We start from the raw sequence: 144,179 nt of genomic DNA on the forward strand, positions 1-144,179 counted from the left end.
GTGCCGGGGAGTCCGTGGGCAGCCTCACCCTCCTAGATGGCGCCCCCAAGCACATTGCTGCGCAATGGAGCCACTACCAGGGCCTCTTTGTCGACACTAAGGATAACGAAGAATCTTGGCTGCTGTGCATTTTCCTCATGCAGTACCTGGACATCGACTTCCGTGAGGTGCGCACGGTTCCTGTTGGACTATGTTCGTCTGAGACTATGTTCGTCGGCTTAGTTGTTGAACACTAGCAATATGTATAGTGCGAAACTCTGCCACATGTGCAACCAACGTTTAGCAAACTACCCATTCTAAACAACAAAAAGTCACTAGCATACATATTTCATCTCTCCATACCTTGTTCATTGTTCCTTAACGCTTTATTGACGAGAATTGCCTGCCGCCAACATACCAGAATTTTTTTTCTTGCTGAGGTTCATTATTGGGTACGAAGTTTCTGGCTATATGTCTTCGGCGAACATTGAATGACAGGCAGCAAGCGTCATTCATTTGTTGGTTCAGAGAAAGAACAGAGCATGAGGAAGAAGTTTGGGACGTGACCTGCTTTCTTATAAAAGCAAAGTCAGCGGAGACAGACCGATTCAAGTTATTTGGCTCCACTGGTGTCACATGGGTGATGTAAAGGAAATGAAATGCGCAACCGTAGTTCACATATGACGAGAGCTACCTGTAGAAATTCCAGACGAATCCGTGGGTGGCCTGGGGTGAAGCCCGCTTGCACTTTTCGGCCAGGTGACTTCCTTCTATTGCAAAATAAGTTTCCTATTTTTTTCTTTCGTTTTAGTTTATATGCGTAATCCTGATTTGTTCATAAAATGTTTGTAGAAAATGAGCATTTTTTGGTTATTCAAGTGTACCATCATTAGAGGGGTAATTACTACAACGCACGTTCAAAATGGCAATAGCAGTGGCAAGCTGCCCCCTGATAAGTTTTGTGCATGTCCCTCTAACGTGTAGCATTTCTGTGCTGTCTAGCGAGAAATGCGTCTCTAATTGCCAGGATCTCTGAATGTTATTGCTAATAACAGCGGCTACCAGCGTAGCTACATTTGCCTTGTTTAGCATCGGCGTGGTTTATATCGCGCGCTGCGAGACAGAAACACAAGAACACTAAGCCCAGTATTCTCAAACGATCCTCCATTCCAAGCTCTTCCTCCTGTGAACCTTGACAGCCCCGCCCGCCGATGAATAAGGTGCTACACTTCAGAAGAATTGCTCTAGATCGCGTCATTGAAGAGCAGCGACAACATATGTCCGAAGCCACGGCGTCATCCCCATTCTCGACATGGCTGGCTCCACGAAGCATAAACCAATGAGGAGTATGGGATAAAGAAGAAACGATCAGAGTATTGGTGGAAGAAAACGCAGGAAAGAGATTGGTCCGACCGGATACGTTACAGGCATAGGTAGATGTATAAGGTAGATAGAGAAGTTTTTATGAAGAGAAAAAAAAGAAGAACAAAAGGTTACGGAGATGTGTACAAAAATGTTAGAATGAAAAGTATTTATAGCGTACATGGTTAGCTCAAGGAGGCTAGGTGACTATGACCGCCCCGTTTCAAAGCGGACGTCGACTGCACCATCAAATCGCTTCATCAAGGCGATGCGGAAGGCTAAGTGGAGGAACGTTCCAGAATACGAGAGTTAAGCCTTTGTGACCGACGGTGTGCAGAAACGTCCTGCCGCGGTATTTCGAAAGCGAAATTACAGCTAACCCAATTTGTGTGACGCTCTAAGAGCAGGGAAATTACTTTTGCGTTGGGAATGCTCGCCACTCACTCTGAGAATTTGTATTCTGCTACCGACCTGAATGAAACATTGTTCAGCGCGAAATTGGTATCGTGAGTTCACAATTGAAGCCCACTGGTCGCGCTGCAGTACACATGTGATGTCTGTGTCTTGCTCTTTCGTCTTTCTGGAAAACTTAGAATTTGCGGGAGCGTTAAAAGGTTATGCCTATGCCTGTGAATTTAAACTGGCCTGTGCTTGTAGGCAACGTACTTTATTACTTGCGGTAACATTACCTATGGTAGCTAAGGAAACAAAATCACTTTGGGTTTCTATTGTTGACTGTTCTTCCTTCGTGCCAAGTCGAAGTGCTCTCATGCTTCATTTACGATCTACAAAATGCACAGAAACACTGATAATTTCACAGCGCTCACGTTGCATCATTGATAGAGCTTTAGCTTGTCTGTAAACGTATTACGCTTTACGTAATACCGCGCTATCTGTGAAGTTTACGGCAGATACAGCGCTAGCAGCCATCTCTTGTGCCGCAGAGTTTAACCAGAGAGCACTGAAAGCTGATACTGCAGCTACCTATCATCTGGTGATTAAAGACTGGTGTAAAGCGTTCATAGAAACGTAATTATTAGCACGCTTTTTTTTCGATTTCTCTTCGGCGGGAATACGCACACCCACACACGCGCACGCACACACACGCATGCGCACACACACACAAAATACGATTAAAACGCATTGTAGGTGCACAAAGCATCACTTGACATCGCCAGCAGCTTTTCTATTGCAGGATGTCTGCAATGGAGATTAGTAAGAGGCGATTGAAGGTTTAGTGGCAGAAAAGTAGGGAGACGACAAACAACGGAAGCGCACAAAAAAAATGTTCCCAATAGTGGTTCCGAAAGTCTGATGCTGGGAATTTTTTGTGTGTTTGTTTTTTAAATAGGTAGAACATTAGGCAAAATAAAAACAGTGCTTGGTGGCGTAATCCACCACTCCGTTTCAAAGGATATGCGCATAGCGTCCATCCATTGATTGATTGATTGATTGATTGCCGGCCACGGCTCCGATAACCCGGTAATCCGCAAATGGTCAGAAGCATAGGGACAAATTAAAAGTCACTATTAACACTTTCAGCATCACTGATGTACCGGTATGTCTCCGGGTTTCTGCCGTGCCATGTTCTCTTTAATATTACTTTTGTGAGATATGTCTGTGACGGTCACTCTGGGAGAGTATTTGTGGTTATTCGCGCAACTTTTTTTATATCTGCACAACGAAAAAGTAGGTCTCTGCGTTAGTTTTATAATATCCGAGAAAAAAAAGAAGCAGACGCTAGGAATGTGTCACCTCCGAAAAAAAAAACCTCAGCACTGAAAGGTTTAAGTGGTCCAGACTTGTACTCAAGTTTGTCGCTGTGAGAAAAGGTTGCCATGCAACAGAGTTGGCCTCGTGGCTCATTAGGTATTCTCGTGCCGCTTACACGTAGGTCCGCAACCAGTTGGACCAGTGCGCTAATCGGGGTGCGAAGGAAGAAGCCGTCGCTGACATCCTCTTCAAGGCGTTCCCGAAACTGCGCTCAAGCCGACAGGACGTGGTCACGGCTATGCGTGCCTTCTACGAGTTCGTCACCGCCGCTACCAACTACGAGCCGCATGCGAAGTTCCAGGGCAACGTCGTGCTGGTCAAGGCGTCAAGACCGGGCAAGTCGACGAGGCAGTTGCCAGCCGACTACGGCGTCTCCCAGGTGAGTTCAATGCCTGCGCTCCACGTGGTGCGCGTTTGTTCAATGGAGCCCGCGCACTTTCTGTCAGCGTTGCGGTAAAGAACAGAACGCTCGCAGCTTTGCCCGAAAGACGAAGCATTGATAGCGATAGCAAAGTATAGTGTATCAGGCAGTTACACGAAGTAAGGTTCGTAGTTTTATGGGCCGTATAAATCGGAGTAAACATTTGCTTACTGACTAAATTAACATGCATGTTGTCTCACGCGCGCAGGACAACAGGAATGTATCTCGCTCAATGACAACGAAGGCATCTCTCAAAACATAAACCTTGTAAAGAGGGATAGCAGCGGTATTAGTGGCATAGCATCCGCTTCAATTATGGGAGGTACTGGGTTTAAATCCTAGTGCTACCGGAAACCCACCGGTTTTTTTAATGGGTAGATATGTCCCCCGGTCTGGTGCACGGCTAGTTGTGGGTGTTCGCATCTCTATAGGTGGCCGATAGGGATAATGTGCGTGGTGTCTGGGTGCCCCTTGTTCAACCACAAGCAGCGGCCCTGTGGAAGAGCATCCACGGCGTGTTTAGGTGGCGGACTACCGCTGCCACCTGTACCTACCGGTGAAACAGGCACAAAGATGTTCCCGACCAGGGGCTCGGCCACTGTGAGACCTGAACGCTTGGAACGAAGCGTTTGACCCGAACCCTAGGACATCCCCACCTATAGGTGTATTGGGATGCCAAACGGGAAATTAACGCCATGGCAGCGGCCCACACCTTCGATTTCTGGTCTCCAGGGTCGCAGCCTACAAAGACCGCGCAAAAGGCAAGACTGTCCCGGCTGTCCTTACGCTTCTTGTCCCGCTCTGCCGTGCAACAGACAGATGAAGCTGCACGAAGGCATCTTCGTGCGTTTCGCAAACTTGTCATTACATGACCTCCGACTCCAGGCGCACTGGGGGAGTGACGAGACGTCCATTTCAAGGATCGCCAGCCGTTTGTGCGCAGGCGCGAATAAGAGCGGGCGTGAGAGAGAAAATCTGGGGCTTTTGCTCCTTGAATATAAGATTCTGCCTAGGCATCATGGAGGAGGTTTCTTAGGGCGTGTTGTATGCGTTTGTCCCCTAGACGTGGCGGCATTGCGGTGTGCGATCGAGTTCGTTTACGCTCCGCCGCTGGCTGCCCGCGCGGTGAGGCAGTGGGCACGGGCGCCCCGTTTGGTGATCGCTGTGTCTGAAGGGGCAAGGTTTTGACTGGTGTTGTATAAGTTGCGGGTCGCTCTTTTACGTCGCCACGATAGATTGGATTCTTTACAACCACTGCTCCAGGAGGGCACATGTAACCGGCAAACGGAGGCCCCAGGAGAGCACCTGAGGTTACAGTAAAGTAGACAGCGCAGCATCTCCATGGCACCCAAGGGGTAGCGGGGGATCAAAGCTGGAAGCAGGGCAGCCCGTGGGTTGGGGCCGCGTAGGCCGAAGGGTGTATAGGATCGGCTGTCCGCAGTAGCGGACAGCCAGTTTTTTATGCGAACACCCCCTGGCACGCGCAGGCCTCAGCGAGCCCCAACCCACGGACCAGTTCGGGTTCTAGCCTTGGTGTCGTGAAGCCGCCGCCGCTAATACTGCTAAATAATGATACGTTGATACAATTCGTAAAAAATGCACAATTGAACAAATATAATTACGTGCAGCCGCCAACTTGTGACTCTAAGTTCAGCACTACCGCGCTCCGCGACTTGTGCAACACCACTCAAAACTTGCAGCGGAATGCCGCGGTGGCGTAGAGGTAGAACACCCGCCTCGCGTGCAAGAGGTCCGTGGTTCGAATCCCGGTGCCGGCAATTTTCCACCGGAATAAAAAAAAAGAAAAAAAATCCGCGTGTTGATAAAATTGTATAAACAGGCTTGGAGTGTGGCCTGATCCCGGTGACCAGAACCGGTAACTCAATCCCTCACCAGAGCAGGATTGGCCACCGTGGTGCAGTACTTGGCCACAACCTCCTATATGAACACAACAATCAAACCCCGGCCCTCAGTCCTCAGCAGCTGCGCAGCAACTGACCACGGCGGCGGTCAGACCTGCGACGCAGCAGAGGGTGCTAAGAATCACTGGCTCCGGACAGGCCGCCATTGGAATATGAACCTGGCAACGTTTAACGCTAGAACGTTATCTAGTGAAGCGAGTCTAGCAGTGCTATTGGAGGAATTAGAGGGCAGTAAATGGGATATAATAGGGCTCAGTGAAGTTAGGAGGCCAAAAGAAGCATATACAGTGCTGAAAAGCGGGCACGTCCTCTGCTACCGGGGCTTAGCGGAGAGAAGGGAACTAGGAGTCGGATTCCTGATTAATAAGAATATAGCTGGTAACATACAGGAATTCTATAGCATTAACGAGAGGGTGGCAGGTCTTGTTGTGAAACTTAATAAGAGGTACAAAATGAAGATTGTACAGGTCTACGCCCCTACATCCAGTCATGATGACCAGGAAGTCGAAAGCTTCTATGAAGACGTGGAATCGGCGATGGGTAGAGTGAAAACCAAAAACACTATACTAATGGGCGACTTTAATGCCAAGGTAGGCAAGAAGCAGGCTGGAGACAAAGCAGTGGGGGAATATGGCATAGGCACTAGGAATAACAGGGGAGAGTTATTAGTAGAGTTTGCGGAACAGAATAATATGAGGATAATGAATACCTTCTTCCGCAAGCGGGATAGCCGAAAGTGGACGTGGAGGAGCCCGAACGGCGAGACTACAAATGAAATAGACTTCATACTCTGCGCTAACCCTGGCATCATACAAGATGTGGACGTGCTCGGCAAGGTGCGCTGCAGTGACAACAGGATGGTAAGAACTCGAATTAGCCTAGACCTGAGAAGGGAACGGAAGAAACTGGTACATAAGAAGCCGATCAATGAGTTAGCGGTAAAAGGGAAAATAGAGGAATTCCAGATCAAGCTACAGAACAGGTACTCGGCTTTAACTCAGGAAGAGGAAGTTAGTATTGAAGCAATGAACGACAATCTTGTGGGCATCATTAGGGAGTGTGCAATGGAAGTCGGTGGCAACTCCATTAGGCAGGATACCAGTAAACTATCACAGGAGACGAAAGATCTGATCAAGAAACGCCAATGTATGAAAGCCTCTAACCCTACAGCTAGAATAGAACTGGCAGAACTTTCGAAGTTAATGAACAAGCGTAAGACAGCTGACATCAGGAAGTATAATATGGATAGAATTGAACATGCTCTCAGGAACGGAGGAAGCCTAAAAACAGTGAAGAAGAAACTAGGAATTGGCAAGAATCAGATGTATGCGTTAAGAGACAAAGCCGGCAATATCATAACTAATATGGATGAGATAGTTCAAGTGGCTGAGGAGTTCTATAGAGATTTATACAGTACCAGTGGTACCCACGACGATAATGGAAGAGAAAATATTCTAGAGGAATTCGAAATCCCAAAGGTAACGCCGGAAGAAGTAAAGAAAGCCTTAGGAGATATGCAAAGGGGGAAGGCAGCTGGGGAGGATCAGGTAACAGCAGATTTGTTGAAGGATGGTGGGCAGATTGTTCTAGAGAAACTGGCCACCCTGTATACGCAATGCCTCATGACCTCGAGCGTACCGGAATCTTGGAAGAACGCTAACATTATCCTAATCCATAAGAAAGGGGACGCCAAAGACTTGAAAAATTATAGACCGATCAGCTTAATGTCCGTTGCCTACAAACTATTCACTAAGGTAATCGCAAATAGAATCAGGAACACCTTAGACTTCTGTCAAGCAAAGGACCAGGCAGGATTCCGTAAAGGCTACTCAACAATAGATCATATTCACACTATCAATCAGGTGATAGAGAAATGTGCGGAATATAACCAATCCTTATATATAGCTTTCATTGATTACGAGAAAGCGTTTGATTCTGTCGAAACCTCAGCAATCATGGAGGCATTACGGAATCAGGGTGTAGACGAGCCGTATGTAAAAATACTGAAAGATATCTACAGCGGCTCCACAGCCACCATAGTCCTCCATAAAGAAAGCAACAAAATCCCAATAAAGAAAGGCGTCAGGCAGGGAGATACGATCTCTCCAATGCTATTCACCGCGTGTTTACAGGAGGTATTCAGTGACCTGGATTGGGAAGAATTGGGGATAGAAGTTAATGGAGAATACCTTAGTAACTTGCGATTCGCTGATGATATTGCCTTGCTTAGTAACTCAGGGGACCAATTGCAATGCATGCTTACTGACCTGGAGAGGCTAAGCAGAAGAGTGGGTTTAAAAATTAATCTGCAGAAAACTAAAGTAATGTTTAACAGTCTCGGAAGAGAACAGCAATTTACAATAGGCAGCGAGGCACTGGAAGTAGTAAGGGAATACATCTACTTAGGGCAGGTAGTGACGGCAGATCCGGATCATGAGCCAGAAATAAACAGAAGAATAAGAATGGGCTGGGGTGCGTTTGGCAGGCATTCTCAGATCATGAACAGCAGGTTGCCATTATCCCTCAAGAGGAAAGTGTATAATAGCTGTGTCTTACCAGCACTCACCTACGGGGCAGAAACCTGGAGGCTTACAAAAAGGGTTCTACTCAAATTGAGGACGACGCAACGAGCTATGGAAAGAAGAATGATAGGTGTAACGTTAAGGGATAAGAAAAGAACAGATTGGGTGAGGGAACAAACGCGAGTTAATGACATCTTAGTTGAAATCAAGAAAAAGAAATGGGCATGGGCAGGACATGTAATGAGGAGGGAGGATAACCGATGGTCATTAAGAGTTACGGACTGGATCCCAAGGGAAGGGAAGCGTAGCAGAGGGCGGCAGAAAGTTAGGTGGGCGGATGAGATAAAGAAGTTTGCAGGGACGGCATGGCCACAATTAGTACATGACCGGGGTTGTTGGAGAAGTATGGGAGAGTCCTTTGCCCTGCAGTGGGCGTAACCAGGCTGATGATGATGATGATGACTCAAAACTTTGCCTCTGAAGCTACGTCAGACAGACTTTCGCGCGCCTGCAGCGCTGGTGCTGAGACAATCATCGTCACCGGCCGCCTTTCAGCCACTTGTATTCAACTGCGGTGGTTAGGGCACTCTGCCTTCTCGATATTCAATATATGCTGTCCGGGCTCAACTACAGTCGCTAGTGCTCCCACAGAAGCATATGTGATGTTATTTACAAGGTACATTGCCGCAAGGTGCGAGAAAGGTATGATCCGCCACGAGTGACTTAGCACGAGCGCCGCAGGTGCCCTCAGTCTGTCCGACAGAGCGGTCGCCAAATCGTGCGTCAGTGCCCGCTGCTTCACCTATTTTACCGCGCCGGCAGCCAGCGTCCGAGCGTAAACAAACTCGACCCCTCTCCGCAATGCCGGCATGCCTAGGGACAAACGCCTACACCATGCGTTGAGAAGCCTCCTCCGTAGTGCCTAGGCAGAGTCATATATTCAAGGAGTAAATACCCCAGATTTTCTCTCTCGCGTCCGCTGTTACTCGCGCCTGCACACAAACGACTGGTGATCCCTCAATTGAACGTCTCGTGGGAGAGTGCACATGAAGCCGCCAGCCATCTCGGCCTGGAGCCGGTCACCTCCAAGATAAGGCGCACGGGTTGTTATGCGCTTAACCGCGCAGACAGCCATTCGCAGCCACTATACTGGGGCTGCGACTTTACAATTGCTACTGAGTACAGCGGGGCGTGACTTTAATGCGGGCGCCCGACGTTTGTGAGCATGCGCTAGTAAGAGCGGATGCGACATAGAACATGGGGGTAATGGGGGGGGGGGGGGGCTTTTGCTCCTTCAATATGCGACTGTGCGTAGGCACTACGGGGAAGAAGTTTGTTTGCGTGTGTTGTATGCGTTTGTCCCTATAGGCGTGCCGTCTTTGCGGAGTGGGGTCAAGTTTGTTCACGCTTGGACGCTGGCTGACGTCACAGTGAAACAGGTGAAGCAGTGGGCACTGACGGCGCGTTTGGCGATCACTGTGTCGGACACTCTCTGTCGCGCCTGCGGCGCTCGTGCTGAGTCAGTCGTGCCGGATCACACCTTTCCCGGTGACGCTCGACGCGCCTGCAAATGCTACGAGAATACCACGCGCCCCCTAACGCACTTTACACTAACGTAAGCTAACCTATCGTTAACCTAAGCTAATGAGGCCAGGACGCAAAGACTATAATCGTCACGACGTTACCGCTGTGAGACTACGGCGCACCACCCTAACGCCTTTTACGCTAACCTAACCTAACGTGGACGAGACGCTAATGCAATAAATGTCAAGGCGTGACATCAGGCAGTCACGTTCAACAGTGGTTGCTAAGGCGCTGTGCGTTTATTTCACTCAAAGGGGACCACTCAAAAGTGCTCTTGAAAAGTCTTGGACAGCAGCATACGAAAAGCCTGCCAAGAGCGAAGATACTACTCCAGGAGAGCAGGCACGGCCTCTGCTACAGCCCCTATTGCTTCCCCAGGAAAATCAGTGATGTTCTTTGTTTTATGACGGTAGAGTGTCGTAAGGCGCGACAAAGTTACAATCCGGCATGACTTACTCAGCACCAGAGCCGAACGTGTGAGGAAGTCTGTCCGACGTACCTTTAGACACAGCAATAACAAAATGGTGCGTGAGTGCCCGCCGCTTCACCTGTTGCACCGCAGCGGCAGCCAGCGTCCGAGCATAAACAAATTCGACCCCATTCCGCAATGCTGGCACGCCTGGGTACAAGCACATACAACACGCACAAAGAAACTTCTCCATAGTGCCTAGACAGAGTTAGATATTCAAGGAGCAAGAACCACCAGATTTTCTTTCTCGCACCTGCTCTTACTCGCGCCAGCGCAGAACGTCGAGCGCCCCGAGAAATGCCGCGCCCCGCTGTACTTACTAGCAATTGTAGAAATGCGACCGGGCTAGAGGAGGAGACGCGCCCTCACCGATGCCTTTCTCGCGCTCGCTTGATCACGTTGCAGCGTGCTCACCACCTTCCCCCACACACTGTAGGGTACGCTTTATCACGTGACCTTCAATATCGGACGCGCATCAAACCATCATTCTTTTCACCTCACCCTCACGCGCTTTCCCTCGCAGCCACAGCACATGGCGCGCAAGGCGCGATGGGTTATTTTCGCACTTGGACCTCATATTAGACACCACGGTGATAATCAATATATGAACAGTCTATGCTGACTTTATTCTAAAGTATTCTTATGATCGCTATTCCAATAATAAACCTACTATGGCTCGGCTGCCGCTCCAGACTGTGTAGATAAGTAGTGGTCGTGATGGCTCAGAGGCTATGGTGCTCAGCCGCGGCGCACAAGGTCGCGGGTACGTTTGACGGCTGGAGCTGACGCCATGCGATGGGCGCTGAATTCAAGAACGTACATGCGTTGTGACTTAGGCGCATCGTTAATGTAGCTCAGGGGATCTAACTGAATCTGGCGCCCGCTACTATTATAGACGTTGTGGTCGTATTGGACAGCAAACCACACCTAGTGATTAGCCGTAAGAAGTCGAGCTTCTAGTGTCATTGAGACGCATTCTTCTCGATCTGGCACCTGTTCCATGTTTTTGACCAGAAAAAGAAAATATAAGCCGTAGATGCAGCTTGAGTGGGAATACTCTGCGAGAAAGCGCCTGATAAGTATGTCAGGCCCTGGCGTCAGAGGCGAGCGCTGTACCGTGATGCTGATCTCGCGGCTAATAAACACAGCGAAAAATGGCATTGCTAATATAAGGCTGTTTTGTTCCAGGCCAGAGATCTCGGAGGAATGTACCGCTTCGAGGAGGGGGGGGGGTGGAATGTTACACCTGATACAAGCAAACATGCAGGCGGTGAAACCACAGCCAGCTATTGTCTGTGATTTCAGCGATTGATTCTAGAACTAAAGGGATCGGGGCACAGTCCAAGTAGTAATAGATGCACGTGTTTAAAATCGTATACGGGCTTTTCTACATCCGGATGTTACTGAAACATTGCGCAGAGTCCAGGTTAGTCTCTTTTAATTAAAAATAAGACGGTTATCCACACTGTTGCTGACAATTTTTTTTTATATTCCTCTTGCCAAACCTCCCAGTGCATTGACGGAAGAGTCGAGCTCAAGGTTGTCGACGGTGCTCACGAGACCTTCGTGTTGGGCCCAGGAGCCCGGGAGTGTGCAGCCATCATCACTCAGCAGATATCGGGCTGAAACATAGCCGTCAAAGTGAAGTGACACACACACACACATACATACAAAGGGGGGAAATAAAACAAGGATATTTCCTTTTGTGTTCCGTCTCGAGACATCTTTTTTAATTTACTCGAACGAAAGATGGCGTGCGACTACGGCATCGGCTGGTCCTAGTTTCATGAACAAAATGCTAGACATGTTCACAGCGAAGCCTTGCAAAAAATTTCCTACAAATCCGAAAGTATAAGTATTTATATGTTCCTGCAGGGAAATATATTTTTTTTCTTCTTCCTAGCATCGGCGGAGGCGGCTCATCGGCTGTGTCGCTTTATACTGCTGAGCACAACTTCTCAAGGTCCTAGCCGTGGCACCCGAATTCGGATACGGGTGGAATGCCATTACTCTCTTGTACTTAGGTGTAGGTGCGCGTTTCAAGAACCTCAAGTGGTGCAAATTACTCGGACGTCGTCCCGGTACTGCGACCGGGATGACGCTGTGTTTCCTCCCTCCTTTCTCCTCGGTGTATCCCTTCCCCATCCCCCCGAAGCTGAGCCGCATTCTGTTAAAGGGCTTCCCAAAATAGCACCCCCCTGCGATCACTCTTTTTCTGCCGAGCGGTCGTCGGTATGACACAGTCATCGTCCGGCCCACATGCTCATCCCCAGCTTCGCTCGAAATTTCGCTAGTGCAACGGCTGCGAAGAAACAGCTTTGCTGAAAATTGGGTTGTGAATCTACGAGACTGGGCACAATGCAGCTGTGCGTGTGTTTATTTAATGAGAATAGCATTCTTGGCATTGCCTGAAACAGTTTGTTGCGAGTCGAACACCGAAGATTGTTCGGTCTGAAAAATGCGGGCCAATCCTGAAGATATTGGAGTACAAAAAGAAAAAAAAGAGTTTGGGCCATACCCGAATGTACTTGTGGCATAAAAAAGCAGATAAACGGAGGAATTGAAGACACACGAGAACACCTTCTCTACGACCCATATATACTTCCATTGACCCGACACGCAGTCCTTGGACCGGGGAGGAAAAGGGTCATGTCCAGGAAGCATCTTAGACGGCGGGCCCACAGTAACGGTCCTCACCCGACGGTGCTATCCAAAAGAGTGGCATGCCACGTATACCTGTCTAACAGACCAAAATAAAAGAACTGTCGATTCAATCCAGGCTCCTGAAAGCCATTCGATGCACTTCAGCTGACGATAAGGACTTGGATATGAGTTCAGATTATCAAGGTCACATTTTACGCCATTCAGCGTTGATACGAAATGTGACCTGGGTGATCTGGACTGGGACACCACAGCGACAGAAGGCAGAACTGCGCAACCGTGAGTGCCTGACCCATAGTTAAGCCGAGACGTGACGTCAGTTATTGGATTTGTACCAGAGGCACAGTCACGGACATCCTACTTGAAACGGTAGGAGCTGTTCTGCGCTGTTAACAACGTACAATAAAAAAAATTAAAAGCCCCTTTCTTAAAGGAAGGTGGTTGAACGCGAAGCTTTCCCCCGGTGCAAACTGAATCAAATTCCAAAGCCAACGACCACGCAGCGAACGCAAGAAATGGTGAGCGACCCGATGCTACGCATATGTGAGTTGATTGCTTGTCTGGGATTGTATTTTTTGAACATTGAAGTTGAATAAGGGCACGCTTCGTTAAGTTGCACAGCCGCTTGTGATTTACGAACGGTCACGGGCGTCTGCAAACCACACGGGAAATAATCAGGAGAATAAGAATGGGCTGGGGTGCGTTTGGCAGGCATTCTCAGATCATGAACAGCAGGTTGCCATTACCCCTCAAGAGGAAAGTGTATAACAGCTGTATCTTACCAGTACTCACCTACGGGGCAGAAACCAGGAGGCTTACGAAAAGGGTTCTACTCAAATTGAGGACGACGCAACGAGCTATGGAAAGAAGAATGATAGGTGTAACATTAAGGGATAAGAAAAGAGCAGATTGGGTGAGGGAACAAACGTGAGTTAATGACATCTTAGTTGAAATCAAGAAAAAGAAATGGGCATGGGCAGGACATGTAATGAGGAGGGAAGATAACCGATGGTTATTAAGGGTTACGGACTGGATCCCAAGGGAAGGGAAGCGTAGCAGGGGGCGGCAGAAAGTTAGGTGGGCGGATGAGATTAAGATGTTTGCAGGCATGGCATGGCCACAATTAGTACATGACCGGGGTTGCTAGAGAAGTATGGGAGAGACCTTTGCCCTGCAGTGGGCGTAACCAGGCTGATGATGATGATGATGACGGGCGTCTGACACGATACGGTACCGCGTATCGGCAACGGCATCCAGAAGCGATGCGCATCCGTCGACAATTCGATCCGAGCGTGCACACCGATGAGACGAAGGCCAGACGTCACGGCCACGCTGATCCCGAGGTTCGCACGCGCGAGAATGCGGCCGAACTCCCGTGACTCGACGAGGAATCACCTGAAAAGCGGCGTCTCTTCGGGTAGTCGAACGAAAAGGAGCACCGACCGCGAGAACGAACATTTTCATATTCAGCCAGATCGCGCCAGAACGACGCAAGTTCCCGAGCAGTTGGGCTCTTTCCCACCGATTTGATTTCGACGTCGGCGCCACTCAAACGCGTTCGGAAAATGGCTGCCATTACCGAAAAGGTGAAATGCCGGAGCGCTTCGATCGTCGCCATTCAGCCCGCATCTCACGCGAAAGTTCAGACCCTCGTCTGCCGGATAGGTGCAGAATGCACCTCGCTTCCTTATCACGAAGTTTTTTTTTTACGCGGTTAGTCTCAATTAGTAAGTTTTACAAGCGGCTGCTCGCAGCGCGCAAGCATGGTTTGCAGGTTTCGGCGGACGCGATATGCAAATGTGTGCCTTTCGTTAGATATAACTCAACCGGTCGCTTGAAAGCTGCGCACGCGGTTGTTGTGCGAGCACCGCACGTTGTTTGCCGAGGGCCTCCTCGCTCCTACCTGTCAGAGTGAGTGCGCGACTAACGGTAACTGTCCGCCAGAAACCACGCTTCCGCGCAAACTTTTTTTTTGTTCGCGAAACTTAAGCACTGGGGCTCACGCGTTGTTGGAGGGGGAGGGGGGGAACTACGGTCGATGCGCTTGAAACTTTGAACAAGCACGCTTCGGCGGACGCAGCCGCCGAGCCGTGCTGATGGGATCCGCATAACAGAGCGTACGCGGCTCATATCAAGGCATTTCGGCGCGTTTGTGTCTCGCCACTGTGAGCATAGTTTTAATTAAGATAGTGCTTTTCAGGGACCTATTTACACAGTGTCGTCGGCGGCGTACCCATAACTCGGGTCACGGAGAATGCCGAGGCTAAACCGTGTTTAATTCTGTAGGGAGCGCTAGAAACCTGCAGGTTGAATACGCGTGCATGGTTGAGTGGCACGATGCGGCGGCGTTTTGTGGGATCGACACGCTGCACTGTGTTCGCTCGTTGTACAAGCAGTCTTCTCGTACTAATAACATTCGCATCTATGACAAAGCAGGAAATAATTGATAGTTTGCGCAGCGTGTAATTTAATGTTTTTGGCTAGTGCTTTGTTATCAAGCCGAGTGACGCCGTGTGAGAACGAAATCCAGGCTTATGCTAGATTAACGGGTAATAGCTGCGAACACTGTTACCCTGCAGATAACCTTTGCGTTTTTATGTTTATCGGCACATGTGAGAGTGACGATGCGAACACGCGCACAGGTTCCCGAATGAAATATATGCGTCTTGCTTGCTTTCCAAAAATAAAATGTTGGCAGTCTGCGCTCGCGGTGTGATGCCTGTGTTTTTTTCTGATGTCCTCATTTGTTTTGGCGCAGCTGTAAGAAACGTCTCAAGCTATGAACCAACTGTACCGCCAGAACGTCCTACTGTAGTCCTGCGGCAGCCATTCGACAAGCGCTGGAGGTGATTTGATTACCAGAAGTGCTTTGTGCGTGCGGGTACCCGCAGTGGCTTCTTAGTGTCTTTGGTGTTGCGCTTCTAATTGCGAGGTCGCGGGATCGATTCCCGGCCACGGCGGCCAAATTTAGATGGGGGCGACATGCAAGGACACCCGCGTAATTCGATTAAGGTGCACGTTACAGAACCCCTCCCCCTCCCCCCCCCCCCCCAAGGGGGTCAAACTTAATCCGTTGTCCCCCACTACGGCGCGCCTCACTATCTGATCGTGGTTTTGGCACGCAAAATCCCGTACATAAATTATTGCCTTCTGCGGGGCAATTCTATCTTTCCAATTTTTCGAGTAATGGTTTGATCGCAATTGCTCTGTTCATGTGGAATCCAGCAAAAAGAGGAAAGCAGGTATTTTTGTCATCGTGCTGCTCGCACCTCACCGAGGGACTGCATATCACGGCCACCACCCTTGTTCGACTATAATATAATGTCACCTGTTTCACTGCCGGATTGTGGGAGTCAACGCTGCACTAACATATATATATATATATATATATATATATATATATATATATATATATATATATATATATGTATATATTCACCTACTTCTGATGCCTATGGCAGCAGGGATGTTCCACATGCGCTGCCAAGGTTTGTGAGTGGTGGCGCTGGCTAACACTCCCAGGCCTAGTTCTGGTAGTAATGCGAATGCGTTGTAATGCGAAGACGTGTTGAGAGAAAAGAGGGAAGGAAAGCGGAGGGGGGCGCGATGGGCAATAAGGGTGCGGGGAAGCTGAGTGGCGCCACTGATGACGCGGTTTCCATCCCGTCCAACAGCGGATAAACTTTAAAGGATATTTTATTCTTGTCATTGAAGAGGCGGCACATATCCAGTGGTACGCACTCAGTGGACCTAAGTTGGCATCAAAAGCCAGCTCTAGATTACGCGACGCAAGCAGCTCGCCTACCCAAGAAGCATGGCCTGCGCTACTACGCAGGCGAACAACCCAAGCGTACCCAACTGCTAGGGGGTCCCCAGCGTTAGCGTACCCTAATCTGAATCTATCTAGAGAGGTTCATTGAAGATCGGCACAAGCCTAACGGCACTGTCCAGTGGCCTATGTTGGCGGGAAATAGGTTCGGTAAATTGTGGTACATATCCATTGTCCCACACTCAGGGACCCAAGTTGGGCTGATGGTCGGATTCGAACTGGGTTCCCTCAGCACAGCAGCCCGGTGCACTCCCCATTAGACCACGGTCTACCCAGTGATTCACGCTGCCGGAATAACAGTCAGCGACATAGGTAGGAACATTCTGGAAAGGGCGCGAAGCATATTAAGAATGCTGATCTCATTTAAAACCTCCGAGCCCTGACGTTGCGACGAACACTGGAGCGCCACCCAAAACCCAAAGAAAGTGTGAGCCACGAACGACTTTCCAATTTTGAACAGTTCCGTGTCAAGAATGAAAGCAAAGGAAAATCGCATAACGCCACGAAACCAATGGTGTGCCATCTGGCCGGCGTTCAGATAAGTTATCGGAAAGATATCGGTAAGTTAGAAAGAAAAATATTTTAGGCGCTAAATAACATGATCCCCATAGTTGAGTGCAGCCCCAACTTCATGTGGCATCCAGCGCACCAGAAATATACTTGTAGGTTGTAAGTATGCAGGCTAAGGCGTGGTGGGCTCCTCCATTTGGGGCATTACTTTCGCTGTATTCTGGTGCGGCCTGTTTGAAAAAGGGTGAGGAGAGATTAGACCTTATGGGAAGCCAGACCGACACATGCATATTGCGCCTGCTTCTAACAGTCTTTGACTATGGGGCCTCCTTCTGTATGTTATTCTTTTTTATGACGTGCGATCTATAATGATTAAAAATCAATTTCAAAATTTCGTTGAATACGCCTTCGTCATCGCGTTAATGAAATTACTCTAGCCGACATACCCGTTAACAATGTTATTAACCTCAAATTAACTGAACGAATTGCCCACACGAATATCAGGCGACGATAGAGGGAGGTATCAGTTTTCGTACAAAGGCTTGAAAACATTTCAAAAAATCATTATCATTTTTTGTTTGTGAGCCCTTTTTGATATTTACGGGCCTCCATCCATAATGGTACGTACAGCATCAGGTTTGGCTGACATATTTTCTTAGGAACAATTCTTGCGTTATATCTCTTTGGCAGCACGGGCCCAAATATTGCATGGAATGGACCCAGGTAATTTACCTGCTTACACTCCTACGTCTGAGGCCATGGACAGCTCTCCATTTTACATCCGCTGTCCCTCTTCATAGAGTTGCCAGCCGTCATCCACTCGGCCAACCGAGACGCCGATGAGGAGCTGCTTGAAGCCTTCGTCGATTGCATCCGGCCACCTGTGCGTGTTTGAAAACGTTAATTTCACCTGTGTTCTTAGGTTTGACCGATTCGAAAAAAGAAAACGCAGACGATTACGATACCCACTAACCCGAAATTTGAGCGAAGCGGTATACAGTGAAAGCTCGTTAATTCGAACTTCAATAACTTGAACTTATGGATAATTCGAACTGTACGATTTGGTCCGGCCAAGCTCCACAGAAGTCAATGTGTAAAAAAGTCAGTTAATTCGAACGCGAGAAGGTTCCCTCACGGATAATTCGAACTACGCTCGCCTGGCACACGGCCAGAGAAGCGCGCCTACTGCCTACACACAAGGCTGTACTGCCTCCGAAACGGAGAGAGCGGCGAGAGAAGGCAAAATCGGAAAAAAATCTAAGCGACGCGGGGTCAGCCAGAAGGCAGCGGCGGCTGCCGCCTCTCCGTTCTACGTAACCTCCGAGACTTCTTGCCCGCTGCGAATCTCGGAGGCTTTGCAAATCTTGTACAGCTGCTAATGTTGTGCGGAAATGGCACGGCAAGCGCCAAAATACAGCGAATCAAGTACGTCGCAGCTGCGCTTGCAATCAAGAACCAACGAATCAGGACCTTCGCCACCTTCACATGTTCAGCGTCTTTGTCTCGGCAGTCTTCATCGGTTGTGCACCTCTGTTTTCAGCTTAGGAGGTATCGGCCGTCGCGATTCATTGTGATGGTGTTAAGCCTCGGCTAACGTTCGTTTCGGTGGACATCGGTGGTGTGGCACAGTCGGACCCAGAGCTTCGACTTGAAGATGGCGTGTGCCCGCGGCACACGCCATCACTTTCTGACACGCCAAATTTCTGACATGCCCTACTGCTTCCAAATCGCAGTGTACTGTTGCTCTCCTTCACTTTCGTTAGTTCGAACTTTCGTTAATTCGAACTGAAGCGGCTTCCCCTTGCGGTTCGAATCAACGAGCTTTTACTGTACACGTTTTCTCTTTGCGATATATCGAGGCAAGGAATTTGAGACGAATATCACCACAACGACTGGCAGTGGGCCTTTGTCATCAGCGCCTTCGCAAAGGGAGGTGCACTTTGAGAACGGTGGCACGATGATAGGCATCGGAGCCAGGTGCGGAAGAAAACGACGACGAAATGCGCGAGCAGTGGCACCAGCGCCTTCGCGCGGTTCCATAGAGGCGGTTCGCCGAGTGACGCCGACGCTCAAGACAGGAGAGGGCACCTAAGTGCTGCGTTCTAAAAACTATACGAGTACATGGGAAGCTTTTGTGCCGACAATAACTGAACGACAGTAAAGACCCTTTAAGCAAAATTTATTTTGAATTGTCGTCCAGACAGGCGAACCATGACTTCTTCATTTGTCCAAGCACTGTGCCTACCAATTTCACGATCTTCATCAGGCATACAAGGTAGAGCTAAGTGTGAAATCACTCAACCTCCGTACGTTCACGCTGCAGTTACACATTGAAAAACTATTTGCAGAGGACAGGTATGCTGGAGGAACTTTCTGAGCACATTGCTGAACATAAATATCGTGCTTGTCGATCACAACATTTTCAATCAATCAATCAATCAATCAATCAATCAATCAATCAATCAATCAATCAATCAATCAATCAATCAATCAATCAATCAATCAATCAATCAATCAATCAATCAATCAATCAATCAATCAATCAATCAATCAATCAATCAATCAATCAATCCATCGTTTATTTACATTTTCGGTAAACTTAAAATTGGGAATAGAAAGGAAGACATTTCAGGTAGCAACAAATACTTGTCGCCGTGTTCGATTTGTCCTTGCCATCTCCACTGCTCGACGAGGAACGACTACTACGCGCGCGGATGCAACTTATTGTGCCGCCCTCGACGATGGCGTTCGCTGCAGACGAGCTGCTCACGGAGCGGTGGCGTCGGCTCTTGCGTCCCCTCTTCCAGACGCGGCTGCTCGGCGAGTCGGTGGTGGACGTCCTTCGGCCACTGACCTTGTGCTTGCGGCCACCTCAACCGCTGCGGGACGAGTGTCGGGATCGGCCGCGGCTCCTTCCCCGCGTGGCATGGTGGCTGCTGCTGCCGGAGCGGCGACTACGCGAGCTGTGGCGACGCTTGGTACCCTTGGCAGCGGACGAGGAGGCATGGCTCTGGGACGAGCTCCGTGCTCGAGTCTCGCAACTCACTCTGGGGGCATTTTGTGGGCGTCCCTTGCTGGTGGACGGGACGTTCCCATTGGCGTCTGCTGCCGGTTCATCGGAGGCTTTTCTTGTCTTAGCAGAAGCCCTGGTGGTGATGGCTTTCTGCGCGGCCGGCTTCACTGACCTGGACCTCATCGTTGGTGCAGGCGAATTCTTGGTCGCGTTCCCGCGCGGCCGCTTGACGACGGGAGCCTTTTGAGATGGACTGCTCCCATCGTCGGCAGCAGCCGGCTTCCGCTTGGCCCGGGTCGTCTTGCGCCTGGCCGCCTCGTTGTTGGCTGTGCCCTCCTCCCGCGTCATGTCGGCAGCAGCTCGGCGCAATCCTTCGGCCTCGGTCTTCCGTCGGTACTCGCTCGCGCAGTCTCCTCACCGTCGTCGTCAGCATTCGGGCTGACGGGGAATGTGGTCGAAGGCTGGGCTTCAGGAGGAGCAGCGGCTGTAGTTAGCGGACGGCCGCCTTCAGTGGTCCAAGCGACATCTGTTCTGGCCAGTCGAGCAGCGTTCGCGAGCCTTGTGGAACGGCGCGTGAAGCGGCGGGCTTCTTTCTCCTTCATCTTGGTAATCTTCTAGCGAGCGTAGAGGTCCCACCTGTGTTCTTTTGGCTGTCTGGTGGCGGCACCTGCGTTCTCTCCTGTGTTCCAGAGCACGATTTAACACCACTTGTTGTTGTTGAGGATGATGATTATCTAATGGTATCCCCTTCGAAACGGGGCAATGAGAAATAGTCGCCTTGCCTGGTTGATTTAATCAAGCATGCTGTGCATGTTTTTTATCTAGGATTTCCGCATACACGTCCTTTTTTTTTCTTTCAGCACCAAGCACAGTCAGCCAGAAACTGGTGCACTGGAGGCACATGCAGCTGGTGCTGCACACAAACCTACCGCGTGGAGTTGATGACATGGTGCACCTCGTTAAATATTTTCTTTTTTACCTCCCGATATCTTTCTGATAACTTATCTGAACGCTGGCCGGATGCCACGCCAGTGGTTTCATGCACTTGCAAGGTTTGCCTTTCCTTTTATTCTTGACACGGAATTGCTTAACAGTCGTTCGCAGCACACTTTCTTGTGGTTTTGGGGGGAGGGGGGGTTCCAGTTTTCGTTGCAACGTCAGGTTTCGGGGGGTTTCAATGAGATTAGCATTCTTAATATGCTTCGCGCCGTTACCAGAATGTTTCTATTTATGTGTGTGACGATTTTTCCACCAGCATGATTCAGTGGGTGGACCGTGCTCTAAAGGGGAGACAGCGCCGGGCTGGTGGCCTGGGGGAACCCAGTTCGAATCCTACCATAGGCCCAACATAGGTCACTGAGTGTGGGACAGTGGTTATGTAGCACTCTTTAACAAGCCTTTTTCACGCCAACATGGGTTACTGGAAAGTGCCGCTAGGCTTGTGGCGCTATTTATTTATTTATTTATTTATTCATCTATTTATTTGCATATACAGCACCCCAATATACGGCTATAGCAGGAGTGGGAACATTATCCATTACTCTGCATTGCACATTAAAAACACTTATAAACATAACAAGGTGAATGATGAAAAAGAAGTGCCTTACATGTTAGCGAAATGCTTTCCAGTAGCAGCTATGAAATTCGTTAGTGATAATGAACCAATGTTACCAGGTAGAGAATCCCAAAGGTCTATCGTACTTGGAAAAAAGCTCTAATTGAATATATTAGCAAGGGCATAAAAAGGTGTTACGTTCAAGGCGTCGGGAGCTACGGGTACAACTTGTCTTAGTAAATGTGATATAGTTACAATCAGAAAGGCCAGAGGTGGAGTTATTAACTGCATATAAAATTTCAGGGCTTCAATGTGATAACGTGAAAGTAATGACTCAATGTTCAAAGATTACTGAACCTGTGTGGGTGAGGAAGTGCGGCTGTAATTTTGACAAATGAAGCGAATAGGTATTCGTTGAACGTTGTCGTGTGAGCTTATTTCGTATTGTTTGTAATGGAACCAAATGATAGATGCGTAATTTAGAACAATTCGAATTAGCGTTTTACATAATAGCAGTTTAGTATCGCGAGGTGTCTTGACTAAAGTGCGGCGCGTAACCTAATTTTTTTAGGATTTTCCCGTTTACATATTCGGTGTGCTTAGACCAAGAAAGATGCTCTTTTAGAATGACACCTCAGTATTTATACTGAGACACTCTTTTAACTTGGATGGCATCAAGAGAATAATCGAACGAGAAGGGGCCCTGTATAGTGGAAGATGAATTCAGGACTGTTTTATTACAGTTGACGTTTATTTGCCACGTTTTGCACCAAGTGTAGAAAGCCATAAGGGATTGCGCAAGACAGTGGCAGTAATAATGTAATTATGGGGTTTTACGTGCCAAAACCACTTTCTGATTATGAGGCAAGCCGTAGTGGAGGACTCCGGAAATTTCGACCACCTGGGGTTCTTTAACGTGCACCTATATCTAAGTACACGGGTGTTTTCGCATTTCGCCCCCATCGAAATGCGGCCGCCGTGTCTCGGATTCGATCCCGCGACCTCGTGTCCAGCAGCCCAACACCGTAGCCACTGAGCAACCATGGCTGGTGAGGCAGTGGTAGTCATCAGTGGAGTTATTAGAATCGTATAATGCGCAGTCACCTGCAATAAAACAGATTTTAGTTGAGGTGCTACGAGTTAAATTATTTATGTAATTTAGAAATAATATAGCGGCTAAAACGGATCCCTGAGGAACGCATGACGTAACGTCGACAGGAGGCGAGCCCACTGAGTTAAAAGAAACAAATTGTGAGCGATAACGTAGAAAACTGGCTATCCAAGAAACCAGACAGGGATTATTGAATATGGCGTTTAATTTTACCAGTTGTTTCGAATTGATTACCTATGTCCAGGTCAGAAGTGATATCCTGAACAAAATCGACAAATTACGCTACAGTGCTATAATCACGACGGAAACCACGCTGGACAGATGTTACAATTAAAACCACAACCGCACCGGCAGATGTTAGGGTATCATTCGAGATGAGGGACTCGATTATATGTTTTCGAATAATGTGTTCTAACACCCAGGATGACTGGGGCGTGAGAGATAGCGGCCTGCATTTGCAGAGAAGGTGTTTATTACCTGACTTATGCAAATATACATACATAAATATATATATATATATATATATATATATATATATATATATATATATATATATATATATATATATATATATATATATATATATATATATATATATATATATATATATATATATATATATATTTCTTCGGAGAAGTACACGCAGCACTACAACAATACCATGCTTTCGTGTTTTTTGTTGTATATAGTTTTTTTTTGCTGAATGCCAGACCAATGTAGCAATTGAACAGCGAGTCATACCCATAGTCAAGCGATTTAAGTACTTCCGCGTACACATCAAAGGAGGAAAGGCTTACTCTAGCACAGACTAGGATAGTCTTGAAATAAAGGGGAAGCGAAATGCAGCATCCACGAATCTAATTAATTCGCAATGGCCTTTAGAGAGATGAATGCGGTAATGTGTACGAAGGAGACGTCGCACTGCAATAGAACAGAGACGTTACTAGGTATAACTTCGCTAAGAAAGAAAGCCTGGACGAGGCACAGACAGATCCAGCGACACAGAAGTCCGAGAGGTCAAAATTTAGCGTAGAAAGCTTTCACTGGAAAAAAACAAGAAAATCTCCCCTAATAACGCGGATACGGGACCCCATGACATATGAGTACAGCGAAACAAGCAGCTGCGTCCAAAGAGCTAGCCCCTGCTGTCTAATGCTACGGAGCAAGTGATTAAAACGACGAAAATTCCGTTTGGGTGGCGTGCAAGCAAAATGAGCGTTATCTATACGCCAGACGTAATTAGGGCAAGATAAGATAATGCAGGCCAGGTACTGTAACATCGGTGACACATAGAATGGCAATGCAAGCCACAGAATTAGAGCGGTGGAAACCGGTGGAGAGAAACAATATGGTCGGGGAACTACAGAATGGCTTAAAGCTAGGCAGAGGTTTATAAGATAATATATTTGTACTAATGCAGCGCATATAGATTTCAATAGCTTGGAATAAACTTTTATGAACGCCACTTCTAGAAATTAAGAAAACCTACTACAACGAGAGGGGTCGCAGGCAGGCTGACTGGCGTCGCAATTGCAAGGGGCATTTATACCTGCGCCGAAATACACGAGGAAACGCAGGTGTCGCCACCAGACAGCCACAGAAACATCAGTTGTGACCTCTACACCCGCGAGAAGATTCGCAAGACGAAGGAGAAAGAAGCCCGCCGCTCCACGCGCCGTTCCACGCGGCTCGCGAACGCTGCTCGACTGGCCAGAACAGATTTCGCCAGGACCACTGAAGGAGGCCCTCCTCCCACTGCGGGCACTGCTCCACCTGAAGCCGAACCTTCGAGTACATTCCCCGTCAGCACGAACGCTGACAACGACGGTGGGGAGACTGCGGGAGCGAGTGCCGACGGAAGACCGAGGCCAAAGGGGTGCGCCGAGCTGCTGCCGTCATGACGCGGGAGGAGGGCACAGCCAACCACGAAGCGGCCACGCGCAAGACGACCCGGGCGAAGCGGAAGCGGGATACTGCCGACGGTGCCGGCAGTCCTTCTCACGACGCCACCGCCGTCAAGTCGCCGCGTGCAAGACCTGCCACTAAAGACCCGTCTACACCAACGACGGCATCCCGGTCAGTAAAGCCGGCAGCGCAGAAAGCCACCACCACCAGGGCTTCGAAGACCTGGGCGAAGCGGAAGCCGGCTGCTGCTGACGATGGGGGCAATCCATCTCAAAAGGCGCCCGTCGTCAAGTGGCCGCGCGGGTACGCGACCAAGAATTCGCCTACACCAACGATGAGGTCCAGGTCAGTGAAGCGGGCAGCGCAGAAAGCCATCACCACCAGGGCTTCTGCTAAGACAAGAAAGGCCTCCGATGAACTGGGAGCCGACGCCGATGGGAACGTCCCGTCCACCAGCAAGGGACGCCCACAAAAGGCCCCCAGAGTGAGCCGCAAGACTCGAGCACGGAGCTCGTCCCCGAGCCATGCCTCCTCTGCCGCTGCCAAGGGTACCAAGCGTCGCCACCGCTCCCGTAGTCACCACTCTGGCAGCAGCAGCCACCATCCCACGGGGGGAAGGAGCCGTGGCAGATCCCGGCACTCGTCCCGCAGCGGCTGAGGTGGCCGCAAGCACAAGGGCAGTGGCCGAGGGACGTCCACCACCAACTCGGACACCACCTGCGGCTGGAAGAGTGGACGCAAGAGGCGACGCCACCGCTTCGTGAGCAGCTCGTTTGCAGCGAACGCGAGCGTCGAGGGCGGTAGAAGAAGGCGCCCCCACGACGCCCGTGGTGGTCGTTCGTCGTCGACCAGTGGAGATGGGAAGGAAATATCGAAGAGGGCGACAAACATTTCTTGCTACAGAAATGACTGCCTTAGTGTTCCCAATTTTATATTTAACGAAACTGTAAATGAATAAATAATTGATTGATTGATTGATTGATTGATTGATTGATTGATTGATTTAAAATGTTCTGATCCACAACCACGAACTTTAGGTTAGCAAATGTGCCCAGAAATTTCCTCCAGCAGTCCTCTTGTCACAAAAACAGTTTTTAAAAATGTAACTGCAGACTGAACATACGGAGGTTGAATGATTGCACACTTTAGATTGACGACGATCGGGAAATTAGTAGGCACAGTGCTTGGACAAACGAAGAAATCATGGTTTGCCCGTATTGGCAACAATTCAAAATATATTTTGCTCAAATGATCTTTACTATCGTTCAATTACGGCCTGCACAAAAGGTTTCCAAGTATTCATATGGTTTTTAGAATGCAGCTCTTGTGCGCCCGTTCCTAGGTTGCTCGTGCGTTCGTCGTCGTTTTCTTCTGCATCTTGCTCCGATGCCGATCACCATGCCAGCGTTCTCAAGCTGCCCCTCCTCCTGCGATAGCGCTAACGGCAAAGCCTACTGCCAGTGGCTGGAGTGATATTTGACCCAAATTCCTTGCCTGGATGTATCGAAAAATGAAAACGCGTATACAACTGCGCTTAAATTTCGCATTAGCTGGTATTGTAGCCACCCGACTTTTTTGTTATTATCTAATCGGTCAAACCTAAGAACATAGACGAAATTTGTATTCTGTAACACGCACAGGAAGCTGGATGAAATCAAGGAAGGCTTCAGGTACTTCTGATCGGCGTCACGGCCGGTCGAACGGATTCGGCTGGCAACGCTGTCAAGAGGAATAGCGGATGTAGAACAAATGGAGAGCAAACGTAGACCTGGGGCGCTGGAGGCCATAATCAGCTGGGTCTGCACACAAACATCCCGCGTGGAATTCATAACATGGTGCGCCTAGTTAAATATTGTATTTATTGCTTATTGATATGTTTGCGATAACTTATCTGAACGCTGGCCGGATGCCACGCCAGTGGTTTAATGACGTTACGCGATTTTCCATTCCTTTCATTCTTAACACGGAGTTGTTTAAAAGTCGTTCGCTGCGCAGAGTATTGTGGTTTTGGGGGGAATGAGGGTTCTAGTGTTCATCGCAACGTCAGGTCTCGGGGGGTTTCAATGAGTTCATCATTCTTAATATGCTTCGCGCCGTTAGCAGAATGTTTCTATGTATGTGACGATTTTCCTACCAGCATGAGTCACTGGGTAGACCGTGCTCTAAAGGGGAGAGAGCACCGGGCTGGTGTGCTGGGGGAACCCAGTTCGAATCCTACCATAGGCCCAACTTGTGTCACTGAGTATGGGACAATGGATATGTACCACTCTTTAACAAAGCTTTTTCACGTCAACATGGGTCCCAGGGAAAGCACCACTAGGCATGTAGCGCTATTTATTTATTTATTCATTTATCTATATATATGTATTTATTTGCGTATACTGCAGCCCAATACAGGGCTATAGCAGGAGTGGGAACATTGTTCATTACTCTACACATTGAAAACACACATAAACACAAAAGTATGAATCATCAAAAAGAAGCGCATTACATGTTAGCGGAGTGCTTTGTAGTGGCAGCAATGACATCCTTTAGTGATAGTGGACCAATTTTCCAGGTAGAGAATTCCAAAGCTCTATTGTACGTGGAAATAAACTCTAATTGAATGTGTTAGTAAGGTCATAAATAGGTGTTATGTTCAAGGCATGGAAGCTACGCATTCAACTTGCCTTAGTAACTGTGACATGACTGCAATCACAAACACCAGAGGTGGAGCTATTAGTCCACATATAAGTTTTAAGGCTTTAACGTGATAACGCGAAAGTAATGGCTTTTGATTCTTTTCGATTTTACCTTCCAATTTCTTTCTTTTCATTCTTTTATATGTCCATAGTCCTTTTGGTTTCCATTATTTCCATTAAGTTAACTCGCTCTTTCTCTCCCTTTCTTTCTCATGCCTCCTGGTTGTCTATTCACAATTTCAGTTACCTTGTTCGTAGTTGCGAACTTCCTTGTCAACTCGTAGTTTCAATAAAGATCGTAATTCCAGATCTGTTGCAAACATGAGGCCTAGATTTGTCGCTCTTTTGCCACAGACATTCAAAAAAGCCTGTATAACTCTTTTATTGTCAGCTAGTAGCAGTATGTCATCCGGATCCCTCAGTACAGGGAGCTGTACTGAGGGATTCGGACGTGCTGTACCATACAGTACGTACTGTACTGTGCTGAGGGAACTTAATTTGCTGTTTTCCGGCTGTCTGCCTATGCCCTGAACATGAAGCGTGAACAACAAAGGAGGCAGAGGTCGTCCTTCCTTCAGTCATTGGTGAATTTCCACCACTTCCTCGCCTTGTAGACCTTCCCACATATCTTGTACTCGGTTGTCTCTATGTATCTCGCTTAGCAGCTCCACGAAATTGCCCTCTATGCCTTAGTACCTCCGAATGTCGAATAACAATTCCCAGTCTACGTTGTCATGCGCTATTTTATGTTATGGAAATGCTATCGATAAAGGTGTATTCTGGGCTAATGAAATTTCTGTGCAGTGTGCTTGCACAAATATGGTATCCTCTGAGCGTCTGCCTAGGCTGAATCCATTCGAACGTTCTCCATTCACTTCGACATTCACAATTTTATGACTTCCATTGCTATTCATTATATCACTGACGTAACTGTGACTGGCCTGTATGCTGACATGTGCCTTTGTAGATGAGATCTATCTTGCTTTGATGCCATCGAACCAGAATTTTCTTCGTTTTGATCACTTCTCATGTCACTGATGTCATGAGTAAACAGTGTCTTGCTCTGTGGACCGAGGTTATCGGATTAGCTGTGGTGGGATTTCATCGGGTCTTTCTGCAGTGTTATTGGGGCACTTCCCTCTGTTTTTTTTTCACTAAAAGCTCCCTATCTTAAATTTTTATCTTTCAGGCTTCTCTGTTGTTGCTGTTATTGTAGCACCTGCAGCGCCTCCCTAAGGGCCCTCTCGATATGCTGTGACGCTAGCATTTCTATGTTCGATATCCAACACGCGACATGGTGTCAGAAGTGGTTGGTTGAAGGTGTTCGTCTGCATAGAGTTTCCTACAAGAATTACTAGAGGGAACTCTGGCGCTAGTGTCTACGGGAGCTGCAATGGGAGCGGTTGTCCCAGCATGGGAATTATGGGAAGTACATGGATTTGCTAAACTTCGTTCTTTTGGCTTCAAACGGCTTTGTGACTTCGTAAATTCGTCACTTTCAACAGTATATTGCGCAATAAGTAATTACATAAACATCATTAAAATTGCCCGATGGCAGGATTCGAACACAGGGACACTAGCACAGAAGCCTCATATTGAAACCATTAAGCTACGGACGCATGTATCGACAAGCGAATGAAACGCCCTTATGAACTTATCGCGGTTATGCCAGTGCCTTGAGACGCTTGGCGCGTTTCGATTTAGCCACCTGGACAAGCTCAATCATTGCTATTAATAGCATTTGTACGCGTTCCCGGCGTCTTCTGCACTTCGAAGAATATAGATTGCGCCGAAATATACGACAATAAGATGCATACAGCGCAATATACAAAGCCACAAGAACGTCTGAATCCACAAGCCCGAAGATCAGACAAATCCATGTACTTCCCATCATTCCTATGGTAGGACAACGACTGCAGTGCCAGAGTTCCCTCTAGTAATTTTTGTAGGAAACTCTATGTTCGTCTGCTTTCGTCGAACTCTAAGCAAGATGGCCAACCAGTAATGCACGTCCTATTTGAAGTGGGTTAAACCTCCCGGGTGAAACGCATTACACTATCACCGATTCAGAAACGGCATGTAGGGCTTGCTTGACAGGTCGTGATATTATAAAAACCGCGCACTACAGTATTTCATGTGCTCGCGAATTAACAGTGCACTTCACCCACAGTATTAACCTGCTCTGGACGCCTTTCCATGCTTCAATGCCGGGTAATGAACTCGCTCATGTGGGCGCTCCAGAACTCAGCCTCCGAGCAGCCCTGAGCAGTGAGGTGGCCAACACAGAGCACAGTTCCCCGCTCCTCACACATCGCGAGGTCACACAGCACTACACCCGCCAGCGTCAGCTGTACCATCTAAAACCCCTTAAACTTCCTATAGTAGCGTCACTCACCTCCTGCGCCTTGTCTACTTCTCGTTTCTCCTCTTTTTCACGTTCCCTCATCGACCGTGGCGCCGCCTACACCGCTCGAGCGTAGCAACGGCGGCAACGCACCCCAGCCCATTCTTATTCATCTGATTATTCCAGTCTCATGATCCGGATCCGCAGTCACTACCGGTCCTAAGTAGATGTATTCCCTTACCACCTCCAGTGCCTGGCTGCCTATCGTAAACTGCTATTTCTTCCGAGACTGTTAAACATTACTTTAGTTCACTGCAGATTAATCTTTAGACCCACCCTTCTGATTTGCCTTTCCAGGTCAGTGAGCATGCATTGCAATTGGTCCTCTGAGTTACTAAGCAAGGCAAACTCATCAGCGAATGTGAAGTTACTAAGGTATTCTCCATTAACTCTTATCCCCAATTCTTGCCAAACCAGGTTTCTGAATACCTCCTGTAAACATGTTGTGAATAGCATTGGAGAGATCGTATCTCCCTGCCTGACACCTTTCTTTATTGGGATTTTGTTGCTTTCTCTATGAAGGACTACGGTGGCTGTGGAGCCGCTATAGCTATCTTTCAGTATCTTTACATGTGGCTCGTCTACCCCCTGATTACGTAGTGCCTCCATGACTGCTGAGGTTTCGACCGAATCAAACGCTTTTTCGTAATCAATGAAAGCTATATGTAAGTGTTGGTTATATTCAGCAAATTTCTCTATCACCTGATTGATATTGTGAATATGATTTATTGCTGAGTAGCCTTTACGGAATCCTGGCTGGTCCTTTGCTTGACAGAGGCCTAAGGTGTTTCTGATTCTATTTGCGATTACCTTAGTAAATACTTTGTAGGCCACGGACAGTAAGCTGTTCGGTTTATAATCTTTCAAGTCCTTGGCGTCCCCTTTCTTATGGATTAGGAATATGTTAGCGTTTCTCATACCTGTCAATAAAAAATAGTTTTCATCATGTTTTCATCGGCATCTACCTACGGCTTGCAGGAAAGAGACAAATAGGAGAAACAAAACTGACCTCTGCGTAACTGAGCTAATTGCCTACGCAAATATCAGGACATAATAGAAGAAGCTTTAATATTTTACGACGACTTCAAAGCATTTTTTAAAATTTACGAGCCTTTTTTGTTTGTAAGTGCTCTTCGTCATTGCTCTTCGCCTTCCCTATTGGTACGTAAAACATCAGGTTTGGCTTACATTTGATCCTAGGAATAATTCTGGCGTAAGATATCTTTTTTAATACAGGCCTAAATGTTGCATGGAATTGATCCAGGTATTTTACGTGCTTAGATCTACGTCTGAGGCCATGGCCTACTAAGCATTCCTTTTACATCCGCGGTCCCTCTTGACAGCGTTGCCAGCCGTCATCCACTCGGCCAGCCGAGACGCCGATGAGAAGCTGCTTGAAGGCTTCCTCGAATTCGTGCGCCTTCCTGAGCGTGTTTGACAATGCTGATTTCGTCTACGTTCTTAGGTTTGACCGAACAGAGAATAAAAAGAAAAGTCCGACGATTACGATACCCCGTAATTTGAAATTTGAGCCCAGTTGTATACGCGTTTTCACTTTGCGATATATTGAGGCTGGAATTTCAGAACAATATCGCTGCAGCGATTGGCAGCGGGCCTTTGTCATCGGTGCCTTCGCGGAGGGAGGGGCAGTTTGAAAAAAACTAGAGGACGCTTAAGCTTCGCCTTCAAGAGTGAAACGCGACAGCGTTCCCGTCGACCCGCCAAGGGATGTGAGACAATGGGCTTCGGCGCAGCGACTACGCGCCCCGCATCGGACGCGGTGAGCGTCGAGCAACGCAGCGTTCGGCGCGGCAACGAAAATGTGCGCCTGAGCAAGCGACGCACGCCTGAGCCTTAGAAGAGCTCGTTTCTAAGGCAACACCGCGTTCACTAGAGGCGCGTTTGTACCGCTTTGAAGCATGGAACTCGTGGCTCAGTGGTAGCGCCTGCGTCTCACACTCCGGAGACCCTGGTTCGATTCTCACCCAGCCCATCTTGCAAGTTGTTTTTTATTCATGAAGGGCCTGCTGGGATTTATCGCTCACGGCCAACGCCGCCGACACCGACGCCGACGACACCGGCTTTTCTGCGACACGAGCTCCTTAACGCTGTCGCGTTAAAACGCTGGCATGGTGATTGGAATCGGAGCCAGCTGCGGAAGGAAACGACGACGAACGCGCGAGCAGCGGCACGAGCGCGTTCGCGAACTTACGACGAGAGACGCCGATGCCGAACGCAGTAGCGGGTGCCCAAGAGATGCGTTCTTCAAACCATACGAATACTTGGAAAAATTCTGTGCAAGCAATAATTGAAAGAAAGTAAAGATCTTCTAAGCGAAATTTATTTTGAATTCTTGCCGAGACAGGCAAACATTGATTTGTTCATTTGTCCAAGCACTGTGCCTATTAATTTCGCGGTCTTCATCAGGCATACAGGGTAAAGGTAAATGTGGAATCATTCAACCTCCGTGTGTTCAGTCTGCAGTTCCATTTTTAAAACCCTTTGCAGAGGAGAGGACTGGTGGAGGAACTTTCTGGGCACATTTCCAAACAAAGATCTCGGTTGTGGATCACATTTTCAATAAATCAATCAATCGACCAATCAATCAACCGACCAATCAACCGACCAATCAATCAATCAATCAATCAATCAATCAATCAATCAATCAATCAATCAATCAATCAATCAATCAATCATTTATTTATAATTTCGTTAAATTTCATATTGAGAACAGAAAGAAAGAAATTTCTGGTAGCAACATATGCTTGATTTGTCCTGCCTATCTCGACTCATTGACGACGAATGACCGCCCTAGACGTTCGCGTTCGCTGCACACGAGCTGATCACGGAGCGGTGGCGTCGGCTCTTGCATCCGCTCTTTCTACCGCGGCTGCTCTTCGACTCCGTGGTGGACGTCCCTCGGTGACTGCCTCTGTGCTTGCGGCGACCTCAGCCGCTGCGGGACGAGTGTCGGGATCGGCCACGGCTCTTTCCCCTCCTGGAATGGTGGCGGCTGCTGCCGGAGTGGTGACTACGGGAGCGGTGGCGACGCTTGGTACCCTTGGCAGCGGCCGATGAGGCACGGCTCTGGGACGAGCTCCGTGCTCGAGTCTTGCGGCTCGCTCTGGGGGCCTTTTGTGGGCGTCCCTTGCTGGTGGACGGGACGTTCCCATCGGCGTCTGGTACCGGTTCATCGGGGGCCTTTCTTGTCTTAGCAGAAGCCCTGGTGGTGATGGCCTTCTGCGCGGCCGGCTTCACTGACCTGGACCTCATCGTTGGTGTAGGCGAATTCTTGGACGCGTTCCCGCGCGGCCGCTTGACGACGGGCGCCTTTTCAGATGGACTGCGCCCATCGTCAGCAGCAGCCCGCTTGCGCTTCTCCCAGGTCTTCGAAGCCCTGGTGGTGATGGCTTTCTGCGCTGCCGGCTTTACTGACCGGGACGTCGTCGTTGGTGTAGACGGGTCCTTAGCGGCAGGTCTTGCACGCGGCGGCTTGACGGCGGTGGCGTCACGACGACTGCCGTCACCGTCGGCACCAGCCGGTTCCGGCTTCGCCGGGTTCGTCTTGGGCGGGGCGGCTTCATTGTGGGCTGTACCCTCCTCCCGCGCCATGGCGGCAGCAGCTCGGCGCACCCCTTCGGCCTCGATCTTCCGTCGGCACTCGCTCCCGTAGTCTCCCCGCCGTCGTCGTCAGCCTTCGGGCTGACGGGAAATGTGGCCGAAGGTTGGGCTTCAGGAGGAGCAGCGCTCGCAGTGGGAGGATGGCCTTCTTCAGTGGTCCAAGCGAAATCTGTTCTGGCCAGTCGAGCAGCGTTCACGAGCCCCGTGGAACGGCGCGTGGAGCGGCGGGCTTCTTTCTCCTTCGTTTTGCCGATCTTCTCGCGAGTGCAGAGGTCGCCACCTGTGTTTCTGTGGTTATCTGTTGGTGACACCTGCGTTCCCATCTGTATGCTGGCGCACGATTAAACACCATTTGTTGTTGTTGTTGTTGATGATGATGATTTAATGGCATACCGTTTGATATGGCGCGGCGAAAAATAGTCACATAGCCTGGTTGATTTAATCAGGTAAGCTGCGCATGTTTTTATCTAGCATTTTTGCTTGCTTCTCCTTTTTCTCACTTTAATATCTACTTTCATGGCTAGCCATGACCATGACTGCACGAAATCAGGTTGTATCAATCTCTTCGCTCCTTTTTTTCCACAAATACTCTAAGTGTATCTTGCATATCTCGACTCCTGACCGGTTGAGGCTTCCGCCCAAATTAAACCTAAATCTTCTGAACCACTCAGCCTTCCATTAGGACGTGCTGAGTGGTTTTCGGGTTTTTGCTGCAGCGTAGACATGCCTCAGCCACTTCCGAATATTTGTTCCGGTATGTTTTTGTCCTTAGGCAACCCACAAATACCAAGGCACTGCACTTTGTGTTATCCTTTAGATTTTTCGTTCTAAAATCTTTCTTCTCATTCTTGTAAATGTCCAAGGTCCTTTTTGTTTACATTAAACACAGGTGTACTTAGATCCAGGTTCACGTTAAAAAACCCCAGGAAGTCGAAATTACCGGATTCCTTCATTGGGACGTTCCTCATAATGAAAAAGTCGTTTGGGACTTGAAATTCCATAATATTTTTTTTGCATTAACGTAGCTGTCGCCCTTTCTGTCACTGTCTTTCTGGTTCTCTATTTAGAACTTCAGTTACCTTTTACTTGGTTGCCAACTTTCTTGTCAACTCGTATTTTCATTGAATTTCGTAATTCCAGATTGCTTTATGGTAAACTAGATGCCTAGATTTGTCGCTGCATTGCCACACAGATTTGCAAGTGCGTGTATATCTGTTGAATTTTCAGCTAGTAACACTATGTCGACCGAATCCATCAGTCCAGGGAGCTTTTGTTGCGTCATTTGTCCATTACCTACGTAATAAATCAAACCCTGATTCGCTATTTCCAAGTTGTCTTTCTATGCCCTGAACATAAAGCGTGAACAAAAATGCAGACAGAGGGTGTCCTTGCTTCAGTCGTTGTTGAATTCCCACCACTTCCTTGCCTCTTAGATCTTCCAACAGAACTTGTACTGGTTTTTTTATATATGTTTCTCTTATCAGATCCACGAAATCGTCCTTTATGCCTTCGTGCTTAAGAATATTCTATAACAATTCCTATTCTTCGTTGTTAGACGCTATTTTAATATATAGAAATACTATCTATAATGGACTATTCTGGGCTATTGAAATTTCCGTGCACTGAGTTAGTGCACGGAAAGCGGCCTCTAAGCGTCTGCCTTGCCTGAATTTAATTTAACGTTCTCCATCCACTGCGACAGTCAGAATTTCATGGCTTCCATTGCCATTCTATTGACACGTGTACTTGTTTGTCTGTATCGGGCGACACGTTTCACCGTCTAAGAAATGTTATCGCACAGCGCAGGACGCGCCTGCATGTATCGGAAGTTTCTGGAATGTTATCGATGCTTCCATCCGCTGTCTGTAACCGAACCTTCTGTAATCTTATCGATGTAGAACTTTGTGGAAGGAACGCGGGTCCCAGGGATTACTCTGAAGCATTCGCTGATCAGAGTTTCGACGATCGTCGGCCCTGTTCGCCGCTATCGTTGTGCTATAAGTGTAGCCTGTTTTTGTGGGCACAGGTTCACCCAATAAAAGTTAGTTTTGTCTTTCGCTGTATTGCTACTGTGTTCTTCAACGTCACCACAACGTGACACTATATATATAACCGATGTTACTGTTACTGGCCTGCATGAGCTTGTCTTATGCTTATCACATTTGCCTTTGTAGATGATGTTCATCTATCTTTGATGCCAAGCAACCGGAATTTTCTTCGCTTTATTCACTTGTACATGCCAATCATGTCATGAGCCAGCAGTGCCTTGCCCTGTGGACCGAGATTTTTTTATTAGCCGTATTAGGATTGCTCCCATGTTATTGGGGACATTTCGTTCCCTTTGTTTCCAGTAACAGCTTCCAATGGTATTTTTTTATCTGTCATGCTTCTCTGTTGTTGCTGTTATTGTGACGTCAGAGCGCCTCTCTGCAGCCCCTCACGATACGCTGTGACGCTACCGCCTCGATATTCGAAACCCAACACGCGACATGCGGTCAGAAGTGGCCGGTTGAAGGCGTTCGTCTGCTTTCGTCTGTATAGCGGTAAGCAAGATGGCCAACGGGCAACGTGCGTTCTATTTGAAGTTGCTCGGCACCTCCATACGGCATGGAGAAAAGAAACAAATAGGAGAGGGCCTGATGTCACATTTTGGAAGCCAGAAATTCAACCATGTTGGTGTGCCATCTCCCTTTTCGCCTCCAATCAGCTCGCCAGAGCAGATAGGCGACAGCTTTGAACTTGCATTGCTACGAACCGCCGCATGTCTGTGCTGCATAAATGCGTCAGAACAAAGGCTACGAAACTGCGTTATTCACGGCGTTAATGAAATTACCCTAACCGGTATACCAGTTGACGATGTCAATAACCCCTGATTAAGTGAGCGAATTCCACACACGAATATCAGGGCGCGATAGAGGAAGGTACGATTTTTTTACAAAGGGTTGAAAACATTCCAAAAATGCACCATTCTTTTTTGTTTGTAAGTGGTCTTCGATATTTACGGGCCTGCTTTCTTAATGGTACGTACGGCATCAGGTTTGGCTAACATTTTTTTCTTGGAAGCAATTTTGGCATAAGGTATCTTGATGAATACGGGCCCAAATTTTGCATGGAAGCGACCCAGGTGCTTTACGTGCTCTCATCTATACGTCTGAGGGCATTGCCAGCTCTCCATTCTTTTGCCATCTCTACGTTCGTTTTAAGTCCGCTGTCCCTCTTGACAGCGTTGCCAGCCGTCATCCACTAGGCCGGCCGAGACGCCGATTAGGAGCTGCTTGAAGCCTTCGTCGATTGCATCCGGCTTCCTGTGCATGCTTGAGAATGCTAACGTTGCCTATTTTGTTAAGTTGACGGATTAGAGAATTAAAAAAAAAAGTGCGATGACTAGGATACCCTCTGATGCAAAATTTGAGTGCAGCTGCATAGGTGCTTTCATTTTGCTATAAATTTAGGCAAAGAATTTGAGACCGAAATCACCGCGCTGTCTGGTATTAGGCCAGTGACCCCATTACCTTGGCAGAGGGAGGGGCAGTTTGGGAACGCTGGCATGGTGACCGGAACCGTAGCCAGCTGTGGAAGAAAACGACGATGAACGTGCGAGCAGTGGTACGAGCGCGTTCGCTTGCGTACGCCGAGGGACTGCAGCGCTCAACTCAGGAACGGACGCCCGACAGCTGCGCTCTAGAAAGCATACTTGCGAACCCTTCTTCTAGGCAATAATTTAATAATAAAGATCCTGGAAAGCAAAATTGATTTTGAATTGTTTTCCAGACGCGCAAACCACGATTTCTTCAATTCTCCAGGCACCGCACCTACTAATTTATCCATCTCCATCGGCCAGCCAAGACGAAGGTAATTGTGGAATAATGCAACATCCGTACGTCCGGGGAGAAGTTCCATTTTCTATAGAAGATCGCGCAAAGGTTGGGACTGCACAGGAACGTATTGGGAACTTCTGGGAGATAAACATCGTTGTTGTGGTTAAAAAAAAACTTCAATCAACCAATAACGCAATCAATTATTTATTTATATTTCAGTCAAATTTTAAATTGGCAACAGAAAAGGAAGGCACTTCTGGAACAAAAAATGCGTTTAGCCGTGTTCGACTCGGCTTTGCCATCTCCACTTCTCGTCGATGCACGACTGCTACGGGCGTGGCGGCGCCTTGTTGTGCCATGCTTGACGCTCGCGTTCTCCGCAGACGAGCTGCTCACCGAGCGGTGGCGTCGGCTCTTGCTGCGTCCCCTCTTTCTGCCGCGGCTGCTCTCCGAGCCGGTGGTTGACGTCCCCCGGCGACTGACTGCCTTTGTGCTTGTGGCCTGCGCAGCCGCTGCAGGACAATTGCATGGAAATCACCCGCGGCTCCTTCCCCTCATGGCGTGATGACAGCCGCCACCATACGCGTGACTGCGCGAGCGGTGTCGACGCTTGGCAGCGGCAGAGGTGGCCTCGCTCGGGTAGTAGCTCCGGGATCGCGTGTTGAGGCTCACCCTCGGCGCCTTCCGTGAACGTCCGTTGATGGTGGACGGGACGTTCACTCCGGCGTCCGGTGCTGGTTCGTCTGAGGCCTTTCGCACCTCGCCCAAAGCCGTGGTGGCGATGGCTTTCGCCGCGGTGGGCTTCACAGACGGGCACCTCGTCGTTGGTGGGAACGGGTCCTGAGTGGCAGGCCTCGCACGCGGCCGCGTGACGGTGGTGTTATCCTGAGACTGACAGCCACCATCGTCGGCAGGAGCCGGCTTCCGCTTCGCCCGGGTCGTCTTGGGCGGTGCCGCCTCCGTCTTGAAGGTGTCCATGATGTATGCTTCACGCACGCCATGGCGGTAGCAGCTTGGCGCACTCTTTCGGCCTCGGTCTTCAGTTGCCACTGGCTCCCGCAGTTCCCCCGCCATCTTCGTCAGCATTCAGGTCGACGGGGAATGTCGTCGAAGGTGGCGCTTCAGGAGGAGTAGCCCTCGCAGTGAGAGGACGGCCTCCTTCAGTGGTCCAAGCGAAATCTGTTCTGGTCAGTCGAGCAGTGTTCGCGAGCCCCGTGGAACAGCGCGTTTAGTGGAGGGCTTCTTTCTCCTTCGACTTGCCGAGCTTCTCGCGGGTGTTCAGATCGCCACCTATGTTTCTCTGGGTATCTGTTGGCGACATCTGCGTTCCCTCCTGTATTCCGGTAGCCGATTAAACACCACTTGTTGTTGTTGAAGATGATGATTTTCTAATGGCATCCCCTTTAAATAAGCGGTGAAAAATAGTCACATAGCCTGGTTGATTTATTCAGGTATCCTGTGCATGTTTTTTATGTAGCATTTACATATATTTATAACTACCTTGTATCACTAGCTATGACTGCAAGAAATCCGGTCGTATCAATTTCTTTCGTGCTTTTTTTTTACACTAATACTCGAAATGTGCCTTGTCTATCTCGACTGCGGACCGGTTGACGCTACCGTCCACATTGAACTTAAATGCTTCGGGAATGTTTACTTTACCTAACGTTCTTACTGGGTGAATCTCTTGGCATTCCATTACGACGTGCTGGGTGGTTTCCGGGTTTTTTCTGCAGCATACGTATGCCTTACCTATTGCCGAATATTGCCGGTATGTTTTCGTCCTTAGGAAACCGCGTCCACCCACAAATAGCAAGGCACTGCGCTTTTTCTAATCCTTTAGATCTTCCCTTCTTATTCCTTTCCTCTCGTTCTTGTAAATCTCCATGGTCCTTTTTGTGTCCATAATTTGCCTTGACTGTCACTCTTTCTCTTATTTTGTTTCTGATGAGTCCTGGTTGTCTATTTAGAACTTCAGTTACCTCGTGCTTGGTTGCCATCTTTCTTGTCTGCTCGTATTTTTATTAAATATCGTAATTCCGGATTGCTGTATGGTAAACATGAGACCTAGATTTGACGCTGCATTGCCACAAATATTCCCATGTGGCTGTGTGTCTGCCTTATTGTCAGCTAGTAGCACTATGTCGTCCGAATATATTATTCCATGGAGCTCCTATTGGATCATTTGTCCATTACGAATATAGGATAAATCAAACCCTAATTCGCTGGTTTTGAGCCTTCTTTGTATGCCCTGAATACAAAGCGTTTACAACAATGGAGACAGAGGCCATCCTTGCTTCAGTCCTTTGTGAATTCCCACAACTTCCCTGCCTTTAAGACCTTCCAGCACAACTTGTACTTGGTTGTCTCTATTTAAGTCGTTCAACAGCTGCACTGTCTTCGTGCTTAAGAATATCGCATAACAATCCCCAGTCTACGTTGTCATACGCTACTTTATTATATAGAAATGTTATCAATAAAGTTCCATTCTGGGCTATTGAAATTAGTGCGCACTGAGTATAAACATGGCATCCTCTAAGCGTCTGCCTTGCCTGACGCCATACTTAAGTTCTCCGTCCACTTCGACAGTCGCAATTCTATGGCTTCCATTGCCACTCTATAAATAACCGACGTTACAGTGACTGTGCGAGCTTATCTTATCCATATCACATTTGCCTTTGTAGATGAGGAACATATTGCTTTGACGACATCCAACCGGAATTTTTTTCGTTCTAATCACTTCTCATGTCAATCGTGTCATGGGCCAGCAGTGTCTTGCCCTGTGGACCGAGGTTTTTTGATTAGCCGTATTCGACTTCACCTGGTCTTGGTGCGATGTTATGGGGAACATTTCCATCTGCTTTCTTCCAGCAAAAGCTTTCTATGTTAAGTTTTGATCTCTAAGGCTTCTGTGCTGTCGCTGGTATTGTGATGCCATAGCGACTCCCTGCGGCCCCTATCGATGCGCTGTGACGCTAACGTCTCGACGTTCGAAACCTAACACGCGAGATGGTTCCAGAAGTGACTGGTTGAAGGCGTTCGTCTGCTTTCGTCTGTCGAGCGCTAAGCAAGATGACCGACGAGCAACGTGCGTCCTATTTGAAGTAGCTTGAGCCTCCCGGGTCAAAAGTGTTACATAATCACCAATTCACAAGCCGCATGTAGAGCTTTCTCGACAGGTCGCGGTATTAAAAGAAAAACGCGCACGGCTTTCTTTCGTGTGCGTCCGAAGTAACGGCACACCACACCCACAACATTCAGCTGCTCTGGACGCCTGTCCGTGTCTCACTGCCGGGTAATTGACACGCTCATGCGTCCTCTCGAGAACTCGCCCTCCGAGCAGCCCTGCGAAATTAGGCGGCCAATGCAGAGCACAGTTCCCCCCTCCTCGCATATCGGGAGGTTACACAGCACTACACACACCAGCGTCGGCTGTACCTACCTCCACCGGTGTCTTTCACGCGGGAGGAAGCGGTCGCGCTTCGCCAACTACAGGCCCATGCATTAGCCGATCTCCGTTTACTGCCCATCCCATAACCCACGCGCTACCCCGACGCTTGTCCAGGATGTGGCGTTTCCTCCACCGCCTTTCAGGTTATGGTACAATGCACAGCTCCTTGTTTCCCATCCCTTTCCCGTATCCTTCTTGCAACCCGCACTACATAGCAGTGGGAAGGCGTCCTTCGCGACGGCAATTCCGAGGTCTGTCCGGCACTCATCCGACGGGCCGGGTCATCGCCGAAGACGTCACACGAGCAGCGGACTCCAATTTCCGATTACCAGTCAACACAAAAATGTTTTTATCACATTTTCATCGGTATCTCCCTACCGCATGAGAAAAAAAGACGAATAGGACAAACAAAATAACCACCGCGTAACTGAATGAATTGCCTACGCGGATATCAAGGCATGATACAGGAAGGTTTGATTTTTTTACGAGGACTTGAAAACATTTTTAAAATTTACGAATATTTTTTGTTTGTAAGTGCTCTTCGTAATTGCTCTTCGCCTTCCCTAATGGTACGTTCAAGCACAGATTTTGCTAACATTTTATCTTAGGAACAATTCTGGCGTAAGATATCTTTATGAATATAAACAAAAATTTTGCATAGAATAGACCCAGATATTTTACGTGCTTACATCTACGTTTGAGGCCATGGCCAGCTCTCCATTCGTTTTACATCCACTGTCCCTATTGATAGCGTTGCCAGCCGTAATCCACTCGGCCGAACAAGGCGCCAATGAGAATCTGCTTGAAGCCTACCTCCATTTCATCCGGCTCCCTGTGCATGTTTCACAATACTAATGGTGACTATTTTCTTAAGTTTCAACTATTAGAGAATAGAAAAAAAGTCCGATGATTGCAATACCCCATAATGCGAAATTTGAGCACCGCCGTATACGCGCCTTCATTTTGGGATATTTGAGGCAAGGAACTTGAGACCATTATCACCACAGCGACTGGCAGTGGGAGAGAGTGGTCGGCGCCTTCGCAGAGGGAGGGACAGTTTGCGAGTGCTTGCATGGTGATCGGCACCGTAGCCAGCTGTGGAGAGAGAGAGAGAGAGAATAACTTTATTGAATTGGGGAAATGGGGATAGGGTATTAGGAGCTTGATGGGTGGTGCCCCGTCCAGGGCTCCACTGGCTTCTGCCGGTAGCCGAACGTGATCAAGAAGGGCCTTCTGCACCTTCGGGTCTGAGCTGGCGAGTTGTGCCTCCCATTGCTCCAGTGTGTTGGTTAGATTATACCTAGCTAAGTAGGCATTCAAATTAGGCGGTATATTTTGGCATCCCCATGAGATGTGGTACAAAGACGGTGGTGAGTCGCTACACCACGGACAGGCACGCCCGTACATCGTTGGGAAAGTTTTGCTTAATCTTCATAAATTTGGGTAGACCCCCGTTTGAATCCTGCGGAGATCTATTGCGTCTTCCCCTTGCACAGATGCGTGGGGGGCGCCGTAATTTTGGCGAATGCCGCGCTGGTGAGCAAGAATATCGCGTTGTGGAATAAACCGATTACGCGAGCAGTGGCCCGGGCGCGTTCGCGCGGTTGCGCCGAGGGACGCCGATGCTCAACCCAGGAGTGGGCGCCTAAGATCTGCGTTCTAAAATCTATACGAATACTTGGAAAACTTTTGTGCAGGCAATAATTGAACGACACTAAATATCCTTTGAGCAAAATTTACTTTGAATGGCAAAACCAGGATCTACTTGTCCAACAACTGTGCCTACTAATTTCACGATTTTCATCACGCAGACATGGTAAAGCCAAGTGAGGAATTATTCAACCTCCGTATAGTCAGTCTGCAGTTCCATCTAAAAAAAAACACATTGCAGAGGAGAGGACTGCTGGAGGAACATTCTGGGCACATTTTCTAAGATAAGAATTGTGGTTGTGGATTATAAAATTTTCAATCAATCAATCAATCAATCAATCAATCAATCAATCAATCAATCAATCAATCAATCAATCAATCAATCAATCAATCAATCAATCAATCAATCAATCAAATAATTATTTATTTCCATTTTAGTTGAAATATAAAGTGAGAACAGGAGAGGAAGGCATTTCTGGAACAACATATGGTTGTCGATATCTTCGATTTGGCTTGCCTATCTCTACTGCTCGACCACGAACGACAACTAGGTGGTAGGAGGCGCCATTTTGTGCGGCACTTGACGCTCGCGGCGTCGGCTCTTGCGTCCCCTCTTGCAGCCGCGACTGCTCGGCGAGTCGGTGGTGGACGTCCCTCGACCACTGCACTTGTGCTTGCGTCCACTTCAGCCGCTGCGGGACGAGTGTCGGGAGCGGCCACGGCTCCTTCCCCGCGTGGCATGGTGGCTGCTGCTGCCGGAGTGGTGACTACGCGAGCGGTGGCGACGCTTGGCACCCTTGGCAGAGGCCGAGGAGGCACGGCTCTGGGACGAGCTCCATGCTCGAGTCTTGCGGCTCACTCTGGGGGCCTTTTGTGGGCGTCCCTTGCTGGTGGACGGGACGTTCTCATGGGGCTCTGGTGCCGGGTCATCGGGGGCCTTTCTTGTCTTAGCAGAAGCCCTGGTGGTGATGGGTTTCTGCGCGGCCGGCTTCACTGACCTGGACCTCATCGTTGGTGTAGGCGAATTCTTGGTCGCGTTCCCGCGCGGCCGCTTGACGACGGGCGCCTTTTGAGATGGACTGCGCCCATCGTCAGCAGCAGCCGGCTTCCGCTTCGCCCAGGTCGTCGAAGCCCTGGTGGTGATGGCTTTCTGCGCTGCCGGCTTCACTGACCGGGACGTCGTCGTTGGTGTAGGCGGGTCCTTAGTGGCAGGTCTTGCACGCGGCGGCTTGACGGCGGTGGCGTCGCGAGGACTGCCGTCACCGTCGGCACCAGCCGGTTCCGGCTTCGCCGGGTTCGTCTTGGGCGGTGCGGCTTCATTGTTGGCTGTACCCTCCTCCCGCCCCATGGCGGCAGCAGCTCGGCGCACCCCTTCGGCCTCGGTCTTCCGTCGGCACTCGCTCCCGTAGTCTCCCCGCCGTCGTCGTCAGCCTTCGGGCTGACGGGTAATGTGGTCGAAGGTTGGGCTTCAGGAGGAGTAGCCCTCGCAGTGAGAGGACGGCCTGCTTCAGTGGTCCAAGCGAAATCTGTTCTGGCCAGTCGAGCAGCGTTCGCGAGCCCCGTGGAACGGCGCGTGGAGCGGCGGGCTTCTTCTTCATCTAGCCAGTCTTCTCAGGAGTGTAGAGGTCGCCACCTGTGTTTCAGTGGTTATCTGTCGCGGGTAGGCCATACTCAGTGGAGCCTTGGACTAGGGCACCAACCCTGTGATCAGAAGATGGAAGAGGCCGTCTGAAGCCGCGAAGATCTCTTTTCTAGAGCCCAATAAATGTTTTCCGATCCGATATCTGTTGGTGACACCTGCGTTCGCATCTGTATTCTGGCACACGATTAAACACCATTTGCTGTTGTTGTTGTTGATGATGATGATTTAATGGCATACCCTTTGATAAGGGGCGGCGAAAAATACTCACATAGCCTGGTTGATTTAATCAGGTACGCTGCGCATGTTTTTATCTAGCATTTTGCTTGCTTCTTCCTTTTCTCTCTTTAATACCTGCTTTTATCGCTAGCCATGACTTCACGAAATCAGGTTGTATCAACCTCTTCGCTCCTTTTTTTCCACCAATGCTCTAAGCGTATCATGCATATTTCGACTCCTGATCGGTTGAGGCCTCCGCCCTCATTAAACCTAAATGCTTCTGGAATGTGTACTTTGCCTACGCTTCTCACTGGGTGAATCTCTTGGCCTTCCATTAGGACGTGTTGAGTGGTTTTCGGGTTTTTGCTGCAGCATAGACGTGCCTCAGCCATTTCCGAATATTCGTTCCGGTATGTTTTTGTTCTTAGGCAACCCACAAATACCAAGACACTGCACTTTGTGTTATACCTTAGATTTTTCGTTCTAATATCTTTCTTCTCATTCTTGTAAATGTCCATGGTCATTTTTGTTTACATTAAACACATGTGCACTTAGATCTAGGTGAATGTTAAAAAACCCCAGGAAGTCGAAATTACCGGATTCCTTCATTGAGACGTTCCTCATAATGAAAAAGTCGTTTGGGAGTTGAAATTCCATAATATTTTTTTTGCATTAACGTAGCTGTCGCCATTTCTGTCACTGTCTTTCTGGTTGTCTATTTAGAACTTCAGTTACCTTTTACTTGGTTGCCAAGTTTCTTGTCAACTCGTATTTTCATTGAAGGTCGTAATTCCAGATTGTTTTATGGTAAACTTGAGGCCTAGATTTGTCGCTGCAATGCCACACAGATTTGCAAGTGCCTGTATATCTGTTGCATTTGCAGCTAGTAACCCTATGTCGTCCGAATCCATCAGTCCAGGGAGCTTTTGTTGCGTCATTTGTCATTTACCCACGTAATAAATCAAACCCTAATTCGCTTTTACAAGTCGTCTATCTATTCCATGAACATAAAGCGTGAACAAACATGCAGACAGAGGGCGTCCTTGCTTCAGTCGTTGTTGAATTCCCACCACTTCCTTCTCTTTTAGACCTTCCAACACAACTTGTACTCATTTGTTTATATAAGTTTCTCTTATTCAATCCACGAAATTGTCCTTTATGCCTTCGTGCTTAAGAATATTCTATAACAATTCCTATTCTTCGTTGTCAGACGCTATTTTAATATATAGGAATACCATCGATAATGGACTATTCTGGGCTATTGAAATTTCCGTGCACTGAGGTAGTGCACGGAAAGCCGCCTCTAAGCGTCTGCCTTGCCTGAATTTAATTTAACGTTATCCATCCACTTCGACAGTCACAATTTTATGGCTTCCATTGCCATTCTATTGACACGTGTACTTGTTTGTCTACATCGGGCGACATGTTTCACCATCTAACAAATGTTATCGCACTACGCAGGACGCGCCTGCATGTATCGGAAGTTTCTGGAATGTTATCGATGCTTCCATCCGCTGTCAGTAACCGAACCTTCTGTAATCTAATCGCATGTGTGTGCGACGCGAATGATGTAGAACTTTGTGGAAGGCACGCGGGTCCCAGGGATTACTCTGAAGCATTCGCTGATCAGATTTTCGACGATCCTCGATCGTGTTCGCCGCTATCGTTGGGCTATAAGTGTAGCTTGTTCTTGTGGGGCACAGGTTCGCCCAATAAATGTTAGTTTTGTCTTTCGCTGTATTTCTACTGTGTTCTTCAACGTCCTCACCACGTGACGCTATATATCACCGGTGTTACTGTGAACAGCCTGAATGACCTTATCTTATGCTTATCACATTTGCCTTTGTAGATGACGTTCATCTTGCTTTGATACCACGCAACCGGAATTTTCATCGTTTTATTCACTTGTACATGTCAATCATGTCATTAGCCAGCAGTGCCTTGCTCTGTGGACCGAGATTTTTTTTATTAGCCGTATTGGGATTGCTGCCGTGTTATTGGGGATATTTCCTTCTGTTTTTTTTTCGGTAATAGCTTCCAATGGTATTTTTTTTGTCTGTCGTGCTTCTTTGTTGCTGCTGTTATTTTGACGAGAGAGCGCCTCCCTGCAGCCCCTCACGATACGCTGTGACGCTACCGCCTCGATATGCGAAACCCAGCACGCGACATGCGGTCAGAAGTGGCCGGTTGAAGGCGTTCGTTAGCTTTCGTCTCTAGAGCGGCTAAGCAAGATCGCCAACGATCAACGTGCGTTCTATTTGAAGTTGCTCGGCAACTCCATACGGCATGGAGAAAAGAAACAAATAGGAGAGGGCCTGACGTCACGTTTTTTTGCGCCGGAAATGCACCCATGTTGGTGTGCCATCTCCCTTTTCGCCTCTAATCAGCTCACCAGAGCAGATAGGCAACAGCTTTGAACTTGCATTGCTACGAACCGCCGCAAGTCCGTGCTGCCGACGTGCGTCAGAACAAAGGCTACGAAAGTGCGTTATTCACAGCGTTAATGAAATTGCCCTAACCGGTATACTAGTTCACATTGTCAATAACCCCTGATCAGGTGAGCGAATTCCACACACGAATATCAGGGCGCGATAGAGGAAGGTACGATTTTTTTACAAATTTGAAAACATTCAAAAAAATTCACCATTCTTTTTTGTTTGTGAGTGGTCTTCGATATTTACGGGCCTGCTTCCATAAGGGTACGTACGGGATCAGGTTTGGCTGACATTTTTTTCTTGGCAACAATTTTGGCGCAAGATTTCTTGATGAATACGGGCCCAAATTTTTCATGGAAGTGACCCAGGTACTTTACGTGCTTTCATGTGTACGTCTGAGGGTGCCAGCTCTCCCTTCGTTTAAAGTCCGGTGTCCCTCTTGACAGTGTTGCCAGCCGTCATCCACTATGCCGGCCGAGACACCGATGAGGAGCTGCTTGAAGCCTTCGTCGATTGCATCCGGCTTCCTGTGCATGTTTGCCAATGCTAATGTTGCCTGTTTTCTTAAGTGTGACGGATTAGGGAACTCAAAAGAGAAGTGCGATGACTCCAATACCTTCTGATGCGTAATTTGAGAGCAGCTGCATATGTGGTTTCATTTTGCTATATATTTAGGCAAAGAATTTGAGACCGTAATCGTCGCACTGTCTGGCAATAGGCCAGTGCACCCATTGATTTGGCAGAGGGACGGGCAGTTTGGGACCACTGGCATGGTGACCGTAACCGTAGCCAGCTGTGGAAGAAGACGACGATGAACGCGCGAGCAGTGGTACGAGCGCGTTCGCTTGCGTACGCCGAGGGACCCCAACGCTCAACCCAGGAATGGACGCCTAACAGCTGCGCTCTAAAAATCATCCTTGCAAACCTTTTTTGCAGGCAATTATTCAACAATAAAGATCTTGGAAAGTAAAATTTATTTTTAATTGTTTTCTAGACGCGCAAACCACGATTTCTTCAATTCGCCAGGCACCACACCTACTAATTTATGCATCTCCATCAGCCAGCCAAGACAAAGCTAATTGTGGAGTAATTCAACCTCCGTACGTCCGGGGAGAAGTTCCATTTTCTAGAAGATCGCGCAAAGGTTGGGACTGCACAGGAACGTATTGGAACTTCTGGAAGATGAACATCGTTGTTGTGGTTAAAAAAATTCAATCAATCAATAACGCAATCAATTATTTATTTATATTTCAGTTAAATCTTCAATTGGAAACAGAAAAGGAAGGCACTTCTGGAACAAAAATGCTTTGAGCCGTGTTCGACTCGGCTTGCCCATCTCCACTTCTCGTCGACGCACGACTGCTACGGGCGTGGCGGCGCCTTTTTGTGCCGCCCTTGACGCGCGCGTTCTCCGCAGACGAGCTGCTCAACGAGCGGTGGCGTCGGCTCTTGCTGCGTCCCCTCTTTCTGCAGCGGGTGCTCTCCGAGCCGGTGGTTGACGTCCCCCGGCGACTGCCTTTGTGCTTGTGGCCAGCGAAGCCGCTGCGGGACGAGTGCCTGGAGATCACCCGCGGCTCCTTCCCCTCTTGGCGTGATCACAGCCGCCGCCATACGCGTGACTCCGCGAGCGGTGTCGACGCTTGGCAGCGGCAGAGGTGGCCTCGCTCGGGTAGTAGCTCCGGGATCGCGTCTTGAGGCTCACCCTCTGAGCCTTCCGCGAACGTCCGTTTATGGTGGACGGGACGTTCACACCGGCGTCCGGTGCCGGTTCATCTGATTCCTTTCGCACCTCGCCCAAAGCCTTGGTGGCGATGGCTTTCGGCGCGGTGGGCTTCACAGACGGGGACCTCGTCGTTGGTGGGGACGGGTCCTGACTGGCAGGCGTCGCACGCGGTCGCCTCATAATGGTGTTCTCCTGAGAAGGACTGCCACCATCGTCGACAGGAGCCGGCTTCCGCTTCGCCCGGGTCGTCTAGCGCGGTGCCGCCTCCGTCTTGAAGGTATCCATGACGTATGCTTCACCCACGTCATGGCGGCAGCAACTTGGCGCACTCCTTCGGCCTCGGTGTTCCTTCGGCACTCCCTCCCGCCGTTCCCCCGCCATGGTCGTTAGCATTTGGTCGACGGGGAACGTTGTCGAAGGTTGGGCTTCAGGAAGAGCAGCACCCGTACGGAGAAGACGGCCTCCTTGAGTGGTCCAAGCGAAATCTGTTCTGGCCAGTCGAGCAGCGTTCGCGAGCCTCATGGAACGGCGCGTGGAGCGGCAGACTTCTTTCTCGTTCGTCTTGCCAATCTTCTCGCGAGTGTAGAGGTCACCACCTGTGTTTCGCCAGCTATCTGTTGGCGACACTTGCGCAACCTCCTGTATTCCGGCAGACGATTAAACACCACTTGTTGATGAAGATGACGGTCTAATGGCGCCCCCTTGGAAACGGGGCGATGAAAGAATCGTCAACTAGCCTGGTTGGTTTAATCAGGTATGCTGTGCGTGTTTTTTTATCTAGGATTTTCGCATACATCTCCATTTTTTTCATTCAATATCTACCTTGTACCGCTAGCCACGACTGCAAGAAATCAGGTCGTATCCATCTCTTTCCTGCTTTTTTTCCACCAATACTGTACGTGGCTCTCGCTTATTTCGACTGCTGACCTGTTTTCACTTCCGTCCAAATGAAAACTAAACGCTTCGGGAATGTTTACCTTACCTACGATTTTCACTTGGTGAATCCCTTGGCATTCCATTAGGAATGCAAAGGATGCTGAGTGGTTCCCGAGTGGCTGCAGCATACACATGCCTCACCTACTTCTGAATATTTGTTCGGGTATGTTTTCGTCCTTAAGCAACGGGCTCGACCCTCAAATAGCAAGGCACTGCGCTTTGTGTTATCCTTTAGATTTTACCTTCTAATTTCTTTCTTCTCATTCTTGCAAATCTCCATGGTCCTATTTGTTTCCATTATTTCAATCAAGTTAGCTGTCGCTCTTTCTCTCGGTGTCTTTCTGATGACTCCTGGTTGCCTATATATACGATTTCAATTACCTTGTGTTTGATCCCGAACTTTATTGTCAACTCGTAGTTTCATTACAGATTCTAACTCCAGATTGCTCTGTGATAAGCTCGAGATCTAGATTTTTCGCTGCATTGCCACAGATACTCGCAAGTGCCTGTGTATCTCTTTTATTGTCAGCCAGTGGCACTATGTAATCCGAATCCATCAGTCCAGGGAGCTTCTGTTGCACCATTGGTCCATTAGCCATGTAGGATAAATCGAACCTTAATTCGCTCTTTTCGAGCTGTCTGCCTATGACCTGAACATAGAGCGTGGACATCAGAGGAGAAAGAGCCTGCTCTTGCTTTGGTCCTTGGTGAAGTGACACCACTTCCTTGACTTTTCAACCTTCCCACACAAGTTGTACTCGGTTGTCTATATGTCTCCCTCATCAGATCCACGAAATCTTCCTCTATGCCTTCCTGCTTAAGAATGTCACATAACATCCCGTGGTACTTCGCCCTAAGGATATCTGCGCAGTCTACATTGTGATACCCTACAGTAATATATATAAATGCTATCGATAAAGGTCTATTCTGGTCCATTGACGTATCTGTGCACTGAGTTAATACAAAGAAGCTATCCTGTAAGCGGCTGCCTTGCATGAACCCATTCTCACGTTCTCCATCCACTTTGACAGTCACAATTTGATGTCTTGCATTGCCATTCTATATACCTCCGAGGTTACTGTGACTGGAATTTACGAGCTTATCTTATCCATATCACATGTGCTTTTGTAGATGAGGTTCCTCTTGCTTTGATGCCATCAAACAGGAATCTTCTCCGTTTTAATCACTTCTCACGTCAGTCATGATATGAGTCAGCAGTGTCTTGCGCTGTGCACGGAGGTTTTTTGATTAGCCGTATTGTCATTTCATCGGGTCTTCCTGCCATGTTATTGGGACATTTCTCCTGCTTTTTCTTCAGTAATAGCTTTCTGTGTTAAATTTTGATATCTCAGGCTTCTCTGCTGTCGCTGTTATCGTGACACCAGAGCGCAACCCTGCGGCCCCTCTCATTACGCTGTGACGCTACTGTCTCGATGTTCGAATCCCAACACCCGACATGACGTCAGAAGTGGCCGTTTAAAAACGTATGTCTGCTTTCATCTGTCGAACGGTAAGCAAGATGGTTAACGAGCCACGGGCGCTCTATTTGAAGTTGCTCAGCATCTCCCTACGGCATGGAGGAAAGAAACAAATGGGAGTGGCCCTGACGAATGATTTATTGTCAGAAATGCAGCCATGTTGGTGTGCCATCTACCTTTGCGCCTCCGATCAGTTCGCCCGAGCAGATAGCCAGAAATTTGAACTTGCATCGCTACGAGCCGCTTGAAGTCTGTGCTGTCGAAGCGCATCAAACAAAGTCTACGAAACTACTGTAAATGTTTTAGTGAAGCAGAACGCGCTCCGGTGCTTTTCCGTGGCACGTTGAAGAAGACGACGGGTACCCGCGCCTTGATTACTTGAGTACTCTTGTCTGATGCTGGATGACACCCACACTCGTAGACCCTAACGACAACTTTCAAGCTTACACACCACGCTCTAAATCCAGCTTATCTTGCGAACAGTATGTGCTGCGAGAAAGAGACGGGCCGAAAAATCTTTTCCCATTTTTCATAGGTCGACAGCAGCAGCGATAGCTTCAGATGCACCGTTGCCATGGAAGCGTTGACGTTTGGGGTACAGATCCCAGTGATCCATATATTTAGGCAAAGAATTTGAGACCGAAATCACCGCACTGTCTGGCAGTAGGCCAGTGACCCCATTACCTTGGCAGAGGGAGGGGCAGTTTGGGAATGCTCGCATGGTGATTGGAACCGTAGCCAGCTGCGGAAGAAAACGACGATGAACGCGCGAACAGAGGTACGAGCGCGTTCGCTTGCGTACGCCGAGGGACCCGAACCCTCAACCCAGGAAGGAACGCCTAACAGCTGCGCTCTCAAAACCATACTTTTTTAAGCCTTTTTTGCAGGCAATAATTCAACAAAAAAGGTCTTGGAAAGCAATATTTGTTTTGAATTGTTTTCTGGAAGCGCAAACAACGATTTCTTCAATTCGCCAGGCACTGCGCCTACTAATTTATCCATTTCCATCAGCCAGTCAAGAGGAAGCTAATTGCGGGATAATTTAACCTCCGTATGTCCGGGGAGAAGTTCCGTTTTCTACAAGATCGCGCAAAGGTTGGGACTGCACAGGAATGTACTGGGAACTTCTGGACGATAAACATTGGAGTTGTGGTTAAAAAAATTCAATCAATCAATAACGCAATCAATTATTTATTTATATTTCAGTTAAATCTTAAATTGGCAACAGGAAAGGATGGCACTTCTGGAACAGAAAATGCTTTTAGCCGTGTTCGACTCGGCTTGCCCATCTCCACTGCTCGTCGATGCACGACTGCTACGGGCGTGGCGGCGCCTTTTTGTGCTATGCTTGACGCTCGCGTTCTCCGCAGACGAGCTGCTCACCGAGCGGTGGCGTCGGCTCTTGCTGCGTCCCCTCTTTCTGCCGCGGGTGCTCTCCGAGCCGGTGGTTGACGTCCCTCGGCGACTGCCCTTGTACTTGTGGCCAGCGCAGCCGCTGCGGGACGAGTGCCTGGAGATCACACGCGGCTCCTTCCCCTCTTGGCGTGATGACAGCCGCCGCCATACGTGTGACTCCGCGAGCGGTGTCGACGCTTGGCAGCGGCAGATGTGGCCTCGCTCGGGTAGTAGCTCCGGGATCAGGTCTTGAGGCTCACCCTCGGCGCCTTCCGTGAACGTCCGTTGATGGTGGACGGGACGCTCACTCCGGCGTCCGGTGCCGGTTCGTCTGAAGCCTTTCGCAGCTCGCCCGAAGCCGTGGTGGCGATGGCTTTCGGCGCGGTGGGCTTCACAGACGGGGACCTCGTCGTTGGTGGGGATGGGTCCTGAGTGGCAGGCCTTTCACGCGGCCGCTTGACGGTGGTGTTCTCCTGAGACTGAAAGCCGCCGTCGTCGGCAGGAGGCGGCTTCCGCTTCGCCCGGGTCGTCTTCGGTGGTGCCGCCTCCGTCTTGAAGGTATCCATGATGTATGCTTCACCCACGTCATGGCGGTAGCAGCTTGGCGCACTCCTTCGCCCTCGGTCTTCAGCTGCCACTGGCTCCCGCAGGTCCCCCGCCATCTTCGTCAGCATTCAGGTCGACGGGGAATGTGGTCGAAGGTTGAGCTTCAGGAGGAGTAGCCCTCGCAGTGAGAGGACGGCCTCCTTCAGTGGTCCAAGCGAAATCTGTTCTGGCCAGTCGAGCAGTGTCCGCGAGCCCCGTGGAACAGCGCGTTTAGTGGAGGGCTTCTTTCTCCTTCGTCTTGCCGAGCTTCTAGCGGGTGTTGAGGTCGCCACCTAAGTTTCTCTGGGTATCTGTTGGCGACATCTGCGTTCCCTCCTGTATTCCGGTAGCCGATTAAACACCACTTGTTGTTGTTGAAGATGATGATTTTCTAATGGCATCCCCTTTAAATAAGCGGTGAAAAATAGTCACATAGCCTGGTTGATTTATTCAGGTATGCTGTGCATGTTTTTTATGTAGCATTTACATATATTTATAACTACCTTGTATCACTAGCTATGACTGCAAGAAATCCGGTCGTATCAATTTCTTTCCTGCTTTTTTTTTTTACACTAATACTCGAAATGTGCCTTGTCTATCTCGACTGCTGACCGGTTGACGCTACCGTCCACATTGAACTTAAATGCTTCGGGAATGTGTACTTTACCTAACGTTCTTACTGGGTGAATCTCTTGGCATTCCATTACGACGTGCTGGGTGGTTTCCGGGTTTTTTCTGCAGCATACGTATGCCTTACCTATTGCCGAATATTGCCGGTATGTTTTCGTCCTTAGGAAACCGCGTCCACCCACAAATAGCAAGGCACTGCGCTTTTTCTAATCCTTTAGATCTTCCATTCTTATTTCTTTCCTCTCGTTCTTGTAAATCTCCATGGTCCTTTTTGTGTCCATTATTTGCCTCGACTGTCGCTCTTTCTCTTATTTTGTTTCTGATGACTCCTGCTTGTCTATTTAGAACTTCAGTTACGTCGTGCTTGGTTGCCAACTTTCTTGTCTGCTCGTGTTTTTATTAAATATCGTAATTCCAGATTACTGTATGGTTAACATGAGACCTAGAGTTGACGCTGCATTGCCACAAATCTTCTCATGTGGCTGTGTGTCTGCCTTATTGTCGGCTAGTAGCACTATGTCGTCCGAATCCATTAGTCCAGGGAGCTCCTATTGGATCATTTGTCCATTACGAATGTAGGATAAATCAAACCCTAATTCGCTGTTTTTGAGCCTTCTTTGTATGCCCTGAATACAAAGCGTTTACAACAATGGAGACAGAGGCCATCCTTGCTTCAGTCCTTTGTGAATTCCCACCACTTCCCTGCCTTTAAGACCTTCCAACACAACATGTACTTTCTTGTCTCTATTTAAGTCGTTCAACAGCTGCACTGTCTTCGTGCTTAAGAATATCGCATAACAATCCCCAGTCTACGTTGTCATACGCTACTTTAATATATAGAAATGTTATCAATAAAGGTCCATTATGGGCTATTGAAATTAGCGCGCACTGAGTATAAACATGGCATCCTCTAAGCGTCTGCATTGCTTGACGCCATACTTAAGTTCTCCGTCCACTTCGACAGTCGCAATTCTATGGCTTCCATTGCCACTCTATAAATCACCGACGTTACAGTGACTCTGCGAGCTTATCTTATCCATATCACATTTGCCTTTGTAGATCAGGAACATATTGCTTTGACGCCATCCAACCGGAATTTTTTTTCGTTCTAATCACTTCTCATGTCAATCGTGTCATGGGCCAGCAGTGTCTTGCTCTGTGGACCGAGGTTTTTTGATTAGCCGTATTCGACTTCACCGGGTCTTGGTGCGATGTTATGGGGAACATTTCCATCTGCTTTCTTCCAGCAAAAGCTTTCAATGTTAAGTTTTGATCTCTAAGGCTTCTGCGCTGTCGCTGGTATTGTGATGCCATAGCGACTCCCTGCGGCCCCTATCGATGCGCTGTGACGCTACCGCCTCGACGTTCGAAACCTAACTTGCGAGATGGTTCCAGAAGTGACTGGTTGAAGGCGTTCGTCTGCTTTCGTCTGTCGAGCGCTAAGCAAGATGACCGACGAGCAACGTGCGTCCTATTTGAAGTAGCTTGAGCCTCCCGGGTCAAAAGTGTTACATAATCACCAATTCACAAGCCGCATGTAGAGCTTTCTCGACAGGTCGCGGTATTAAAAGAAAAACGCGCACGGCTTTCTTTCGTGTGCGTCCGAAGTAACGGCACACCACACCCACAACATTCAGCTGCTCTGGACGCCTGTCCGTGTCTCACTGCCGGGTAACTGACGCGCTCATGCGGCCTCTCGAGAACTCGCCCTCCGAGCAGCGCTGCGACATTAGGCGGCCAATACAGAGCACAGTTCCCCCCTCCTCGCATATCGGGAGGCTACACAGCACTACACACACCAGCGTCGGCTGTACCTACCTCCACCGATGTCTTTCACACGGGAGGAAGCGGTAGCGCTTCGCCAACTACAGGCCCATGCATTAGCCGATCTCCGCTTACTGCCCATCCCATAATCCACGCGCTACCCCGACGCTTGTCCAGGATGTGGCGTTTCCTCCACCGCCTTTCAGGTTATGGTACAATGCACAGCTCCTTGTTTCCCATCCCTTTCCCGTATGCTTCTTGCAACCCGCACTACATAGCAGTGGGAAGGCGTCCTTCGCGACGCCAATTCCGAGGTCTGTCCGGCACTCATCCGACGGGCCGGGTCATCGCCGAAGACGTCACACGAGCAGCGGACTCCAATTTCCGATTACCTGTCAACACAAAAATGTTTTTATCACATTTTCATCGGCATCTCCCTACCGCATGAGAAAAAAAGACGAATAGGACAAACAAAATAACCACCGCGTAACTGAATGAATTGCCTACGCGGATATCAAGGCATGATACAGGAAGGTTTGATTTTTTTACGAGGACTTGAAAACATTTTTAAAATTTAGGAATATTTTTTGTTTGTAAGTGCTCTTCGTCATTGCTGTTCGCCTTCCCTAATGGTACGTACAACCACAGATTTGGCTTACATTTTCTCTTAGGAACAATTCTGGCGTAAGATATCTTTATGAATATAAACACAAATTTTGCATAGAATAGAGCCAGATATTTTACGTGCTTACATCTACGTCTGAGGCCATGGCCAGGTCTCCATTCGTTTTACATCCGCTGTCCCTATTGACAGCGTTGACAGCCGTAATCCACTCAGCCGAACGAGGCGCCAATGAGCATCTGCTTGAAGCCTACCTCCATTTCATCCGGCTCCCTGTGCATGTTTCACAATACTAATGGTGACTATTTTCTTAAGTTTCAACTATTAGAGAATAGAAAAAAAATGACTGTGGCTTAGGTATGGTTAAGCCCAGGATGCGAAGCATACTAGCCTTTATTTTAGTTGTTGAACCACTGTTTAGCCTGGTGAACTGCTGTTGCTTGGCTATATTTGGTTCGGCTAGACGAAGAAACAACTCATGCGTTACTCTGCTTCGCCTTCAAGAGTGGAACGCGACAGCGTTCCCGTCGACCCGCCATTACAATGGGCTACGGCGCAGCGACTACGCGCCCCGCATTGGACGCGGTGAGCGTCGAGCAACGCAGCGTTCGGCGCGGCACCGAAATGTGCGCCTGAGCAAGCGACGCACGCCTGAGCGTTAGAAACAGCTCGTTTCTAAGGCAACACCGCATTCACTAGAGGCGCTTTTGTACCGCTTTGAAGCATCGTACTCGTGGCTCAGTGGTAGCGTCTCCGTCTCACACTCCGGAGACCCTGGTTCGATTCCCACCCAGCCCATCTTGCAAGAGTTGAGCCAAAGCCACTTCTCCTCTGTCGTGACGTCACGGTGTCACGTGGTATTGGAGGCGACACAGCCGCGCCTGAGGAGCTGGGTTGAGCTCTCGTAATATGCTTCGCATAAAAGTCCGATGATTGCAATACCCCATAATGCGAAATTTGAGCACCGCCGTATACGCGCCTTCATTTTGGGGCATTCGAGGCAAGGAACTTGAGACCATTATCACCACAGCGACTGGCAGTGGGAAAGAGCCGTCGGCGCCTTCGCAGAGGGAGGGACAGTTTGCGAGTGCTGGCATGGTGATCGGCACCGTAGCCAGCTGTGGAACAAACCGACTACGCGAGCAGTGGCCCGAGCGTGTTCGCTCGGTTGCGCCGAGGGACGCCGATGCAAAACCCAGGAGCGGGCGCCTAAGATCTGCGTTCTAAAATCTATACGAATACTTGGAAAACTTTTGTGCAGGCAATAATTCAACGACACTAAAGATCCTTTGAGCGAAATTTACTTTGAACGGCCAAACCACGATCTACTTGTCCAACCACTGTGCCTACTAATTACACGATTTTCATCAGGCAGACATGGTAAAGCTAAGTGAGGAATTATTCAACCTCCGTATGGTCAGTCTGCAGTTCCATTTAAAAAAAAGCACTTTGCAGAGGAGAGGATTGCTGGACGAACATTCTGGGCACATTTTCTAAGATAAGAATTGTGGTTGTGGATTATAAAATTTTCAATCAATCAATCAATCAATCAATCAATCAATCAATCAATCAATCAATCAATCAATCAATCAATCAATCAATCAATCAATCAATCAATCAATCAAACAATCAATCAATCAATCAAATATATATTCATTTCCATCTTAGTTCAAATTTAAAGTGGGAACAGGAGAGGAAGGCATTTCTGGAACAGCATATGGTTGTCGATATCTTCGATTTGGCTTGCCTATCTCTACTGCTCGACCACGAACGACAACTAAGTGCTAGGAGGCGCCTTTTTGTGCGGCACTTGACGCTCGCGTTCTCTGCAGACGAGCTTATCACGGAGCGGTGGCGTCGGCTCTTGCGTCCCCTCTTCCAGCCGCGGCTGCTCGGCGAGTCGGTGGTGGACGTCCCTCGGCCACCGACTTTGTGCTTGCGGCCACCTCAGCCACTGCGGGACGAGTGTCGGGATCTGCCACGGCTCCTTCCCCCCGTGGCATGGTGGCTGCTGCTGCCGGAGTGGGGACTACGCGAGCAGTGGCGACGCTTGGTACCCTTGGCAGCGGCCGAGGAGGCACGGCTCTGGGACCAGCTCCATGCTCGAGTCTTGCGGCTACCTCTGGGGGCCTTTTGTGGACGTCCCTTGCTGGTGGACGGGACGTCCTCATCGGCGTCTGGTACCGGTTCATCGGGGGCCTTTCTTGTCTTAGCAGAAGCCCTGGTGGTGACGGCTTTCTGCGCGGCCGGCTTCACTGACCTGGACCTCATCGTTGGTGTAGGCGAATTCTTGGTCGCGTTCCCGCGCGGCCGCTTGACGACGGGCGCCTTTTGAGATGGACTGCGCCCATCGTCAGCAGCAGCCGGCTTCAGCTTCGCCCAGGTCGTCGAAGCCCTGGTGGTGATGGCTTTCTGCGCTGCCGGCTTCACTGACCTGGACCTCATCGTTGGTGTAGGCGAATCCTTGGTCGCGTTCCCGTGCGGCCGCTTGACGACGGGCGCCTTTTGAGATGGACTGCGCCCATCGTCTGCAGCAGCCGGCTTCAGCTTCGCCCAGGTCGTCGAAGCCCTGGTGGTGATGGCTTTCTGCGCTGCCGGCTTCACTGACCGGGACGTCGTCGTTGGTGTAGGCGGCTCCTTAGTGGCAGTTCTTGCACGCGGCGGCTTGACGGTGAAGGCGTCGTGAGAAGGACAGCCGGCACCGTCGGCAGTAGCCCGCTTTCGCTTCGCCCGGGTTGTCTTGGGCGGAGTGGCTTCATTGTTGGCTGTACCCTCCTCCCGCGCCATGCCGGCAGCAGCTCGGCGCACCCCTTCGGCCTCGGTCTTCCGTCGGCACTCGCTCCCGTAGTCTCCCCGCCGTCGTCGTGAGCCTTCGGGCTGACGGGGAATGTGGTCGAAGGTTGGGCTTCAGGAGGAGCAGTGCCCGCAGTGAGAGGATGGCCTTCTTCAGTGGTCCAAGCAAAATGTGTTCTGGCCAGTCGAGCAGCGTTCGCGAGCCCCGTGGAACGGCGCGTGGAGCGGCGGTCTTCTTTCTCCTTCGTCTTGCCGATCTTCTGGCGAGTGCAGAGGTCGCCACCTGTGTTTCTGTGGTTATCTGTTGGTGACACCTGCGTTCCCATCTGTATTCTGTTGCACGATTAAACACCATTTGTTGTTGTCGTTGTTGTTGATGATGATGATTTAGTGGCATACCCTTTGATATGGGGCGGCGAAAAATTGTCACATAGCCTGGTTGATTTATTCACGTACGCTGCGCATGTTTTTATCTAGCATTTTTCCTTGCTTCTTCCTTTTCTCTCTTTAATATCGACTTTTATCGCTAGCCATGACTGCACGAAATCAGGTTGTATCAATCTCTTCGCTCCTTTTTTTCCACCATTACTCTAAGCGTATCTTGCATATCTCGACTCCTGACCGGTTGAGGCTTCCGCCCACAATAAACCTAAATGCTTCTGGATTGTGTACTTTACCTACGCTTCTCACTCGGTGAATCTCTTGGCCTTCCATTAGGACGTGTTGAGTGGTTTTCGGGTTCTTGCTGCAGCATAGACATGCCTCAGCCATTTCCGAATATTCGTTCCGGTATGTTTTTGTCCTTAGACAACCCACAAATACCAAGACACTGCACTTTGTGTTATCCTTTAGATTTTTCGTTCTAATATCTTTCTTCTCATTCTTGTAAATGTCCATGGTCCTTTTTGTTTACATTAAACACATGTGTACTTAGATCTAGGTGCAGGTTAAAAAACCCCAGGAAGTCGAAATTACCGGATTCCTTCATTGAGACGTTCCTTACAATGAAAAAGTCGTTTTGGACTTGAAATTCCATAGTATTATTTTTTTGCATTAACGTAGCTGTCCCCATTTCTGTCACTGTCTCTCTGGTTGTCTATTTAGAACTTCAGTTACCTTTTACTTGGTTGGCAACTTTCTTGTCAACTCGTATTTTCGTTGAAGGTCGTAATTCCAGATTGCTTTATGTTAAACTTGAGGCCTAGATTTGTCGCTGCAATGCCACACAGATTTGCAAGTGCCTGTATATCTGTTGCATTTTCAGCTAGTAACACTATGTCGTCCGAATCCACCAGTCCAGGGAGCTTTTGTTGAATCATTTGTCCATAACCCACGTAATAAATCAAACCCTAATTCGCTTTTACAAGTCGTCTTTCCATTCCATGAACATAAAGCGTGAACAGAAATGCAGACAGAGGGCGTCCTTGCTTCAGTCGTTGTTGAATTCCCACCACTTCCTTGCCTTTTAGACCTTCCAACACAACTTGTACTCGTTTGTTTATGCATGTTTCTCTTATCAGATCCACGAAATCGTCATTTATGCCTTCGTGCTTAAGAATATTCTATAACAATTCCTATTCTTCGTTGTCAGACGCTATTTTAATATATAGAAATACTATCGATAATCGACTATTCTGGGCTATTGAAATTTCCGTGCACTGAGGTAGTGCGCGGAAAGCGGACTCTAAGCGTCTGCCTTGCCTGAATTTAATTTAACGTTATCCATCCACTTCGACAGTCAGAATTTCATGGCTTCCATTGCCATTCTATTGACACGTGTCCTTGTTTGTCTATATCGGGCGACTCGGCTCACCGTCTAAGAAATGTTATCGCACTGCGCAGGACGCGCCTGCCTGTATCGGAAGTTTCTGGAATGTTATCGATGCTTCCATCCGCTGTCTGTGACCGAACCTCCTGTAATCTAATCGCATGTGTGCGCAACGCGAATGATGCAGAACTTTGTGGAAGGCACGCGGGTCCCAGCGATTACTCTGAAGCATTCGCTGATCAGATTTTCGACGATCCGCGATCGTGTTCGCCGCTATCGTTGTGCTATAAGTGTAGCCTGCTTTTGTGGGGCACAGGTTCGCCCAATAAAAGTTAGTTTCGTCTTTCGCTGTATTGCTGCTGTGTTGTTTAACGTCATCACCATGTGACACTATATATATCACCGATGTTACTGTGACTGGCCTGTATGAGCTTATCTTATGCACATCACAGATGACGTTCATCTTGCTTCGATGCCTCGCAACCGGAATTTTCTTTGCTTTATTCACTTGTACATGTCAATCATGTCATGAGCCAGCAGTGCCTTGCTCTGTGGACCGAGATTTTTTTATTAGCCGTATTGGGATTGCTGCCGTGTTATTGGGGACATTTTCTCCAGTTTTTTTTTTTCGGTAAAAGCTTCCAATGGTATTTTTTTTATCTGTCATGCTTCTTTGTTGTTGCTGTTATTGTGACGCCAGAGCGCCTCCCTGCAGCCCCTCACGATACGCTGTGACGCTACCGCCTCGATATTCGAAACCCAAAACGCGACACGCGGTCAGAAGTGGCCGGTTGTAGGCGTCCGTCTGCTTTCGTCTCTAGAGCGGCTAAGCAAGTTGGCCAACGAACAACGTGCGTTCTATTTGAAGTTGCTCGGCACCTCCATAAGGCATGGAGAAAAGAAACAAATAGGAGAGTGCCTGACGTCACATTTTGTTTGCGCCGGAAATGCAGCCATGTTGGTGTGCCATCTCCCTTTTCGCCTCTAATCAGCTCGCCAGAGCAGATAGGCGACAGCTTTGAACTTGCATTGCTACGAACCGCTGCAAGTCCGTGCTGCCGACGTGCGTCAGAATAAAGGCTACGAAACTGCGTTATTCACGGCGTTATTGAAATTACCCCAACAGGTATACCAGTTCACAATGTCAATAACCCCTGATTAAGTGAGCGAATTCCACACACGAATATCAGGGCGTGACAGAGGAAGGTACGATTTTTTTACAAAGGCTTGAAAACATTCCAGAAATGCACCATTCTTTTTTGTTTGTAAGTGGTCTTCGATATTTACGGGCCTGCTTCCATAATGGTACGTACGGCATCAGGTTTCGCTGACATTCTTTTCTTGGGAGCAATTTTGGCGCAAGATTTCTTGATGAATACGGGCCCAAATTTTGCATGAAAGCGACCCAGGTATTTACGTGCTCTCATCTATACGTCTGAGGGCATTGCCAGCTCTCCATTCGTTTTATGTCCGCTGTCCCTCTTGACAGCGTTGCCAGCCGTCACCCACTAGGCCGGCCGAGACGTGGATTAGGAGCTGCTTGAAGCCTTCGTCGATTTTAACCAGCTTCCTGTGCATGTTTGACAATGCTAATGTTGCCTATATTCACAAGTTTGACAGATTAGACAATGCAAAAACAAAAGTGCGATGACTATGATACCCTCTGATATGAAATTTGAGTGCAGCTGCATAAGTGGTTTCATTTTCTTATATATTTAGGCAAAGAATTTGAGGCCGAAATCACCGCACTGTCTGGCAGTAGGCTAGTGACCCCATTGCCTTGGCAGAGGGATGGCCAGTTTGGGAACGCTGGCATGGTGATCGGAACCGTAGCCAACTGCGCAGGAACGTATTGGGAACTTCTAGAAGATAAACATCGTTGTTGTGGTTAAAAAAAATCAATCAATACCGCGATCAATTATTTATTTATATTTCAGTTACATTTTAAATTGGCAACAGAAAAGGAAGGCACTTCTGGAACAAAAATGCTTTTAGCCGTGTTCGACTCGGCTTGCCCATCTCCACTGCTCGTCGACGCACGACTGCTACGGGCGTGGCGGCGCCTTTTTGTGCCATGCTTGACGCTCGCGTTCTCCGCAGACGAGCTGCTCACCGAGCGGTGGCGTCGGCTCTTGCTGCGTCCCCTCTTTCTGCCGCGGGTGCTCTCCGAGCCGGTGGTTGACGTCCCTCGGTGACTGCCCTTGTACTTGTGGCTAGGGCAGCCGCTGCGGGGCGAGTGCCTGGAGATCACCCGCGGTTTCTTCCCCTCTTGGCGTGATGACAGCCGCCGCCATACGCGTGACTGCGCGAGCGGTGTCGACGCTTGGCAGCGGCAGAGGTGGCCTCGCTCGGGTAGTAGGTCCGGGATCGCGTCTTGAGGCTCACCCTCGGCGCCTTCCGTGAACGTCCGTTGATGGCGGACGGGACGTTCACACCGGCGTCCGGTGCCGGTTCGTCTGAAGCCTTTCGCACCTCGCCCGAAGCCGTGGTGGCGATGGCTTTCGGCGCGGTGGGCTTCACAGAGGGGGACCTCGTCGTTGGTGGGGACGGGTCCTGAGTGGCAGCCCTCGGACGCGGCCGCTTGAAGGTGGTGGTCTCCTGAGACTGACTGCCACCATCGTCGGCAGCAGCCGGATTCCGCTTCGCCCGCGTCGTCTTGGTCGGAGGCGCCTCCGTCTTGCATGTATCCATGATGTATGCTTCACCCAAGTAATAGCGGCAGCAGCTCGGCGCACTCCTTCGGTCTCGGTCTTCCTTGGGCATTCGCTTCCGCAGTCTCCCCGCCATCTTCGTCAGCATTCGGGTCGACGGGAAATGTGGTCGAAGGTTGGGCTTCAGGAGGAGCAGCGCTCGCAGTTGGAGGATGGCCTCCTTGAGTGGTCCAAGCGAAATCAGTTCTTTCCAGTCGAACAGCGTTCGCGAGCCCCGTGGAACGGCGCGTGGAGCGGCGGGCTTCTTTCTCCTTCGTCTTGCCAATCTTCTCGCGAGTGTAGAGGTCGCTAGCTGTGTTTCTCTGGCTATGTGGTGGTGACACTTGCGTTCCGTCCTGTATGCTGGCACACGATTAAACTTCACTTTCTGACGATGACGATGGTCTAATGGCATCCCCTTTGACATGGGGCGGTGAAATATAGTCACCTAGCCTGGTTGATTTAATCAGGTATGCTGTGCATATTTCCTTATCTAGGATTTTTGCATACATCTCCCCTTTTTCCTTCAATATCTACCTTGTACCGCTACACGTGATTGTAAGCAACCCGCTCGTTTCAATGTTTTCCCTGCTTTTTTTGCACGAATATTCTAAATGTCGCTTGCTTATCTCTCTGCTGACTGGTTGACGTTTCCGTTCACATTAAAACCAAATGCTTCTCGTATGTTTACGTTACCTACGATTCTGTTTTGGCACCACATTAGGAAGTGCTGAGTGGTCTCCGGGTTTTTGCTGCAGCATGCACATGCATACACATGGGTTTGTGTCGTTATGCAGCCGGCTCGACCCACAATTAGCAAGACACTGCGATTTCTGTTATCTTTTATATTTTCCCTTCTAATTTCCTTATTCTAATTCTTGTAAATCTCCATGATCCTTTTCGTTTCAATTATTTGCATCATATTAACTGTCGCTGTTTCTCTCACGTTCTTTCTGATGACTTTTGGTTGTCTATTTACAATTTAAATTGCCTGGCACCTGGTTGTCAAATTTATTGATCTCTTCCTCTACTCTGTCGCACGCTTTCCAAGTACAGGTACTTGTGCACTTTAGCTGCCCATTTATTTTAATCGATGTTCTGGAGTCTTTCCTAAAAATTGAGTTTGCTCTGTGCTTCTCTGACTTGGAAAGAGTTTCAACCCATATCAGCCCGCACTGCCTGATTTGTGGCTTTACCTTGCGCTTCCTAACCAACGGGGCTGCGGATCATTGGTTGACTTCCAACCAAGACAATATATTTGGTTTTAAGCATCGACTGGCTTCTGCGAACGCTAGCACTGGCACAATTACTTATTTATAGATTCCACGCGCCATCTCAATCTTATTGTGGACCCACAATGCCCTTTGTTTCACTATTGCAGCATTCCGCTTTCCCTTGATTTTCAGATTTTCTTGGTTGGCGCATGATTAAGTCTTTCCTTCTTCCATGTATACGACGAGGTATGTATATTTCTTGTCTAAGGGTATGACTTGTTGTTGAAATGACACGGCGTAATTGCTCGTATCCTCATTAAAGATTGTACTTCCAGACTTCTCAGCGGTAAACTTGAGGCATATATTTATCGCTGCATTGCTACAGATATTTACAAGTGTCAGCAAATCATTTTTATTGTCAGAGAGTAACATTGTGTCGTCCGAATACATCAGTCCAGGGAGCTTCTGTTGCACAATTCGTCCACTACGCATGTAATATAACTCAAACCCTAATTCGCTGTTTTCCAGTCATCTTTCTATGCTACGAACATAAAGCTTGAACAACAATGGAGACAGGCCATTGTTGCTTCAGTCCTTGGTACATTCCCTACACTCCCTTACATTTTAGACATTCCCGCGCAACTTGAACTAGGTTGCCTCTTTATATCTCCCTCAGCAGTTCCACGAAATGGTCCTCTATGCCTTCGTGCTCAACAATATCCCATAAATGTTCCGCGTCTACGTAGTCATAGGCTCCTTTAATACATAAATACGCTATCAATAAAGGTCTATTCTCAGCAGTTGAAATTTTTTTGTACTCACCTAATACAAACATTGTATCCTCCAAGAGTCTGCCTGGCTTGAAGGCATTCTAAACTTCTACAACATCCACTTCGACAGCTACAGTTTTATGGCTTCCATTGCCATTCTATATAACCCCGAAGTTACTGTGATAGGCGTGTATCAGCTTATTTTGTCCTCATCGCCTTTTCGTTTGTATATGAAATCCATCATGCTTTCATGCCATTCAACCGGAATTTCCTTGGTTCTAATCATTTGACTTATAAAGTTAGTCAGTAGTGCCCGGCTCTGTGGACCGAGGTTTCTTGAATAGCCGTATTTGGGTATGATCGGGTCTTGCTGCCGTGTTAGTGAGGACATTTCCTTCATTTTTCGAATAAAAGCTTTCTATGTTAAATTTTGATAACTCACGGTTCTCTGCTGATGCATTTGTTTTAACGCCAGAACGCGTCTCTGCGGCCCCTCTCGATATGCTGTGATGCTACCGCCTGAATGTACGAAACCCAACACGCGACATGGTGTCAGACGCGGCCAGTTGGAGGCGTTCGTCTACGCTCATCTGTCGTACCGTGTAAGCAAGATGGCTAACGAGCAACACGCGTCCTATTTGAAGTGGCTCGGCATCCCTCTGCGGCATGGAGGAAAGATACAAATAGGAGAGGGCCTGACGTCAGGTTTTTTACCCCGGATATGCAGCCATGTTGATGTGACATCTCCGTTTTCGCCTCCAATAAACTCGCTGGAACAGATAGGCGAGAGCTTTGACCTTGCATTGCTACGAGCCGACCCAAGTCTGTGCTGCCGACGGGTGTCAGAACAAAGTCTACGAAATTTCTGTAACTGTTTTAGTGAAGCAGACACGCTCCTGTGACCGCGCCGTCATTGCTTGAGTGTGTCTGATGATGGCTCACATCCAAACTCACAGACCATAAACACAACATTAAAGCTTACAGACCACGCTCTAAAGTCGGCTTGTCTTGAGAACCGAATGTGCTGCGAGAAAGAGATGTGATGAAAAATCTTTTCCCTCCTTTGAGAGGCCGAGAGCAGCAGCGGTAGCTTCAGAAGCGCGGTTGCTATGGCAGCGTTGACGTTTGGGTTACACGTACCAGTGCTCCATCGCGAAAAACAGCCCGTGACTTCCTCCACATTTTCTCCAACACGACCTTTCACACGCTTTCCTTCGTCCATGCCCTACGCCAAGCCAACGCGCTCGTCTTCAACAACGTTGCGTCCTGGCCGACGTGGAAAACCCGTTACGAAGATTACCCTGCCGTCTCTGGTTAGGTTTGCTGCACTTCTGCAGAAGTACAAGCACGCACATTTCCATGTTGCGTGAGCGCTGAAAGTCCTCCCAGTTTTGAAAGCTTTTCGGCTTCCGTGGACGAACTGAGGTGCTATGAAACTGCTGTAAAGTGTTTCAACAACAACAACAACAACAACAACAACAACAACAACAACAACAACAACAACAACAACAACAACAATGAAGTTGACGAATATTCTAGGTTTCACAGGCGTACTCAGGATGCTTATTACGCCGAATGATGCAGGCTAGTCAAGGGTTGCAACTAGCAGGCTTCTCAAGTCGAGAAGCATCTCGTACGCGAGAGATTCGGGGATGGCCGAAGAGACGCCCCACAGCAAGCGTGAAAAACAGTGGAGACAGATGACACCCTCGTTTCCGTACTCGGTAAACTTCCGCAACTTTATTGTATTTGCGACCTTTCCAAGGATAGGTACTCGATTGTCTGTATCAGCTCCATCAAATGGTCGTCTATGCCATACTGTTCGAGATTATACTACAGCAATTTCCTGGCTACGTTGTCGTAGGCTCGCTTAATATATAGAAGTGGTGCCCGTAAATGTCTATTCTAAGCTGTTGAAATCTACATGTACTGCTTTAGTACAAATATTTTATCCAATAAGCCTCTGCCTAGTTTGAACCGTTTCTGTAGTTCGCCGAGGATATCGGTTCTGTCCACCCATTTCGTCCGCTCTAATTATCTTGCTTGCATAGCCATTCCATACCAATGCAAGCAAAACAAGCCCTGTGGCTCCAAGTCACCTAATTTCATACTCACACTTTCTGCGTCTATGGCTAAGGCCTCAGGCATACTCCGCAAACACTACAACATTCTCACCCAAAGTGACAGGTGGAAGGCCGTTTTTCCTGAGCCACATCATGTCGTGTCTAGGCGCTCGAAAAACATGATGACATACTAACGCCTTCAAAAATCGCCACTTCTAACCTGACAGGTTGCAGGCACTGCAATAATCTCCATCGCAAAGTCGGCCCTTATATACCAACTACATTGACTGCCACCAGCACAGCCAGCCAATTCATGTTCACAATCAAAAGCAGTTTCAACTGCGATTCAGACAACGTAGTGTACTTGCTCGAGTGCGGCACTTGCCACATGCAATACATAGGCCAGACTGAAACACCTTTCAGGATCAGCTTTAACAACCACAGGTCGCAGGCCAAATCTCAACCAAAGCTACCACTCCCAAAACACATTAACATGCCGGGCCACTTATTTACCAATCTCAAGGTAACCGTACCATGTATCATCCCGCACCAGACGGGCTTCCCTCAAACCCTGAACTTCGATAATGATTCATATTGCACAGCGTAAGTGCTATTCAGGGCAGATGGTGCGCCCTTTGTTCTTGCAACGGTGCTTTTAAAGCTATGTATGAGTTGCTCATGCGTTACTGTACTCTGACGAACGCTGGTTCACCAACCGAAAATGTTAAGTAAATAAGTCATGCAAGAGCTTCGTCGTCTCCTTCCCGCATATGCTACGTCGGGTCCTGCGTGGTGAACTTTGAAGAAATTGTGTCAAGGATGTAAAAAAATAGTATGGTTAGCCAGCTGAATGAATCCAGCGGCATATGGTTGCCCGAGATGTGGCGCTGTTATTCCGCTTGATTGGTAAACTAAAATGAATTACGCATTTTTTTTAAATATTCACTTCCGGGCCATGTGCCTTTCGTTAGGTTGTAGAGGAGGTTCGGAAACGACCCATACAATTTTTCGGCGCAACGTGCATGCTGGGGGGAGATATTTTACGACGGTGAAAAAAATTCTGCGAAATATGAAATAAAACCACGTGACTACACACATGCGCTATCGTATTGTATCGTATCGTAATCATGCGCTATCGAAATACCTTGCGCGCGGACCGTAGTGAAGTGAGCTACCGCGGCTCTAAGCATCAGCATCACTGTCCGTCAGCGCCTTTGGCGGTGGCACACGGAAATGAAGTGCCCTCATCCCTGATAAGCGATATGTGCTCGATCGGCTGTTCCTAAACCCCTCTGCAACACAACGAGACGTACGTGCCCCTAAGGTGAATAAATAAAATTGTAGAATTAGTGAATAAACCAATTAAGCGAAATACAAAATATGCTCTAAGAAGCGCCACATGACGGCAAACCATAGGCCGGTGGTGTCATTCAGCTGCGGCTAACCACTTCATGTAAGCACAACTTCGCTGAAACACGATGTCTAGCATATATATATATATATATATATATATATATATATATATATATATATATATATATATATATATATATATATATATATATATATTTATATATATATTTACATATGTATGTATGTATGTATGTATGTATATGTATGTGTGTATATGTATATGTATAGTTGGGCCAACGGTTCTATTCGAATTGGCTTTCTTCAGCACACCAGCCCGGTGGTCTCCCCATTCGACCATGGTCTACCCAGTGATTTATGTTTTATGTCGGCGGGAAAACGGTCGCAGACATAGATAGAAAGATTCGGGAAACGGCGCGAAGCACGTTAAGAATGCTGATATCGTCGAAACCCCCCGAGCCCTGACATTGCGACGAACATTGGAGCCCCACCCAAAACCCCAATAAAGTGTGAGCCGCGAACGACCTTCCAAGTTCATTTTTTTTCTTCAGAATGAAAGGAAAGGAAAATCGCGTAACGCGATGAAACCGCTGGCGTCACAGCCTCTAGGCGTTCAGATGAGTTATAGGAGAGATAGGCAAGTAATAACGAAAATATTTAACAAGGCGCTCCATTTCATGAACTCCACGCTGGATGTTTGAGTGGAGCACCAGCTGCTTGTGGCACCCAGCACACAAGACATACATACATATATATATACATATATATATATATATATATATATATATATATATATATATATATATATATATATATATATATATATATATATATATATATATATATCGAAACGTTTATTTAAACGAAAAAAAAAATGCAGAAAGCGAGTGGGTGCAGCCCCTAGTCCAGGGCCCCACTGGCTTGAGTGGTCCGCCATGCTTGGTCGAGAAGCGCTAGTTGCATCTCCCGATCCTCGCTGGCGAGCCAAGTCTCCCACTGCTCCCTTCCGGAAAGTTTGCCTGCTATTTTCGGTGTAGTAATTTTGGGTGGCCTGTTGTGGCAGTCCCACGTAATGTAGGTTTTGACATTGGTGTTACAGGGTGGTGGGTAGGTAACTAGCTCTATCATTTGTGGCATTAATTTCACGGTATTCTGCTGCGGCCTGTTTGATAAAGGACGTGCAAACATTGTTGCTCACGAGAAGCCAGAGCGATATAAGCCCATTGTACCTGCTTCATTGAGTGCGCTTTCATCAGTGCGATAATGAAATTGCTCTAGCCGATATACCAGTTAACTACGGCATTACCTTTTGATGAACCGAACGAATTGCTTACACGAATATCAGGGCACGATAGAGGAAGGTATGACTTTTTACGGAGAGTTGAAAGCATTCTAAAAATTTGCTAATCTTTTTTGTTTGTAAGTGCACTTCGGCATTGCTCTTCGCCTTCCCTGATGGCACGTATAGCATCATGTTGTCCTGACATTTTGTCTTCTGGCGTAAGACCTCTTTGTGAATACGGTTCCAAGTATTGCATGGAATTGACGCAGGTACTTTACCAACTTACATCCATACGTCTGAGGCCATGGCCTACTCAGCATTCGTTTTACTCTTGACAGCGTTGCCAGCCGTCATCCACTTGGCCGGCTGAGACGCCGATCAGAAGCTGCTTGAAGCCTTCCTCAATTTCATCCGACTTCCTGTGCATGTTTCACAATTTTAATGTTGCCTATGTTTTTTGTTTATACCGGTTAGGTAATAGCAAAAAAAAAGTCCGATGATTACAATACCTCCTATTGCAAAATGTGAGCGCAGGTGTATACGCGTTTTTATTTTGCGATATATTGAACAAAATTATTTTAAACTAATATTACCCCTGCGACTAGCATTGGGCCAGTGCCGCCAGCGCTTTCGCGGTGGCAGGTGCAGTTTGAGAACGCTGGCACGGTAATCGGCATCGGAGCCTGATGCGGAGAGAGAGAGAGAGAGAAACTTTTATTTATAAACGATTGACGTGCAGTGGTCGGAGACCCTTTAGTCCAAGGCCCCGCTGGCCTCGGCCGCCCGCTTGACCTGTGTTATGAAGGACTGTTGTCCCGCCAGGTCTGAGCTGGTTAGCTGTGCCTCCCATTGCTCTATTGTGTGGTGTGTTGTATCAAACGGGTGTGAATCACAATCCCAAGTAATGTGTTGTAGTGTTGGTATGCCTCCGCACCACGGGCAGTCGGGCCTGTAGCGAGTGGGGAACATGGCATTCTGTAATTTAAGGTGGGGGAATACCCCAGTCTGAATTTTGCGCCAGCTGGCGGCTTCCTCTCCACTGAGTTGTGGATGAGGGGGAGGGTACTTTTTTCTGGTTGCACGCTGATGAGCGAGAATCTCCCGGGCATTCGTTGGATTGGGGTCAATACAGTGGCTACCTGGGACCGTCCCAGTCGAGTCGGCCCGGTTAATAATACCTCGGGCTAGCGAATCGGCCAGTTCGTTCCCCTCAAGGCCTGTATGACCTGGACACCATAGGATCCGGTGATGATGGGCGAATTTCGTCGGTATTATTGAGTGACATGTTTTGGTCACGTGGCCCTTGAGAAAAAGGCGACATGCTTCTTGTGAATCTGTTATTATGGTGACGCTCTTTTGCGTGCGTTCCGCGTGAGCGAGGGCCATTGCCACGGCGAAAGTTTCGGCAGCCGCGGGAGTACCTGCCCTAACGGAAGCCGTAAATTGTTGCCGTGCTTTCGTGTCGATGATTGCCACTGCGTACCTCCTGATGTTCATTGGGGCATCACTGGCGTTCGAGTGCACGTTCGAATACGCGGCTGCGTCTGTGTATATTGTGTTGTACGTGGTATTATTTTCATACATTGTTCTAATATGTTGTACACGTGCTTTTCGCCTAGCTTTATTGTATTCAGGGTGCATGTTTTTGGGTATGGGTGCCACTGTTATTCGAGCTCGTGTTGAGGGTGGTAGTGGTAATAACTGTTCGCTGATAAATTGTGGGTGTGGGGAAATACGTACCCTTGTCAGTAGGGCCCGTCCTGCGTGAGTGTAGCTCAAGCGTTCCCTCTGGGAGATAAGTGTGGCTTGTTTTAGTTCTTCGAATGTGTTGTGTACTCCTAAGGCCAGCAGGCGATCTGTGGGCGTCCCCTTGGGTAGTCCGAGGGCCGCTTTATATGCTGATCTTATTATGATGTCGACCTGCCTTTCCTCCTCGCGACTAAGGAAGTGGTAGGGCAGGCCGTACGTGACTCGGCTTATTACTAGTGCTTGGACGAGCCTCAGCGTGTCGTGTTCTTGCATGCCCACTTTCCTATAAGTTACACGACGGATCATTTGCGCAATGTTATTTGCGGTGGTTTTCAATGTTTTGATGGTGTGGGATGCGTTCCCGCTGCTTTGGAGCCAGAAACCCAAAATACGCATCGCCTTAACTTCTTGGACCGTGTGTCCTTCCACAACTATGTTGACAGGTCCGTTGGATATGTAGCCCCTCGAGTGTACCCGAATGACCTGCGATTTTTCGGGGGCACATTTGAGGCCACTACTCCTCGAGAATTTGTCTACTTCCTCGGCTGCTTGCTGTAGCACTTGTTCTTTGTGTCCCAGAGAGCCCCTTGCTGCCCATAGCGTTATGTCGTCTGCGTACAGTGTGTAACCCAAATCGGGGATTTGGTCCAGCTGTCGCGCCAGGCGACACATCGCCATATTGAACAGCAAAGGTGAGATTATTGCCCCTTGGGGTGTCCCTCTACCGGGCATATTGAACTTTTGGGAAGTGATTTGACCGATTCCTATCGTGGCGGTGCGGTTGGCGAGAAAAGCCCGCACGTAGTTGTACGTTCGTTCTCCACATCCCGTCAATTCGAGTTCCTCCAATATTGTTTTGTGTGAAACGTTATCAAATGCGCCCTTGAGGTCTAGTGCGAGCACTAGTCTTTCTTCTCCGCGGGCGATGTTAGCGATAACTTCTTCTCTGATCAGTAAGAATGCGTCTTGACAGGATAGCCCCGTACGGAACCCTATCATGGTGTTTGGAAACCATCTTATTTCTTCGAGGTACCGCTGCAGTCTTGTTTGTACTACTCGTTCGTACAGTTTACCCAGGCAGGACGTGAGAGAAATGGGTCTCAGAGCGCCTATTGAGGGGGTCTTTTTAGGTTTGGGGATCATGATAATTTTAGCGTGTTTCCATTCCGGGGGCAATTGGCCTTTGAGCCAGCTCTCGCCGTTGAATACTTCTGTGATTTTAGTCAGGACTCTAGCATCCAGGTTCCGAAGCATCGCGTTCGTGATGGCATCAGGGCCAGGAGCCGAGTTTTTGGCGGCTGCTTGAGCTGCCTCAAAGACTTCTGCATATGTGAAAGGTTCATCTAATTTGGAATTCGCCTTTCCAAGGTATGGTCGCGTCTCGTTTGGGGCGTCTGTGTTTAATGGTGGTCCTATGTATCGTTCTTTCAGTTTCTCTAGTAGTTCCGCGTGTGTGCCTGGAAAACTGTCCGATATGATTTGGAGTCGTTTATTGTTTTCCGTGCGTGTGCTATCCGGGTCAAGCATTCCACGAAGGATGCGCCACGTGCCAGCCGTTCCCAAGGTCCCCGAGAGGGACCCGCAGAACGTAGCCCACTCGTTTTTCGCTAATTCGTCAGCGTGTCGTTGCGCCTCCTCCGCCAGAAGTGTTATGCGGGCACGTAGCTGTTTGTTAAGGCGTTGCTTTTTCCAACGCTTAACTAATCTGTGTCTTTCGTCCCACAAGTTTACTAGGTGGGAATCGACCACGGGGGCGTCCGACGTACGCTCGATGGTTTTGGTAGTGTCCTTGTGTGTTGACTGGATGAGTTTTGTCCATTCTTGTATGTTGTCGGGAGTCGTTGCTGTGTCCAGGTTCCGTTGGAGCTCCCTGTATTTTGACCAGTCGGTTAATTTCGTTGTGCCAATCGTTCTACGTAATTTGGGGGTCGAGAGTGAAATACGAATCAGATCATGATCACTTCCCAAGTTTTCGTTTAGCGATGCCCACTGTGCGTCTTTGATGTTTAGCGTGTACGCGCGATCGGGTGTTGTGTCCCTGCTCACGCTGTTACCTGTGCGTGTGGGCGTGCCTATGTGGTTTGCTGTCTGCATGCCGAGGTTCTCAACCGATTGCTCAAGTAGGGCTCCTTTAGGGGATGTGGACGCGTAGCCCCACATTGTATGTGGCGCGTTGAAATCGCCCAATATCACCGTCCTGTCTTTGGTTCCCGCTATGGTCTTAGTGTCCGATAAAATTTGGGGTAGGTCCAGACCTTTGCTTTTAGGAGGGCTGTAAATGTTTGTTATGATGCTGTGTGCTTTGGCTCTTTTCCGCGGTAGCACGCTGATAGTTACGGAATTTGTTTCCCCGGTACGTTGGGGGAGGAATATCATTTGTGCCGTGATTGTCTTGCTCACCAGCGTGGCAACTTTAGGATTTTGGGGGTCGCTCAGAACATAATAGCCCTGTAGTCGTGCCGGTTTGGGCCCAACCTCCTGAAGGCATATTATGTCCGGAGCTACCTGAGAGCTTTTAATAAATTGCTGGAGGGCTGCCGCCTTTCTAGCAAAGGATCGGCAGTTCCATTGCCAGATCTCTAATCGTTCCGGGTTGTTTGGTTTTGTTTTATCTTTAAGTGTAGTAGCCATGGTTCCCACTCGTTATTTATGCTTTTGACATCTCGGTGTCCGAGCCGTCCGTATCAATTATGCGGTGGGCCGTCTTGGTCTTGGCCGATCCGGCGCCGACTGCTATGGCGCGTTTCTTAGTGGTTGTGGTTTTGGCTGCGGTCTTTAGCTGCTCCGTCACTTGTTGTTTGTGCTTCTCGAATTCTACCAGCATTTGTGATTGGAAATCGAGGAGTTTCTGATTCACAAGGGTTATCATCTCGTGCATTAGTGATTTAGAGGTTTCTGCCAATAATAGTTGGATTTGGGCCATTGCGGGTGGCGCTTCGGTATTCGGTGTTTGTGGTGTTGGTGATTTTGGTTCACTACGTGCGAGAGTGTTCGTATATGAGGTGATTTGCGTCGGTTCTGTGGCCGATTGTCTACGATCTGATTCAAGCTGTTGTATTTTTCGTGTGAGGCGTTCCTCTAACTCCTTAATTTTCTCGTCGGATCGCTGTCGTTTGCGTTCCTCGTCTCGAAGTTGTGCGCGTAGCTGAGCGTTTTCCTGTTTAAGTATTTCATAACCGGGATCTCGCTGTGTGTTTGGTGTGTGTTGCGGAGCATTGGGAGATACAACCGTCGCCCAGCTCACCTGAGGCTTTTGTGACTGCTGGTGCTGCGGGGGCACTGGCGCTTGTGCGGCCCTGGTCAGCTCCCCGGATGGGCTCCTACTTCTTTTGCCGTTAGGAGATGTGGATTTGTGGCGATGGCTCTCTTCCTCGTTCTCTGAGCTGAACCATCGCAGTTTCTTCTGGCCCACTCGCTCTCGTGAGCGGGACTGACGATTGGTGTTCTTGGAACGAATGTTCTTTAGTTTCTGTGGACACTGGTTGCTGCCAGTCTCGTGGCCTGCCGCCCCACACACGGCGCATTTGAGCACACACTCGTGTCCAAGGGCGGGGGGATCCTTCAGGCCGCATTTTTTGCAGATGTTGATCGGGTGGGGGCACACATCCGGTCGGTGTCCCGCTTGGAAACATTCCGTGCATATTTGAACAGTGGGCTTGTATGGATGGAGTCGCATCTCTCCTCCCATGTAATAAATACATTTGGGAAGGGAGCCACCGGTGAACGTGATGAGCGCCGTGGATGACTTGCCTAGCATCCGAGCTCGTTCGATTTGAACTCCGTGTGTCCGTACTCGCATGTTGGCTAGTAAATGTTCCATGGGTGTGTCCGCTGGAATGCCATGAACCACACCTCGATAGCAGTTGTCGGGGTCAGCAACGTATGTGTTGAATTGGTGCATGCGTCCGCTCAATTCGAGTAGCGTGATGCGGCGGAGTACGTTGGCCACTTCCGTGCTGCTCACCGATAGAATTATAATGTTCGATCCGGGGCGAGTGCGGAGGATGAAATCCATTCCTGTGATTCTCTCTCGCTTCACGGGTCCATCTTGAGTTCGACAGAGATGGTCTTGGATTGGTTGGCTTGCCTTGAGAATGGCACTCGCCAAGGTTGGTATTAGTATGTCTTTGATAGTTAATCCCTTTGTGGGACGCATGATGATTTTTACATCATCCTTTGGTAGTGCTGGCAGAGGTTTGCGCTTTGGATGGTGGAAGCGATTTCCCTGGTTCTCAGCAACACCATATGGATGGTCGTCGCGTTCCCCTCTCGCGAAGTTTGCCTGACTAGGTGAGCCGCGTTGCTGCTGAGATGGGGCTTCCTTGCCTTTTTCGTTCTTCTTACGTAGTTTCTTAGCTCTTTGTGATTCCACAATGTGCCAACTACCGCCAGTGCGGTCGGCCTTTGTCTGGTCGGTTTCGGTGAGGTTCTTGTCGAACTCGTGTTCCATCTCAGTGGATGAAGATTGTTCGTTATAATCATTCAGTGATTGCCCTGAGGCGGAGCACATTGGTGCCGGTGTTGTGCCGGTAGCCGTCGTTGGCTCTTGAGATGCCTTCTCAGACATTTTCTCTATCGTTGAGGCGGCGGCGGTCTCATAGACCACGCCTAGGCGTAGCGAACGCCGTGCGTTTCTGTGAGCGTTCTTGCCGCGTTTGTTACCCGACGCAGCTGCGCCCGCTTCGGATCTTCAAACTTCGATATTGAGGTAGAAAATTCACCTACCGGTTTGAAAATGATGTCTGGGTGTAGATCTCGTCGAGTATAGTCCAGTCGATATCTTGGCTGTTGTCCTACGGTCATTAGAACGGGCGTAAATCGGGTTTCGGTGGAGCCGATGTGAGGCACGTCTGCTCCGTCTGGCCCCCACTGGCGTTCCCCTGATGCGGAAGAAAACGACGACGAACGCTCGAGCAGTGGCACGAGCGCGTTCACGCAGCTACGGCGAAAGACGCCAACGCTCAACCCAGGAGCGGGCGCTTAAGAGCTGCATCGGTCCTGAGAACCCAGCGCAGCCTGGTACAGCAGGCAAGGGAAGCAGCACAGGCCGCAGGGGCTCTGAAATGAGTTCTCCATCCGTCGCCCAAGTCTTCGCCAACTACTTCTTTCTCTTCGAAATAAATCTTACTACTACTACTAAGAGCTGCATTCTAAAAATCACTGGGATATTGGAAAAGCTTTGTGCAGGCAATAAGTGAATCAAACTAAACATCGTTTCACTGACTGAATAAACTTTATTGAAACCAGCAAGAGATGGTGGCTGGGCCTAGGCCTCCCATGTGGGGACGTCGAGGTGTTGCCTCTTCGCCGCCTCGCAGGCCTGCTGGGTCGCCCAGAGTTTGTCGTCAAGGTTGGGGCTACGCAGGGCAGCGTGCCATCTCGACGAGAGGGTCGTGTGGTTAGTGTCGGGGTATTGGTGTGTACAGTCCCAAAGCATGTGTGGAAGCGTGGCTGGCTGTGTCTTGCAGATATGGCACGTGGGATTGGGGTAAATGTCTGGGTAGTAGGGTTGTTGTAAAGTTGTAACGAGGGGTAAGTATTGGTTTGTAGCAGGCGGAAAGTTGTAGCCTGCGCTCGGGATAGTTTGTTGTGCGGGCCGAGGAAGGTTCTACGCTCTAAGTAGAAGGACTTCACAAGACCATTGTAGCGTGTCAGGCAATCCCTACCGGTGGGGGCAAGGAAAAATTCGTAAAGGCATACATGGTAAAGGTAAGTGTGGAAGCATTCGACCTCCGTATGTTCAATCTGCAGTTCCATATTTAAAACCTTTCGAGACGATGCGCACTGAAGTTCCCCCAGAAGATGCTGGAGGAACTTTCTGGGCACATTTTCGAACACAAAGATCATGCTTGGGGATTACAAAGTTTTCAATCAATCAATCAATCAATCAATCAATCAATCAATCAATCAATCAATCAATCAATCAATCAATCAATCAATCAATCAATCAATCAATCAATCAATCAATCAATCAATCAATAATTTATTAACATTTTCGGTAAACTTAAAATTGGGAATAGAAAGGGAGACATTTCAGGTAGGAACAAATGCTTGTCACCGTCTTCAATTTGTCCTGCGTATCTCCATTGCTTGACAGGAATGACGACTACGGGCGTGACGGCGCGTTTTTCTGGCGCCCTTCACGCTCGCGTTCGCAGCCGACGAACCGCTCACGGAGCGGTTCGTCGGCGACTGCCTTTGTGCTTCCGGCCACCTCAGCCGCTGCGGGACGAGTGTCGGGATCTGCCACGGCTCCTTCCCCCCGTGGCATGGTGGCTGCTGCTGCCGGAATGGTGACTACGCGAGCGGTGGCGACGCTTTGTACCATTGGCAGCGGCCGAGGAGGCACGGCTCTAGGACGAGCTCCGGGCTCGAGTCTTGTGGCTCACTTTGGGGGCCTTTTGTGGGCGTCCCTTGCTGATGGACGGGACGTTCCCATCGGCGTCTGGTACCGGTTCATCGGGGGCCTTTCTTGTCTTAGCAGAAGCCCTGGTGGTGATGGCTTTCTGCGCTGCCGGCTTCACTGACCTGGACCTCATCGTTGGTGTAGGCGAATTCTTGGTCGCGTTCCCGCGCGGCCGCTTGACGACGGGCGCCTTTTGAGATGGACTGCGCCCATCGTCAGCAGCAGCCCGCTTGCGCTTCGCCCAGGTCGTCGAAGCCCTGGTGGTGATGGCTTTCTGCGCTGCCGGCTTTACTGACCGGGACGTCGTCGTTGGTGTAGACGGGTCCTTAGTTGCAGGTCTTGCACGCGGCGGCTTGACGGCGGTGGCGTCGCGAGGACTGCCGTCACCGTCGGCACCAGCGGGTTCCGGCTTCGCCGGGTTCGTCTTGGGCGGGGTTCGTCATTGTTGGGTGTATCCTCCTCCCGCGCCATGACGGCAGCAGCTCGGCGCACCCCTTCGGCCTCGGTCTTCCGTCGGCACTCGCTCCCGTAGTCTCCCCGCCGTCGTCGTCAGCCTTCGGGCTGACGTGGAATGTGGTCGAATGTTGTGCTTCAGGAGGAGCAGCGCTCGCAGTGAGAGGATGGCCTCCTTCAGTGGTCCAAGCAAAATCTGTTCTGGCCAGTCGAGCAGCGTTCGCGAGCCCCGTGGGACGGCGCGTGGAGCGGCGGGCTTCTTTCTCCTTCGTCTCGCCGATCTTCTCGCGAGTGCAGAGGTCGCCACCTGTGTTTCTGTGGTTATCTGGTGGGGACACCTGCGTTCCCATCTGTATTCTGGCACACGATTAAACACCATTTGTTGTTGTTGATGATGATGATTTAATGGCATACCCTTTGATATGGCGTGGCGAAAAATAGTCACATAGCCTGGTTGATTTAATCAGGTACGCTGCGCATGTTTTTATGTAGCATTTTTGCTTGCTTCTTCCTTTTAACCTCTTCAATATCTAATTTTTTCGCTAGCCATGACTGCGCGAAATCAGATTGTATCAGTCTCTTCGCTCTTTTTTTTTCCGCCAATACTCTAAGCGTATCTTGCATATCTCGACTCCTGACCGGTTGAGGCTTCCGCCCACATAAAACCTAAACGCTTCTGGAATGTGTACTTTACCTGCGATTCTCATTGGTTGATACTCTTGGCCTTACATTAGAACGTGCTATGTGGTTTCCAGGTTTTTGCTGCAGCGTAGACATGCCTCACCTATTTCCGAATATTTGTTCCGGTATGTTTTTGTCCTTATTCAACGCACAAATAACAAGGCACTGCACTTTGTGTTATCCTTTAGATTTTTCGTTCTAATTTCTTTCTTCTCATTCTTGTAAATGTCCATGGTCCTTTTTGTTTACAATTAACACATGTGTACTTACATATAGGTGCACGTTAAAAAACCCCAGGAAGTCGAAATTACCGGAGTCCTTCATTGAGACGTTCCTCATAATGAAAAAGTCGTTTGGGACTTTAAATTCCATAATTTTTTTTTGCATTAACGTAGCTGTCGCCCTTTCTGTTATTGTCTTTCTGATGCCTCCTGGTTGTCTATTTAGAACTTCAGTTACCTTTTACTTGGTTGCCAACTTTCTTGTCAACTCGTATTTTCATTGAAGGTCGTAATTCCAAATTGCTTTATGGTAAACTTGAGGCCTAGATTTGTCGCTGCATTGCCACACAGATTTGCAAGTGCCTGTATATCTGTTGCATTTTCAGCTAGTAACACTATGTCGTCCGAATCCATCAATCCAGGGAGCTTTCTTGCGTCATTTGTCCATTACCCACGTAATAAATCAAACCCTAATTCGCTTTTACAAGCCGTCTTTCTATGCCATGAACATAAAGCGTGAACAAAAATGCAGACAGAGGGCGTCCTTGCTTCAGTCGTTGTTGAATTCCCACCACTTCCTTCTCTTTTAGACCTTCCAACACAACTTGTACTCATTTGTTTATATAAGTTTCTCTTATTCAATCCACGAAATTGTCCTTTATGCCTTCGTGCTTAAGAATATTCTATAAGAATTCCTATTCTTCGTTGTCAGACGCTACATTGGTATATAGAAATACTATCGATAATGGACCATTCTGGGCTATTGAAATTTCCGTTCACCGAGTTAGTGCACGGAAAGCGGCCTCTAAGCGTCTGCCTTGCCTGAATTTAATTTAACGTTCTCCATCCACATTGACAGTCAGAATTTTTATGGCTTCCATTGCCATTCTATTGACACGTGTACTTGTTTGTCTTTATCGGGCGACACGTTTCACCATCTAAGAAATGTTATCGCACTACGCAGGACGCGCCTGCATGTATCGGAAGTTTCTGGAATGTTATCGATGCTTCCATCCGCTGTCTGTAACCGAACCTTCTGTAATCTTATCGATGTAGAACTTTGTGGAAGGAGCGCGGGTCCCAGGGATTACTCTGAAGCATTCGCTGATCAGAGTTTCGACGATCGTCGGCCCTGTTCGCCGCTATCGTTGTGCTATAAGTGTAGCCTGTTTTTGTGGGCACAGGTTCACCCAATAAAAGTTAGTTTTGTCTTTCGCTGTATTGCTACTGTGTTCTTCAACGTCACCACAACGTGACACTATATATATAACCGATGTTACTGTTACTGGCCTGCATGAGCTTGTCTTATGCTTATCACATTTGCCTTTGTAGATGATGTTCATCTATCTTTGATGCCACGCAACCGGAATTTTCTTCGCTTTATTCACTTGTACATGTCAATCATGTCATGAGCCAGCAGTGCCTTGCTCTGTGGACCGAGATTTTTTTATTAGCCGTATTAGGATTGCTGCCGTGTTATTGGGGACATTTCGTTCCCTTTGTTTCCAGTAACAGCTTCCAATGGTATTTTTTTATCTGTCATGCTTCTCTGTTGTTGCAGTTATTGTGACGTCAGAGCGCCTCTCTGCAGCCCCTCACGATACGCTGTGACGCTACCGCCTCGATATTCGAAACCCAACACGGGACATGCGTTCAGAAGTGGCCGGTTGAAGGCGTTCGTCGGCTTTCGTCTCTAGAGCGGCTAAGCAAGATGGCCAACGAACAACGTGCGTTCTATTCGAAGTTGCTCGGCACCTCCGTACGGCATGGAGAAAAGAAAGAAATAGGAGAGGGCCTGACGCCACATTTTTGAAGCCAGAAATGCAGCCATGTTGGTGTGCCATTTCCCTTTTCGCCTCCAATCAGATCGCCAGAGCAGAAAGGCGACAGCTTTGAACTTGCATTACTACGAAACGCCGCAAGTCCGTGCTGCCGACATGCGTCAGAACAAAGGCTACGAAACTGCGTTATTCACGGCGTTAATGAAATTACCCTAACCGGTATACCAGTTCGCAATGTCAATAACCCCTGATTAAGTGAGCGAATTCCACACACGAATATCAGGGCGCGATAGAGGAAGGTAAGATTTTTTTACAAAGGCTTGAAAACATTCCAAAAATTCACCATTCTTTTTTGTTTGTGAGTGGTCTTCGATATTTACGGGCCTGCTTCCATGATGGTACTTAAGGCATCAGGTTTGGCTGACATTTTTTTCTTGGCAACAATTTTGGCGCAAGATTTCATGATTAATTCGGGCCCAAATTTTGCATGGAAGTGACCCAGGTACTTTACGCGCTTTCATCTGTACGTATGAGGGCATTGCCTGCTCTCCATTCGTTTAAAGTCCGCTGTCCCTCTTGACAGCGTTGCCAGCCGTCATCCGCTAGGCCGGCCGAGACGCCGATTAGGAGCTGCTTGAAGCCTTCCTCGATTGCCTCTGGCTTCCTGTGCGTGTTTGCCAATGCTAATGTTGCCTATTTTCTTATGTTTGACGGATTAGAGAACTTAAAAAAGAAGTGCGATGACTCCAATACCTTCTGATGCGCAATTTAAGTGCAGGTGCATACGTGGTTTCATTTTGCTATATATTCAGGCAAAGAATTTGAGACCGTAATCGTCGCACTGTCTGGCAGTATGCCAGTGCACCCATTGCCTTGGCAGAGGGAGGGGCAGTTTGGCAACGCTGGCATGGTGATTGGAACCGTAGCCAGCTGTGGAAGAAGACGACAATGAACGCGCGAGCAGTAGTACGAGGGCGTTCGCTTGCGTACGCCGAGGGACCCCAACGCTCAACCCAGGAAGGAACGCCTAACAGCTGAGCTCTGAAAAACCATACTTGCAAACCCTTCTTCTAGGCAATAATTTAATAATAAAGATCTTGGAAAGCTAAATTGATTTTGAATTGTTTTCCAGACGCGCAAACCACGATTTCTTCAATTTGCCAGGCACGGCACCTACTAATTTTATGCGAAGCATATTACGAGGGCTCAACCCAGCTCCTCAGGCGCGGCGGTGACCATGAAATCACGTGACACCGTGACGTCACGACAGAGGAGAAGTGGCTTTGGCTCAACTCTTGCAAGACGGGCTGGGTGGGAATCGAACCAGGGTCTCCGGAGTGTGGGACGGAGACGCTACCACTGAGCCACGAGTACAACGCTTCAAAGCGGTACAAAAGCGCCTCTAGTGAATGCGGTGTTGCCTTAGAAACGCGCTGTTTCTAAGGCGTGCGTCTCTTGCTCAGGCGCACATTTCGTTGCCGCGCCGAACGCTGCTTTGCTCGACGCTCACCGCGTCCAATGCGGGGCGCGTAGTCGCTGCCCTGTAGCCCATTGTCTTACACCCCTTGGCGGGTCGACGGGAACGCTGTCGCGTTCCACTCTTGAAGGCGAAGAAGTAATGCATGAGTTGTTTCTTCGTCTAGCCGAACCAAATATAGCCAAGCAACAGCAGTTCACCAGGCTAAACAGTGGTTCAACAACTAAAATAAAGGCTAGTATGCTTCGCATCCTGGGCTTAACCTTACCTAAGCCACAGCCATTTTTTTCCATCTCCATCGGCGAGCCAAGAGGAAGGTAATTGCGGAATAATTCAACCTCCGTACGTCCGGGGAGAAGTTCCATTTTTTAGAAGATCGCGCAAAGGTTGGGACTGCACAGGAACGTATTGGGAACTTCTGGAAGATAAACATCGTTGTTGTGGTTAAAAAAATTCAATCAATCAATAACGCAATCAATTATTTATTTATATTTCCGTTAAATTTTAAATTGGCAACAGAAAAGGAAGGCACTTCTGAAAAAAAAATGCTTTTAGCCGTGTTCGACTCGGCTTGCCCATCTCCACTGCTCGTCGACGCACGACTGCTACGGGCGTGGCGGCGCCTTTTTGTGCCGCCCTTGACGCTCGCGTTCTCCGCAGACGAGCTCCTCACCGAGCGGTGGCGTCGGCTCTTGCTGCGTCCCGTCTTTCTGCCGCGGGTGCTCTCCGAGCCGGTGGTTGACGTCCCTCGGCGACTGCCTTTGTGCTTGTGGCCAGCGCAGCCGCTGCGGGACGAGTGCCTGGAGATCACCCGCGGCTCCTTCCCCTCTTGGCGTGATGACAGCCGCCGCCATGGGAGTGACTCCGCGAGCGGTGTCGCCGCTTGGCAGCGGCAGAGGTGGCCTCGCTCGGGTAGTAGCTCCGGGATCGCGTCTTGAGGCTCACCCTCGGCGCCTTCCGTGAACGTCCGTTGATGGTGGACGGGACGTTCACACCGGCGTCCGGTGCTGGTTCCTCTGAGACCTTTCGCACCTCGCCCGAAGCCGTGGTGGCGATGGCTTTCGGCGCGGTGGGCTTCACGGACGGGGACCTCGTCGTTGGTGGGGACGGGTCCTGAGTGGCAGGCCTCGTACGCGGCCGCTTGACGGTGGTGTTATCCTGAGACGGACTGCCACCATCATCGGCAGCAGCCGGATTCCGCTTCGCCCGGGTCGTCTTGCGCGGTGCCGCCTCAGTCCTAAATGTATCCATGAGGTACGCTTCACCCACGTAATGGCGGCAGCAGCTTGGCGCACTCCTTCGGTCTCGGTCTTCCTTCGGCACTCGCTCCCGAAGTTCCCCCGCCATCGTCGTTAGCATTCGGGTCGACGGGGAATGTGGTCGAATGTTGGGCTTCAGGAGGAACAGCGCTCGCAGTGAGGGGTTGGCGTCCTTCAGCGGTGCAAACGGAATCTGTTCTGGCCAGTCGAGCAGCGTTCGGGAGCCCCGTGGAACGGCGCGTGGAGCAGCATGCTTCTTTCTCCTTCGTCTTGCCGTTCTTCTGGCGAGACTAGAGGTCGCCACCTGTGTTTTTTCAGCTATCTGGTGGTGATACTTGCGTTCCCTCCTGTATTCTGGCACACGATTAAGCACCACTTGTTTATGATGATGACGATCTAGTGGCATCCCCTTTGAAATGGGGCGGTGAAATATAATCACCTAGCCTGGTTGATTTAATCAGGTATGCTGTGCATGTTTCTCATCTAAGATTTTTTCATACGTCTCCGTTTTTTTCATTCAATATGTACCTTGTACCGCTAGCCATGGCTGCAAGAAATCTGGTAGTATCAATCTCTTCCCTGCCTTTTTTTCCACGAATACTCTAAATGTCGCTTGATCATCTCGACTGCTGACTGGTTGACGCTTCCATTCACATTAAAACCAAACGCTTCTCGTATGTTTACGTTACCTACGATTCTGTTTTGCACTTCATTTAGACGTGCTGAGTGGTATCCAGGTTTTTGCTGCAGCATAGACATGCCTCACCAATTTCCGAATATTTGTTCCGGTAGGTTTGTGTCCTTATGCAGCCGGCTGGACCCACAATTAGCAAGGCACTGCGATTTCCGTTATCTTTTATATTTTTCCTTCTAATTTCTTTCTTCTAATTCTTCTAAATATCCATGGTCCTTTTAATTTCAATTAAATGCACCATATTAACTGTCGCTGTTTCTCTCACGTTCTTTCTGATGACTCCTGGTTGCCTATTGACAATTTGAATTGCCTTGCACCTGGTTGTCAACTTTATTGATCTCTTCCTCTATTCTTTCGCACGCTTTTCCAGTACAGGTACTTGTGCACTTTACCTGTTCATTTATTTTCGTCGATGTTCTTGAGTGATTCCTAAAAACTGATTTTTTTCTGAGCTTCTCTGACTTGAAAAGAGGTTCAACCCATATCACCCCACACTGCCTGATTTGTGGCTTTACCTTGTGCGTCCTAAAGAACCGGATCATTGGTTGACTTCCAACCCAGACAGTATATCTCATTTTAAGCATCGAATGGCATTTGCGAAGGTTAGCGCTGGTACAATTAGATTTATAGATTCCATGTGCCACCTCAAACTTATTGTGACCCCACAGTGACCTTTGTTTCATAATTGCAGCGTTCCGCTTTCCCCTTATTTTCAGATTATCTTGCTTGGCACTTGAAGAAGTCTTTCCTTCCTTCATGGATACGACCAGGTATTTATATTGCTCGTCTATGGGTATGACTTGCTGTTGAAGTGACACCGCGTAATTGCTCGTAACTTCATTAAAGGTTGTACTTCCAGACTTCTCCACGGTAAACATGAGGCCTATATTTGTCGCTGCATTGCCACAGATATTGCCATTGCCGCAGAGCAACATTATGTCGTCCGAATACATTAGTCTAGGTAGCTTCTGTTGCACCATTTGTCCACTACACATGTAGCATAAATCAAAGCCAGATTCGTTGTTTTCCAGTCGTCTTTCTATGAACATAAAGCGTGAACAACAATGGAGACTGGCCATTGTTGCTTCAGTCCTTGGTAAATTCTCTACACTTACCTACATTTTTGACGTTCTCGCACAACTTGAACTAGGTCGTCTCTATATATCTCCCTCAGCTGCTCCACGAAATGGTATTCTATGCCTTCGGGCTTAACAATCTCCCATAAACGTTCCCCGTCTACATAGTCCTAAGCTCCTTTAATACATAGATATGCTATCGATAAAGGTCGATTCTCGGCGATTGAAATTTCTTTGTACTCACTTAATACAAATATCGTATCCTCCAAGAATCTGCCTGGCCTGAACGCATTCTAAAGTTCTCCATACACTTCGACAGCTACAGTTTTATGGCTTCCATTGCCATTCTATATAACCCCGACGTTACTGTGACTGGCGTGTATCAGCTTATCTTGTCCTCATCGCCTTTTCTTTTGTATATGAAGTCCATCATGCTTTCATGCCATTCAACTGGAATTTCCTTCGTTCTAATCATTTGGCCTATGAAGATAGCCAGTAGGGCCCGGCTCTGTGGAGCGAGGTTTCTTGAATAGCCGTATTTGGGTTTGATCGGGTCTTGGTGCCGTGTTATTGAGGACATTTCCTTCATTTTTCGAGTAAAAGCTTTCTATGTTAAATTTTGATATCTCAGGCTTCTCTGCTGGTGCTGTTGTTGTGACGCCAGAGCCCGTCTCCGCGGCCCCTCTCGATATGATGTGACGTTACCGCCTCGATGTACGAAACCCAACACGCGACATGGTGTCAGATGCGACCGGTTGAAGGCGTTCGTCTGCTTTCATCTGTCGAACGGAGTAAGCATGATGGCCGACGAGCAACACGCATCCTACTTGAAGTGGCTCGGCATCATCCTACGGCATGGAGGAAAGAAACAAATTGGAGAGGGCCTGCCATCAGGTTTTTTAAGTCGGAAATGCAGCGATGCTGATGTGCCATCTCCCTTTTCTCCTCCCATGAACTCGCTCGAATACGCAGGTGAAAGCTTTGAACTTGCACTGCTACGAGCCGCCGCAAGTCTGTGCGGCCGACGGTTGTCAGAACAAAGCCTACAAAATTTCTGTAACAGGTTTATTGAAGCAGACGCACTCCTGTGCTTTTCCGTAGCACGTTGAAGAAGACGACGAGGAACCGCGCCGTGATTACTTGAGTATGTCTGATGATGGCTCCCGTCCAAACTCACAGAGCCTAAACACAACTTTCAAGCTTACAGACCATGGTGTAAAGTCGGCTTATCTTGCGAACCGAATGTGCTGCGAGAAGGAGATGTGCTGAAAGACCTTTTACCACCTTCAAGAGGCCGAGAGCAGCAGTGGTAGATTCAAAAGCGCGGTTGCTATGGCAGCGTTGATGTTTGGGTTACACGTCGCAGTGCTCGATTGGGAAAATGAGCACTTGACTTCCTCCACACTTTATCCAACATGACCTTTCCCCCCCTTTCATTCGTCCATGACCTACGCCAAGCCGACGCGTTCGATTTAAACAACGTTGCGTCCTGGCCGACGTGGAAAACCCGTTACGAAGATTACGCAGCCGTCTCTGGTGTTTGCTGCACTCCTGCAGGAGTACAAGCACGCACATTTCCATATTGTGTGAGCCCTGAAAATCCTCCGAGTTTTGAAACCTTTTCGGTTTCCGTGGACGAACTGCGGTGATACGAAACGGCGGTAAAGTGTTTCAGCGAGAACTTTGCACAAAATAAAAACGAAGTTGAAGAATCTTCTAGGTTTCACAAGCGTACTCAGGATCCGGGCGAAGGCGTCGATGCTTATTACGTCGAATGATGCAGGCTAGTCAAGGGTTGCAGCTACCAGGCTTCTCAATTCGAAAAGCGTCTCGTACGTGAGAGATTTGTGGATGGCTGATGAGACGCACCACAGAAAGCGTAAACAACAGTGGAGACTGAAGACACCCTCGTTTCAGTACTCGGTGAACTTCCGCAACTTCATGGTATTTGCGACCTTTCCAAGGATAGGTACACGGTTGTCCCGATGAGCTTTACAAAACCGTCGTCTATGCCCTATTGTTTGAGATGATCACATAGCAATTCTCTGTCTACGTCGTCGTAGGCTCCCTTGATATCAAGAAGTGGTGCCCATAAATGTCAACTCTAAGCTTTAGAAATCTATATGTGCTGCGTTAGTACAAATATTTTATGCAATAAGCCTCTGCCTAGTTTGAACCGTTTCTGTAGTTAGCCGAGGATACCGGTTTTCTCGACCCATTTCGTCCGCTATAATTATCTTGCTTGCATAGGCATTCCATGACAATGAGAGCAAAAACAAGCCCAGTGGCTCCTAGTCGGCTAATTTCATACTCACACTTTCCGCGTCTAAGGCTAAGGCCTCAGGCATATGCCCCCTCATGTCGTGTCTAGGCGCTCGAAAAACATAGGTGACATACTAACGTCTTCAAAAATCGCCACTTCTAACCTGACATGTTGCAGCCGCTGCAATAAACCACGTCGAAAAGTCGGCCCTTATATACCAGCTACATTGACTGCCACCAGCACAGCCAGCCAATTTATGTTCACAATCAAATGCAGTTTCAACTGTGATTCATACAACGTAGTGTACTTGCTCGAGTGCGGCACTTGCCACATGCAATACATAGGCCAGACCGAAACACCTTTCAGGATCCGCTTTAACAACCATAGGTCGCAAGCCAAATCCCAACCAAAGGTACCACTCCCGAAACACGTTAACATGCCGGCCCACTTATTTACCAATCTCAAGGTAACTATGCTCGAATCCGGATTCTGCACCAGCCATAACCGTGAGGTTCGGAAATCTTACCTTATTCATAAATTTGATACTGCCTCATCCAGAATAAATGAAAAAAAAAAGGAAAACTGACCTAGCTATCAACTGAGCCCAAATGTACACATCCCACAGAGTGTACATGTACGATTTGAACGCTTTTTTTTCTTACGTGTGGCTTTTTGGCTTATGTGGCTAGAAGTTAGACGCTTAACACCTCAATTTCTAGATAATTCGCGGCTGCACTTAGAGATGCCATGCACTAAACATCCTGCCATTGTATCTGCATATGTAGGTCACTTTGTTTTAACTACGCATAATCGTTGTAACTACTGGCACTTACCTGAGAGCCATGTTTGTATATATTGTATCATGAACACATCTGCATTTAATTTTCGTGTTCTAAAATGCGTGTCATTGAACAAGGCTCCCGTGCGGGAGCAGAAACGTCTTTATTTATTTTAAATTTTACTTTGGGCGGCGTAGAGCCCCAGATTTTGTCTTCCTTTTCACCATGTTTCATCCCGAACCAGACGGGCTTCCCTCAAACACTGAACTTCGATAATGATTCATGATGCACAGCGTAAGTTGTATTCAGGGGAGATGGTCCGCCCTCTGTTCTTGAAACGGTGCTTTTAAAGCTATGTATGAGTTGTTCATGCGATACTGTACTCTTACGAACGCTGGTTCACCAAACGAAAACGTTAAGTAAATAAGTACTCCGAAAGGCTCGTCGTCTCCTTCCCGCATATGCTACGTCGGGTCCTGCGTGGTGAACTTTGAAGAAATTGTGTCAAGGATGAAAAAAAAAGAATGGTTAGCCAGCTGAATCAATCCAACGGCATATGGTTGCCTGAGATGTGGCGCTGTTATTGCGCTTGATTAGTTCAGAGAACTCAGAGGGAGCAGTGGTAAAGCAAACATGTCCGCAATAGACATTAGTCAGAGGCGACTTGAGGATTGGTGGAAGAAAAGTAGGGAAACGACAAAAGGCGGAGACATACAAAAGCACAGTTCGCAATAGGGGATCAGAAAATTTGGGCGTGGTAGCTCATAGTGTTTTTTGTGTCTTTTTTCATTGTTTAACCTAGGTAGAATATTAGGCAGTATAGTAGCAAGAGCTTGGTGGCGCAACCCACCGCCCCGTTCCAAAGGGGATGCTCATAACATCCATCCATCCATTAGTTAACTGAAATGAATTGCCCAATTAAATATTCACTTCAGGGCCATCTGCTTTCCGTTACGTTGTAGAGGAGGTTCGGAAACGACCGATGCAATTCTTCGGCGCAACGTACATGCTGGGTGAAAATATTTTTCGGCGGTGAAAAAAAAACGCTGCGAAATATGAAATAAAACCACGCGACTGCACTCATGCGCTATCGTATTGTATCGTATCGTACTCATACGCTGTCGAAAAACCTTGCGCGCGGACCGTAGTGAAGTGAGTGACCGCGGCTCTAAGCATCGGCATCACAGTCAGTCAGCGCCTATGCCGGTCGCACACGGAAAGGAAGTTCCCTCGTCCCTGATAAGCGATATGTGCTCGATCGGCTGTTCCTAACCCCCTCTGCAACAAAACGAGACGTACGTGCCCCTAAGGGGAATAAATAAAATTGAAGACTTAGTGAATAAACCAATTAAGCGAAATACTAGATATACTCTAAGAAGCGCCACGTGACGGTAAACCATATGGCGGTGGTGCCATTCAGCTGCGGCTAACCACTTCATGCAAGCACAACTTCGGTGAAACACCATGGTTAACATACAGGCAAATGCCCAGTGGTAGTTTCCCAGTGACCCAAGTTGGCCCAACGGTTCGATTCGAACTGGGTTTCCTCAGCACACCAGCCCGGTGGTCTCCCCATTCGACCGTGGTCTACCCAGTGACTTATGTTTTGTATTGGCGGGAAAACGGTAGCAGACATATGAATCGGAGGTATAATGCAAATGTACTCGGGTAGTGAGTGAGTCCTGGGACCAACACATTGGACATACATACCAGATTCAAGAATGCTGCCTACTATTGCGTTAAGAGCTTTACATTATTTGTGTTGCCCTTCACTGACAACTACCCCCGACACATGCATGGTAATCGGCAAGGTGGCATCCTTGGAAGATCGCATTCGGGGATATTTTCACTTTTTCAGGATTTCATGTGACTAGGACTGGGCGTGTTCATGTAGACCTGTGGCACCATTCTGGCACTGCGAGAAGACAAGTGTGCTTCGTTGTGTGCCAAGAATGCTGTCACTAGTAGATGGCGATGCACACGACGTTGGTCATGTGAAGTCTCGTGAAAGTGTCCCCAACAGTGATAATCTGAGAATGAGACTCCTGATTTATCTCTGGTTAACATCCCTGCCTTTCTAAGCTACTTTTTTCTCTTTCCCTTTTAAAAGTAACCAATGTCACTTTAACATGAGACTGCTAAATGCAAGCATGGAAGTAACAGTTCTTTCAAAAATGTCTGATCAACGCATCAGGGCTCTTCTGCAAGTAGGGTTTTAGCAGGCGTGAAAGTGACAATCAAGAGACCGGACATGTTCTGCCACCGCAAAAATGCAGGACTACCTCATGACGATGTCTTGCGTACTATTAGACGATGAACTGTCTTCTGAAGGAACTGCCCGTCTCCAGCATACCAATCTCTACATTAAAAAAACATGCACAACTGCACTGTAAACGCCAGTCACAATGTCCTGACTGTGCCGTTATGAGCGATACTCTTGGTCAGTCACTTTCAGCAAAACATTCATTGGTTAAGCCAGCCAAAAGAATGCCCATCTCTGTAGTGAGGCATCGTGCCAGATACCTTCTCATGCAAATGTGAAAACATTCCAGGAAGTAATCAACTGAATATAGAGCCTCACTAAAGACCCACCGAGTGCCTTAGAGGCTATGGTGTTGTGCTGCTAAGCATGAGGTCGCAGGATGAAATTTTGGACGTGGCAGTCACGTCCGAAAGGTGCGGGCAAAACGCAGAAACGCCCATGTCCCGTGCATTGGGGGCATGTTAAAGATCCCTTGGTGGTCAAAACAGATTTGGATTCCCCCACTACAGCGTGCCTCAAAATCAAATCTCCATATGAATGTGGTTGCTCTGCTGAGAAACGAATTTGCACTCGGCGACAGAACACAATAGCCACTGATCTCTTAAGGCATCCCAAATCGCCAGTCACACAACACGATTTCAGTCTAGCGAAGTGAAAGGAAAAAAAAAACAGACTGGAAAACGTGAAACAATCAACACAAAGCTTTTATTTATTACAGAGATGAGCCGAGGAACCTGCGCTGGTGCATTGTGCTTGTGAGTGAGGAACAGTCCAACAGCGGGTGAGGAACAAAGTCCTTGTAGGCTTCCTCGAGAACCTTTGCGTAGGGGTCGTCATCCCTGACAACTGCAAGAATACGGATAACACCAAGTAAATTAACAGCCACCAAGGACCTGAGAGGCACAGTGTTTGGCTTCCTTGAAGAGCATTCAAGTTAATGTTAATCGGCGATCTCTCTCTCGGCCAAAGCTGGCAATACTGAAAATGAGATTCACTAAGAAGAATAGACTTCCGCGAGATTAATCTTCTCCAATGCTAGCAAGCGAGACGGGAACCAAATTTTCACACATTTAACCCGAAACGTACAGTCTGAACCATCTGAAAAGGGGAAAATGTACAAATATTTGTTTATTTATTTAATTAAGAACATTCAGGGCCCAAGGGGATTACAGAAGGGAGGGGAATGCATGGAAAGCAAATCTATACAGTCGAACCCACTAATAACGATACCGGCTTTAACAATGAGTAGCTGCTGCACCGTCAACTTTTGTATGTTGTCCATGGTGAAATAACCCGCTCACTACAATGGCCCGAAGCCGCATTATCGGTTATAATGATGAAGTCTGGCTGCTGGGCGTCTGAGCCAAAAGGCAGTGAAATGCGAAATCCTTGAAAAGAAAAAACGCAAACGAGAAATTCAAGCTGCTGCGCGCTCATTTTCCAGCCATCTTAAAGAGCCTCTCTCCCATTGCCCTTCCAATCCTCCGAACACGAATGGGTTGGTGCAACTGCACCACAAGCAGATTGCTCGCATGCTGCTCACTGGCTCCTCATTCAGTGCAGTTCTGCAAACAGCTTAATCGCTCGCATTCGTTTTTGTTGGTTGCATCGAAATTGTTCCTGGCCAAGCGGTTTCTCAGCCTCGCTTGACTCGCCGCCGTAACGGAGGATGGCTGATCCGCCCCCTGATCGGCAATGCATGAAGTTGCCGGTGGAAAAAAATCGCACGGGTCTAGATTTGGAAACTAAGTGCTTCTAACCGATGAAGCGATCATCGCGAATGTGCCTGCATCAGATAGCGACGACGACGACGGCAGCAATGACTCGGTAGGGCAGGCTGCCTCAACACTGTCCCCACAGGAGGCTCGGCAGATGACTCATTCCCTCCAGAGCTTCGTTTTCGCGACGAACCTTCCGCTGCACTACGTGGAGCACTTGGATGCCTTGAAGAAGGATGTCGGCAAGCTTCGCATAAAGCATACAAGGCTGACGGACATGGGCTTTTCTTGTGCAAGCCAGTGAGAAGTATGCGGCGAGGAGCTTGTGACGATCTCTCCTCAGCGTTTCTTCTGGATTTCTGAAGCTGACAGGCTGCCGCGGCAGTCTTCTCACAACATTTGAAAGGTTCTTTTGGGGGCCACCAAAGTGATGCCTCGGCGGTGCTTGCATATCGCTTGCCACCCGTGACACCTCTTTGCAGTTATGGCAGTGCCATTCTTTAACGCCAACTGCCGCAGCTTGCTACACGCGATCAGAGCGCCCAGGAAGCAGATAAATGGGTGAACACAGTCGGCAGCCGGATGGAGGAAGGTGGTGGGGAGGGGCACTGGCCTCCCCGCCATGATAATTTGTCACATCAGCTCTGCCATCCCCCTATTTTGATTTTTTCACGCTACCCGGTTATAACAACTATCAGTTATAACAATGGATTTTTCGTGGCACTTGAATACTGTCATTAGTGGGTTCGACTGTATAACACAGAAATGCGGCAATACAGGAAACAAAAACAACAATGGAATGCGGCAATACAGAAAATAAAAACAGAAGCAACAGTTAGCTATGTGGCAGTAAAATGAAGATTACTGAAGATAAACAAGATATTGAATAGCAGATTTAAACAAGTTAGTGACGGTAATTGTGGCAACTGAGGTGGGCAGGCGATTCTAATTGTTACTTGTCACTTGCATAACCTGCAAAAATTACGGGATACATATGTAGAAATGTTCGAACATTTACGAAGACAATCTGTTGAACATATTACAAAAAAATTACCGACAATTACGTTACTTCCTAATGCGAAATTTGAGCGCAGCAAATAAGCTGTTCCACCTTTTCGATAGATTGAGGCAAAGAAATCGAGCAACACATGTATGCGCTATCACAGATTTTTTTTTTTCACACGTATTCCTTTAACAAAGACTCCACTAACAGTTCTTGACAGTCATGAAGGAAGCTTTGTGGTCGGAGAAATAGACTGATATATGTTCGACTTGGTACACCAATGCTTGATTCTCAAAGACGAGATCTATACAAGTGCCTCGCGAGGTTGTCACAGCCGTGGGACGCGTTACGAGCGAGAGGAACGGAATGTTCTCCCGCATAAGTGTTAGGAAATTGCTGTTTGTCTTTATGTCAACATTAAAGTCCCCCACTACTAACATCGGTGTGGATCGATGGACGGTTAATGTGAGTTGCAGGAAGTGCACAACGTCTTTCGTGAGTGCGGTAGCGGACTCACGAAAGCGGTATCAGCTGGTCGCTGCTAGCGCTGGGGGGATGAAAGGGGGGCGGAGCTGGTTACGAGGCCGACGATAACGCCGACGACGACGCGAAACCCAGGAACGGACACCAAAGAGCCATTTGTGTAGCCAGCCCTCCTCCACAGTCTCTCCTCCTCCCTTCCATCATCCTCCCTCGCCCGGAGAGCCGACAGCGCGCATGCGCGGCGGCGGAGCAGATTCGTCGGCGAGCTGGTTACGAGGCCGACGACAACGCCGACGACGACGCGAAACCCAGGAACGGACGCCAAAGAGCCATTTGTGTAGCCAGCCCTCCTCCACAGTCTCTCCTCCTCCCTTCCATCATCCTCCCTCGCCCGGAGAGCCGACAGCGCGCATGCGCGGCGGCGGAGCAGATTCGTCGGCGAGCTGGTTACGAGGCCGACGACAACGCCGACGACGACGCGAAACCCAGGAACGGACGCCAAAGAGCTGCGCTCTAAAACACGTCTCAACAGCTGTTGCTGCTATTCCGTGTTAAGGGTGAAAACGCTTCATTTGTGGTGGTGCGTAGCACATATTTAGGTGTGAAAAATGTGCGTAGTAACCATGTAATGCATTGTCGTCGAAGCGATGGCGTTTAAAGTACTTAGCCACCCTAGGCAAAGTTCAATTACAGCTCCTGCCTCCACTCTAGTACCACATTGAAGAGCTTGTCACTTGCAAGACATTCGTAATTGTAGCTTAAGTTAGCACATAGGCTTCGAGGTAACAGCTCATTGCACCATGAACAATCGGCCATAACATGACAATGAACTAAAGTGAAGACAAAGACTGGAAAAAAAGACTGCATAGCCACTTCATACGGCAGTTATCACGCTAAAGCTGCGCTTGTATTTGGGTGTCTTGCTGGTCTTTTCTGTGGATGCAACTACAACACCATTGGGGGCAAGCACCACCACTGGAATAACTGGCACCCCAGTTGGCGTGACATATAATGATGGTGTTAACAGCGCAAAATTTAGACGAGAGACGAGACAAGAAGACGACACCACAAGTGCTGACATTCAACACGTTGTTGAACTGTCTACATTTTGCGCTGGTAACAGCAGGATGGAAAACTAACAAGCCCAAGCTGCTATTCTATAGAATGATGGGTCACGTGAGCACAGCCACCGCATCGGAAGTACGGGAGCAGGCTGAGAGCAAAAGTTCTAGCAATGTCGGTGAAGACTTGCCACACTGTGGTCCACAGCTCGACTACAATAATGAGACATAAAAAAATTTCACAGTTGCAAAGGGTTATTGCATGTTTCCGTGGTCAACAATGTCTCCAACTGCATGGCAGAAATATTTCCAAATAACTCCGAAAGCTTGTTTGCTCTTGTCCTGTCAAAAGCTCACATGCCAAGGTCTAAAGCCTACAAATACTTGCGTTACATATGGGAATTCCGTATTTGTGATGAAAAGAAACAAAAAAAACACTGCACAGTAGATAGGACAAGAACAAAGAGGACACTGCCTTGTCCTGCTCGCTTTTCATTGCCCTGCTTTCTTGGATATTCACCCGTGAAACCATGTACTAAGCATAAAATCGGGAGGGTTTGAAATACATGGTATTTGTATTCTTTTAGCTAGCAAAGCTTTTTTTCTTATATCACTTTGAAAGCACAATTTGGCCTGTTCAGGTGGGTTATCTGAAGGTGCAGACATTACACCTACGGCAAATAAAAAGTGGGGAGACTTGGTATGTGCTGCTGTAAATTATGCCAACAATTCCTGAACAGGGCCTTCTTTTACAGAAATCGCATAAAGAAAGTAATCATTTTACACGAGTTGTAAATTATGTATTGGTCCCTCTTTTTGCTTTTGTTGTTCTCTGTCCGCACCTGTATATTCTGTCCTGTAGTCCAGGGCCGTTGGTGCTTTAAGTATGCAGCTCGTACAGCGAAAGGGGCCACTGGAACACACGAAAAACGGTATGTTATTGTCCTCATCATCATCAGTCTATATTAACACGGAATCCTGCTTCCTACAGAGTACAAATTTAACTTTCCCTTTTAAATGCAACAAACTTCATTCTAATCGGTTCAGGGATTGTACAACAAAGCATTCCTCCGTTTTGCATGCATTTGAATAGGGGACATCGGAGTTGGCCCAGAGCTGAAGCTTCCTCCTAAATCTCAACCAGAATACCTGCTACACATGTTCACTTTTCAGTCGCAGCGACATCTTCCCGTCTCTTAAGATTACGCATATCGTTTTTCGTTCCATCGCTCATTGCGCTTCTTGGATTCTCAAGTTTCGGCTGTACTAGTAAGCACGCTCAAATGCAAAAGTTCATGGACTGTGGGATCTGAGAAAAAGCCAAATACGTCTGCAGCCTGGAATTCAAATTTCCAACTTGCACTGGTATGTGCAAATTACACTGTAATGCGTAGTTTCAGTGCCCACGGCCACAAAGTGTCTGGAAGTTTCATGTTTTTCTCAGATCCCCGCGCTCCGTAAAGTTTTGCGATCCAGTGTGCTTTCAACAAAGTCTGTTACGAGGAAGCTTTAGCTTTGGCCCAATTCCAATTTCCCTATCCAAATGCATGCAACATGCAGAAATGCTTTTATGAAAGAACTGCCAGACCGACCTGAATGAAATTTGTTGGATTTGACAGAGAAAGTCAGATTATAGTGATTCTAGAAAGCAGCATTTTGATTTTGGACCTCCAATTTTTTACGAGATTACCAAATATCGGCAAGCGTAAAGAAAAAAATAAAGGCATGGAATTTACAAAGCCATAACTCTCCATCAAAAGCAGATATCGCGGTTCCGTAAACTACATCTGTTGGGAGAATCTCAAGCAGACACATGTCGCACTGAAACCTACAGCCTTATGCAGAAAAATTGTTTACAATGTTTACCATGTTATTGCAAAAACTCCTACTCACAAATGAGTGGTATATTTCTGAGCACTTTATTAATACTTCAATTCTGTTTGCGTTAGATGTATTACAAGTGCAGTTTACAGAATCGTGATATCCTTATTTTTTATTGCAGGATTACAGAATTGTATACTCAAGTTGGCGTCTCTTCTTTTTCTTTTTCAATCATTGTTCAACTGAAGGCCTAAATAAAAGGTCCATTTCCTAGTCAATAGATTTAAATTTTTTTCTTTTAAGTGCAACAAGAGCAGCTGCCAAGAGAAACTATTTCTCCATAGCTGTGTAGTTAGAAGCCCCCGACCTAAAGCTTCCTCTTAGGTTGCCATTTATGACTTGTAAGTAATTACCAAGTCGTGCAATTTGTATGTAAAATAGTGATGCAGCGTGGAATTGACTTACTTGCAAGCACTACCGTAGTCCCGACTACATGCTCAGGGTAGATCGCCCACAGATTTCTGATGAAGGAGACTGCGGGAAATGTGGAAGGGAAGTGACATCATCGTTAGCACAGTTCGCACTAAGATGCGCGCTTTATCAGTCTCATCCAATCAAGCCGGGCATAGTATAGGAACTACACATATAGTGAAGATGACGAATCAGTTTAGACAACTACACAAGGATGATAGAAGGTGGCGCTCGCATTTGTGACCTCGTAAGCCAGAGCAAAATTGGGGAGTATTTCAGCATAGGATTACCAATGTCGCCAACTAGCCATTTGCAATAGACCTTGCACGCATACTATGACGGGCATCAGTAACTGTGCTGAGACATTCTATCCAGACAACTTGTAAGGCTGCGCAAACAAACTATTACTTGCATTATACAAGAATTCCTTGTTTCGCAAGCTTCAGCTTTTTCACTCCAGGATTACACTTGCAATTAAGCAAGTAGTGAAATTTAAGGAAAGGATAACGTAATGATCATGCATTCCTGTAACAGTGGCCGCATTTTTTTAGTCTGATTGGTACTGTTTTTCTCGAAATGTGACCTTATACCCTCTCGGTCACAATGTCTCCATATGAACACACATGCTTTTGAATGTTCCTGCTAGTGACAACAAGAAGAAATATCTTGAACATATCGTTGAATTTTAATGTAACCCCCTGTTAACCAAAAACAATGTTACAAGTCACTTGGGTATGATGATAATAAATGCAAGTGATATTTGAAGAGTTGCACTACCAGGTTTGAAAAAAATTTCAACATTTAGTATAGTATAACTGCAGCTGAATTTGTATCTTTCTTGCATCACGAGGCCCTCAACTCGAGAACAACCGGCGCATCTACTGGCAACAAATATTTCAGTACTTTTTATAATATAGCATGTCACCTCAAGAGGCCAATATCTGTAACCAGTTGATTTCTGACAGGTTCCATTTTATTAATTATATATTGCTAAAGTTGCACGGTATTTCCAGAAAATTAAATATAAATCTGGAGGCTGGAAGATTAGATCGTAACTCATTACCGAGTGTGATGATGTGCCCGTATTTCAGGAGCTACGCCATTCAAATTTCGCGACCGAAACAAGCTTACTTGTAACTATTTCACCATCAGCAGGTAAGCTTTACTTTACTCGCAAAACCATGCTCTGCCTTTCGATGAGCATTTCTTTAAATAGGCAGTGGTAGCCTGAATATGTCTCATTCGCCACCCCAATTTGCAATTTGGTTTTCGGTTGCACAGCTGGAAATGGGTGTCGCAGGAGCTGCATATTAATAAAACAATGCGCTGCTATGCATGCATTGCCGAGCAATTGTTATGCACTGCGCCAACACTTGAGAAGCTATACAACACTTCCTGGAACAACCTATGAGTGAACCACACACTATACAACGCAATGTTGTAACCGTTTGGATAGCAGTACAGCAAAGTAACTCGTCAAGAATGAATGTCGGGTATCTGAAAGAGTTATTATAGGTTTATATCCCCAAGTACCAAGGTTTTTTTTAAAAATGCCCCATCCTTTGGCAAACGAAAGCACTGCGAGATAGCCAACGGTACTTGGTCACCATGTGCTGGTGCCGGCTCAGTATTTTCCACCAAGGTCTCGATGGTCGCAATCAAAGTCATTAGAACACATTTCGCGCGCATCTAAAGAACAACTGAATAACACTCCATGCAAATAAAGTAAAATTTGCGTACAGACTCCCATCCTGTAGTCGCTTGACCTTCCCCAGCGGGACTGTCTGCTGAACCGATTTGACTTGGCTAGCGACAAGCAGTGTTCCGTCGGCTCCGTAGTTTACGCACACAATCTAAGACAATCCAATCCAGTCTGCGCGTGCTTTTGCGTTGGTTTATGTCTCGGCAAGTTTTGCGCACACGTTTTGCTGTTACTGCGGTAGGCGATCGTAGTTTTGATCGCGGCATTGGCACTGGCACTTCAGTCGGCCCGCGCCCTAATAAGGCTGGTGCACTAAAGTAAAAGAAAAACAGCGGAACGATGACAGACGAATATTTAATTACAGGATCTGGCAGGTCTCGTCACGCAAACCGCCCGCACTGTACAAAACGTTTCATGCCGCCGAATTTATCGGGGCAAACGAAACAAAGAGGGTATCCGTGACGACTGCAGTCCACGGCGCCCATGCAAATCACAGTCTGACAGGCTGCGTTCGCAGTATTCACACACACACTCGCACTCATATCCGCACACCTGCTGGTACGTCATTCGCACTGCATCGATTCCTCATCGCCTTCTTCGCCTTCCTGCCCTTCTTTCTCAGGTTCCTCGTCCTTAATAGGAGGCAGCGTGCGTTCCACAAGTTCCAGAATGGTGGCCACGTCTTCTTCGGAGAGCCGCTCCTCACTTTCCTCGATGAGCAGTTGGATCTCCACTGGCGAGGTCGGCCTGTGGTTGATGAGTTGCAGTTTTTCTATCTTGGTCAGTTTGAATGGCAGCGCGGTTATCTGTCGGAGGAAGTCCTCGATATGCTGGTCGGTCTGTCGCACGCACGCGGTTTCTTCGTGGTAAGTGATCGTCTCGTACGACACCGTTGCCAGGTTGGGCACCGTCCGAGCGGCCGCCTTGCCTGCGCCGCTTGCCGAAGCCTTCTTGTCACTTTGCAAGTCTTTGAGCAGCTTGAGCACCTCGAAGTTGCTGAGCAACGCGGAGTTTTCCTTGATTATCTTCATCGCGCCCCTCACAACCGCGGCGTCTTCTGCGCTGCTACCGTGCGTCGCCGGCCGTGTTGTGACTTTCGGCTAGAGTAATCACAGAGAAGTGAGAAGTGGTGAACGGTAGAGATGACGGCATCGCTTGACTTGTTGCAACGTTATTGAATAGAGTGGCGAAAAGCGCCGTCTGCGCTCGCCCGCTACAGTGACGCGTAGCCTCCGAGATCATCGCTTGAAATGTTTCGTTGTGCTTCGTTGCCGATGGTACCAAGGTGATGGTACCATCGGATGGTACGACGGGTGATGTTGACGTATACGATTGCTAGAATTTAACTTTCTCTCTCAAATGCAACAAATGTCATACAATGTGGTCCAGCGATTGTCCGACAAACGCACTTGCGCGCTTTGCAGTTGGCGCAGACTTGGCCTAGGTTGCCTGCAGAGGAAATTAGAGTATTCTTGGCAAAAGCTGCCAGTGCCGGTAATTCACAAATTTTCTTATTGGCAGCCTTTAAACAGCACGATCGAGCACCTGGCGGTGAGCGGATGTGGATGTGGCGCAAGTCCCGGAATTGTGTACGACTGCCGATCTCTCAGTCTGTCTCAGTGCACGTCAGGCGCATCGCTCGCTCAGTTCAACATTTCTCGGCGCGCTTTCTCGTTGCGCTTGTTTGAGCCTCGAGTCGTTGCCTCGTGATTTGAGTTGGTGCAAAAATGCCGACGCGTTGCGTGGCCGTCGGGTGCTCGAACACGTACTCGACGCCTGGAACCAGCTTTCACATGTTTCCGAGAGACCAAGAAGTGCGGAAGCTGTGGGTGCTAGCAACGCGGCGCGAAAACTGGCAGCCGACGAGAAGCAGCATGCTTTGTTCGGCACACTTCAAGAAAGACGATTTCGTGTACGACCCAAGTCTGTCTGTGGAAGTGCCTTGCAAAATGAAGAGAGTGCTCAAGCCCGGCTCGGTACCTTCGGTCTTCAGCCACAATCGCAGCAGCGGGGAGTCTTCGCCAGAGGTAGAGAAGCGCCCGCGAGCCGAGGTATTATTGGGCCTCTCTGATTTTCCATTTCTTGCTACCCGCGCGCTGATGATGATGATGAATCTCTACCATGGCTCGTACCCACCAAGGGGCGGAGGCCGAGAATCGGGAAGCACTAGGTAGCTAAAGAAATTTCTTATTTGAAAAGGAGAAATGCAAAGTAAAAGAAAAAAAAACCAAAGAAGATTTCGGAATAACTAAACTATAGAATGCTAACGAGTAGTCAGACTAACGGAAGGGTGAATTTTAAGAGGTTACAATCAAGGAGGGAATAAATACAATATTAATAATGAATTTGGAGAAGCCAGTTTCAATGAGCTGAATGCTGATCATATAAGTAGAGTAAAGCTACAATAATTACCAGAGTAGTCGTTTTGTTTCAGTTAAAAAATCAAACGCTGAGCAACAAACATCTCTGTGGCTTTATATCCTAGGGTTGAGGCCCCAAATGATATTACTGGTATACTTAATCCTAATATAATTTCACAGAGTGGAGCTTTAAGTAATATCTCTCTCTGGTTTGAATATCTTCGGCGTGATAAAAAGTAGTGGTCCGTTGATTCGATTTCCTTGTAATTGTGGCATAGAGGAGACATCGTCGGACCAGCTCTATGTAAATCGAAATTCAATTGCGGGATGTGACAGCGTAAACTGGTGTATGTGACTTCCAACTGCCGATAAGGGCACAACTGTTTATTCCAGTAAAAACCAGTAAAATGTGGCTTATCCAGTTTAGTGTCCCTACATCCGTGATTCCCAGGTATTTAAGAGGATCCACCAGCGGAATGAACTTTTGACAATACCTACGTGAAATGTGAATGGGAACATCTAAAGGGCTCCCAGAGCCAGCCAGAGCACCTTCATTTTTCTCAGGTTGCTCTGCCCACTGCACGACACACTTCTGCCGCGTGTTCGTTGGGCTGGACGGTTATGGCTACCCGTGGACTGCCAGAACCAGCCAGGACAATTTTGGTCCAGCTTCTCTCTGGAAGCTTTCTGGCTAGCAGACGACAAAAAGAGGTGATAAGCGCTCGTCGCCATACTTGTGGGGACTTGATTGCAACGTGGAGGCTTGAGGGCCTTTACCTCACTCAGCCAACTGGCTACGGTCACCTTTGGATTGCAATACTTCTAGCGTTATCTTTCCGAGTTTCTAATGCACCATTCCGCCTTGCGAGGCAGTGCCATACAAGTGGCAGCAAACCATATGAAGCTTCTTTTTGTGTGTGTGTGTGTCCCGTGAAGGCTTCTTCCCATGCTCAAATTTCGCATTACGGCGTACCGTAATCATCGGTGCATTTTTTTTCCTTTGTGAACTGGAGCCTTAAGAAAAAGTAAGTTGTTGATTCGTTGTGCTCGTTTTATTGTTTGTAATTTCTAGATTGTGAACAGCCCTGCCAGACTTGCAAGCTTCGACCGTGCTTGCAATCACTGCACTTGAGTGTGAGCAAGATAAAGACATTGAAGAAGAGGCTGACCTTCGTGCTGTCGAAACGGACACTCAAGGCTCACAAAGTGACGGTAAGTAAACATGGCCATCCATACGTGCAGCCGTGTCCACGCACGAAGTGCAATTTCCGAGTTCATGGGAAGCTAGTTCACAATTTTAACAAACAGAGAATCAGGATTTCTTTATAAAATTGAAGGTACATTTCTGCTGCAGTTCATTTCCCGTGCATTCCTTCCTTATGACCGTTCTTCCAGATTATTCTGCTTGCTGCTTGGCTTGTGGTCACGAAGAACCTGAGGCATCAAAATACGTGCAAGTGGATTTCGCGAAAACCTACGCACAAAAGGCCACAATGACAACACTTCTACACAGAACATGTGGTATGTTTCAAAAGTCAGATTTTCTTGCTTTTGTCTTTAAGTCTTTAATACTGTTTATTAATTTATTACTTTTTTTTATAAGGTGCTCAGACAGATGAGCAGCTTTGAGCCAGGGCTTGTCTGCAGTTCCACACCAATCATGGATTGGGCACCACACTGTGACCTGACTTCACCTTGCCCAGAGTGCGAAAACACAAATGACAGTATGTGATCATGAAAATTTGAATGTCTATGAAATTGACTTGCACAACAAAAAGTATTGCAGTCAGAAGCAAGCATGTGCATGGAAAAAGTATTTCACATCCACCATGCTCTTTGCCATACCTAGTTAAACCAACACAACTTTTTTTTTCTTGCAGCCATCAGGTGCCTGCAAGCATGCATGCGATTTCAGAGGTGAAATATACATCATCTTCAACAGCTGCCTGATACATTTGTTTGAATGCTGCAGGACTTGTCAGGCTACATGCAATGTGCAAAAAGCAACAGATAGATAGGTGCCTTTTGCACCTCACACCCATGTGTACGCTACAGCACGTATGGTCATGGGAAAGTCAGTCATCGCTAAATAGAAAAGCACAATCCATCTGGCTGGTTGACATCTTTTGGCATTTAGAAATGAGAATGGAAAAAGTGTTGAATTATTGCGTTTTAAATTACCAGAGGCATTTTACCTACGACAAAAGAAAAATAAGTAAAGCAGACGTGGCCACGTCAAACTTCCTGACTGCCACCTTTGTTTTTGCAGGTTTTCTTGTGCTGGGTGTTTTTTTTTAATCTAAAGGCCAACCTACATGGACGCTTGGCAGCACGCGAAAGCTCGCGACGGCATGCCTTGCATTTACCGCACCTCGCAAGGAATGGTGGTTTGCTTCTGGAAGAGACGCATGCCAGGGCACTCCTGCTTGGCTCACTTTAGCCGTTCTGACAGACATTGTTTCGTACTTTGTTATTGACTGTGCTTTTGAACTGCTGAAATATTGGTAAGCAAAATTGTTTAATTTTTAGAGTCGTTAGATCAGTGCAAAACGTAAAGAAAGAAAGCACATTCTTCCATGACACAAATCTTCCTCGCGGAGTGTTGATTTCTCCACGCTGTAGTTACATAGCCAGGAAACACTAGGCAGCAAAGCACCAATACCTGTCTGGAACACATATCCATGCTTTCAAACTTTCATGCACTATCAAGCATACATATAGCTTGGCCTTAAGGCAACTGCAGCTGTTGGCACAACTTTCTTTAGCAGCTTTGCATTCTTATACGGTGGGTGATGAGTAGGGGCTGACTTGTGTTGCCTCCTGTGTTAGGGCACTAAGGGTATGAAAGCGTTACTTGTGCAAAAGCATGAAATGTTTTACAGAAGCTTAGCTCTAATGTATAGCTGCACACAATTTCAGCATGTCAGAAATATCATAATTAGCCTTGATGAGCAGCCTAGGTGTGCCATTTGGATTTGTGCAAAAGTGCCTTTTCTGTTGCTGGTAGACATAGCACCCTGTTAGAGGTTATCATTTGTGTGCAATTTTATGTGCCTTTTTATTTTGTACCCCATCACATATATGTAGCTGTCATCCTGTCCACGAGTTCAAACCCAAAAAGAAGCACTGCACCTAGCATTGGTGCAATACACCATTGGTGTGGCTGTTCCTAAGGTTCAGCTCTACCTAGTCATCCAGGCTGCCCTGTTGTTTCCATCCGTGCACAAGGTAAGAAAATTTGACTATCAAAAGGTGTTCGTTAACTAACATTGACATACTAGTTGTTCCATATTTTCAACAGAACATAGCCTCTCAGTCTCTCAGTCTGGCAGTAGCAGCATCTCAGTCTGGCAGAAGATGGCAGATGCGACTGACCAAGGTTCAGTGCCACATATCTGATATGCACATTGACGGACACTAACTGCGACATCACCTTGCATACAGAGCTTGGGCAGGTACATTATATTTTTTTAGCTTAATAACAACATATTGCATTTGAATGTTAATCGATGCATGTTTACCATGGTCAGTGAAGTTGGCAGCAGTGTGCACATGAAACATGGATGTCTTAAAAAAGGATTAAAGTTCCTAGCATGATTGAATTGCTGTGTCCGCAGCATTGTAACTGACTGGTGCAGCTCCATCCGGGCATTTTTGAAAAGTACTACCCAGAGGCCATATTCTGTAACAGTTTGCTCTGGCTGTCGCATTGCTCAAAGAAAGAGTAGAACGTCACGGCGGAAAGGACACCAATCGAAGAGTGGTGACCTGTAGGGAGGTAATGTCGTAGATTTTGTTTGTACTTTGGGGACGATGTAGTAATTGAAGGACGTTGCTAGTTCGGAAAAAAATAGTGGTTTGCATAAAATGCCAGCACTTTTAAGTTCCGGTATTAGCTGCGAGCTTTCGACACGAACAGCTGGTAGTTTAATTAATTTTATGCTGCGTTGTTTTATTTTTTTGTCGCCAGGTGGTGCGCCATACGCTTAGTAATCAAGGAGGTTCTCTGGGTCTAGCCGGCAGCTCTAATAGGATGGCTGAGCTCTTTAGAGCTTTAGGGCTCCTTCACTGTGCAGGGAAATCCCACCCGCACTTTTTAGTTTCCCTCAACCGTATTGGCCCTAGCAGTGGCAGTAACGATGCAACTGACTGATGGTTGCAAGAACACAATCGCTTCTTCATATATTCAAATAACCCGAGGCAAAGAAATGCAGCATGCACAGCCCTTTTGTTGCAATGTCAGTGCCACTAAACCTTGTGGTCCGAGATATTCTAACTTGTCGCAAATCCATTGCACTGTGTCTTCGGTGAGCCTAAAATGCATTTGAAACTCTCCTTCACTCATGTCGAACGTGTCTTCCGATGCTTCTCATCATGCTGACTTTCACCAACGCTACCAGCAACAGACCATTGGAGCGGCCATTGGCGTCTCTGTCTCGTTCGCGAGCCTAGCAGACGGCCACAGTTGCCTTAGCTTGAGATTATGCTTGCGACCACATGCAACCCTTCGCGGTTTCACTCGTAGCAGACGATGGGTTCCCTTCCCAGATGATTGACAACCTGTGTAACGACAACAAAATTAGTAGTAACGCCCACCAGGGATGACGACAACAAAGCACCGGCCAATAATGGTGTTTGCAATAGCAAACCGGTTCCACAGTGAACCGTTACAGAAGAGGACCCCAGATGTTCATGTTTTTGACTGCTGTCATGCTGACAGGCAAGCATACAAGTTAGAATTACTCTTTGAAAAATATGCACCAAGAAATATTTCTGGCCTTTTGATGGTATTTCAGGCATCAAGAAGGAAATACTGCTGTTTCAAAATGCCATGTTTTGGAGATCCTAGTGAAATGGTCCTGAGCAGCTGCGAATCACTCGTGTGCAGCATCAAGTAATCATAAATCAGAAATGTGTTTATTTCTAACAAACTTTGTTGGGCGTTCTCCAAACGAAAAGCTATGACATACAGCTTGAATGTGTCTGAGGGCCCTCACACGGGCATCTAGAACAGATCTTACCTTTTTACTTAATTGAACATATCTAACCTACCATGCCGTTAATATTCAGGAGCGTGACTCTACCACTGTTCCTAGATGCGCCCATGGTGATTTGAGTGGAGATGAGAGGCTGTGGCTGGATGAAGGTAGCCTATCCAGTACAATTCTATGTGAAAAAGTCCCACGGGATATATGTGGTTTCCTTAAAAGGGGTGGTGTACATCATAAGCTCCGTGAGGTCATCCACGCACCAACGCTGCTCATAGACATTGGCCAGCCCTCCACGACGAACCAGACATACAGCCTCATATGTCAATATCATGATGTATGTCGTTATATCATTATAATATATAATTATTAAGGCATATCATTATAGTTGAGGTGGAATGAAAGCTAGGTAAATACTTGCACAATTGTTCAGACACACATCATCATGTACCTAGCAATGCCGGTTTTATAAGAGTCCTGAACTGATCATTAAGCTGGTACCATATTTCATATTTGACTTCATCAATCACACTACAGTAACACCAGCACTACACCAGTACACCAACACCAGTACTACGGTAAAGTTAAGGAGGTGCCAAGGTTAATTTGTTATATCCATTATGCACATACTGCAATATCAATCTTTATGGAAATCCTGGGGGGGGGATATCACTTACTTCATTATTTCATTATAACGAGGTATGACTGTATCAACAAACTCCTAAAATTGTAGTCTTAAGTTATATGCAAATCATCAAAGCTTTCTTCTTGTTCTCCTCTTTGTTCGTCTCTGTACAGAGTGGCGATTGCTGCCATACACTACAATGAAAATGGAGTTCGCGAACAAGAGGGGCTGTGTAATCTAGGAAGGAACGACGCAGAGTGGCCACCATTTCTACTGTGAAGAGCCATCCTATGGTAAATGTCAACTTTTGAGCCTTATAGATGTTGAAAACAGTCATAAACTACTAGAAGTTGTAGACAGTATGGTCATTAGTTTTTTGCAGTGCCAGTGTACATTGGGAGCTATGAACCCAATTTGTATAGTTACCAGGTGAGTAACTGTGCAACTAGAGCGAAAAAAGGCTGTCAGAAACCACTGAAGATGAGCGTCAATGACAGCATTTTTGGTGTGACCTGCTGTGTATTCCTATACCATCCATGAATTATGAAAGCTTACAGCCACATCAGCACACTCACAGAGTGGCAATCTCACTGCCAACCACTAGCCAAATGGTTCTAGGACGCATATCTCTTGCTGTGATCGCATCACCTTAGTTGAAAATTCTTACTATCCCTAGTATCATGGCTGCAACTTGGTGGCAATGGCTATTCATCAAGCAAGCGCACTCGATGCGGAGGTGTCTCTTGCGGATGGGCCGCTATCAATTTAACATATTCAAGTGCACCTCTTGTGTCACCTTCGTACATCCGTTACGAGAGATTGACCAAGAATGCGCATGTACTAGTATCGCATACGCATTGTCAAGTTGTCCATTCAGCCACACATCTAGTGGCCCTTGTTATCTGCTTGGCAACATGGCAGCCAGCACATATATAGTGACCGAAGTTGACTTTCCTCCCATGCATGGTCAGGAACATACAAATTGCAAATTGAGGATAAGAGGGAAAGAAGGTCACTGCTTTTATAAGCACCCAGGCAAAAGTAAGTGGCGTTTGTTCTCTTTCAATGACACTCCGAGTCTAATTGTGGTTTTATAAATGCAGGCTTAATGTTGTGAGTCAGCCAGTGATTCATCGCTGTATTCGAGACTCATTGCAAAGAAAGAAAGATTCTCATTGTGTGCTACACACAAAGAAATTGTTACTTTGTTATTTAGAAATCAATCTTGTTTGTAAACACGGGAAAAAAGTTAGTAGTAGTACAGTTGTCAAGGGGGGACCCTGCATCCATAAACTTCTTAATTTGTGAATATATTTTGATTAACTTTCGTAGTTTATGTATTTCCATATGCTAACTTAAGATATACATTGTTTTCTTGCATAGTAAATATCTTTCTAGAAATTTAAGAAATTCATAACTTGCTCGGAGGTGGACTATTTAGAAAAATGTGTATGGTGTAATATACATCAACATATGAAAATGATCTTGAGTAATCAGAGTATGCAGTGGCACAAAATTGAATGCTCTAGACTGATTTAAATCAAAGGTACAGCATGTCAAACTGTTTAAAGTATGGACCCATAATAACACCTAGGAAAAATTATTACTTTTTTAATATTTCGGTCATAATTTGTCTATATTATATTCCCACTGCAATCTCTATATTTGTCTACCTTTCTGACAAACATATAATTATTGTGATGTGATCAGAAGAACCAGAAATATTATCAATAGTGACACCGCCAGAAATGCTGTTTTGAAAAAACAAAGAAAAACATTCCACAACTTGTTTGTCATGATTAGAGCAGAGGCTAAATCAATCAAGAATGATACAGGGGTCCAATCAAGCAAGAATAAATGTTCTACACCAATATGGAGCGATGGGACACATAAAGATATTATGGGCCAATATACATATGTTGTCATGCTGTCATGCTGTCATGTCTCAAGAGCTAATATGTCCTATGCGCTACTTTTTCCAGGCTATGTTCCAGACTTTTAAGTACGACAGCTGCAAGGAAGCATTGGGAGCTACCGGAGGTATTCAATCTGCTCCAGCAAGCACTGCTAGTAGACCTTTTAGTTGGTTTGTGTGTGTGACGGTTGGTTTTAATTGTATATACGTTTTGTTAACAATCAGGCTTGTTGTTTCCTTTCCCCACTGTCAGTTCTCCTCAGTGGTGGCCAGAACAATTCGAATCGGGTGAATACACTCCCAGGAAAACAACCCCACATTACATTACAGCTCTACATCACTCCCGTTTCAACAGATGGAGATACAGTGTCAGCTGTTCAAAGTAAGTATCATGTAGCAAGTTAGGGCAAAAGTTGCACCTTTGCTAATTGCATACTGATGTTCTCTAAATGGTCACAATGCTGCTAGTTGTTGACACGGAGATCAACGGTGTGGCAGGTTCTACTGTTGCCTCTTGTGACAAAGCCAACCAATATGGCCACATGCACTTCAGGCCAAACTGTTCTGGTGCCCCTTGCCTCATTTCATATGGTGGTGCTATGTGTCATGATGTACCTGCACTGCTGGAATACCTACCTGAAGATGTGGAGACAGCCTTGCTCCATGTTAGCTCTGCACACATTGAAAAGACAAGATTGGCCAAGTCGTTGGACTCTTTAAGGGAAATACTGCTAAGAGTGAGGCAGATGTGCTCAAAGACTTCAATGGTACATCTGAACCTGCCACTTCCCGGGTGCAAAATCACCGACGTCGGGACTCGAACTGGTGCCTTGTGTCCTGGTTTAATCAGGGATGTGCAGCACTTTGACAACCAGGCACAGCATCTTTGCTGCCACAAGTTATTGGGGCCAGAGGTCTACTACATCGAGCATGGCTTTTCAGCTCTCCTGCTATGGCACTTTCTGGCTGCGGATGGCCCCCATGTGAGCTTCAAGAGCATTACGCTGCTTGCCCATCATACTATAGAGCGACTCTGGAGGACTTCAGCACCCCAGAGGTCGATGCTGCCCCCTTGGATGCCCATCCAGGACGCCCATCCAGGACGCCAACCTCAATCACCAAAGAAAAGCCAAACAGTGCACAGACCCACCAAAGATTTCGTCCGCAGCAACACCACCGTTTGCATCGGTGCATTGTTACAACATTCAGAGTGCCTATGCAGAAACGGCAGCCAGAGCCATGCCTTCCAACTGACTCGAGAACGCAAAAGGTTTGGCCCAGCTCAGACACGCATGGTCTGTCATTCATATCAATAATTTTTTAAAAAATTGAGAAGTGGGTGTAATATTAGGAACAGAACAAACAGTTATCTAAAAACCGCTCTTGCCGAGTCGCACTCAAAGGGCTGCACCCATCTTGCACTTCTTCTATGCCCACTCCAAATGAATCACAAATAAAGGTGGGCAGAAATTTTATCTCAAGCTCCTTTAAAACTAACGCGAGTCATTGCGGGCCATAGTATGCGTAATGCCACCAAACTAGTTGCCGAGACAAGACGGAAATCATTGTTGAATCTTTGTGACCATGAAACAAGGGAAGTGAAAAAGTATGGGGCAAAAAGAAAGAAATTTCCAAACAAAAATAAAAGTCTAGCTGGGACAGCATAACCCCTTTTCTGAATCTGCATGCCAGAAGTAGCAACCGATTTCCAAAAGATGATCAGATGCCTGCTGGACTGCCTACTATAACTAAGGAGAGAAAAGATGTTTCAAAACAAAAATGGCGAGAATTCGAGTGTGACATCATTATCCCCATTACGACCCGGCATGCTAGAGCTAGCAATCTCTCCACACGATAGTCATGCGCCTGCACAAACTACAACTGAGGAAATTAATGTTGTCAGCTTGTCTAGTGCAGTGCTTTCAGCCGATCAGCTCAAACTTCTGTTGCGGGGCTTGACATTTTGTCCATCTTTCAATGAGTTCGAACTCTACCAGGACCTCAGTAACTTCTGCGTTACCTTCGCCTCCGGGAATACCTCCACTACTGCGAAAAAAATTCCAGATGAAACATTGCTTGGCTCGGACATACCATGGTTTCAAAGTAAGCAGAGGGACAAGCCACCTTGACCTGCATATGCGAGTGGTACAAAAGGACATAAAGTGTACGGCAAAATTTGGCTGATTCGAAACAGCTTATCAAATGTGGGATGGCAGGCACTCGAAGAACTCTGCAATACCCGCAACATTACAATCAAGCCGGGTGACAAAGTGGGATGCATTGTTGTTCTAGACATGTCATAGTGCTTAAGAGGAAGCTTTAGCTTGGGCCCAACTTCGATACTACCTATTCAGATACATGTAAAATGCAGAAGATATTTTTCTGAGTTAACCACTAGACTGATTTTAATGTGTTTCATTTGAGAAAGAAAGTTAAATTCTAGTCGCTGCTGGATGCAGAAATTTTATTTAAAGCCTGAATTTTCTTAAAGTAATATTAAATTGGTAAGTTAGAAAATAAATAGAAGTACAAAGTTTACAAATTGGTAGCTCTGCACCGAGAGCAGATATTGCAGTTCTGTAAACTGCATCCTTTAGAGCATATGAAGTGGACAAACTTGCTCTATCAATTTGTATCTTACATGAATTTGTTACATTGTTTACAAGGGTCAGTGGTCTATTTGAGAGCCGTGTATAACATACCAATTTTGTCCACTTTAGACGTACCATTAAGTGCAATTTACAGAATTTTGATATCATTTATTGCTGAATTAGGAATTTGTAAACTTGATCGTCTCGTTTTCTGGAAACTTGCAATTTTCAACAAATTTTGTTTAGAGAATGGACAGCCTAAATAAAAGATTCGCTAGCAGCAATTACTAGATTTTAAATTTATCTGTTAAATGCAACAAAACATCAGATTTGTTGCAGTGGTTGCCAAGAGAAACTATGACGACTCTCTGTCGAAATCAGCTAATAAGCAGAAGACTGCTGAAAGCGATGTTGCCAGCTCATTTTGTTCCCGGTCGCTTTTATCTGCTCCCAAAGATACACAAATCAGGCAGTCCAGGCCGTCTGATAGTATCCAGCAACAATACGTTAACTGTTAGCATAAATAAACTGACTTTTTTATTGCGACAACACCTCCATTGTGCCTTCATTTCATCAAGTAAGCACTGGTCCGTGGATTCTCCTACCTTTTCATTATGTGTGTGTGTGTGTGCGTGTGCGTGTGCGTGTGTGTGCGTGTGCGTGTGTGTGTGTGTGTGTGTGTGTGTGTGTGTGTGTGTGTGTGTGTGTGTGCGTGCGCGCGCGTTACGGAGACGGCAGCTTCATGGCTGCGATGCTCTGCCACCATCATCGCCACCAGGGTCTGGCCTTCATTCCCTCAAGTAACTACTGGCCCGTGGATTCTCCTACCTTTTCATTATATATGTGTGTGTGTGTGTGTTTTACGGAGAAAGCGGCTCCATGGCTGCGATGCTGTGCCACCATCATCACCACCAGGGTCTGGCTCATGCGCCCGTACCACACGCAGCCAACCTGGGTTCGGAGCGCAAGGACAGGTGACTAGGAAGCAGTTCCAGTTGATCTGGTGCTTCGGGCAGCAGAGGTTGCCTCTTGAATGACTCTTGCACCCCGTGTCATCTCTGAGAGCCTCAGCTGGCCACTGGCTCTGAAGCCTCGGTCCTGAGCCCGCAAATATATTGACACATGTGCTTGTTTATCTTTATAGGGTGACCATGTTTCACCGCCTAACCAATGTTATCGCAAAGCGCGGGACGCGCCGGCATGTATCGGTAGTTCCTGGAATGTTATCGATGGTTCCATCCGCTGTCTGTCACCGAACCTTGGGTAATCTGACTGCATGTATGCGCTACGCGAATGGTCTGAGAACTTTGTGGATGACACGCGGATCCCAGCGATTACTCTGGAACATTCGACGACTGATCTTTTAAAAAGCCGACGCACTTGACCCGCTGATCAGAATTTGACTATCGCCGACTGTGTTCGCCGTTCTTTAAGTGTAGCCTTTTTGTGGGCATAGGTTCGCCCCATAAAAGTTGGTTTCATCTTCCACAGGATTGCTACTGTGTTCTACTGTGTTCCGCGAGATGGGACTGCGAGGGTTCGTCATAAAGGCATCGCGTCCTCAGGAAGGTCAACGCCCTCGTATTATCGCCGACTACTTCGCCGCTACTCAGAGGAGCCCTCGACGACGAGGGTTCGCCGTCACCAGGCCGTTACCAGTCGCTGCAGCACCGTCCATACACTGGCCCAGACCTGTCGGGCCGGTCCGTCAGCCGATATCCGGAAAACTAAAAGCAGCAACCGATGGAGGTGCGTTTGCTGTTCGTCGAACTGGCGAAGATCCTCCGCCGCCGACGAAGACGCCGAAGAGACCATCTCACCGACATAATAACGTCACGCTGCCGTCCCGACGAAGTCGGGAAGCCAGGACTACACCGATGAAAGACGACTTGACGACGCGACGTTGCAGCTTCAGTTCAACACGACGCAGCCGTAATCCGACGCCAAGCCTAACTGCAACGCCAGACAAAGAACCACCGACCTCGACATGCTTCTCGACGTCCACGCAGTTACCGCCTTAGTGGACACAGGGGCCGATTACTCCGTAATGAGTGGACACATCGCCGCCCAGTTGAAGAAAGTTAAGACCGCATGGGAAGGCCCTCAATTTCGATCCGCTGGAGGACACCTCATTACGCCGACTGGAATCTGCACGGCAAGAATTACCGTTGATGACCGGACTTACGCTGCCACCTTCGTTATCCTCCAACAGTGTTCACGAGACGTCATTCTCGGCATGGACTTCCTGAACCAACACGGCGCAATCATCGACCTGAAGTCGATAACGCCGGGGAGCTGTCGTATATAGTCACCACGCTTTGAGTGTCCTCGCAGATAAAGTGAGCATGCCGCCTCGCTCCAGGATATATATATATATATATATATATATATATATTGTGGGGTCTGATATGGGAATTCTCCCACCGTACTCTTGGGACAAAGGAACGACAACATAGTGCAAACAACCACAAGGGCATTTATTGCACCTTTCATACATCAATGCCTGCTAGCCGAGTTGCTATCCACAAAACATGCCGATGGGCGCGCGACAAATCTAGAAGTCCGACTCACCGCGTCCTCGCGAGCGAATATGTTCGCTCCATGCTGGATCCCAGCGCCTGGTCGTTCGCGTGTACGGTCACGCGAATCGTGGCGCGTTCGATGGCGGCCACGCGAGGCGGTCTCGCAGATGCATCGGTCGCAGCGCGCGCGGAATGTCCGCGCTGTTCGGCGACCCGCCGGGGAAGAGGGTCGCTGCACGCGCGGCACGTCCGTGCTGCTCGCAGTCTCGAACCCAAGAGCGAGCGCCTTGTCTCTCCCACCGAGGGTAAACCCGCAGCAGCGCAACACTAGCGCCATCTCTCGGACTCCGCTTCAACCACATCGGCCGCGCTGACGTCACGCAGGCCACGCGGTGAAGCGGGATCACAGGAGACGCGCTATGCGGGAAAAACATCAGGGGAGGCGCGTGGGTCGTGCACCCCCACAATATATATATATATATATATATATATATATATATATATATATATATATATATTAATATTTATATATTGTGGGGTTTCTGGCTCTCGCGGTGGTTGTGTAAAGCCGTTGCGTTGTGTTGCCGGGGGCTCCGTGTCCCTCTCCGACGACTACGGCTCGCCCGCCACCTCTCGCGCGCGCACGTCTCAGCCTTCTGGTGCGTTCACACTGAGGAATCCGGCGTCTACAGCGAATGGAATTCTCCTGCCGCCGAAAATCGCGTAGTTCACACTGCTTGCGGACCGCGCCGCCGGAAAGACATACAGCGCCATCTGTCCCATAAAGTGCTAACCTCCAATCAAGCGTGGGATATCCCGGATGTTCGCGCGGCTCGAAATCGCGCAGTTGTCTCCGCTCGCATCGAGTTCGTGTGTTTATGTTGCGCGTCTCCGCCATTGCTTGGAAAGACAATGATCAACCCCGAGCAAGAAGAGGCAGTACTGCTCGGCCTGTTGGCAAGCACCTTTCTGGCGATGCATGACGCGCAGAAGCATTCGCCGAAGAGACGGCGGCAGCGGCGTTGGTGGGTTCGCCCACCAATCTCGCGACCGATCTTGTGCCACAAGTCGTCCTTCAGCACGTTGTCTTTGTGCTTCAAGTGGCGCCTATCGTAGAAGACTGGGTGGTTGCGCACCAGTTCGATGAGCATTTCGGATGTGGATGTCGCGGCGGACTTTGATGACTGCGACGACTGCGACATGACGTGAGACTCGGCCGCCATCTTTGAAAGATCTGTTTCGCGCTCCCCGATTGGTCAGCGCCGCGCGGTGGCGAGGCAATCCGGCGGCAGCTGCCGCAAAAATCCGTACGGGAGCGATCGGCGCGGAAGGGGCTATTCCGGCGGATCTCGCCGCCGCCGAACTGGGTTCCGCCGAACTGGGCGCCGCTCCAGACGCCGAATGTCTCAGTGTGAACGGGGCATTCGACCGCGCTCATGAGCGCAGCCCTTCTCAGGGCTCGCACGGCAGCTGGTACGATTTCCTGAGCCACGCTACTACCCGGAGGCCCCATCTCATGGGTGACGCTCCGAAGCAGCAGCATCGGAAGAGGCCGAAGAAGTCAGCTCCTGGCTTCAACGACTCGGAGCACCGACGGGCCCGGCAGCGCCAGCCGCGTGGACAGCAACCACGCACCGGCGGATCGCCTCCCGCGTTACGATGGAAGCTTGGGCTGAAGGCACGTACGCTGCGTGCGCTGTCGGCTGATTCGACGTACTCCACGCCGTCATGCCCGCCTTCGCAAGAGAGTGCGACGTCGACCGCGCGCGCCCCATCATCCTCGGACACTCCCTTCCGCGCATTTCCTTTTGATGCGCCGAAGACGACTTCCAGCGGCCACGACACCGCACCGTCCGCTTCAACGGACACCATCGCAGAGGCCCCCACTTCGGCTGCCTCCACCGACGACGGTGCCAGCTGCCCTTCGATCGGCGACACTGACGAGAGTGCCGGCAGCTTCTTCTTGCCAAGCGCAAGCATGATTGGTGCCGACACTACGTCCTCCCGTACGGACGCGACCACCTCGCCCGAGGCAAGTCCTGTCTGGCCGGTCTCCCCATCACTGTCGTCGCCGGCGGCCTGCTCGTCGCCCCCGCTCACCAACTCCGAGACCACTCCCCCTGCGGCGGAGAAGGGCTCACGCTCGGCGGCGGTGGCTGCTCCCGTCGACGACGACAAACCAGCTGACGGCCCCACGTACAACGAGAGCCGGCCGAGAGCGCCCACCCCTGCCCCAGCTGCTGAGGGAACAGGGGAGCTCATGAAACGAAACTCTCCGCTGCTGCTCGCGGCCGCCGAGGACGCCCAAGCCTGCCAGCCGGCAGCGGTGCAGCCAAAACAAGCCGCAAGAAGGAGATGCCGTCACCGACGGCTCGTCGACTTCGAGCCGCACACCCCACCCGTTGACGACGGCGTCGCCCGCGATACCGACGTCACGGTCCTCTACCGTCCCACCGGGCGCAAAGCGACTTTCCTCGCACTCTCACGGGACGGTATCGCTGCCCAGCTCTCCTCTGTGCCAGGCGTGAGACGCGTTCGCGCCAACTTCCACCGGAATGTGGTGGCTGCCGACGTGATGCACGGTGCCGACTTGGCGCGCCTCCTCGAAGTGTGCGACCTCGGCGGCGTGACGGTGCGCCCCAAGGCACTACACAACAACTCCTGTGTGGGTGTCATCCACGGGGTCGACCCTTCTTTCGACGCCCGCACAGTGCGCGAAAACCTGGAAGCGCCCGTCGCGGTGCTGTCATGCTCGGGGGGTGGCGCCAGCGTCACCGTCACTTTTGTCGGGAGTGTCGTGCCTCCAAGCGTGCGGCTATTCAAGCAGCTGCGCGCCGTTCGTGCCCGTCTTCCTCGACCGCTACAGTGCGACCGCTGCGGCGTCTTCGGCCACGCCGGCGCCACCTGTTTCCGCGACGCCCGCTGCCTCCGCTGCGGTGAGTCGCATCCTACAGGAGACTGCCCCGCGGAGAAGGCACGCTGCGTAAATTGCGGTGGCCGACACCCTTCAACAGAGCCGAGCTGTCCAGAGTGGCAGCGCGAAAGGAAGGCGGCCGTGTTGTTGTCTTCGTCCGAGCGGCCCCTTTCGAGGAAAAAAGCGCTTGAGCTGGCCGGCGCCACATCGCACGAGTCGCATTTAGCCTCTCCTTCGACACCTGCTCGCACCCCGGGCCGATCTTACAGTGACGCCCTGCGTGGCCGCAACACCCAGACTGCCGCTCCTGAGCCGTCACGCGGCCCACAAACCGCACCAAGCAGCGACCCCAGGGACGCACTCATAGCCGCTCTCGCGGCTGCACTCCGTGCCGTGCTGGTCCAGTGCCCAGCCATCGACAGCAACGTCCGCCAGATGTGCGACGCGGCTCTCGCCGCGCAGGAAGCTCTGCTTCACCACGACTAGGCGCGTCACCGCGCCTTATAAGCGAATGTAAGCAACTTGCCCACGCGCGCTGTCTGGGCAGCCGCCGCCGCGTCTATTTCACCCTTCTTTCGATTCCCTGTCCCTCTTGTGCAGTGCGGTTGAGGTGTCCTCATCTGAGAGACAGTTACTGCGCTGCACTTTACCCCAATTTTTTCTTCCACAACAAGAACCTCTCTCTTTCCTCCTTGCCTGGACGGGGTGGCAGCGGGTCATAAAACACTGTCACTCTGCTGTCATCCCGCCCACGGGAAGGTCAACAGGCTTTCCCCATTGGCCGACATTTTGGCGGGATTCGGGCCCTGCTTGCGTGCACTCCGGGTAAGCGCGCGCAAGACGGGCGCCCGGGGAGACCACATCTGGGCGTCGGAAGGTGCGTACGTGTTCCTCTCTGCCGGCGGCGGCCCCCTTTGTCCGCCGCCGGCCGATGGTTACTTCGGCTCGTCGGGCGCGCGCGCACTCTTCCGTCGTGTCGATGTCCTGAGGCAGCGTCTGCCGATTGTGCCCCCGTCTGTTCGTCTATCGTTTCTTTCTATTTCCCTTTTCTCTGCTGTGGAGCGCGCGATGGCAGGCGCTGACCGTAGGATAGGCAACTTCTTACTGCTCGGGTTCTTTGTTCCTCGTTTCTTTGTTCCTCGTTTCTTTGTTCTCTCTGTGTCGTGGTGCGCCATTCTAGCGGCCACCGGCGGCCATTCGGCCATGTTTTGTGTAATTAGATTCATATTCGGACGTGACGTTAAAACGTGTGTTTGTATTGACTCCCAGTTTAATAAATGTACTTTCTGGCTTCTTGAGAGCTTTGCCTAGGGTCTCCCTTGCTGCGCGCGCGGTCTCGCCTTGCCCTAAGCTGTGGGGCCGACGGGGCGCGTACGCGCGCAGCTGCGCGTCGGCACACGGAGCGGGCCGGAGCAGGCGCGGGCGCGCGGCGCCCTGCACGCATGGCGGCTCGGAGTGCTCGAACCCGAGGTGGTCGTCCGGCGCGCGCGGAATCGGAGCGTGCGTGGCGTGAGCGTTGCGGGTGAACACCACAATATCAAGACATATATATATATATATATATATATATATATATATATATATATATATATATATATATATATATATAATTTCCGTCGGAACCGAAACACCCGCAAACGTAGAAGGTGTCTTCGAGGGCGACCAACGTCTACTGCTCAAGCGTGACATTTGCGTCGCAAGAGGGATCACTCGACTGCACGGAGGGAAAGCGAAAGTGATGCTAACCAACTTCAGCCAGGAGTTCAAGCAAATCAACAAGGGCACGACGATCGCGTACATCGAGGAAATTGTGGAGACCAGTTATGCGTCCGTCCCACCTACTCTTACACCGTGGTCCGTCCTCTCGGATTCTGCCGCATCTACACCGACGACCATAGTTCCCGAACCACACTTCGACATAAATCCAAGTCTCCCCATGATTAATCAACACCTCAGAAGTCTGCTCCGACGATACAAAGACTGCTATTTGACGTCATCGAGGATTCGACAAACACCAGTCGCAAAGCATCGCGTAATAACCGAAGAGTGCGCTCGACCACTCCGCCAGAGCCCTTACCGAGTTTCGACGCGAGAACGTGAAGCTATAAGACAACAAGTAGACGAAATGCTGCGCGGTGACATCATCCAGCCGTCGAAAAGCCCGTGGAAATCTCCTGTAGTCTTGGTGAAGAAAAAGGACGGAACCCTACGTTTCTGCGTCCATTATCATCGACTGAACAAGAACACTAAAAAGGATGTGTACCCCCTACCACGGATAGACGACGCATTGGATCGACCCTGCAACGCCGATACTTTTCGTCGATGGATCTGAAGTCTGGCTACTGGCAAACAGAAGTCGATGAGAGAAATCGCGAAAAGACCACCTTGATCACGCCAGACGGTCTGTACGAGTTCACGGTCATGCCATTTGGACTGTGCTCGACGCCTTCAACGTTCCAGCGTGTCACGGACAGGTTTTAGCAGTATTGAAGTGGCAGACGTGTCTTGTTTACTTGGATGACGTCGTAGTCTTCGCCGGAAATTTCTACGATCACTTTAGGCGGCTTGCGATAGTACTAGAGGTCATCAGGGTTCACTCTCAAGCCGGGAAAGTGCCCCCTCCAGTGGCGTAGCTAGGTCGTCTGTCACCCGGAGCCGATAGCTCTTCTGTCACCCCCCCACCTCCCCCGTGTGTAGTCGAGGAAGGCGTATAGACAATTTTCGGGTGTCTTCAGACGTATATCACAACCCCCCCCCCACCCCCCCACCCCATTCGCTACTGGACCCGTGCACCCGGGGCCCACGGCCACCCGTTGCGATCCCGTATGTGTCCATCGTATGTCCATCGTTGCGATCCCGTATGTGTCCCATCGCATCAAGAAAGCCGCAGGCCGGGCTGGTATAAAGGTCGTGTTCACTGCGCCTAACAAGTTGGGAAGGATGTGCAAATAAAGAAACGAAAGCCGGAGAACAACTGGACCGTGCAATAAGCAACATGTCGCCAAGCCTGTAGATTGCGGTACCAATGTAGTGTATTCCATTCCCACCTCTTGCGGCTGCACTTACTTCAGGGCAAACAGGACGCTGTATCAATGAACGTTTGCGTGAGCATGCGCGCCGTGTCAAGATTAAGACTGGCAGTAATCTGGCTGTTCATTGTGCTAAGTGTGGCTGTTCTCCACCCCTTGACGACACACGTGTGTTGAAAAGGTACAGCAATCAGATGGCCAGATAAATCTTTGAGGCATTTTCAATGTGTCAGTTAGAGCCACCTGTGTTCCCCTTCCATAGCACTTTGTGATAAAGAACTTAAGTTCCTTAGAAGTTAAGCCGTTTGGCCTGTGTCCACCATGTTATGGTTTCTTTTATATTCTTTTATATTGTTTAATGTTATTGACGCATGCGCAGAAGTAGTTGACCGACGATGACTCGCCTTCCCCTCCCCATCTTCTTTCGCTCTCTTTATGCCTGTTGCAAATTGTAAAAATTTGCGCAGGCTCCAACAAAGGTGTCGTTGGCAGTCGGCGCTCGTCCTGTGTCCTCCCTTGTCCGTGTTTTTTTGGCGCTGTTTTAAATATGAATGATTATAAGGATAGAGCAGTTTGGTGAAGCTGTTGAATCAGCAATGAGAAAGGTGAAAACTGTGTGTACTGTAGTCATGGGCGACTTCAATACAAAAGTGGGAGAAAAATCGGCCGGGGGACAAGCAACTGACAACTACGACATCGATTCTGGGAATTGTATAGGAGAGATGGTCGGTAGAATTCGCGGAGAAGAATAGACTCCGAACAATGAGTACTTTCTTCAGGAAGCGCATTAATAGGAACTATACTTGGAAAAGCCGTAACGGATAAACATGAAATGGAGCTCTGCCCATCCCACCCAAGTGCAGGATGTAGAAGTGTTACGTAGGGTAAAGGACAGTGATCCTAGGTTAGTGAGGTCTAGGATTGCTTTAAATTTTGTTGTTATCGCTCTAGCGGCGGCGCGACTATCGCGACGGCTTGTTATATTAGCCCAGTCATGTGGCCATCGGGCCGCATTCCACTACGAGGCATCGTGGAATAAACCACGTTTGGTTTTGCTTACGCCTTCTTCCATCGGCTGCGGTTTTCCCCCACGAAAACACTACATTGGCGACGAGGATGGGATCCTGAGCAATTCTACGGAAAGCTGACATGGCAACGGAAGGTCCGGCAGTGGCGGGTTCAGTGGTCCTGAGCAATTCTACGGCAAGCTGACATGGCAACGGAAGGTCCGGCAGTGGCGGGTTTAGTGGCGCAAATCGTGGGTCGACTGGTACACATCGAGCCCTTTGACGAGTCCGCAAGCGACTGGCCGTCGTACGAGGAATTAACGCTTGTCGTCGTTTCTTTAGGTCAACCGTATCCCCGAGGACGACAAGGTACAGGCTTTTTTTGAGTCTCATAGGCCCAAAGACGTGTACAGTCTTCTCGAGTCGTTGACCGTGCCGGAATTGCCGTTAGCTAAGGGCTTCGAGTATTTAAAAGAGACTTCTTGGTGACCATTTGTCATCGAAGCCGTCGGTAATTAGCGAACGCGCAAAATTTCACAGAAGAGCTCAACTTGAGACTGAATCAATCTCGGCATATGCTGCGCAGTTGCGGAAATCGGCACAGACATGCGAATTTGAATCCGCCCTTGATCAGTCGTTGCGGGACCGTTTTGTCTGCGGTCTGTGCCGAGAAGATAGACAGCGCGTGTTATTCACGGAAGATAACAAGCTAACCTTTCAGAAAGCCGCGAAACGAGCGCTAGCCATGGAAGCGGCGAAAAAATTGGAGGACGCTTAAGCTTCGCCTTCAAGAGTGGAACGCGATAGCGTTCCCGTCGACCCGCCAATGGGTGTAAGACAATGGGCTACAGGGCAGCCATCACTTACGAGGCGCCCCGCATCAGACGCGGTGAGCGTCGAGCCATATGGTCGAGCAACGCGGCGTTCGGCGCAGCAACGAAACGTGCGCCTGAGCAAGCGGAGCGAACCAAAGAACTCGGTATCCCGGAGGGGGAAATGATGCACGCCAGCCAAACGCCGTGATCGGCACGGGCAGAGAGATAGAGAGATAGTGATCTAATGAAAGGAAGGACGCTTGATTCTACAGAGGGAGCGAGCCGCGACAGCTCCAATGCGCGCGTGGCGCGCCATCTGTCGGGGCAGCGCCGTACATGGAGAGGAGGGGGTCTTCTGTGTTTGCCGCAAGATGGCTCTCCGTGTGCGGAAAGCGCAGAAGAAATGCAACGAAACGCACTTCGCTACTCGTGTAATTGCGACTTCTGTAAGTTACATGTTCATAATTACCGATATACACCACAGTATAACTTTCCACGGCTCGTTTCGAAGGCAACACCGCATTCACTAGAGGCGCGTTTGTACCTTATGGAAGCATCGAAATCGTGGCTGAGTGGTAGCGTCTCCGTCTCACACTCCGGAGACCCTGGTTCGATTCCCACCCAGCCCATCTTGGAAGTTGCTTTTTATTTATGGAGTGCATGCCGTGATTTATCGCTCACGGTCAACGCCGCAAAACGCTGACGCCGACACCGACGCCGACACCCGACGCCGACACCGACACCAACGCCGACGACACCGGCTTTTCTGCGACACGAGCTCCTTAACGCTATCGCGTTAAAAGAGTGTTCCAGAAGCGCACGCTTCCGAATCAAGCGCATCAGACGTTCACAGAGTCGGAGCGGTCGGGGAATCTGATATGACGCAGGGAAATCGCTACCGCTGCGGATCTGCGAAACATGCAAGCAGACTGTGCCCGCACGTTGCGGCCGTCTGTTACAAATGTGATAAGAAAGGGCACATTCAAAGAGGGTGCCAAGCTAACAAGAAGAGAACGACGAAGGGAGCGCGTCGAAACGCGATGAAGGGGTTGAGTCCCGTTCAAGCTTCTGATAGCGTGAAAAGAATTGTTTCGCCTGGTCTGGAGCCGATGAAAATTTCAGTGCAAGTATGTACAAGACGTACCCTTGGAAATGCAGCTGGATACTGGGGCTACTGCGTCCGTAATGTCTTTGGATCAGTTTCGTCAAATGTTTCCTTCGATCAAGGTCGTGCCAACGACGCTGAAGCTGCGGACGTTCGACGGAGCCATCGTCCAGCCTGTCGGAGTGGCTCACGTTGCCGTGCAGTACGGAGCGCAGAGGGCCCGGCTGCCTTTTTACGTCACGAGAGAAAATTTGGGACCCTTCTACTAGGTCGTTCGACAATGGCTACAAGCCATCCGACTCGACTGGAGCTGTATGTTCAAGCTCAACGCTATTCCCAGGTGGGACGATTCTGCCTGTTCCAGACTGCGCGCTCTTCTAGACAGGTACCAGAGTTTGTTTCAGGATGAACTGGGGGCAATTACAGAAGAGCGACATCGTACTTGAAAGAAGGTATACCGTGCCAAAATTTATGAAGGCAAGAAGCGTTCCCTTTGCATTGCAACCAGCAGTCGAGGCTGATCTTCAAAAGTTGGAAGACATGGGAGTCATTTCGCCAGTCGAGACAAGTGACTACGCCACGTGGGTTGTGCCAGTAGTAAAGAAGGACGGTGGTATAAGACTATGCGGCAATTGTAAGACCACCCTAAACCCTTCTCTTGAAACTGATCGCTATCCACTCCCGAGAATCGACGAGTCATTCACAGCGCTCGCAGGGGGCCAAGAATTTTCTAAAATTGATCTAAATCGAGCCTATCAGCGGGTAGTAATGCCGGAGTCGTCAAGAAAGTACTTGACACTAAATACTCATAAAGGTCTTTTTCCCTTAAACAGGCTGCCGTTCGGGGTTTCTTCGGCACCTTCCACTTTCCAAAGAATTGTGGACACAATGGTTAAAAGACCTGAAAGGCGTCAGCTGCTATTTGGATGACGTTCTCATCACCGGCAAGACGTCAGAAGAGCATTTTGCAAATCCCGAAGCGGTTCTGAAGCGGCTGACTGAGCGCGGCGTTCGAGTAAAGAAGGAAAAGTGTTCATTTTTACAAACGGAACTATACAGTATCTGGGTCATGTTATCAGTGCAGCAGGTGTCAGCTCTACGCCAGACAAGATAGAAGCGCTGATGAAAGCGTCCGCACCCACAGGCAAGCAGCAACTACAATCGCTTATGGGCATTGTAAATTACTACGGGAAGTTTGTTCCTCGATTGTCTACTTTGGCGAGTCCACTTTACAAACTGCTGCGTCGCGACCAGCCATGGCTCTGGGATGAATCGTGTCAAAGGGCGTTCGAGGAAATCAAGAATGCGTTGGGCGTCATCCTCGATCCTGGCGCATTAAGACCCAGATAAACCTTTGCAAGTGGCATGTGACGCTTCCCAATACGGCGTGGGCGCAGTACTTTCTCATGTAACTCAAGATGGAAGCTCTCGGCCTGTGTTTTATGCGTCGCGCACATTAAGTGAGGCTGAAAAGAAGTACAGTCAGCTAGAAAAAGAAGCGCTGGCCATTATCTTTGCCGTCAAAAGGTTTCATTTTTACATCTATGGAAGATGTTTCACGTTGATTACGGATCACAAGCCGTTACGAACAATCCTGGGGCAGAAAACAGGCATTCCACCAACTGAAGCGGCACGCTTACAGCGATGGGCTGTCACGTTGTCCGCGTACAAGTACTCGCTCGTGTACAAAAAGTCCAGTGACAACGCAGACGCAGATTTTTTTTTGCAGGGTTCCCGCTCCAGGGTCCTGAAGACGGCGCGTCCGAAGGCGAGGAATCATTTTATGCTTTGCGTCAGGACTCTATGCCGGTGTCCGCTAAACAGATTGCGCTCGCCACAGCACGTGATCCGGTGCTCAGTAAAGTGCTCCAGCTTACGAGCATAGGCTGGCCATTGCATTTGCGAGATGCGAGCTTAAAACAATTTTTCGACAGACGTTTGCAGATCAGCGTGCATCAAGGGTGCCTCATGTATGGCCTGAGGGTTGTTATTCTATACCCTCTTTCTTAGGGAGTCCGTGCTCGACGAACTGCACCTAGGTCATCCCGGCATTGTGCGGAGCAAGGAGCAGGCTCGCAGCTACGTGTGCTGGCCGTCAATTGATGCAGACTTAAAGTACGAAGTTGCCAAGCCTGCCAGGAACAACGGAATGATCAATTTAAGGCACCTCTGCATCCCTGGTCATGGCCGACCGCACCGTGGAGGCGAATTCACTTCGACTTCGCGGGGCCTTTCCGAGAGAGAGCGTAAACTTTTATTTCAAATCAACAAGATTTGAGTCCGGCGTCTTTTTAGTGGGTCTGGGCACCCGCCGCGGACGCGGTTCCGAGACCTTGTCTCGAAGCGGCTTCCTCGCCTCGCTGGACAGCCCAGAGTTGTGCTGTCAGGTCAGAGCTGAGAAGTGCGGTCATCCAGCGTGACTGGAGGCTGGCGGTGGAAGAGACGGGGGGGTCGGCACTGCCCGACTTGTTTGTTAGGTCCCGACACTCCCATACCATTTGATTTAGTGTGGCAACCTCACAGGAACTATGTTGTTAGGTCCCGACACTCCCATAACATGTGATTTAGTGTGGCAACCTCAGGAACTGTTTTTAGTGGTTGTAGATGCTCACTCGAAGTGGCCGGAAGTGTTCGTTATGCGAAGCACTACGTCCGAGCGTACCGTTGCCTGCTTGCGTGAACTTTTCTGCAGATTCGGAGTGCCGGAGACGGTGGTGTCCGACAATGGACCACAGCTGGTGTCCGAAGAGTTCAAGGCGTTCATGCGGAATTTCGGGGCCAGACATGTCGTGAGCGCCCCTTATCACCTAAGCACAAATGGTCTGGCGGGGCGTTTCGTGCAAACGTTGAAGTCTGCTCTACGCAAGTCATCTCCCGGTGAGTCTGTCGAAGAAACACTTCACAACTTGTTATTGGCGTGCCGAAATACGTCTAACCCTACAACTGGAGAAGCTCCAGCTAACCTGTTGATGGGTAGAATATTGCGCACCAGGCTAGATGCAATGAAGCTTACAGTGGGGGGGAGGTGATGCACAGTCAGTTCACCCAAATGCAGCAGCGCAGGAGCAACAGGGACTATTTTTGTGTTAATGGCAGTGTCCTAGTTCGCAATTACAGAGGCTCAACGAAGTGGGTTCGTGGAACCGTTCTGAAGAAGACTGGACCAGTCTCTTGCAAAGTCATGGTAACCACACCCCGAGGCAAGTTCATCTGGCGTCGACATCTCGACCAGCTGCTGGCTGGCGCCGGCCCTGTGGTGACACCAAAGGCATCCGACTCCGACTTCACGGAGGGGTTCCTGGTCTTCCCCCAAAGCCAGACTGGTGACCAGCCAACGTCAGAAGATCCGGGGTCCGTGGAGTCTGTCCCTCCAGCTCCCGCTACTCCATCCGAGACATCAGCTCCGCAAAGGCGCTACCCGTCAAGACAACGCCGTCCACCCGAGCGATACTAAGCCCGTTCTTTAACTATTGTATAAGGATACAAGTGCACCCTCTAAAATAAAGAGGGAGGAGTGTTGTAATATCATTGCCACTAGAGCGATAGCAGCGGCGCGACTATCGCGACAGCTTGTTATATGATCCCAGTAATGTGGCCACCGGGCCGCATTCCACTACGAGCCATCATGGAATAAACCACGTTTGGTTTTGCTTACGCCTTCTTCCTTCGGCTGCCGTTTCCCCCTACGAAAACACTACAAATTTGAAGTGAGAAAGAGAAAAATTACTACAAAGGAACGTACCAACCTAGACACAGTAAGGCTAAAAATAGAAGTGAGGCCAGAGCTCGCTAACAGATATGCAGCATAGGAAGATTAAGATAATATAGGGGCAATTAATGAACCCGTAACCAGTCTGATTTCAGAAGCAGAAACTGAAGTTGGAGGTTAAGCCCCAAGGCCGCTAGTAGGTAAGCTCTCAAGTAACAAAGTACCTTATAAAGAAACGACAAAGCGTGAACCTGTCTAACTCCGAAGATACAATTCCCTGAACTGTAACAGCTGATAAACGAAAAGAAAGTAAGTGGTATTCGAAATTACAACGTTAAAAATTAAGGACGTATTAAAAATTAGCCTCAGCATGAAATTAGGGAGGCGAAACTTGGTATATAAGACAGGGCAAGATGTACTCAGGGAGAGATAAGCAAGGCAGTGTCAGCAATTTTAATGATATAGTAGAAGCAGCAGAAGAATTCTACACTGCCCACTACAGTACCCAGAATAGCCACGCAAACCTAATTGGAAGCACCCAGTGACAAGAATGATGTCATGTGGGTCCCCAATGGACATCGAATGCCAGGACATTCAGATGAGTGGACCTTGAGCTTTCCAGAGAGATTAGTGGACCTACTACGCCAACATTGTAACGGGCTGTAGGCTTACCGTTTTCTTTTCATTTTAGCGTGATAACGTTAATGTCACCCTGTCGCAGAAAGTCCAGCGAAGCATGCAACTTCAGCAAAAGTAACTTGCCGCAACCACGCAGGCCGTCCTTGAGGCGCGAGGAAGTTACTAAGCTAATTGAATTCCTCAAGGTAAAGTATGCAGAAAAATTGTAAAGTACGACTTGCGCACAACCTGCAGATACGATAGCGTCAGATTGTAAACTGAATATACGCGAGAACTTAAATCTGTTATGCGGAAACTCAAACACAAACCTCTTTTAATGCGATAGCGTTTTCCAGGGGCCGTTTGAGGTCGGTCTTAGTAGTGGCCCCCCTCGGTTCCTTGCGCACCATCAAAAAAAAAAAATGGCCAGGCATAGCTTGGTTAAGCCAAGAATGCGTTGCACATTGCGCGAGTTGGGGCCCAGCTTTTCCTCCGGCTGTCATGACGTCACGTCACGTGGTTGCGCTAAAGGTCAATGGTGGCTGCCCGGCCGCGCCCAAGGGCTGAACTGAGTGATTGCAATATGCAACGCATAAGAATAGAAGCAACTTAATAACAAACATAGCAAACTTCAAAGAGAATAGACCCACATATGAGACGCGCAGCAATGAACAATGGCTCATACCCTCAACGGTGGCTGCCCGGCCGCGCCCAAGGGCTGAACTGAGTGATTGCAATATGCAAGGCATAAAAAATAATAGAACCACCAAGGTCGCTTTCGTGCATAGCGTTCCCCACCAGCGTTTCCCGGTAAACATTGCGGTTACACAAGCTGCAGTCCGGGAAGCGTGAGAAGAAGCAGGTACCTTTGAATGCTATCGCGTTCCACTCTTAAAGGCAAAGCTTATAAGCCTCTTCTCTCACATTACTGGTTTATTTAAGGCGAAAACCTGCGTTAGCACGAGCTTGATGAGTGATGTGTGCGAAGAACCAGCGCTTTTGAAAGAAGTTATTGGACCTGGCCGAAACTATTTTTTTCTAACGCCATGGACTTACCGATTTGTTTTAGTTGTTTCATTTCTTTCCCATAAAATAGTCTGAGCTTATTCGTTTACTTATCGCGCATATCAGCGTCTACGCATGCGCGGGGATTGATATACACGCAGAACCAGCGCTTTTCAGAGAATTTTTAACCCGCCGTGGTTGCTCACTGGCTATGGCGTTTGGCTGCTGAGCACGAGGTCGCAGGATCGAATCCCGGCCACGGAGGCCGCATTTCGATGGGGCCCAGAAACACCCGTGTATTTAGGTGCACGCGAGAGAACTCCAGGTGGAGGAAATTTCCGGCGTCCCCCACTACGTCCTGCCTCTTAATCAGATAGTGGTTTCGGCACGTAAAACCCCATAACTTAATTTGACAGAATTTATTTTACCCCTTTGAAAAGAATATTTTCATGGGCTATAGGCTTAGCGTTTTCTTTTCATTTTTCCGAGAAAATTATTCTCAGCTCATTTACTTATTTATCACGCAAATCGGCAGCAGCACACGCGTGCGAAATGATCCATGCAAAAAACGAGTACTTTAAAGGGAGCTTATTGGACTTGCCCAAAACAACTATTTTCATGGTAAAGGCTTAGCGTTTTTTTTTTATTTTTCCGAGAAAATTATTCTCCGCTTATTCGCTTATTTATCGCGTAAATCGGCATCAGCACATGCGTGCGAAGTGATCCATGCAAAGAACGAGCACTTTCAAGGGAGTTTATTGCACCTTCCCAAAACAATTATTTCCATGGGCTTACCATGGAAATAATAATTTAGCGAGCACTTTAAAGGGAGTTTATTGGACCTTCACAAAATAATTATTTTCACGGGCATACCGTTTTTTCACTTTTCCGAGAAAATTATTATCTGCTTATTCGCTTATTTATCGCGTAAAGAGGCATTAGCACGTGCGGCGCAGTGATCCGCGCGAAGAACGAGCACTATAAAGGGAGTTTATTGGACCTTCACAAAATAATTATTTTCACGGGCATACCGTTTTTTCACTTTTCCGAGAAAATTATTATCCGCTTATTCGCTTATTTATCGCGTAAATAGGCATTAGCACGTGCGTGCGCAGTGATCCGCGCAAAGAACGAGCACTTTAAAGGGAGTTATTGGACCTTCCCAAAATAATTATTTTCATGGGCATACCGTTTTTTCACTTTTTCCGAGAGAAATATTATCCGCTTATTCGCTTATTTATCGCTTTAATAGGCATTAGCACGTGCGTGCGAAGTGATCCGCGCAAAGAACGAGCACCTTAAAGGGAGTTTTTTCGACCCCCCCAAAACGATTATTTCCATGGGCTATAGGCTTTCTGTTTTTTCACTTTTCCGAGAAAAATATTATCCGCTTATTCGCTTATTTATCGCGTAAATAGGCATTAGCACGTGCGTGCGCAGTGATCCATGCAAAAAGAATGAGCACCTTAAAGGGAGTTTATTCGACGTTCTCAAAACAATTATTTCCATGGGCTATAGGCTTACCGTTTTTTCTCTTTTCCGAGAAAAATATTATCCGCTTATTCGCTGATTTATCGCGTAAATGGGCACTAGCACGTGCGTGCGCAGTGATCCGCGCAAACAATGAGCACCTTAAAGGGAGTTAATTCGACCTTCCCAAAACAATTATTTCCATGGGCTAAAGGCTTACCGTTTTTTCACTTTTCCGAGAAAAATATTATCCGCTTATTCGCTGATTTATCGCGTAAATGGGAACTAGCACGGGCGTGCGCAGTGATCCGCGCAAAGAATGAGCACCTTAAAAGGAGTTTATTCGACTTCCCCAAAACAATTATTTCCATGGGCTTACCGTTTTTTCACTTTTCCGAGAAAAATATTATCCGCTTATTCGCTGATTTATCGCGTAAATGGGCATTAGCACGTGCGTGCGAAGTGATCCACGCAAAGAACGAACACTTTAAAGGGAGTTTATTCGACCTCCCCAAAACAATTATTTCCATGGGCTATAGGCTTTCCGTTTTTTCACTTTTCCGAGAAAAATATTAACCGCTTATTCGCTGATTTATCGCGTAAATGGGCACCAGTACGTGCGTGCGAAGTGATCCGCGCAAAGAACGAGCACCTTAAAGGGAGTTTATTCGACCTCCCCAAAACGATTATTTCCATGGGCTATAGGCTTTCTGTTTTTTCACTTTTCCGAGAAAAATATTATCGGCTTATTCGCTTATTTATCGCGTAAATAGGCATTAGCACGTGCGTGCGCAGTGATCCATCCAAAGAACGAGCACCTTAAAGGGAGTTAATTCGACCTCCCCAAAACGATTATTTCCATGGGCTATAGGCTTACCGTTTTTTCACTTTTCCGAGAAAAATATTATCCGCTTATTCGCTGATTTATCGCGTAAATGGGCACTAGCACGTGCGTGCGCAGTGATCCATGCAAAGAACGAGCACCTTAAAGGGAGTTTATTCGACCTCCCCAAAACGAATATTTCCATGGGCTATAGGCTTTCCGTTTTTTCACTTTTCCGAGAAAAATATTATCCGCTTATTCGCTCATTTATCGCGTAAATGGGCACTAGCACGTGCGTGCGCAGTGATCCGCGCAAAGAATGAGCACCTTAAAGGGAGTTTATTCGACCTCCCCAAAACGATTATTTTCATGGGCTATAGGCTTACCGTTTTTTCACTTTTCCGAGAAAAATATTATCCGCTTATTCGTTGATTTATCGCGTAAATGGGCACTAGCACGTGCGTGCGCAGTGATCCGCGCAAAGAATGAGCACCTTAAAGGGAGTTTATTCGACCTCCCCAAAACAATTATTTCCATGGGCTATAGGCTTACCATTTTTTCACTTTTCCGAGAAAAATATTATCCGCTTATTCGCTGATTTATCGCGTAAATAGGCATTAGCAGGTGCGTGCGCAGTGATCCATGCAAAAAGAATGAGCACCTTAAAGGGAGTTTATTCGACGTTCTCAAAACAATTATTTCCATGGGCTATAGGCTTACCGTTTTTTCACTTTTCCGAGAAAAATATTATCCGCTTATTCGCTGATTTATCGCGTAAATGGGCACTAGCACGTGCGTGCGCAGTGATCCGCGCAAACAATGAGCACCTTAAAGGGAGTTAATTCGACCTTCCCAAAACAATTATTTCCATGGGCTAAAGGCTTACCGTTTTTTTCACTTTTCCGAGAAAAATATTATCCGCTTATTCGCTGATTTATCGCGTAAATGGGCACTAGCACTTGCGTGCGAAGTGATCCGCGCAAAGAATGAGCACCTTAAAGGGAGTTTATTCGACCTCCCCAAATCAATTATTTCCATGGGCTATAGGCTTACCGTTTTGTCACTTTTCCGAGAAAAATATTATCCGCTTATTCGCTGATTTATCGCGTAAATGGGCACTAGCACGTGCGTGCGCAGTGATCCGCTCAAAGAATGAGCACCTTAAAGGGAGTTTATTCGACCTCCCCAAAACAATTATTTTCATGGGCTATAGGCTACCGTTTTTTCACTTTTCCGAGAAAAATATTATCCGCTTATTCGCTGATTTATCGCGTAAATGGGCACTAGCACGTGCGTGCGCAGTGATCCGCGCAAAGAATGAGCACCTTAAAGGGAGTTTTCTCGACCTCCCCAAAACAAATATTTCCATGGGCTACAGGCTTACCGTTTTTTCACTTTTCCGAGAAAAATATTATCCGCTTATTCGCTGATTTATCGCGTAAATGGGAACTAGCACGGGCGTGCGCAGTGATCCGCGCAAAGAATGAGCACCTTAAAAGGAGTTTATTCGACTTCCCCAAAACAATTATTTCCATGGGCTTACCGTTTTTTCACTTTTCCGAGAAAAATATTATCCGCTTATTCGCTGATTTATCGCGTAAATGGGCATTAGCACGTGCGTGCGAAGTGATCCACGCAAAGAACGAACACTTTAAAGGGAGTTTATTCGACCTCCCCAAAACAATTATTTCCATGGGCTATAGGCTTTCCGTTTTTTCACTTTTCCGAGAAAAATATTAACCGCTTATTCGCTGATTTATCGCGTAAATGGGCACCAGTACGTGCGTGCGAAGTGATCCGCGCAAAGAACGAGCACCTTAAAGGGAGTTTATTCGACCTCCCCAAAACGATTATTTCCATGGGCTATAGGCTTTCTGTTTTTTCACTTTTCCGAGAAAAATATTATCGGCTTATTCGCTTATTTATCGCGTAAATAGGCATTAGCACGTGCGTGCGCAGTGATCCATCCAAAGAACGAGCACCTTAAAGGGAGTTAATTCGACCTCCCCAAAACGATTATTTCCATGGGCTATAGGCTTACCGTTTTTTCACTTTTCCGAGAAAAATATTATCCGCTTATTCGCTGATTTATCGCGTAAATGGGCACTAGCACGTGCGTGCGCAGTGATCCATGCAAAGAACGAGCACCTTAAAGGGAGTTTATTCGACCTCCCCAAAACGAATATTTCCATGGGCTATAGGCTTTCCGTTTTTTCACTTTTCCGAGAAAAATATTATCCGCTTATTCGCTCATTTATCGCGTAAATGGGCACTAGCACGTGCGTGCGCAGTGATCCGCGCAAAGAATGAGCACCTTAAAGGGAGTTTATTCGACCTCCCCAAAACGATTATTTTCATGGGCTATAGGCTTACCGTTTTTTCACTTTTCCGAGAAAAATATTATCCGCTTATTCGTTGATTTATCGCGTAAATGGGCACTAGCACGTGCGTGCGCAGTGATCCGCGCAAAGAATGAGCACCTTAAAGGGAGTTTATTCGACCTCCCCAAAACAATTATTTCCATGGGCTATAGGCTTACCATTTTTTCACTTTTCCGAGAAAAATATTATCCGCTTATTCGCTGATTTATCGCGTAAATAGGCATTAGCACGTGCGTGCGCAGTGATCCATGCAAAAAGAATGAGCACCTTAAAGGGAGTTTATTCGACGTTCTCAAAACAATTATTTCCATGGGCTATAGGCTTACCGTTTTTTCACTTTTCCGAGAAAAATATTATCCGCTTATTCGCTGATTTATCGCGTAAATGGGCACTAGCACGTGCGTGCGCAGTGATCCGCGCAAACAATGAGCACCTTAAAGGGAGTTAATTCGACCTTCCCAAAACAATTATTTCCATGGGCTAAAGGCTTACTGTTTTTTTCACTTTTCCGAGAAAAATATTATCCGCTTATTCGCTGATTTATCGCGTAAATGGGCACTAGCACTTGCGTGCGAAGTGATCCGCGCAAAGAATGAGCACCTTAAAGGGAGTTTATTCGACCTCCCCAAATCAATTATTTCCATGGGCTATAGGCTTACCGTTTTGTCACTTTTCCGAGAAAAATATTATCCGCTTATTCGCTGATTTATCGCGTAAATGGGCACTAGCACGTGCGTGCGCAGTGATCCGCTCAAAGAATGAGCACCTTAAAGGGAGTTTATTCGACCTCCCCAAAACAATTATTTTCATGGGCTATAGGCTACCGTTTTTTCACTTTTCCGAGAAAAATATTATCCGCTTATTCGCTGATTTATCGCGTAAATGGGCACTAGCACGTGCGTGCGCAGTGATCCGCGCAAAGAATGAGCACCTTAAAGGGAGTTTTCTCGACCTCCCCAAAACAAATATTTCCATGGGCTACAGGCTTACCGTTTTTTCACTTTTCCGAGAAAAATATTATCCCCCTATTCGTTGATTTATCGCGTAAATGGGCACTAGCACGTGCGTGCGCAGTGATCCGCGCAAAGAATGAGCACCTTAAAGGGAGTTTATTCGACCTCCCCAAAACAATTATTTCCATGGGCTATAGGCTTACCATTTTTTCACTTTTCCGAGAAAAATATTATCCGCTTATTCGCTTATGTATCGCGTAAATAGGCATTAGCACGTGCGTGCGAAGTGATCCGCGCCAAGAATGAGCACCTTAAAGGGAGTTTATTCGACCTCCCCAAATCAATTATTTCCATGGGCTATAGGCTTACCGTTTTTTCACTTTTCCGAGAAAAATATTATCCGCTTATTCGCTGATTTATCGCGTAAATGGGCACTAGCACGTGCGTGCGCAGTGATCCGCGCAAAGAATGAGCACCTTAAAGGGAGTTTATTCGACCTCCCCAAAACAATTATTTTCATGGGCTATAGGCTACCGTTTTTTCACTTTTCCGAGAAAAATATTATCCGCTTATTTGCTTATTTATCGCGTAAATAGGCATTAGCACGTGCGTGCGCAGTGATCCATGCAAAGAACGAGCACCCTAAAGGGAGTTTATTCGACCTCCCCAAAACAATTATTTTCATGGGCTATAGGCTTACCGTTTTTTCACTTTTCCGAGAAAAATATTATCCGCTTATTCGCTGATTTATCGCGTAAATGGGCATTAGCACGTGCGTGCGAAGTGATCCGCGCAAAGAATGAGCACCTTAAAGGGAGTTTATTCGACCTTCCCAAAACAATTATTTCCATGGGCTATAGGCTTACCGTTTTTTCACTTTTCCGAGAAAAATATTATCCGCTTATTCACTGATTTATCGTGTAAATGGGCATTAGCACGTGCGTGCGATGTGATCCGCGCAAAGAATGAGCACCTTAAAGGGAGTTTATTCGACCTCCCCAAAACAATTATTTCCATGGGCTATAGGCTTACCGTTTTTTCACTTTTCCGAGAAAAATATTATCCACTTATTCGCTGATTTATCGCGTAAATGGGCATTAGCACGTGCGTGCGAAGTGATCCGCGCAAAGAATGAGCACCTTAAAGGGAGTTTATTCGACCTTCCCAAAACAATTATTTCCATGGGCTGTAGGCTTACCGTTTTTTCACTTTTCCGAGAAAAATATTATCCGCTTATTCGCTTATTTATCGCGTAAATAGGCATTAGCACGTGCGTGCGAAGTGACCCGCGCAAAGAATGAGCACCTTAAAGGGAGTTTATTCGACCTCCCCAAAACAATTATTTCCATGGGCTATAGGCTTACCATTTTTTCACTTTTCCGAGAAAAATATTATGCGCTTATCCGCTTATTTATCGCGTAAATAGGCATTAGCACGTGCGTGCGACGTGATCCGCGCAAAGAATGAGCACCTTAAAGGGAGTTTATTCGACCTTCCCAAAACAATTATTTCCATGGGCTATAGGCATACCGTTTTTTCACTTTTCCGAGAAAAATATTATCCGCTTATTCGCTGATTTATCGCGTAAATGGGCATTAGCACGTGCGTGCGCAGTGATCCATGCAAAGAACGAGCACCCTAAAGGGAGTTTATTCGACCTCCCCAAAACAATTATTTTCATGGGCTATAGGCTTACCGTTTTTTCACTTTTCCGAGAAAAATATTATCCGCTTATTCGCTGATTTATCGCGTAAATGGTCATTAGCACGTGCGTGCGAAGTGATCCGCGCAAAGAATGAGCACCTTAAAGGGAGTTTATTCGACCTCCCCAAAACGATTATTTTCATGGGCTATAGGCTTACCGTTTTTGCACTTTTCCGAGAAAAATATTATCCGCTTATTCGCTGATTTATCGCGTAAATGGGCACTAGCACGTGCGTGCGAAGTGATCCGCGCAAAGAATGAGCACCTTAAAGGGAGTTTATTCGACCTCCCCAAATCAATTATTTCCATGGGCTATAGGCTTACCGTTTTTTCACTTTTCCGAGAAAAATATTATCCGCTTATTCGCTGATTTATCGCGTAAATGGGCACTAGCGCGTGCGTGCGCAGTGATCCGCGCAAAGAATGAGCACCTTAAAGGGAGTTTATTCGACCTCCCCAAAACAATTATTTTCATGGGCTATAGGCTACCGTTTTTTCACTTTTCCGAGAAAAATATTATCCGCTTATTCGCTGATTTAACGCGTAAATGGGCACTAGCACGTGCGTGCGAAGTGATCCGCGCAAAGAATGAGCACCTTAAAGGGAGTTTATTCGACCTCCCCAAATCAATTATTTCCATGGGCTATAGGCTTACCGTTTTGTCACTTTTCCGTGAAAAATATTATCCGCTTATTCGCTGATTTGTCGCGTAAATGGGCACTAGCACGTGCGTGCGCAGTGATCCGCGCAAAGAATGAGCACCTTAAAGGGAGTTTATTCGACCTCCCCAAAACAATTATTTTCATGGGCTATAGGCTACCGTTTTTTCACTTTTCCGAGAAAAATATTATCCGCTTATTCGCTGATTTATCGCGTAAATGGGCACTAGCACGTGCGTGCGCCGTGATCCGCGCAAAGAATGAGCACCTTAAAGGGAGTTTATTCGACCTCCCCAAATCAATTATTTCCATGGGCTATAGGCTTACCGTTTTGTCACTTTTCCGGGAAAAATATTATCCGCGTATTCGCTGATTTATCGCGTAAATGGGCATTAGCACGTGCGTGCGAAGAGATCCGCGAAAAGAATGAGCACCTTAAAGGGAGTTTATTCGACCTCCCCAAAACAATTATTTTCATGGGCTATAGGCTACCGTTTTTTCACTTTTCCGAGAAAAATATTATCCGCTTATTTGCTTATTTATCGCGTAAATAGGCATTAGCACGTGCGTGCGCAGTGATCCATGCAAAGAACGAGCACCCTAAAGGGAGTTTATTCGACCTCCCCAAAACAATTATTTTCATGGGCTATAGGCTTACCGTTTTTTCACTTTTCCGAGAAAAATATTATCCGCTTATTCGCTGATTTATCGCCTAAATGGGCATTAGCACGTGCGTGCGAAGTGATCCGCGAAAAGAATGAGCACCTTAAAGGGAGTTTATTCGACCTCCCCAAAACAATTATTTTCATGGGCTATAGGCTACCGTTTTTTCACTTTTCCGAGAAAAATATTATCCGCTTATTCGCTGATTTATCGCGTAAATGGGCATTAGAACGTGCGTGCGAAGTGATCCGCGAAAAGAATGAGCACCTTAAAGGGAGTTTATTCGACCTCCCCAAAACAATTATTTTCATGGGCTATAGGCTACCGTTTTTTCACTTTTCCGAGAAAAATATTATCCGCTTATTTGCTTATTTATCGCGTAAATAGGCATTAGCACGTGCGTGCGCAGTGATCCATGCAAAGAACGAGCACCCTAAAGGGAGTTTATTCGACCTCCCCAAAACAATTATTTTCATGGGCTATAGGCTTACCGTTTTTTCACTTTTCCGAGAAAAATATTATCCGCTTATTCGCTGATTTATCGCGTAAATGGGCATTAGCACGTGCGTGCGAAGTGATCCGCGAAAAGAATGATCACCTTAAAGGGAGTTTATTCGACCTCCCCAAAACAATTATTTTCATGGGCTATAGGCTACCGTTTTGTCACTTTTCCGAGAAAAATATTATCCGCTTATTTGCTTATTTATCGCGTAAATAGGCATTAGCACGTGCGTGCGCAGTGATCCATGCAAAGAACGAGCACCCTAAAGGGAGTTTATTCGACCTCCCCAAAACAATTATTTTCATGGGCTATAGGCTACCGTTTTTTCACTTTTCCGAGAAAAATATTATCCGCTTATTCGCTGATTTATCGCGTAAATGGGCATTAGCACGTGCGTGCGAAGTGATCCGCGAAAAGAATGAGCACCTTAAAGGGAGTTTATTCGACCTCCCCAAAACAATTATTTTCATGGGCTATAGGCTACCGTTTTTTCACTTTTCCGAGAAAAATATTATCCGCTTATTTGCTTATTTATCGCGTAAATAGGCATTAGCACGTGCGTGCGCAGTGATCCATGCAAAGAACGAGCACCCTAAAGGGAGTTTATTCGACCTCCCCAAAACAATTATTTTCATGGGCTATAGGCTTACCGTTTTTTCACTTTTCCGAGAAAAATATTATCCGCTTATTCGCTGATTTATCGCGTAAATGGGCATTAGCACGTGCGTGCGAAGTGATCCGCGAAAAGAATGAGCACCTTAAAGGGAGTTTATTCGACCTCCCCAAAACAATTATTTTCATGGGCTATAGGCTACCGTTTTGTCACTTTTCCGAGAAAAATATTATCCGCTTATTCGCTGATTTATCGCGTAAATGGGCACTAGCACGTGCGTGCGCAGTGATCCGCGCAAAGAATGAGCACCTTAACGGGAGTTTATTCGACCTCCCCAAATCAATTATTTCCATGGGCTATAGGCCTACCGTTTTGTCACTTTTCCGAGAAAAATATTATCCGCTTATTCGCTGATTTATCGCGTAAATGGGCATTAGCACGTGCGTGCGCAGTGATCGGCGCAAAGAATGAGCACCTTAAAGGGAGTTTATTCGACCTCCCCAAAACAATTATTTTCATGGGCTATAGGCTACCGTTTTTTCACTTTTCCGAGAAAAATATTATCCGCTTATTCGCTGATTTATCGCGTAAATGGGCACTAGCACGTGCGTGCGCAGTGATCCGCGCAAAGAATGAGCACCTTAAAGGGAGTTTATTCGACCTCCCCAAATCAATTATTTCCATGGGCATAGGCTTACCGTTTTGTCACTTTTCCGAGAAAAATATTATCCGCTTATTTGCTCATTTATCGCGTAAATAGGCATTAGCACGTGCGTGCGCAGTGATCCATGCAAAGAACGAGCACCCTAAAGGGAGTTTATTCGAACTCCCCAAAACAATTTTTTTCATGGGCTATAGGCTACCGTTTTTTCACTTTTCCGAGAAAAATATTATCCGCTTATTCGCTGATTTATCGCGTAAATGGGCACTAGCACGTGCGTGCGCAGTGATCCGCGCAAAGAATGAGCACCTTAAAGGGCGTTTATTCCACCTCCCCAAAACAATTATTTCCATGGGCTAGGCTTACCGTTTTTTCACTTTTCCGAGAAAAATATTATCCGCTTATTCGCTGATTTATCGCGTAAATAGGCATTAGCACGTGCGTGCGAAGTGATCCGCGCAAAGAACGAGCACCTTAAAGGGAGTTTATTCCACCTCCCCAAAACAATTATTTCCATGGGCTAGGCTTACCGTTTTTTCACTTTTCCGAGAAAAATATTGTCCGCTTATTCGCTTATTTATCGCGTAAATGGGCATTAGCACGTGCGTGCGAAGTGATCCGCGCAAAGAATGAGCACCTTAAAGGGAGTTTATTCGACCTTCCCAAAACAATTATTTCCATGGGCTATAGGCTTACCGTTTTTTCACTTTTCCGAGAAAAATATTATCCGCTTATTCGCTGATTTATCGCGTAAATGGGCATTAGCACGTGCGTGCGAAGTGATCCGCGAAAAGAATGAGCACCTTAAAGGGAGTTTATTCGAACTCCCCAAAACAATTATTTCCATGGGCTATAGGCTTACCGTTTTTTCACTTTTCCGAGAAAAATATTATCGGCTTATTCACTGATTTATCGCGTAAATGGGCATTAGCACGTGCGTGCGAAGTGATCCGCGAAAAGAATGAGCACCTTAAAGGGAGTTTATTCGAACTCCCCAAAACAATTATTTCCATGGGCTATAGGCTTACCGTTTTTTCACTTTTCCGAGAAAAATATTATCCGCTTATTCGCTGATTTATCGCGTAAATGGGCATTAGCACGTGCGTGCGAAGTGATCCACGAAAAGAATGAGCACCTTAAAGGGAGTTTATTCGAACTCCCCAAAACAATTATTTCCATGGGCTATAGGCTTACCGTTTTTTCACTTTTCCGAGAAAAATATTATCCGCTTATGCGCTGATTTATCGCGTAAATGGGCATTAGCACGTGCGTGCGAAGTGATCTGCGCAAAGAATGAGCACCTTAAAGGGAGTTTATTCGACCTTCCCAAAACAATTATTTCCATGGGCTATAGGCTTACCGTTTTTTCACTTTTCCGAGAAAAATATTATCCGCTTATTCGCTGATTTATCGCGTAAATGGGCACTAGCACGTGCGTGCGCAGTGATCCGCGCAAAGAATAAGCACCTTAAAGGGAGTTTATTCGACCTCCCCAAATCAATTATTTCCATGGGCTATAGGCCTACCGTTTTTTCACTTTTCCGAGAAAAATATTATCCGCTTATTTGCTTATTTATCGCGTAAATAGGCATTAGCACGTGCGTGCGCAGTGATCCATGCAAAGAACGAGCACCCTAAAGGGAGTTTATTCGAACTCCCCAAAACAATTTTTTTCATGGGCTATAGGCTACCGTTTTTTCACTTTTCCGAGAAAAATATTATCCGCTTATTCGCTGATTTATCGCGTAAATGGGCACTAGCACGTGCGTGCGCAGTGATCCGCGCAAAGAATGAGCACCTTAAAGGGCGTTTATTCCACCTCCCCAAAACAATTATTTCCATGGGCTAGGCTTACCGTTTTTTCACTTTTCCGAGAAAAATATTATCCGCTTATTCGCTGATTTATCGCGTAAATAGGCATTAGCACGTGCGTGCGAAGTGATCCGCGCAAAGAACGAGCACTTTAAAGGGAGTTTATTCCACCTCCCCAAAACAATTATTTCCATGGGCTAGGCTTACCGTTTTTTCACTTTTCCGAGAAAAATATTGTCCGCTTATTCGCTTATTTATCGCGTAAATGGGCGTTAGCACGTGCGTGCGAAGTGATCCGCGCAAAGAATGAGCACCTTAAAGGGAGTTTATTCGACCTTCCCAAAACAATTATTTCCATGGGCTATAGGCTTACCGTTTTTTCACTTTTCCGAGAAAAATATTATCCGCTTATTCGCTGATTTATCGCGTAAATGGGCATTAGCACGTGCGTGCGAAGTGATCCGCGAAAAGAATGAGCACCTTAAAGGGAGTTTATTCGAACTCCCCAAAACAATTATTTCCATGGGCTATAGGCTTACCGTTTTTTCACTTTTCCGAGAAAAATATTATCGGCTTATTCACTGATTTATCGCGTAAATGGGCATTAGCACGTGCGTGCGAAGTGATCCGCGAAAAGAATGAGCACCTTAAAGGGAGTTTATTCGAACTCCCCAAAACAATTATTTCCATGGGCTATAGGCTTACCGTTTTTTCACTTTTCCGAGAAAAATATTATCCGCTTATTCGCTGATTTATCGCGTAAATGGGCATTAGCACGTGCGTGCGAAGTGATCCACGAAAAGAATGAGCACCTTAAAGGGAGTTTATTCGAACTCCCCAAAACAATTATTTCCATGGGCTATAGGCTTACCGTTTTTTCACTTTTCCGAGAAAAATATTATCCGCTTATGCGCTGATTTATCGCGTAAATGGCCATTAGCACGTGCGTGCGAAGTGATCCGCGCAAAGAATGAGCACCTTAAAGGGAGTTTATTCGACCTTCCCAAAACAATTATTTCCATGGGCTATAGGCTTACCGTTTTTTCACTTTTCCGAGAAAAATATTATCCGCTTATTCGCTGATTTATCGCGTAAATGGGCACTAGCACGTGCGTGCGCAGTGATCCGCGCAAAGAATGAGCACCTTAAAGGGAGTTTATTCGACCTCCCCAAAACAATTATTTTCATGGGCTATAGGCTACCGTTTTTTCACTTTTCCGAGAAAAATATTATCCGCTTATTTGCTTATTTATCGCGTAAATAGGCATTAGCACGTGCGTCCGCAGTGATCCATGCAAAGAACGAGCACCCTAAAGGGAGTTTATTCGACCTCCCCAAATCAATTATTTTCATTTTTTCACTTTTCCGAGAAAAATATTATCCGCTTAATCGCTGATTTATCGCGTAAATGGGCATTAGCACGTGCGTGCGAAGTGATCCGCGCAAAGAATGAGCACCTTAAAGGGAGTTTATTCGACCTTCCCAAAACAATTATTTCCATGGGCTATAGGCTTACCGTTTTTTCACTTTTCCGAGAAAAATATTATCCGCTTATTCGCTGATTTATCGCGTAAATGGGCATTAGCACGTGCCTGCGAAGTGATCCGCGAAAAGAATGAGCACCTTAAAGGGAGTTTATTCGAACTCCCCAAAACAATTATTTCCATGGGCTATAGGCTTACCGTTTTTTCACTTTTCCGAGAAAAATATTATCCGCTTATGCGCTGATTTATCGCGTAAATGGGCATTAGCACGTGCGTGCGAAGTGATCCGCGCAAAGAATGAGCACCTTAAAGGGAGTTTATTCGACCTTCCCAAAACAATTATTTCCATGGGCTATAGGCTTACCGTTTTTTCACTTTTCCGAGAAAAATATTATCCGCTTATTCGCTGATTTATCGCGTAAATGGGCACTAGCACGTGCGTGCGCAGTGATCCGCGCAAAGAATAAGCACCTTAAAGGGAGTTTATTCGACCTCCCCAAATCAATTATTTCCATGGGCTATAGGCCTACCGTTTTTTCACTTTTCCGAGAAAAATATTATCCGCTTATTTGCTTATTTATCGCGTAAATAGGCATTAGCACGTGCGTGCGCAGTGATCCATGCAAAGAACGAGCACCCTAAAGGGAGTTTATTCGAACTCCCCAAAACAATTTTTTTCATGGGCTATAGGCTACCGTTTTTTCACTTTTCCGAGAAAAATATTATCCGCTTATTCGCTGATTTATCGCGTAAATGGGCACTAGCACGTGCGTGCGCAGTGATCCGCGCAAAGAATGAGCACCTTAAAGGGCGTTTATTCCACCTCCCCAAAACAATTATTTCCATGGGCTAGGCTTACCGTTTTTTCACTTTTCCGAGAAAAATATTATCCGCTTATTCGCTGATTTATCGCGTAAATAGGCATTAGCACGTGCGTGCGAAGTGATCCGCGCAAAGAACGAGCACTTTAAAGGGAGTTTATTCCACCTCCCCAAAACAATTATTTCCATGGGCTAGGCTTACCGTTTTTTCACTTTTCCGAGAAAAATATTGTCCGCTTATTCGCTTATTTATCGCGTAAATGGGCGTTAGCACGTGCGTGCGAAGTGATCCGCGCAAAGAATGAGCACCTTAAAGGGAGTTTATTCGACCTTCCCAAAACAATTATTTCCATGGGCTATAGGCTTACCGTTTTTTCACTTTTCCGAGAAAAATATTATCCGCTTATTCGCTGATTTATCGCGTAAATGGGCATTAGCACGTGCGTGCGAAGTGATCCGCGAAAAGAATGAGCACCTTAAAGGGAGTTTATTCGAACTCCCCAAAACAATTATTTCCATGGGCTATAGGCTTACCGTTTTTTCACTTTTCCGAGAAAAATATTATCGGCTTATTCACTGATTTATCGCGTAAATGGGCATTAGCACGTGCGTGCGAAGTGATCCGCGAAAAGAATGAGCACCTTAAAGGGAGTTTATTCGAACTCCCCAAAACAATTATTTCCATGGGCTATAGGCTTACCGTTTTTTCACTTTTCCGAGAAAAATATTATCCGCTTATTCGCTGATTTATCGCGTAAATGGGCATTAGCACGTGCGTGCGAAGTGATCCACGAAAAGAATGAGCACCTTAAAGGGAGTTTATTCGAACTCCCCAAAACAATTATTTCCATGGGCTATAGGCTTACCGTTTTTTCACTTTTCCGAGAAAAATATTATCCGCTTATGCGCTGATTTATCGCGTAAATGGGCATTAGCACGTGCGTGCGAAGTGATCCGCGCAAAGAATGAGCACCTTAAAGGGAGTTTATTCGACCTTCCCAAAACAATTATTTCCATGGGCTATAGGCTTACCGTTTTTTCACTTTTCCGAGAAAAATATTATCCGCTTATTCGCTGATTTATCGCGTAAATGGGCACTAGCACGTGCGTGCGCAGTGATCCGCGCAAAGAATGAGCACCTTAAAGGGAGTTTATTCGACCTCCCCAAAACAATTATTTTCATGGGCTATAGGCTACCGTTTTTTCACTTTTCCGAGAAAAATATTATCCGCTTATTTGCTTATTTATCGCGTAAATAGGCATTAGCACGTGCGTCCGCAGTGATCCATGCAAAGAACGAGCACCCTAAAGGGAGTTTATTCGACCTCCCCAAAACAATTATTTTCATTTTTTCACTTTTCCGAGAAAAATATTATCCGCTTAATCGCTGATTTATCGCGTAAATGGGCATTAGCACGTGCGTGCGAAGAGATCCGCGCAAAGAATGAGCA

At 47.9% G+C, this 144,179-nt stretch overlaps 2 protein-coding genes, 2 long non-coding RNA genes and 1 pseudogene across 5 annotated transcripts in view; 2 read left to right on the forward strand and 3 right to left on the reverse strand.

The window, feature by feature from the left end:
• The window catches only part of LOC139049280 (fatty acid synthase-like), a 140,300-nt gene extending 128,642 nt beyond the window's left edge, over window positions 1-11,658 (forward strand). Inside the window, exons 27-29 of the mRNA XM_070524657.1 lie at window positions 1-167; window positions 3,236-3,493; window positions 11,545-11,658. The exon at window positions 1-167 is cut by the window's left edge and continues 94 nt beyond it. Of these exons, the coding sequence (XP_070380758.1) occupies window positions 1-167; window positions 3,236-3,493; window positions 11,545-11,658 (539 nt within the window). The remainder of the gene's footprint in view (window positions 168-3,235; window positions 3,494-11,544) is intronic.
• A 1,518-nt stretch (window positions 11,659-13,176) lies between these two features.
• LOC139048483 (uncharacterized) lies at window positions 13,177-109,045 on the forward strand. Of its 2 annotated transcripts, XR_011507732.1 has the most exons (8): window positions 13,177-13,236; window positions 85,056-85,109; window positions 102,412-102,551; window positions 102,735-102,860; window positions 102,943-103,063; window positions 104,427-104,567; window positions 107,126-107,245; window positions 108,935-109,045. It is a non-coding gene; the product is annotated as an uncharacterized lncRNA (long non-coding RNA). The 2 variants fall into 2 exon arrangements; XR_011507733.1 differs by lacking the exons at window positions 104,427-104,567; window positions 107,126-107,245; window positions 108,935-109,045 and adding an exon at window positions 103,220-103,259.
• LOC139048834 (uncharacterized) lies at window positions 55,317-76,236 on the reverse strand. The gene is made up of 2 exons (XM_070523686.1): window positions 74,612-76,236; window positions 55,317-55,437 (listed from the first exon to the last, which is right to left on the reverse strand). Exons 1-2 carry the CDS (start codon window positions 75,932-75,934, stop codon window positions 55,405-55,407), a joined length of 1,356 nt encoding a protein of 451 aa, XP_070379787.1. The 5' UTR covers window positions 75,935-76,236; the 3' UTR covers window positions 55,317-55,404.
• LOC139048482 (uncharacterized) lies at window positions 91,463-99,237 on the reverse strand. The gene is made up of 4 exons (XR_011507731.1): window positions 99,018-99,237; window positions 97,272-97,340; window positions 95,828-95,898; window positions 91,463-91,566 (listed from the first exon to the last, which is right to left on the reverse strand). It is a non-coding gene; the product is annotated as an uncharacterized lncRNA (long non-coding RNA).
• LOC139048481 (DNA-directed RNA polymerase III subunit RPC9 pseudogene) lies at window positions 99,316-100,104 on the reverse strand (annotated as a pseudogene).
• Window positions 109,046-144,179: the final 35,134 nt, after the last annotated feature.

Source organism: Dermacentor albipictus, chromosome 8, assembly GCF_038994185.2.
Source record: "Dermacentor albipictus isolate Rhodes 1998 colony chromosome 8, USDA_Dalb.pri_finalv2, whole genome shotgun sequence".
NCBI classification, from domain to species: domain Eukaryota; kingdom Metazoa; phylum Arthropoda; class Arachnida; order Ixodida; family Ixodidae; genus Dermacentor; species Dermacentor albipictus.

What these genes read in the sequence shown, in the direction of transcription:
- LOC139048834 (XM_070523686.1), bottom strand. Translation starts at nt 75,934, where the DNA reads ATGTCTGAGAAGGCATCTCAAGAGCCAACGACGGCTACCGGCACAACA. An exon ending in AGCAGTCACAAAAGCCTCAG is followed by an intron (nt 55,438 to 74,611) that starts GTGAGCTGGGCG and finishes TTGTGTTGACAG; the next exon opens with GTAATCGGAAATTGGAGTCC.